The sequence below is a fragment of the Centropristis striata genome, chromosome 19 (genome assembly GCF_030273125.1).
Source record: "Centropristis striata isolate RG_2023a ecotype Rhode Island chromosome 19, C.striata_1.0, whole genome shotgun sequence".
Taxonomy (NCBI): domain Eukaryota; kingdom Metazoa; phylum Chordata; class Actinopteri; order Perciformes; family Serranidae; genus Centropristis; species Centropristis striata.
Genome location: NC_081535.1, coordinates 11,971,040 through 12,084,903, shown reverse-complemented (window position 1 = coordinate 12,084,903; position 113,864 = coordinate 11,971,040). Strand labels below are relative to the sequence as shown.

At 39.1% G+C, this 113,864-nt stretch overlaps 1 protein-coding gene across 1 annotated transcript; it reads right to left on the bottom strand.

The window, feature by feature from the left end:
• Nucleotides 1-5,418: 5,418 nt before the first annotated feature.
• strbp (spermatid perinuclear RNA binding protein) lies at nt 5,419-91,962 on the bottom strand. The gene is made up of 20 exons (XM_059357588.1): nt 91,788-91,962; nt 90,859-90,898; nt 65,222-65,324; nt 45,822-46,003; nt 36,780-37,042; nt 35,989-36,157; nt 33,154-33,403; nt 29,640-29,752; nt 28,610-28,705; nt 27,791-27,902; nt 26,916-27,013; nt 24,745-24,850; nt 23,827-23,910; nt 22,931-23,139; nt 21,046-21,198; nt 20,643-20,777; nt 19,959-20,099; nt 19,463-19,592; nt 19,030-19,083; nt 5,419-12,646 (listed from the first exon to the last, which is right to left on the bottom strand). The coding sequence occupies exons 4-20, from the start codon at nt 45,822-45,824 to the stop codon at nt 12,552-12,554; spliced, it is 2,211 nt and encodes a 736-aa protein (XP_059213571.1). The 5' UTR covers nt 45,825-46,003; nt 65,222-65,324; nt 90,859-90,898; nt 91,788-91,962; the 3' UTR covers nt 5,419-12,551.
• Nucleotides 91,963-113,864: the final 21,902 nt, after the last annotated feature.

The following is a 113,864-nucleotide window of genomic DNA, read 5'->3' as shown; positions in this document are numbered from 1 at the left end:
GTAATGCTCTGTAATTGTTTTGTGTACAAGGTCTCCACGTTGAGCTGTGGCTCACCAATCAGTCTGCTAGACCACTTTACTATTTGGTTGACTGAGTTTTTATTTTTCAATGAGAGGTTGCCATTGGGGTGTGTGCGTTACAGGGGCCAGTCTATACCACCCCTATGAATTTCATTGCCTTAAGTGTTATAGTGTGGCCAGGATCTGAATACTTCTTCCACCACTGTCCTTTTTACTTCTTTACTTTTCTTTTTTTTTTTACTTCTTTTGCCTTTTTTTTTTTTTTACTTTTTTGCCTTTTTTTAAAAACTTTTTTTTTGTTTTTTAAAATTTAATTTATTTTTTTAATTTTTTAATTTTTAAAATGTTTTAATTTTTTATTTTCCCGGCGCTTCTGCGCATGCGCAGTAGCGCAGCAAAGCCGCGCAGAAAATAAGATAAAAAAAAATAAAATAAAATAAAATAAAATTAAATAAAATTAAATTAAAACAAAAAGTTTTTTTTTTTAAAAAGGCAAAAAAGTAAAAAAAAAAAAAAAGGGAAAAGAAGTAAAAAAAAAAAGTCAAACAAAGTAAAAAAAAAAGTAAAGAAGTAAAAAGGAAGAAGTATTCAGATCCTTTACTTCAGTAAAAGTACTAATACCACACTGTGAAATGACTCCACTCCGCTCATTTGGTTTAAGTTTGATTTAAGTGGTTTAATTTATATATGGGTAATCATTTTAAATGTATCATGTTTTTCATTTTAAATCTTGACCTGAAAAGTAACTAAAGCTGTCAGCTAAATGTAGAGGAGTAAATAGTAGTATTCTGTCTGTAGAAACTGGGACCAAAAACATGCACTTTTAGTCTTATTTACATAAATAAACACGACAAGGAAGCTCATAACTTCACTGTTCCGCATCATTCTCATCTTGAACTTCATAATACACTCACCTCTTTTGGAGCTTGAAAGGTGGCTCTGAAGTTTGTAGGTATCTGTCAGTTGAACCCCAGCAGCTAGCAGGAACCGTTACTTGTTGGAAAAATACCAAAAATGTCATAAAGTCACAAAGGTTAGTCCACTTCTCTGGTGTATGTCCATATGTTCAATATACTCCAGAGTATATTTGGCAAATTGCTTAAAATTATCATAGTTTTTGTTTGGTAGAAAAGAACTTACAGCTCATTAATTAACGACCCAGCCAACAGATTAGCTTAATTGCGTACGGTGTGACAACGTCAATACCATAAAGCAGAGCGTTGATTAACTCTGGAGTCCATGAAAGCGCCGGAGAGCCCTGCTGTCAGCTTCCCTCTAAAGTTCTGGCTTTCCCAGAAGTTTCCATGTCTCATTTAGCACGTCAGCTCTTTTTCAGCAAAGGTTAAAACCACCTCGACCAAGTGTAGCATGATTTTACTGAAGTTTTTGCAGATATTTTACGAATTTTGCATTTTAATGCATTTTTTTCATCTTTTGTGTTTGATGTTTTTTGTAATTTTTTGTGTTTTTTGCATTTTTTGTGCATTTTTTTGTGTGTTTTTGTGTTTTGTGTTTTTTATGGGGTTTTTATGTGTTTTCAGTCTGGTTTTTTTTTGTCATCTTTTGTGTGTTTTTTGTATGTGTTTTTTTGTAATTTTATTGTGTTTTTATGGGGGGGGCGTTTAAACAGGCAGAATGAAAAAGAGTCAAAAATCAACAGAATAGACCCAAACTCCAAAGGGTTAAGAGAGTTGAATCATTTCTCTCCTTTTTTTTTTTACAGCAATGGCGGATCTTGAAGCCTCTCAGTAGATCCCGCTTTAATTACTAGCACACCAGAATAAAATAACGTGCATTAAAGCATGTTAGTGGAGTATCCCCTTCTAAATAAGTAGATATAGGGGAAAGTATAAGACTGTTTAATCAGTTAACGTTAACAAATGTACCTTTAGTTGCACCAGGCATTAAAATGATATGGACATACCTAATAAACAAAAAAATGAAGAAAACAAAGGTGGTCTAATCATTTTTTCCATGACTGTCTAAACAGTTTCGCTCCTGCTCATTTTATAGAGGCTGTAGCAAGAAAACAAGGCTCACTTGGGCCGTAGCTATATTAGCTAAGGCTGGCAGCCAGAAACAAACATCCATATTATCCGTGTGTCCGTGTCAATAGTCAATGAGGCAGAAACTGATGAGAAAGCTCAGTCAGGCTGAATGTGTTTTTTTAGAAATTAGTTGAACATTTTGAAAGGCCCATTGGATATGTATTATGCAGTGCAAACCTTTTAACAGGGAAACGTTTTCTTGCTGTGGCCTTTTGAAAACAAGCGGTATTTGACAGTTACTAACATTTATATTACGTTATAACATTGTAGAGTTGTGGGTGGAGGTGGTGAAATGGGGATATCCATTTGGTGTACTACCTAGAAAATAAAGGCAATGTTACACAATATTAAGAAAATGTTTTTGTGGTACATCGCCATTGATATGGTTTTAGATTACATATTCTAGTTCAAGCCGTAAACAAAGACTTTTAGTGTGAATCTGTGGACTATTATCAGATTTTTTATGATGTTGAAAGCAAAGGGACAGGGAAGTTAGAGGATGTTAGGAGTGATACATGGTCATGACCAGTGATGTTACAGGTTAGTTTTGTGTATGCACATGTACTGTAGAGTGTTTTAATGTATAGTAATAGGAAAAAACTTTTACTGTACAGTATTACAAATAGTATCTAAAAGACAACAAACATGACACATGGACTTTCTACAGATTCATAAAACATCAGTAACGCCAATTATCATACCATGTTAAACATCAGCAGCAAAAGCTGTTGTGTGTCAAACCCCTTTTCTTGTTTTTTTTTCCTCTCTTCATCACTCTTAAATCAGAAGAACCAGAGGGGATACAGTGGAGTCTAAAGTTTACCTGAAGTCTCAACTTCTGGGGTTTTGCATACCTTTTCCTGAATCCTTATTTGTAATAAACTCAACATTAAGCTTTAGAATGGTGTGCTCTTTGTGAAAAAGTGAAAATGCAGTGTTTGAATATGATTACCACACATTTTTTTGTTGTTGTAATCAGGAGTTGCCAAAATAAAATACAAAATTAATTAATTAATGGATAAAAAGTGACATGAATTGATATTTCTGTTTTAATTTGGCTTTTTTTTTTTGCATCAATACCCCTATTTATTTGCTTTAGTAATACATTTCTCCTTTAATTTATGTTTTGTTAATTATAGTTATATATCAAATTTTATATACATTTAATAATTTCTACACTTGTTTATGTCTTGAAGTTGATGTATTATGCTTCCTTTGCATTTCCCCCTATTTATTTATTGCGTGTATATTTTCTTGTTTAATTTCTTTATGCAATTCTTCTTCATTATGCAGATTAGGGGTGGTCATCCAAAATATCACGAGGTCAACTTTTATACATGCCTTGTTCCCACACCACCAGGCTCACTACAGAAATGGCTCCCTCCAGTCAGGAGAAACTAGAACTGAGGCGCTTAGCTGATCAGGCTGAAAATAATACTGTCAGTCAGTACTGTTGACTTTTTTCAGTGGACACTCTGACTGACAGTGTGTTTCAATAAGCAGCATACATGGACATTTGTGTTCAATGTGTATTCATTTATTTAACTATTTTTAATTTTGGCAGCATTCGTCCTCCTAAGTATCACGTCTAAAAACTCCAACAGCTGTAGACTGATATTAGTTTACTTTGTTAATAGGTCTTGTTAAATCTCCACCAGCAATGTTGTTATCCATAAACAGGCACTGGTGTGTGTCAGGAGAGACGGCTGTCAAATCAATCTGATTTGTGAGCATATCACCGCTTCCTGTTACCATCTGAAATACAAAGCGGGACATTCTTAGAAGTTGTCAGCAGTCCGAGGTAATTTATTGTCCTTCAGTGTATGAACCTGGAGCCTGCATACAGATGCCTCTGGTATAATGTTTCTGAGTGGTTTTCCAGATTAGTGTGTACATAACTCTGAGATCAGGGAATGTGATGTGACAGTGAGGAGAGGCACACAGCCAACTTTTAACATCAAAGTGGGATCTATTATTGCTGCTTCTGTTAAACAGCCTCTGTTAACTTCTCATCATAAGCAAAGCACTGCGAGCTGCCTATTGTTATAATACATTTTACTCTTTATGGTTGCTCTGTTGTATTCAAGTTTCATGCTGGTGGAGGTTGGTATGAAAACAAAGTATTACATTCAGATATTTGACACTTCTATGCACATTGCCCTCATTTTTGTCACTTTCAATGAATACATATACTATAAAAAGTAAGCTTAATTGGTGTAATAAAAAAGTGAAGTGCCACATTTGACAATCCGCTGATATCTGCTGAGCGGGATTTAATTTGTCAGGATAACTGTCAGCAGGAGAGTTTAATCCTCACCCTCTCCGTCTAGTTGCTTTCTCTTAGACAAAAGCATTTTCTTTTTTTCATTTTATTTTGTGAAAACACCCTTGTACACTCACAAACACTCATTGCCTTGCAGGATGATTGGCAGCTGTGGCTGTGTGCTGTTGGTGTTGACTGCTGGAGATGTCACTGGATACTCGGACTCAGCCGTCAGCAGGGCTGCTCTTCATATGATTGACAGCCCGTATGAGCTGAAACTCTTCTAAGACAAACTTGCCAATTATCGCTCATAACCCCGACTCTGTGATTATAGTTTGACAGAGCGACACTTATCACTATTAGGTGTCAGAATGTAGCACTAACACTGTGAGCAGTGTAAGAAGGAACTGTAATATAATTTGCTCGAATGAAAACAAACCAAAATATTATGAAGACTTTATGTGTTATACAAAATCAGCTTGATAATTTGCTGGGAGCCCGACAATAAATTGTTAGTTTTTACTTTACAAAGTGTCATATTAATGCTTGTTTCTTCTGATATATACTTTATTTTTTGATATGTTACGTCTCTGTCTTATTGAAAACATGAAAAGTACCCTTTTTTTTTTTATTAATTGACTCTTTTTTTTTTTTTACACTCCAAAGAAGTGTTTGATACAAAGAAAGATGTCTGTTTTTGACACAGACTGTATAAAAGAAGTGCCTCCAGGTCTGAGAAGTGAAGCCAATGTGGAAGTGCCTTAAACCTGCATTCTTTCAAATGACCAGCAGGGGGCAACTCTACTGGCTGCAAAAAGAAGTGCTAATGTATAGATGTCAATGATAAAATTACCCTTCTTCTCACTTGATTTATTACCTCAGTAAACATTCAATACAGTAAACAGTTATTTCTTTCGAATTGTTTACATAATTACTGCCACTATCCCGTTTTTCTATAGTTTTTATTATGTCCTGTAATGTAATGTGAATGTTGATGCCCATCCCCCAAAAAAACAACAACAACAACTTCATTCATTCAGTCAGTTCATCAGTTTCACAGACCATTAAAAAAAAGATTCCCACATATAGAGATTCAGCACTTTCTCAGATTTATTTTCAGTTCATCAAGCATAGATTATGTCAAAAACAGTGACAACCACAGATCATCACTGCTGTGAATGTTGCTACTAATCAAAACGATCAATACAGCGAGTTCAAAGACCCCCTCATTCATTGTCATTGGCCTCTGTTAAATGAGTGCGACCCGTGAAGCTCTCACCCTGTCATCGTTACATTTCACAAATATTTTACTTTGATAATTTCATAGATCAAACAGATTCTGTGGACAGATATCACTTCATAGTTTCATAGGCAGCATCTTAAAAGTTTTTCTTTTTAATCCCCTTTTTGTCAAAAATAAAATAAAAAAATCATATTTACAGCAAAAAGTAAACACTCATCACTCGTAAGACGCTACTTTTGTCAAAACATTATAAATAAAAATTAGAACGGGGAAAGAAATATGAATTCTAACAGGATGGATGCGCCCAAAACAACTCTCACACACAAGTAGTTCAAAAGATATATAGATGTATATATATGTATGTATCCATATATATTCTGTATATATGCTTCTCTACAAAAAAGCAAGTTTACTCTGTCTATGAGTAAATACATTCTACTCTACAATTACTATAACAACAGTGTACATTCTCATCCAAAATGCTTCGATCGGTTATCAGGAGGATATTGGACTTAAACAATCAGTGGACCATGACCAGGGAGTATGCAACAACATGCTTAATGGGACTGCAATATTGTGTGTATGTGTGTGCGTGTGCATGTGCATATGGGTGTGAAATAGCTTCCCATTACCCTTGGGGTTTTGTGCTTGCCAGACAAACACACCAGTGTGGTTTCACCAGACAATATATGAACAACGCACCAGTTTGGTCATTTTGCGTGTTTTGTTGTCACAATCTTTGCTTTACATGTGTCATTTTACTTAGAGGCTCAGAGTGAGTGCTCTGGAAGTCAGGTGATGTAGCATTAAGAGTGATAAAGCCCACGAAGGGAGGAGATTGGGGATGGGTTGTAGAAAAAACTGCAACTATTTGGATAATTGATTAAAAGTCATTTTTCATGCAAAATGGCAGGAAATGCTGTATTTTAGCCTATGAAATATGTAATTTTCCTCCTTCATACTGTTTTATATAATATTTGCTGTATATCTTTGGGTTTTGAACTGACAAAACAAGACATTTAAAGACATCATCTTGGTCTTTGGGAAGCTGTGATGGACATTTTTTTTAAAAAGTACATTAAAGAAATGAAAAATTGAGAAAATAACATAACGTCCAGTCAGGAAACCGCTGCATGTATCCTGTATGTTGACTACTTAGCTTATGTATGTAATCTAATTTATGGAAAAATACAGGTGCATCTCAATAAATGACAATATGATGAAAAAGTCATTTTCCAGTAGTTCAAGTCAAATAGCCCAAACCAAGTATTGAGTCATATAGATGACATACTTTTCAAAGGCCAATATTTCCATATTAAACATACTTTTTCAAATTAGTCTTTTGTAATTAATTTTTTTTAGAGAGACTGAATTTTAGGTCTTCATTAAATGCAAGCCATAATTATTAGAATTAGAAGAAATTAAATAAATTCAGACATGAAATGTTTCATTCTGCGTGTAATCTATATAATAGTGGATGTTTATAATGTGTTGTTTCCACTTTTTGAATTGAATTACTGACATAAATAAACTTTTCTATGATATTCTAGTTTATTGAGATGCACCTGTATTTATTTAATCCCCCATGAGCTTTTTCAGAACATAACCAAGAGATTTGCTTGTTTAAAACTTTAAAAGCAATTAAGCATGTGTACGTGTCGAGTTGGGAATGAATATGTGGTGTAAAATGACACATGCAAAGCTTAAAATGCGTAGACATGACCCGCAAAATGTCTTCACAGTGGCGTGCTATCTATATTCTTTCCTATGAGATCACGTTGAACACACACATCCCCCAAAACACACATGCACACACCCCCAGAGAAAATGATGTGTTCAGCAGTTAGTCTGGTTCACTTTGCCTCAGCAGTTGAAACGTGATCCCGGATCTATTTCTGAGTTCAGAGCAGGTCGCGGATGGACTTTCCTGCTCATTCTGCTGCTCTTCTCCCTTCAGCTTCCAGACAAATTTAGCACGACTCCCGGACTTAAAACCCAACTCTCTGCTCTAATACAAGAATGAGCAAGACACAGTTTTCTTTCATTTACACATAGGAGATGAGATCTTTCTTTGCTTTTTACTAGATATTTCATAACTGTCTAGACGGTGGATATCAGATCACAAACCGTATGGTTTCCTACTTCTAAGACTGGTGGGATGATCAGATTTGTGCAACAAAGGCTTCAGAGTCTTTGGTGTCTGGATGAATCCCATCGCGCAGAACAGACCAGAAACCGTTTCCTAACAGCCTCTCTGCGTCATTCGCTTTCCTTTTTTTTTTTTTACCTTTGACCTGGCAGAGGGATGAAGAGGTGCCTTAGGGAAACGGGGCTTGACAGTCTCCAAAGAGAAAGTCCAAAAAGGCTGACGTTACCTGGCAACGAAAGCTTTCAGAACCCTTTAACTACTGAACATATTGCAGCATCTAAATGCGCAAAGCTCCTGCATTTGGTGCCAAAAGAAGTTTTCTTTCCTCCCTCTTTTCTCCAGTCAGCAGAGCTTGAGTTGTTCACAAATAACTGCTGTTTCTCCGAAAAAAGCAAAAGTAAAATCCATTATATACAGTGCTACGGACAGCCCGTTATACAGCACCATGATAACAAATGGGGGAGATGTGTTTTCTCAGCTATACATGGCTCAAATCCTAAAGTACAAACCACTTGTGTGACTCTCACTACATACAGTACAATCTTAAGTGTGATATACAAACCACGGAGCAAAGAATGTCACGCTGTCTCAATGTGCTCGGCTGTTATTGTCGATGAAGGCTGAAATATTTACATATATGACTACATGGTGTGTGTATTTATCTATTTGCATACATGTGTGTGTCAGGTGGCCCTGAGAACAATGTGTGGGTGTATTGCTCGTGTGTGTTTTGTGCTTTTTAGATTTACAGGTGTAGTTGTAAAAGTGTGGATGCAGGGAGAAGGTGTGTTTACAATGGCCTGTTTTCCTGTTTCACTGTGATCTCTTTGAGATATTTCTGGGGAACACTGGAGCAGGAAGAACATCCATCAGAAAACTCAATGGGATTTGAGTCCAGCACAAACAACCATTACTCTCTAAAAAAAGTTAGCCACATGGACATAACTGTCTAGGCCTTCAAACTGGGCTACCTAGAGCATATTTCTTCAGGAAAAAACACATCACAGCAAAGCTTTCTATTCTGAGACATTTTATAGTGGAGTATGGCTGGTATTATCATCTGTAACAGTGTGGGAAACACAGCTGGAAACTCTATTTCTGCATGTATTCAATAAAGCTTTTTAAAAATTTTAAATATGGATTGTGGAAGGAGCAGCATTCGTTTAATTAAACTCTTAGTTTCTTATGCTTTCATGCACTTTCCTCACCTTTTACTGTAAAGTCTAACACACACATCTCTGCCTAAGTAGAAGACAACAACTCCCAAGGCTCGACAGTCCCACCAGACCGCCTGCGCCAAGCTTTAGACCGGCCGTGTTTCCCTGAGCTCTCACTCTCAGCCATCCTTTCTCTGAACGTGGTCGTCCAGCCAACAGACCAAGAGGACAGGGTCAGTAGTCAGGGTGACTCCTCCTGCGTGTCTGCTCAGTCTAAGGGGAAATGAAAAGGTTGCTCACTGAGGTATGACTGTCTGCCTTATTAATGTGGGCCATCTGGACAGAGAGGACGGGGGCAGAGAGAGAGACGGAGAGAGGGCAGAGGGGAAATTAGGAAAAAATTCTTAGCCGATAGAGAAGGTCTGTTTCCACACAGTAAAGCTCCAAGTTATTCACCTCCACTTGAATTCCACACCAGGATGAAAAGTCATGGCAGAGCAGTGGCTCTCTCAGATGAGATGAGACGACCAGAGGTGCTCCGCGAATTGATGGAACATACTTGGAATAGCAAAGCAAATTGTGGAATACAGTGGCTACCACACGGGCACCGGAGTGGACCCCTGCTCTCCCCACAGGACACTGTGTGGGTAACTCCAGTTGTTCAAGATGAGTAACCTGCTGTTCAAATATAAACGGCCTGTGTGTTTGACCTCACTGCTCCGAAGGAATCGCAGGACATCCTCCAGTTCTCGATGGCACAATTTTATTCCATCTTCGGTAAAACGGCCAAATTCTCCTCACTGTCAGCTCAAAATCTAACTTTAATTTGGCTTATTGTTAAAAATATATAAGGGCTTGTTCTCAGGTGTCGTTTTTTTGTTAAATCAAAGCAGACACAAACACAAAAGATCAAACTGGTGCCCAGATCAAGGCAAGCGTGAGGAGAATAAAAAGCCTTTTGATGCACATTCTGCTCTGTTGTGCCTCTGCTGACTGACACCTTGTCTCTATTAAAGGCTAAAAATAAAACAAATAACTGATGAAGAGCTTTCAGAAGCATGTAGGCACCACAGAAATGTGCAGAAATCCCACACAGTGCTGAGTGAATACTATGCTGTCTACTAGCTCAGTGGGTACAGTGTTGTGACACCTGCTTGGTTCCAACCACAATACCCCAAAATTAGACGGAACACGCTGTTATGCATAAAGCACTTCAGAGTTTAATGGATCATCTCATCTCTCCGTCTAATTAACACCTGCGTAAATAGTACGTGCAATATGTGCCAATATAGCAGCGTTAAACCCACAACACTAAGACTGCACACTACTAAGCAATATAAATGTATTTGAGGCTAAAAATTATAACAAACTCTATTTCCTCCATTACCCAAATCTCTCCGCAACAGTTCAACAACCTTGTAACAAGCCTGTGGAAACAATTTCTGACAGTTAAATAAAAAATATAAAAGGAAAGAAAGCATAGCCTTATGATGAAATAAAAAGTATCCTTATAATGAGAAACTTTCTCAAAATAATAATTTTGTTTCTTATTCTTTATTTGAAATACTAACTCACAACTTTCTTTATTAAGTTTCTCATTATAATGATTTGCTTTCTTCACCCTGGCAGAAATGTGCTTCCAAACTAGCCAAGGCAAAGTGCCTTTAAAAGCAAATACACTTACTCAATGAAAAGGCTTCAGATTTTCAAAAATACCTGACTTCTGTCTTCAAATAAAAGTCGATGCACTTTTTGATCTCAAAAGCTAACTTTGCTTCCTCAAGTATGTGTCATGGTGGAAATGTTCAGAGTTCATTTCATCGACACCCCTCCTGTCTCTACGATAGCATGAGTCAGATTTAAAGTTCCTCTCTCTCCCATTACCTTTCTCTTTATACGTCTGTGGCCTCGACCATGTCCTGTGCATGAGCATGAATGGAAAGTGTTGAGTGGCTCATTCTGAGCCACCTTGTTGGTTTCCCATGTAAAGAACTAGGGCTGTGTATGATTCATAGAACAGACAGCTAGCTGACTGTGAGGAGATATTCACTGAATATCACAAAAAGTGTTTGGTGGCTGAAACTAGCTACCAAAAGTCCAACTTCTTCTCTCCCAATGCAGCGCCCAATGTTAGATTACTTGCCTCAGCACCAGACAGGTTTCTTTTGCTCAATTTTTTTGGCTTTAATGACCGTCAAAGGCAGCCAAAGGTACAACCCCATCTTTCAAAAAAATAAAAAACCCTACCTATTACATCACTAACCATTGAAATTGCCCTTTTTCCCAAGCAGGGACCAAAAAATCCAATTCAAAGTCCAACTATTGCCATACCTTTAATCAGTCAGCCAGTAGTTTGTGCTGTGTCTCTCTCCGTGTAAGTATATCTTTTACAAATGCTGTATCTGCCACCAGCAGCAGCATTACGTCCGCACAGTAGAGGATTGCCAGAGGACGGTGGAGGGAAGGGTGTGTGTGAATGTGTGTGTCTGCAGATAGGAGGAACAGTAATGCGAGTGAGTGAGCTGTGCTTTTGGTCCCTAAGGCGAGCGGGACGGAGCTGACGAGTGTTGATGGTTGAGTCTCTAACGTGTAAATGGTACATGGAGGAGGGCGTACATCGGTGTATACACATACTATACACATACAGTACTGTAATTGTAACAACAGTATTCCCTGCCAGCAGTGAGACTATAGAAAATGTGCTTTCTGACAGGAAAAGTGTGTGCGTGTGTGTGTGTGTGTACAGGTGTGATTAGGTTATGAGTGTGTTCAGTAGTAGCGAGCACCTCCGGTCCGGGCCACGTAAACAAACCTCGGGCAGCAGAGAGCGTGCTCAGAAAGGCTCAGAAAGACATCAAAGATAGAGGAAAAGTTTGAAGGAAAGAGAGGAGGAAAGGAAGGAAAGAAGGAAGCATTATCATTCTAACAGCACAGGTTAATAGGAATACCAAAGATAATATTGCATCTCCTAGAACTAGCTTCAATTGCTCAGTGTATATAAAATTGGAAGAAAGCTATACTGTGATATTACAGTTACATTTCACTTTATAATTCTAAAATAATTTATACCAACAATAGTTATATTTTATAGAATATTTACATAAATACATCATCATATAGTAATATTATTGTCAACACACCGTTATAGAAACATACACCATACATATATGTGTATATAGTCATGTTATAGCCACACGTACACACACATACAATGAATATACAATCAGAATGAGCTATTGCAATGCTGTGTTGGGTAAAACTCCATCGGACATTCACATCTTCTCAAGTAAGTAAGCTCGAAGAGAGGAGTTCTGGTGTATTGCTATAAGAAAGAAGTTCAGCCCAGCCTCGCACAGTCGCTGCTGAACGTTTCTCGTAAAATCTGAGTATTGCTTCGTGTAAAGTTTCTTTCCTCTGAAGGTAAATCTGGGCGTAGAGTAGAGAAAACAGAGAGAGGAGCTATGAGCCTCTCGGTCAGTAGGTGAGATAGTTTCTACCGCTGCTGTTGGGCAGAAAGTTTTTCCCAGCGGACTGATCAAACGGAAACAGTTTTGGATCTGTGAGTCCGTCACCTGGGTACAAAGGCAGCCCGCTTAGATGGACAGAAAAACAGGTGTCCTGCGTATATAGACAGGTAAGTGTGAAGAAAGTATCCAACAACCTGCTTCCTCTAGAAGTCAGAGAAGAGATCCTGGGGACCCAGATGAATGATAAAAGGAGCGATGGTTCGCGGCTGGTAGAAGGGATTGTCAATGAAGAGACCGCCTGCAGAGAGATGAAGAACAGAGATAGAGAAGAGGAGCTATTACTGTATATATTCACATAGAGACACATGAAACACAGTGTGAGGCTGCTATGACTGAAACTTTCTTCACTTCTTTGACAACAGTACAGGTTGAAAGAATTAATGCCTCGGAAGGACACAGGCATTTCTAAAGGGACAAAGAAATCCAATAATGTTTTTTTTTTTTTAGGACAAGGTTACTTCAAGTGTACTTGAGCAGTACTTGGAAATGTTCCAGTACAAAAAATAATACCTGGCTGGCATTAACAACATTACATAGACTTGCCTATATGGGAATGTCCAGTAGATCAAATTACAGGAATAGTTAAATTCTTTTGGAAATGCACTTATTGGCTTTCTCAGTGAGAGTTAAGAAATAACTTAATATTATCATACAAATTGTATTTTTGCTCTTATGGTGAATTCTGTACACGTGACATCTATTGCATGTTGTCCGCCATGGAGGAGGGATCCATTCTGTGCTGTGTGTGTGTGCCAAATAAAATATTAGAAATTCTTCACTTGGCACAGCAACCAACTCCCACCCTGGTGCTATCCACTGCCATCCACTGGGGTCTTGATCATGAGTGTGGGTAAAAAGGAGCCTGAGATTGACAGGCAGATTGCAGGGATTGCACTGGACAGCTGTGGTGGACAGGGAACTGAGCTGGAAGGAAGCTTTTGATCGACTCGTCTACGAAGAGCTTTGGGAACTGACAAACAAAATGAGATTGCAAATACAAGAGGCTGAAAGGAATTTTCTCTGTCTGGTGCTCACTTTTATAAGGTTTGGCAATCTAGCTAACTAGATGGTTTCATTTTAAGTACGTTCTAAAAAAAAAAAAGCTGTGTACTTATCTTCTCATCCTACTCTTGGAAAGAAAGCAAAGATTTCCCCTAAACTATTCCTTTAATATTCTATAGCTATTCCCATCATGAACATCCAGTAAGAGCTCAGTGAAAAGCCTAATATCAGATATTAAATCATAGATGTAAAGACCAAAAATGAGATCAGGTAAAGCAGCTTTTAGAGTATGCTACATACAGGTGCGTCTCAATACATGAGAATATGATGGAAAAGTTAATTTCCAGTAGTTCAAGTCAAATAGCCCCAACCAAGTATTAAGTGCATATAGATGGACATACTTTTCAGAGGCCAACATTTTGTCATATTAAACATACTTTTTAAAATTGGTCTTTTGTAATATTAATTTTTTTTGAGACACTGAATTTTAGGTCTTCATTAAATTTAAGCCATAGTCATTATAATTAGAAGAAATTCAATAAACGAAGACATGAAATGTTTCATTCTGTGTATAATGGATCTATATAATGTGTTATTTCAACTTTTTGAATTGAATTACTTACATAAATAAACTTTTCTATGATATTCTAATTCATTGAGATGCACCTGCACATGTACAAGTATGTATATACTTTCTCTTTGTGCAGTAAAAATGAATTAAATGAGAAGAATAACAGAAAATATGCACAGAATGAATCTTCAGTCATGTGAGATTGCATTGAATCTTTGGTTATGTCAGACAAAAATCATTTCAAAGGTTTGTACAACAACTCAATGGTGCTCAACCAACCATTGGATAAGATATTGGGTCCTCTCATCCAATGGCTGCGCCTCATAGCTGTAACCATGGAGACGTCATCGGGGGGTTATCTCTCGCTGGATGACCGTGACGAGGTGAGAAGACAGCATAACTCTGTCCTGACTGGTGCTGACCTTTGACAAGTATGTTCTGTACCATTTTCAGCCAACTTCCATCTTTTATTACTTTTTTCACCTTAAAACTGTGATATTAGGTCATTCTTAAATATATGCATTTTAAATATATAAATATTTATAGAGTGATATAGAGAGCTAGAGTGATAGTTTGGAGCCCACATTTCAGTGGCTCAGGTGCTGCAGATCCTTATTTCACGGTTGAGAAAAAATGTGAAAAAGAACAAATACAGCAATGATACTGATAAAATGAAACAAGATGAAACACACTGGCAGTGAGGTTTGAATTCATGTGGGTCTATTGCTGCACCACAGTTTATGTTTATGATCGACATGCAGTGCTAACATCACTATGATAACATAACAAGTCAGGTAGTCTGTGTAGAAGGAACATGTATTATCTTTATTATTTTGGGCCATTTTATGGTAATTGAATCCAGCTACAGCAATGTTCTGAGCTCCAGAAGGCTACGTGAGGCTTATGTGACAACCTACAAAGGCTTTGCATATATACTGTAGGTGATACCTCTGATAGCTGTGGGAAATCTGCCAAATAATCATCAACGTAAGGTAATAGGATCGTGCAGCTGAATGCAAGATGCAGGATCTGACAAGAGCTTTCTAAATTCAACTGTGGTCTTCTTGACTTTCTCTCTGAATATCTATAAGCTGAGGGTCAAAAGGATGCAACGAGATGCCCTGAAGTACAGGGAAAGATTGAAATTCAACCTGTGTGCACGTACAAGGGTGGAATATTAAAGCTTGATGTAAGTTTAGGTCACAGTATTGAGTATAGGTTGAAAAAGTGAGTCCTTCCACATGTTACCTGCTCTAAAAAGTAAAAAACAAACTCAAACACAAGGTTGCTTCTGCAGAAAGTCTCTTATAAGCTGAGAGCCTTTAAATAAGATATACACCAGGCAGTGTTCAGCTTTTAAAGGAGATAGACTTTATTCATTTTTCAACATTATTATTTATTTATTCCTATACATCCTTCACACAACTCATTATTATTTCCTTTTTACAGAGAATGTGTGTGTGTCATATTGCAAAGGCTATCCTCTTCCTGGCAAAGAATAAACACAATAACAAAAGGCTGATATATATAATTTAGACTCAAAGAATGAGGTCACAATTCACAGTACAATCCTTCAAGTTTTTGTTTATCTTTTAAGATCTTAAACCTGCAGTATTTTTTATTTAAAAGTTTCTAGAAACAGTAAGAAAACAGAAAAAAAGCAAAAAAATTGCTTTTAAAAATCCTCCACTCAATCTTCCGCTCAAGTCCGTTATCCTCTCCCCAACATTGATACTGTAGAAAAAAAATTCCCTTCTAAAAAAAAGCGATTTGTACGGTTTGGAAAAAGTGTTTGGTATGTATGAAAAAGTGTTTGGTGTGTCTCCTGTGCTAAAAGAAGTGGTAGTGGGGGACGGTGTAGGTGGGCACTTTCATGACAGGCAACAGAAGCATTCTCTTGGGCAAACCTAGAGGGGAGACATGAGAAGAGCACAGCTCTGCATGAGTCCAGGGCAACAAATAAACCAAGTGTTTCTATTCTCACTATACTACACTACTCACTGCGCTACATCTAGGCCCAACAAACAGCCCTTGCACTACACAAACAGGGCTCCCTAAGGGGGAGTGTAAGTGTGTGAAAACAGGCAGGATTGAGCGTACACGAGGTGACACCCTTCATCGGTGGTGAGAAGAACCGAGAAGGAGAGAGATTCAGTGTTAAAGAGAAGAAAACAGATGGCCAAAGTTACAGATTAATTTCAGTTTATTGTTACAACTTGGGTCTTATTTTGGTAGGTTAACCAATCTTTTCCATCGATTACGAAAACATTGTACTCAGCACGTTAAAGTAATAATCGTGTAGACTTTTATTTAAATAAATGTCTGTTATTATCTATTAATGATGATTAAGTGTCTGACGTGACATTCCCGTGAAAAATTACAAGCAGCACATTGACAAGAATTTTCAATCTAATGCAACTGTTTTTTCGGCCTCTATTACTATTGTGAGAAACCGGTTACGGTTTATGGCCGAAAAAATAAACAAATAAAAGAGCGATGACTTGACACACCTGCAACATTGAAACACTTGCCTTTGTTTTTGATTACATTAGGCATATCTGGGGTTTGGTTCTTTTCAATGGTGTCAAGTTGCCAGATCTCAACAATTAATCTGATGAGTACAGCATTGTTATTAACAATAGGAATAATAGACAAAACAACTAATTTAGGACCCAAGTTGTCATAAAATGGAATAATCCTTTAAAGGAGACAGATGAGAAGGCGAGGTTATTGTTTCTGCTGTCCTGTAAAGTATAGGAATTTTCTATCTTCTATGATCTAACGTTCTTTGTTCTCTTTAATGCTCTTATGAATGTTACTTTAATAATTTGATGTCCTGTCTTTCTTATCAGGTCCAACATTCTACATTCTATGGTAGGATTTCCTGTCTTCTACGATCTAATGTTCTATGACATAACGTTTTGAATGATCCACTGTTCTATGTTCTATGATATAATGTTCTGTATGATCTGATGTTCTACATTAACGCTAATATTCTGAGCACCACAGAATGTTCTGGTGTTCTAGTGAGCCCAGCAGTATCCTAGAATGTGTTTTAAGTGTTTGCCAACAAGAGAGCCCAAAGCAGCCACGGGTGCCAGAGCACAGCGAAAAAGCAGGAAGCGGGATGAAAGCTTTGTGTTCAGTAGATAAGAGAGTAGTTCTAATGTTTTCATGTGCCTTTTTTCTCCCTTCTGATTGAAAAGTAAGCCCCAGTGGAGCCAACCCACAGATTGTTTTTTAACAATCTGGACACTTTTTCCTCTAATTCTGGAAATTGGATTTACTATTAACAATACAGACAGTGTAAAAAACAATCTCTCATTCCTAATGTTCTCTTCACCTGCAGCTCAGCATTAAAAGTCAACAATGTATGTTTGTGTTCTGACTCATATTTTCAAAAATCCAAGCTAACAGAGACAAAAAACAGCACAATAAGGTCTAAACATACATCTTCTGTGCTGACGCAAATTGCGAGGATGAACTTTTCATTCCATGACATACTTCAGGTTTTATTATTTTCTTTTCAAATAACATGAATTGAAGTTCTGTGAATTGAAGAATTGTGGGAGGTTACAGCTCAGGTTAAAGCTCCAGGCAGCTGAAGTCACAATGCTCACCCACGAGGATACGTGACATATACTGATGAGTCATGGGGGCAGAGATGCACACAGTGTGCAACGACTCATGCTTTATTACTCCCACAAAAGATACAGGGCATTTAATCACCTTTTTATTGGATAAGTCTGTTCACTGGCCAGGCATGAAGCAGCCTACTGAATGCGTTTTCAAAATTTTGGACGGCTTTGCCATTAACAAACTTGTAAATAAAAAGAGTGACATAATTAATTATACCAGTCTGAATTTTGTTAAAATTCAACTACAGCTGAATTCTGAATATTTCAGCCAGTAATGAAGACACAATAACATGTTAAAAAACTGTGCCAGGGACTGAAACGAAACTCCCCAAACGGACGCAGTGCTCCCGCTCCACCATAAACAGAAAAACTATGGCGCACTTCATATTCAGGGATCTCAAGGGGGTACTCAGCATCTGCTGGGGCCCCAGATCAGTTTTCTCTAACACATAAGACTCATTCAAACTTAAAGCTGTAGGATGGATGGAGGCGCCTCCCAATGCTACATGTGTGCACACGCCACACAAGGCCGAGTCTGTTGAGGTAAATATGACTGTGTGTGACAGAGCGACGAATGTGTGAGCGAATTTTGCACCAATTCCACTGCTGTTAAAGGTCAAGGACTGGTATAGGTATGCGTATATGTGAACGAGCTCAGTGGCCACTTTCAGCAGGCAGGACATGGAAACCCCTTAGCAGCAGTAACATGACAGCAGCAGCACTGCAGTGGCCTTGCCACCGCAGTCTTAAATAACAGTGATAAAGTGAGGAACTCGCACTATGTGTTCTGTTAATCTCAATAGGAATGAAGATGTTGGCAGCAAAGGCAGTGTATTTGAGTTATTATCAGTCCAGGGAGGCTTGAAAAGTTAGAAGTGGCTGTTTTATTGTAAAATTCCTACTCTTTTCTATTTTTATTGAAAAATTGCAGGTGTCTGTGTCATCACGATTATCATCAGTTTCTGGGAGTTTTGAGATAAAAGGTTGAGACTGACAGCAGCTCTTTACTGGCAAAGTAGTGATCCGACCGTAAAATATGAAGAAGTGAGTGGAAACAAGCAGATTTAGAAACAAGTGGTGAGTGAATAATAAGCCAAAGTAGAGACAGATTTGCTTGAAGCACGCTACAAAGAGGCAACGGTATAAAACACTAAAACTTGGATTAAAAGTGGATCAAGTTTATGTTGAAAAAAGGGGAGTAATTAAAGCAAAAGAAAGTAGAGAAGAAGGGTTGTGGAGGTATAACATAAACTTGCTTAAGAATTAATTTACCCACTAATCGTTAGCAGTTGGTATGATGGGTGAGAAGATAACTGTGTGGTTAGGAGAAGAGAGAAGGCTGAAGAAGGTTAAAGTCGTTAGAAGGAGGGGGAAACGAGTTGACAGGGAAAACAAACAAGAGGCACATACCGTATGCAGGAGCAGCTGCTGCAGCAGGGCTGTAGCCATACGGTGTCCCAAAGCCTGGTGGAGAACAGGTTACAGGTTCTAATTCAATTGTGGACTTGTTTAATTCCAGGCTGTATTTTTCAACATCTTCAGTAAGTTTAGATGAGTGTTTTTGACATCCTGCACTAAAGCAGACAGCTGTGGGGTCAGGTTAAGTGACCTGAATGGAAGTTACACTCCTTCCTAACAAGAGTAACACACTGTACATTCATTTATACACACAGAGCAGATTCAAATATAAGTGGATGTCCAGCTGATTATCTCAAAAATGTATTAATCAGTTAGAAAATCATATGGTGACAAAATTACCCTGGAAAAAGAAAATGGAAAGTAATTTCTAAAAAAAATGCTTACTGTCTTAGTAAAACAAGAAAACTAGACATCCTCTCACTACCTGGTGTGACGTATCCAGGTGCGGCTGCACTGACGAAGGCTCCTCTCGCGAGGGCTGCTCTTCCTCTTCCTCTGGCTACTTGAGCTGCTACTGCTGAGGCTGCTGCTGCCGCCGCCAGAGCTCCTTTAGTCTGAACACAGACACATCATTTGCAGTTGTGCTTCAAACATTCACACAATCTGTCAGAATGATTTATAACATAAGTGGAAGAGTGGTGGTCTGATAACTGTCTTGTATTGGACAGATTAAAGCCTTGTTAAACAAAGTGCTATTGGTTACTGATGGGTGAACACAGTGGACAAACCATCCTACACCTCTACAGAGATGAAGAGGTGTGTAAAGATGTTTAAAACTTCATCATCTTTAAAGCTGCACTGACAGTTTTGCTCTGAAGGAAGAGACTGACAGATTCTGTGATTGTACGTTTCATTCTGTGTGTAAATGCTTTAGATTGAAGAAGTGCCCTCTGTGTCTGGTATGTACTGTGTCTCTCTACCTGAGGCAAGATCTTCTTTTTCTTATTTGCAGCTGCGTTGGGACCAGAGAAGAGCTTTTCCAGAGCTGCCAGAGCAGCACTGGCCTTTGCTACTTTTTTGTTGGGGCCTGCCCCACGAAACTTCTGCCCATCGACCTCCACCTGAAATGCAAACACAGAACGTAAAATATTAAACAAAACATGTTTTATAATTGAGGTTAAACAAAAGAAGAAATCATATTTAGATTGTCTATTCTATTTATCATTTCTATTTGTATTTTATGCTACAACTCTTTCAATACTAACAATCACATAATAATTCGTCCATGCGTTTATCAGCCATCAGTAACTCAGCCAGCCAGTCTGGCAGAACAGGACGGCTTGTTTAGCGATGCCCTGCTGTCAAGCAGGCCTGCTAATCAATCAGCGGAGCGATGGAGCAGCCAGGCATGTCGGAAAACAAGACACCCAACAGAGAACAGGCCTGCTCCAGGAACCAAGTTGACTGATTGACGCCACCAGTGATCGGCCTGTTTCTGAGTGTGTTGAGCTAAGCCTCTGTATGTGTCTCTGCCGGGCTGCCTAAAGTGCATGTGCATTTTTTCTATGTTTTTTGTCATGGCTCCACACTCTATTCAATGTTTACATCTTTTATAATCTTTTATCAGAAAAGTCAGTCTGTGTGTGTGTACATGAAGCTCTCACCTCCATAACAAAGCGTTTGTCATGGCTGCCTCCACTTTCAGAGATGAGTTCGTATTTGAGGCCTCGTCTCTTTTCGTTTAGCTCCATGACAGGGTTCTTTCCACTTGCCGTCAGTATGGGACCCTGAGTTCGTACCTGGGGAGAGAAAAGATTATTAAAGTAATCTAATTTAGAAGCATCTTCATAGCTATATTAGACAGTAAACCTGGGGGATTGAGCGTGATGCGCATGAACAAGAGCATGACTGTAAGCACGGTAGAGATTTAATGTTTTTATCCCTTTGCTTAAATGTCTGTAAACTAGAGTGACTGATAATCACTTACAATCAAATTCCCCAGACTTAAAGGTTAAGAAAGCATTTTGAACTGAGTGCATGAATTCATCTATCAGCCATGTATCTCACCTCCAGTGTGTTGGAACTGTCCGAGGAGTGTGTTGGGTTATTGCTAGTGTGCGACGAAGTCTCACTCTTCCCTTCACCATCCGACTTCTCATCTGAACTCATGGGGTCCAGGTCTGAGTCGAAACCTGTCGGGTAGCCCATCGCCTGGAGAACCTAGAGAGGGAAGATGATGATAAAAAATAAAAGAAGTTAGGAAGGAAGAAATGGAAAACAAAAAATAAAGCCTAAAATACTAAAGCCACTTTTTCAAAACTATTCCTACAATCTGCAACATGCATCCTGACCAGACAGTTAATCTCGCCTCCAAAAGTCACTTAAACCAACAAGATACTTCAAACATGTCTCACGATTAGCTCCTTCAATTAGCAACTGGCAATAATTCTCACTCAGAAAGCATACATTCTCACTGATAACAACAGGAAGTAATACACAAGTGCTGTATTCAAAATGGTTATTGCAGAAGTGCTAAAATAATTTGCCCTCATGCTGTTTTGAAAGTGTTTTAACAGTTTTGAAAACAGTGTGTTAGCACTTGTGTTGCAAATATGTCGTGTTTTGCAGGTGGTGGAGTTTGAATGAGAAAACAGTTCATGGATTTTGTGAAAAAGGAATGAAAAATGACAGTTTGGTCCACAGAGAGTTCTGTTTTGCTGACTGGGTGGACACTTTTGACAGTCTGACTTCAATTTTGACCAGTGCATGTTAGCAATCAACCAGTTGATATCCCTGGGAAAATGGTAATATGCTATGACAGTTGCTCTGATTAGAAAAACAACATTTTTTAATGACTTACATTTTTCTTCTAATTTGGGGGTCTAAATGGTTATATTTATTTTTGGTGCATCCAAAGCGACTTAAAGAGCAGCATGGTCTTACTACTGTAGCTACAATATAAACACTCTAGATAATGTTATAGGTTGTGTAAAATATGTTATGTTATGTTGCTAAATGGATAATATATAACACACTAAAGGGGATGAGACAGATTTTGCAATAAGAGAACAATTTTCCACTGATACATTAATGTTCCTTTGTGTGTGATGGCTCTATGTAGAACAGACTTTATTGGCATTATCAGCCATAAAAGTAGAAAGCTGTTACCCAAGGCAATGAGGATGAAAAGCAGAGCAAAGACAGGAAATACAACCACATTCGTAAATATGTTGATGACACAAATGACTCTATTTTCACAAAGAACACCACAGCATACTACACATACTGACACGGCAGAGTTTAATCTAATTCCCACAATGGTTACAATGAAGCTATTATAAATCACTGGCTGTACAGAGTCACATGAGGAAGTCCTCGACAGCACACAGAGAGGAGCAAAGTGATTCAGAACAATATGTGCACAGAAGAGAATAGAAGAACGACACGTATTTGACCCAAATGGATGATTGTGTTACAGCTGCTGAACCAGCCATTACAGTACAGCAGAGAGAGAGAGAGAAACAGAGAGAGAAGGGTAGATCAAAAGGTGAGTACATGCGAGAAAGAAAGTGAGCGAGAAGGAGAATGGAAAAGGGGGAGAAAGAGCCTTTTATGGGAATGGAGCGTCGAGCGGATTATCCTGGCTCTGTGCTCTGGAGAGCCTCTTTGTTCACAACCACTTTGGGATTACATGGATTTGCCCACCTCCATCCCTCCTCACAAGCACACACACACCAATAGGCATACACATACAGAAACACATTAATAGATACACACAGGTTTGGCTGCAGCTGGAGCTTAGAAAGTTCTTCAGGTAGCCAAAGAAGAAGAATCCCTCTTTTTCGATTGGTGGGTCTTTTATATCATTTCACACAAACATAAATCAGAAAGGATGTTCTTGTCCTTGCACATACACACCACACACACAGTTTACTCAAATTGTCTTTCTTACCTTGACGGCAACGTGGAGCTTGGCGGTCTTCTTGGAGGATCCAGATGCTTCGTAAATGGTTCCATCCAGGTCCACAGACATGGTGAAGACTGGAGCGTGAACCGGGCCCGACTGGGACAGCAGGCGATACTGCAGCCCCGGCCGGATCTGGTTCAACCGCATCAGGGCGTTCATTGGCTGGTTGGAGTCTATGGCTTTACTGTCTAGGACTAATGCAAAAGAAATGGAGGGAGTATGGTTACAATAGAAAGAAGAGCACATTAGGATAGATTTAATAAGCTTTTGTAGGGGCTGTACCAATTATCCAGCCGGAATTGGACAGACTGGGCCAATTCAGAAATACTATATGTAATAAATCACTTTTTCGAAAGGTTTTCAGCACCCTTGCTGGTTGTTTTCATGATGAATAAAGGGGCCTCTCTATTTTCTTTCTCTTTCAATCACTTTCCTCCAGTTTGTCAATATCTAAAAATGCCTCTCTGTCTCCATTAGTCGTGGTTCATCTTCTCCTTGTATGAAGAAAGAGCTGGGGATGGTTGGGTGGCCTACTAAAATGTTAGCAATCAATACTATTGATCTGCCTCCAAGGGATGGAAGGAAAGTGGAAGGGAGAGAAGCAGGCGGGGAAAAAATAGAGACGGGGAAGAGAAGTAAGGCTTGTCTGTGGACAACAATATGATTGCTTCCATCTGTAAGCATTGTGCTGTTTTGTTTTTAGTGGTTTGAATAAGACTAAAGATGATCCCATGCTGAATAAAACATTTGAAAGGTGGTATTTATTTACCCCTACTTTCTTAGGTCAGAAATGTATTTCTTTCCATCTTTGAATAGATTGAGGTGGAATGAACAGAAACAATCAGGAAATAACACTCTGACTCTTTCCTTCCTTCTTGTACCTTTCCGAAGATTCCTCTTCATCTTCTTGATGAGGTCCTTGTCATCCATCGCTCCATCCTCATATGGCCTCTTCAGACCTAAGCCTGGAGCCAAATCAAGAGGGAGGGACGCAAAGAGAAATATAGAGTTACTAATCAGTCAGTGACTAGAAGAGATGTTAATATGAACATACACAAAGGCTCTTATGTGTGATTAAAAAAAAGCGAGGCAAAGGCGCAGAAAACAAACAATATGGGAGAAAAAGCATAAAGATGATAAACTCACAGACAGGATAAACAGAACAGACAGACAGACAGACCAACAAACAATGAGAAAGACCTATAAGCTCCTTCCCTACATGCACCTTAATCTGTAAATACTTTGGCAAAGTATCATGACAGTGTCATAAGGCACTAACAGGCTTGAGTCGATTTTCCATGAAAGCCGTTCTGAAAATTTGCCAACTTGCTCTTGTGTGAACAAAAGCATAAACATTTCTGCATAAAAAGTTGATAAAATTTCACTATGACTATGACATGCTTTCGGTGTGACACTGAACAAAATTTTGTGCAAAAAGGAGGCAAAACATCATATTTGGTGGTGCTTCACACTTCAGTAATACTGACAGTGCTGTCAGTGCTTGTGGGTAGAAAAACCACCAAAGGTCACGTCATGTGTGAAAAGATTTGATGGGAAATCCGACCTATGACCAAAAGCCCTCCACATGAACCAAGGAATGTTGTAGGTTTCATGTGAGAATGACAGATGGACGAACAAGCTTTCACAGTGACAGATTAACAGAGACACCAAAAAATTGATACATAGAGACTGAAAGCCTAAATAGAAAGATAATCAGGCCAGACAAGGACAGAAAGACATGCAGGGGATACACTGGACAGAAGACACACATGCTGAGGCAGACAAGCAAGTAGACACACCTTCTTTATCAGACCAAGGGTATTTCTGCGATGGTTTATTTGAGGGAAGAGGCTCCATCTCCAACACCTTGTAGATTTGTCCGAACGCCATGAGTCTGAGGGCATGCTGTTGAAGGTAACACACGCAAATTATTTGCTCTTCTTTTACTGGCAAAGACGTATTCCAGCAATTTAACAGTGCACTTACTTAAAGTTCGATATTACTTTTCCATAATTCAACTTGAGTGACTTTCTTAGACCCTCCCTGATTTCCAAATGCCCACTTCTTTCAGACAGCACACTTCCAGTTAGCAAAAAAGGGGGAATCTATTTAAATATGATCCTGAATCATTTTACTTTCCAATAAAGGGAACACTGTCCAATGCAAAGTGAGTGCCCTGCAGTTTGCTATATGTATAATAATAATAATAATAATTTATTGGATTTATATAGCACTTTTAAAAATACTCAAAGCCGCTATATCCAAGATAGACGATTTGTACAGACATCCAGTTACTCTGCTCTTACAGCAGTCTTGCTGTGACGTGACTTCCCTCATGAAGAGTATGATGAATCAATAATGTATATCTTGATCAGAAATTCTGTTGTAGCTGCTGCACTAATGTAGGACAAAGCAGGAGGTGGTAAATTTTGGTTTTAAAAACCGAGAGGGACAAAACATTAGGATAGAATATTCAGGCTGGTGAAATGATATTCATAATTATATTCATAAATGTAAAAAGGCCATGTCCAAACATAGAAGTGCATGGGCAAAGGTATATATGTAAATAAGCATTACATCTCTGCAAGACCTGTTAATTAATGTATGTCTACAGATATATTATATAAGACATCTTGAGTCTTCTTGCAACACACACAAGCTTGTACTCAAAGATAACCAGAGTAGACGTGCTTTTTCATATTTCCCTCTTATTATTAATAACATCAGCCAACATACTGACCAGTATGTCTGTATATTAAAGAAATACTTCACCCACAACATGACCATTTGAATCAATTACTCGCCCCATATTACAGTGAATTATTTAAGAAAATGTTATTTTTCTTGCACACCTCTACAGTGAACGAAGATTCTGAAAATGGATGCGTTAATTGGCAACAAAAATATATGAAAAACAAACTCTACTTTACAATTCTCACACAACTTGTGGGGTATAGTCCAAGTCTCATTTATCCTGTCGTGTGCTCAGTTCTTCCTAAACACATGCATTTTTCCAAAATCTTACTATTTAAAACACGTGCACACTGCATAACCCACCTCACAGGTGCTACTCACGTTCAGTGAAAATACATGCATTTGGGAAGTACTGAGCATACGACTGGATGGGTTTGATCAACTTTTTCTATTGTTAAATGTGGCCTCCATTCACTTCAACTCATCAAGGACTTATTCTGTTTTATGTTTCTCCGTTTACAGTGGGGCCTGCCAAAGAAAAAGGTCAAGAATTCAAGATAACACTGGTTGAGTAATTAATATGCAGATATACATTATACAAAGGGTGAAGTATTCTTTTAATTTATCATCCTCGATCTAATGTACACATCCTCTATCTACACAAACAATCAGAAAGATAACCAGAATGGGCCACAGTGGCTCTGCTAATACAAATCCATTAGGGAGTTGGAGTGTCTCAGATATTCATGAGGCTCGGTGTAGCTCATTGACAGAACAGCTCCCTCTCTTCTATCTGCTCTTGTATCTGCTCCAATACAATTATCCCCATTGACATTCCAGCCTCGTTCAGGCTGCCTTCAAAGGAAATGGACGGCAGGATTCACTAAGCCATGCGGCTCAGAGGCTGCCCTGCTCAGTCGAGTGTGTGTGTGAAGAAGGACATGACAGCACGCACGCCCACAGTGTGTGCACACAAATACTGTCCTCGGGGTGTCAGAGATGGATTTATGGCTTGCAATGGCAATAGTTTCCCACACCAATCATTAAAATGCAGCACCACACAGCTCTTTCTGGAGACGCGCATGCACGCTCACACAAGTGTGGATGTGAGTGTGCATGCAGATCGTGTGGTTGGGGTGGTGACGGGGTCTTTCTGTCTGGTAATGGGCGTGTTGCTTACTTATTCCCACACACTGACAGCTCAGGGCAAGTACAGCTGGGTGATAACAACTGTGTCTTTAAGCTGACGTGTGTGTGTGTGTGTGTGTGTGTGTACCTGTGCGCGGTAGGTAACGGCCTCAGCCTGCTGGTCGGTCATGTTGGCTAGTGTGTTTGTTGGCTCTTTCTCACATGGGTCGTGTAAACCTGGACCACCTGGGGGAAGTGACAGGAGACAACACACACAGACACAAAGTCAGTTGTTGTCACTTTATGCAATGACGCTGCAGCTCAGCAACATTTAATTAGGCTTCACTGTCATGATATGAGTCACAATGACTATTAAAATAACAACACCAGGAGAATTTAACTGGTCAAACTGGCGGTGAGAGATTCAAACCAGTCACTTCATTTTTAAGGTAGAAATCCCAAGCTACATTTGTATTAAATTTGAAAACTGTAGGTGAATATATATTCTCCTGTCATTTTTTAACCTGTAAATTAAACTTAAGCAGACATTCAAGTTCACCACTCCACATTAAAAAAAAAAAAATCTTTTCTCAGTACTCTCTTAAGTAGGACCTAAATAACCTTGAGTCTAGAAGGACACATTTACTGTATCTTCAACATCCACATACAGTTTTTTAAATTAAGTAAAATGAAAGTCTTAAATTAAACTTTTGAATAATTGGATTTTTGCTATGGATGCATAAGATTTTGTAAAGAAAGCCTTCAGCTGCTCCTAATTAAGATTCCTCAGACAGCTATGCTCTGCCGGGTCATTGATAATGTCTTGACCTCTCTTAGACAAACTGCTCAAAAATGTGCCAAGCAGAGTCTCGATAAAGCCGCTCATCTACCCAAATATTGCATGCTCCCTCGCTACATCTACATTCCACTGTGATGCCAATTTGAATGAAAGCACACATGCTCCTCTGTTGATTTCGCTAATCTCTCCAGCTGTACATTCATGCATTCACCATGGCTCCGTACCTGGTAGCAGTATGCCTGAGGCCAGACACTCCATGACTCGACGCAGGGCTTCTCCAGCCCCGAGAGGTCTGTTGCAGGTGGCAATTGCCTTCTCACAGATAAGCTCTAAGGGCTGCAAGAACAAACACACACACACACACACACAGACACACTTAGACATGAATGAAAACGTCTGTGAATGCAGCTGTGAAGAAATTTAAATAAAATCAATTTAACATTTTTTACATAATGCCTATACGATTTCTCCTTCATGCTTTAACATTGTGTAACATTAGACAGCCAGTCAACAGCAATATTAGATCTTGGTACAACCATGCTGCATGCTAAGTGGCTTACTGATGCTGATTAGATGTATTGTTATTTATTATCAGGTATAGAAATTTGTTTTTGAATGAAAAGTCATTTTTTTGATACTTGATCCTACCATATGAAGGCAATTTGGTCGCTACCTACATTATATGACTTTAAAGTCACAAAGTGTGGACTGGAACAAATCCATCCATCCATCTGTTGCTTAAATGTTGAATTTACATAATATATTTAGTGGTTTTCTCTGTAAACATAATTCATCCTTCTTGCTAACATGATAAACAGCATGTCTGTCAATCAGATCTTAATTAGACTCTTTTATGCATTGGAATTCTTCAGCCGTGAACGAGACACACATTTCTCCTATGGATGATATTTTAGCACAATTCTTCAAATGTTATTAGAAATATGGGCCTCCCATTACATCAGGGATATGGAGGACATTTTTGAAATAATGGGCAAATGCACATAACAGCATAAAAACACAGTTAATTACAGCAGAAGACTCACCCATCCCTTGAGAGGTTCCCAGACAGGGTGTCTATTGCACATGTCTCTAAGTATCCTGAGGACGATAACGCAGGACTTAAGCCCGTTCACTCGAGCCTGAGAGAGATCGAGGGATGGAGAGGAGAGAAAAAGGAAAGGCGGAGGAATGCAAGAAGGAAGATTAAACAGAAAGAGAGGGAGGAAGGGAACAAATTGAGTGCAGGGGGAGTGGTATTTGTGCAAACACATACAGATAAACAGCCTGCTTCACACCACAAAGCCACATAATGAAATGATTTCTGTCTGGAACCCCACAGAGAATGAATATCCTGAGTTTAAGATGGTAAACATTTTGAATTTAGTTTAATAAAAAATTTTTACTGAATTTTTTTTTGAATTGGAAAAAAATCAGTTATGTCTATGTCTTCAGAAAATACCTATATTCTGAACTTGTACTTTTTTTTTGTCAGTAAGTTAAGTGAGTTGGGAGATAGATGGGGAAGGGTATGGGTGGGGAATCAAAAGGAAGCATTGACATACTATACAGAGCAGGCAGGTTCACATAATAGCCAAAAAGAAAAACAAATATCAACCATTGCTTTTGTAGCCTTACGATTCTTTTTACTTTTACTTCTTTTTCCATGTTTTTCCAGTTCATATACAGTGGGCCAGTTGCAACATTGTATAGAGTGAAAAATACACATTTTGAGATAATTTAAAAGATTGATAGAATTTGAAAGTATTTATGTAACTGATGTGAATTTTTAATTCATGATGTTGTATAACAAACATCCTGCAAAAATGAGCAAGCATAAAAACATATCTTTATCAGCCACATTGCCTTTAACTAGAATATAATTTGTAATCATTATAACATATACATCCAAATTTATTTTAGGAAGTTTTTTTCTACACTTCTATCTATTCTAGATAACTGAGTGTGCATAATAAGCACCACAGCATTAGCTGAACGCGAGTGTGTTCCCTTTGGCTGAATCGTCAGGCTACAATAAGCATCGGGCAGGAAGACAGGAAGTGAGTGGGTGCCGACCTGGAACCACTTGGCGTGTCGCAGCGCTGCCAGGGCCAACAGACATCTGTGTCTATCCAGCACCTCCCCCTCCTCCTCCTCAGCCTCCACTGTCTGCGCAGCAGCACCCAACACTGCCACAAAACAATAACAACCCAATATAGAGAACGTAAAACACACACACGTCATGTCTGAGTGTGTGTGTTTGAATTGTGCGTGTGTGAATGTGTGCAGACACACTCGAGGATTGTGTGTGAATGCACACATACACACACACATGCATGGATATTTTGGTACATACAAGGTGCTTTTCATGCCATAAAGTTGTTCCTCTCCTTGTAGAAAGCGCTGACTCTCTACAGGTCACAGATCTGTGATGAATGTTCAGAAAAACACTCTTTAAATGGTGTGTCATTTTCAACACTGTGATCAGTCTAACATGTGTTAACTGCATCACATGTTGACATCTTTAGCCCAGGATGCACTGCCCCTCGTATACATATATGTGTTGAAAATTACACACACTATTCAACAGTGATTTAGCAGTTTTACATCCATCCAGTCACTGACAAATCAGTGAAAGGGAGAGCAACTGGGGTCACAAGGGAAGAGACAACTTTGTGGGATGGAGAGCCCCCCACAGACATACACCAAATACCTAAGGAGTGTTTGATTTAATGTGTGGGCATTGTTGGGACACAACCACTTATTTCGCTGTGCCCAGCAAGGTAAATCAATCTCTCCTTTATGTATTTGAGGAGGATTTCATTTATTTTGATCCAGTCTGCACCAGGCAGGAGTCAAAATAGGAGTTTATTTTTCTTCTGGATTACTAAAGGTGCACTTGATTTCAAAAAGCTCATAGAGAAATGGTGCAGAGAAAGCAACTCCCTGTCTGGGCAAACACAGAATCAAGCGCTCCTAAAGTAGAACTGAAAAGAAAAGAAATAAAAAATCTAAGATAGATTTAACCCAGTCTCAGACAAACACAACACAGGAGGGATCAAGGCAGGGTTTAGTCAGAGCATCGTGGTAAAAGAGGAGCATTCTTTACGCTTTTATATGTAAGCGTTTGATTCATGGCTCCAAGCACACCAACATGGTTGAGTTACTACGCTCTAACCAATTCTGCTACTTTAGATTCAGCACAAAATCTATGATGTGCAAGGCGAGCTGAATCAAACGCAGCTGTATATGAATGAGTGCGGTTACATGGGGTTTCTGAAGAGGGTTTATTGTGTGTGGGACCTACTGGAGGTGACATAAAACACACTAAAGAGCCCATTTGGGTCTCTATGAAAACACAACTTGGTAAATATTTTCCTCATCACTCTCTCGTGAAATGAAAATCTTTCCCCGAAGAGATATTAAGTCGAAATGTCAAATGTGTCCAATGTGTAGCAGCAAGTGAACATCTATCTCACATTATCCCTGAAGTCATCTGGCCAATATTGCAAGGCAGCTCCTCTTCTGTCTAATACATGCAGCGGTATGTGTATTTGTGTTTTGGTGTGATGTATAATGGTGTTTCTCAAGGTCTGTCAGTGATCCCAGCTGCATGTGGGATCGCTCAGCTGCTAGTGGATCATTATAGTCTTTCTCCTCTCACTTACTTGTCCTCCCGCTGCTCTCTCAAATGCTCTGTTGGCCTCTCCCTCACTCAGCGCTCTTATTTTATCATTATCTCCTTCTGTGTTACTGACGCTGTCTTCCCCCTCAGTCTGGTTTAAAAAAATTCCCTTTGCTTCCGTGTCTCCTCTAATTTACTGTCACAGAACCCTCCTTCTCTCTGTGACTGCACAAAGCAATAGCTGTATCTGAGCTTAAAGAGCATGCAGGCATGCAATACCGTCTATTCAGTCAAACATTAAACTGTGTCTAGTCTTGTGAACTGTATCAAATCAAACGCACTAACCCTGATTCACATGTTGACTGATTAAAGTGGGAGATAAAATGACCAAGCAGTATTTTAAACCAATATATCGAATGTCTGACATCAACTCAGAAGGCACTATTGATCTATCTAAGAGCATTTAAATAGCCAGAGATTACTGAAACATTCTCTGGATAGCTTTTACTTTTATTAAATGTGTGTACTGTGTTGTTGTGCATTAGCTTGTGTGGCTTTCAGTTCTATTTAACAGACTCTCTTAAACGTTACCAACATGGCTGGATTACAAGACAATTGGTCTCTTGTTTAGCCTCGTTTGGTTGTTCTTTTGTGTCTCCTTGTAGGTGTCATGCATCCCTCTGTGGTTTTGTGTGTTTTGTGGTTGTCTGTTGCTTGTGTCTCTTTGTGGTCATTTTGTAATTGTTTTGGTCTTTTGCCCATTTCTGTAGTTATTTTGCATCTCTTTGTTATTGTTTTTTTTCTTTATGTAGTCATTTTATGTGTCTTTGTGGTCATTTTGTTTCTCTTTGTAGTCATTTGTATCTCTTTGAAGTTGTTTTGTGTCTCTTTGTAATTGTTTTGTGTCTCCGTTGTTGTTTTGTGTTTCTTTGTAGTCACTTTGTGTCGCCTTGTGGTTATTTCGTGCCTTTTCCTTGTTGTGATTCTATTTGTGGTCTCGTTGTGCATGTAGTTGTTTTGGTCTCTTTGTGTTATTTTTGTGTCTTTTTTGTAGTAATTTTAAACCTCTTCCTGGTAATTTTGCATTTCTTTCTAGTAAGTACACGTCTCTCCAATTGTAGGTAAAGGCCAGGTGCCCCTGACACTTTTGGCCCCTGGGCCTGTGCCAATTAGGCCAGTTCAGGAATCTATCCATGGTTACTAAGAAAACTCTGACTAGACACTAGCAGCCATATTTTTAAGAGAGCTGGAAGAGGTGCTGACATTGGACAACACTTCTGGTATCTCTGCCTGTCGATGCATGTGTTAATGTGTAAAAGTGTTAGACCCTGCCTTTTACGATGTGACCCTATTAGACAGACTGGCTGACATCCCTCAACCACCACTGGCGCCTGATGAAATCTGAGCAATTAGACAGCCAGTATGACAGGTATCTTTATCCGTCGGGTGCAAAATACGACTTCTCGGCGTGCATGCCTATGTGCTTTTCTTGGTGTGAGAGAGAGACAAAAATACGAGTGGTCTTCTCCGTCTTGCTATGGCTCGTGGTGTGATGTACGGCTAACCTTCGTGCTATCTCTCATTTCTCTCTGAGACCTGAGTGTCTAGTTGGACGGGAGCCACAGGATGGATGGGCAGCTTGCTACTGCTTGGTTATTGATTTTGCTGGCCTGCTGGCCTTGCCTCCCCGTCCCACCTCCCACAACCAATTATAATCAGTTCCTGCTACCCATGAAACCGGGGGGATGGGGAGGGTTGATTGTTATTATACTGAACACCAGACAGTTCCTGTGTCTTTCAGTTCTGGTATGTGTCCTATAGCTGTCTTGTCTTGTGTCAGCATCAGTTAATTAGGTCATACGTCTTGTTTTAGGGAAATAAAAACAGTTCTACAACATATACACAAATTCAACATAAAACATCTTGTACTTGAACTTGTGTGTTTCCCTGTCTCTGTGTTCCTACCTCGCCCGTTCTTCTTCTCCTGCTCCTCTAGTTCATCCTCCACTTCCTCCTCTTCTTCCTCATGTCCTTCCTCCCCATTCTCCAACTCCTCCTCCTCTTCCTCCTCCTCCTCCTCCTCCTCCTCATCTTCCCTCATGGCCGGTGAGGTGAGGGTAACCGTCAGTGTGAGTTTGGGCTCTGTTGTAGTTCGTACCAAGATGGCTGCCTTGGGCAAGGAGCTTGTGACCTCATATTTCTCTTCTGTCAGCTTCTGTCATGTGTCAAATGAACATAACTGGATGGTCAGAGGCCAAGGTCACAACATGACTCAGTGCAGATGAAAAAGAAGCAAAATATAGCTGAGCTGAGCCTGCTGCTGTGTCAAGACACAGGAACAACATCACCACATATGGCAGGAGAAATATCAAGTGAAAAGCATGCATGAGAATTTTTCTAAAGAGAAACTGATTAGCCCTGCAGATATTGTATCTCTTCATATTTCCAAATGCAGCTATCTTGGTCTCTAAGATGTGACTGATATCTTTTCGAGAAGCAGCATTTTGAAATGTGAGAAGTGTCTCTAACTTGCCTGTCCACACATCATCATGAGCAAAAACACAAAAAAGTCACATTTGTACCTATACTCCAACATCCATTTTAATTTCACTCATGACAGGACTGAATGAATGGAGTTTGAAATGTTAATGAATGCATGAAAACTGGAAGAAGCTTTCATCCTCCATATACATTTTAGAGACATTCTAATGAATGTGTGTGTGTGTGTGTGTGTGTGTGTGTGTGTTTATGTGTCTATCTATATTGTTTCTCAGAGTCAAACATTCATTTGAGACATTCTCCATCTGTATGTACACTCTGCGTCTTTCAGCCCCCATTCTGAAGGAATCAATTACTGCTGACCTCCATGATGAGGACTGAGAAGTACTGATGGTAATGAATTCACATCAGTATTCACAGCAGCCCCATTTGTTACTTGGTATAAACATGCATTTGGGCACACACACTCTCATGTGTCTACACACAAGAATAAATGGGATAACAACCACAACAATGTTCCTGCAACAACGGCAAAATCTCTTTGCAACAACGAGCTGCAGTCTCACCCACCAAGACATTTAAACAAATGATGAACACACATCAATGCACACATTACCCCACAGGCAAAACAAGCCTATAAAGCCATTACTGATAACCTTTTGTGCATGTGAAGTTTAGAAAGGGCCGTAAGCCTTGTTACAGGGGTACACACTCTATCAGGTGAGCTTCAAGTGCGCCATGACATGGGACAATAGCTGCTGGGTTCCAAGATTGCATTTCAGGCAAAGCATTCTGCTTCTTGTGCTCTACACCAGGACTGTTTACCAGCAGCCAACAAAATCCTGCTCAAACGTGATTGGACAATACTATTCAAACTACAAACGAACAACAAATGGAAATCAGAACACTTCCAGTACCAAAATATAGTCCAGTTGCCTACAGATTCTGCATTCATATGCAGAAGATTAGGGTTAGAGTAAGCCCCCAGGACATTAATGTAAGTCAATTCAATGTCCTCCTAAGTGACAAAAACAAGTGTGTATGTGTGTGTGTTTCTAACACTGCTTAAGTGAGCAGTGAGTCGCAGAGGGCCCATCTACATCCCATTTGGCCCTGATGAGAAAATCAGAATCTCTGGTCACTGAGCCGAGACATGAGATTACCTCCCTGCCCACACACACAGAAAAACACACACACACACACTTCCTGTCCTTCTCTCTCTCTCACACCACTTAACAGTGAAAGAGAACGGGCAGAGAAGAGGCACCGGGACAGAATTTATTCATTGAGTAATTTCTGCACCCACTGGCAAGGTTGGGGAGTTTTTACAATGTTGGTACTTATTGCTAAAAACTTTCTAACAGATTTTTACTGAATGCAAAAGTTCCCAAGCTGTGTAATACCATGCTATCACATGAGATAGTAATTTCTGTTGGCTCTATGTGATAGTCTGGTCTTTCCCTGTTTCAAACGCTGATGGTGGGCGAGAGCTGGGTGTAGGTACTTGCCTCAAGAGACTCCTTCAGCCAATCAGTATACAACAACATGTAACACCATCAGGGTTTTGTGAATACACAGGACAAATGTCATGGATAAACCTTTTTGGAACTACACAAGCTTTTGACTTGACAGTGACAAGTGCCGAATTGGTCCTTAATAGCTACTTAAGGCCTTAAAAAGGAGAATAAAATCACATTTTCAGATAATTTACGATTACAAGCAACAGTCAACATCACAGCATGTAAGAAAGGTAAAAATATCTCCTGCCAATTTAACATGCCTATTTGTGCCTGTATGTTGTTTGCATGTGTGTGTGTCCTTTAGGGATCAGTGTGTTTTGTATTTCTGTGCCATGACTTGTTAATGGAGAAACGTGACACTGAGATGGTGACGAGAGCATTAATCACACATGACTCATACATACTAAATCACCTCTCGACTTCTCACTTGACGACATTGCTGTCTCTTGCCTACTTATGCCAGCTCTCTCGACGCTTCCTTCTACACTTACACATTAACTTACATAGCAGTGTGAGTTGCCAAATTTGAGCAGAGACACTCATGAAATGTGGAAGCTTATCCAAATAGCTTAATTTCTGACATTGGAGAGGACTGTGCAATAAAAATAGAGCACTCTTAGATTACATTTGGCAGACTATGACTGAAGGTCTGATGCAAGGCTAAGATGCAATTGTCGAGTGTTTGCAAGCGAGTGTGTGAGACAAAATAAAAGAGAGAGGAAGAAGCAGCATTTTGTGCCTGTATGCATGCATCTGTGTCATGTGGGTCTGAGTGTCTAACCTCTATCTGTGTGGGTAAATTGTGACAGACAGTGTCCAGCAGTGTCTGTGTGGGTTTGTCTCTGCACATCAGCACCAGCTCCAGGTCCATGTCGCCTTTGATCAGGAGGCCTTTTGCCACCAGGCCGATCCTCATCACTCCACACAGCACGCCACCACTGCTGGGCTCTCTGTTTTTAAAGAAAAATAAACGACAGGTAACATTTGTATCCCATGGTGGTTTTTAGCTGTGAGGACAAAGATTTGCAAGAAAACATCATCATCACTTATTTCTTGTGAGTGTTCAAAATCATTTACCAAACACAATACCACTATTTCAAATAAATAAAAAATATATAATATTAACCAATATTTTATGTAATCTTTGGTAAATAGCTTGGTGATAAAAAATATTAAAATAAAAGGTACGAGTTAAAATTGCAAAATAAGATCAGACAAGGCAATTCAAGACCTTAATGAGAAGTAGTGAACCCCTTAATAAAAAGATTCATGAAGATAGCCAACCATGGAGACTGTGCCCAGAGATTGTCAAGTGGTTAAGTTAATTTCCTCTAGAGCTGCACATGCTCCTGCTGTTCACTGAACTTTGCCAGAAAGCAAAATTATTTTCCCAAAACCTCAAAACCTTCCTTTTATATTTTTGGTTGGACAATACAAGCCAGAGAAAGTTGGCTCCTACATCAAGTTTCTACATTTTATAGAGACTGCCCTTTTATATAGACTAAACAATCCATTAATAAATAATTAAAATTAATAGGAGTTAGTTGCAGTTATGTGTAACTACAGCCCCACCTGTAGCTGTCACTGGAATCCTCAGTTTCATTACTGGGTTCATCGCCAGGATCGTCGTCCTCTGTGCTGTCTGCTGGTTGGCTGTCCACCTGGCTGTGGACTTCGCTGCTGCTCTGATCCAGCCAATCAGAGACGTGTTTGAGGGCGCACTCTACAGTGGACACCAGCGTCTGAACAGCTTCCAGCTCCTGGGAGGAGGGGTAGATGGTGGAGTGTTTCGCCATGACGTGGCGGTCATCGTTGCTGAAGGAACGGAAGGACCTCTGAAAGGGAAAGATGAATGGGGAGTTAGTTATCAAACTTAGTACATTCTGATTACAATTGTCTGTATACACTAAAACACCGACGGCCCGATCGATACAATCTATAACACATGGTCTAAAGTAGGGATGTTAATAATTAACCATTTATTGTTAACCGAGAATAATAATTTTGACTGAATAATCAGAACAACAGTTAAAATATTGTTACTAACAAAAGTTTTTTGCATATTAAAAGAAAAATAGGCCTCCACAGCCCCTGATTGGTCGACAGACTCAATCCAAGGCCTCATGGACAAGTTATAGACTGCTAAGAAAATGTTTTCAACACAGAAAAACTGATAAATAAACACTTTCCTGATAATGTTTATTTCCTGATAATGTTAACATTACATTAGACGCCATTTCTTTACATATTAGACATACATTTATTTTCCACTTGTCCAATAACTGCATTAGGCATTTCATTTGCCCAAACACAGAGATTACATGCTTCAGGCAAGCGAACAAGCATTATTATTGTGTGTAAGCACTCCAACCACAGCACCCCCGGCATACAAGACACTAATCTTGTTGGTTAATAGTTATTAATCGGTTAACAAGGGTTAGCTATCAGTCAGAAAAAAATATATAAATTAGCATCCCTATTATAAAGTGCACAGTGCAAGAGCTTTTAGGGTGTGTCCAAGTTGACTTTTGCAAGTTAATTACTTACAATCAGGGCATAAAGTAAGGTGAAAGGGGCAAAGGAGTTATATTTAACTCTTAATTAATCATAGGTGTGTCTTTCATTCCCTTAAAAGCCAGGTGCGCCCACACCTGGCATTACTGGCATTACTATTTAAATGGCGAGTGTATGTGTGTTGCGACCATGTCCATGTATATCTTACTATCTGAATAATGAGCCCATTAAATAGCAGTAAAAATACTGGGCCATTGACTTTACACCAGCATTTTGTTGGTCAATGGCGCAATGGAGATAGCAATGTGCAATTAGCCAACAGTGTGCAACAACTGCGTCCATCTGAAACTGACAATTAAAATCGCTTTACACTGTGCACACCTGTGCATACAAACATTCAAAGCAAGGGCACCACTGGGGAGAGGTTTTCAACAACAGATTGGGCTTTAATCCATCAAATCGAGCTTTGCTCTCCCTGTTGGGGCCTGACTGTTCTCCAACCCTCACCCAAATTAAAAACACACACACAAACACACACTATCCCACCAAGCATCAGGACAAATGGCTTTTTGTGCGTGTTTCTTTCATGCAGACTGCAAATGTATCTCTTATATGGGGAAAAATCAATTCTTAAATCAGTGACAGCTTACATTTAATGGCACTGACCCTGACATGCGTGCATACATGCACATGTACATGAGTACACACAGCTATCAGGAATTCATGTGTGACCATCATCCTCACATCCTCTCCACCTGTCCTAATTCAATCATACATTCTGGCCCTGGGAATTCATGTCAGCTCTTCGGTCTTTCTCATTTGCTCCTTCTTACTCTCTGGGAGGTATAAGGAGGAGATCAGGTTTAAGGAGACAGCAGACACGGAAAGCACAGAGGAGAGTAAACGACAGAAAATAGAAGGGGCATGCCACAGAAACCAAGAAGGAAGGGAATAGAGGACAGCACAGGAGGGCTGTGGGAACAGGGCAGAATCTTTAAAAAGGAAACAGGACATAAATGGTAATCGCAGGGAGGCTGAATTCAAAGATGAATGGAAAAATAAAGACATAAAGGAGAGGAGCAGGTGCAACTGAGGCTTTTGTGATTCGCACCCTGCAATTAATAAGACACAGATGGGTCCCTGTGCATTTATATCAAAACACGCTGTAAATTAAACGTTAGCTGTTTACATCTTTTCACATGTCACAGCATTTGAGTGGGCCGTTTAAACATCTGACAATCAGATATTAACGGATGTAACTCAATGTAATGTTAAACTGATACAACAGGGAATCATACTGAAGTGAATGGAGAACAGACAATGAAATAACCCTTTGCAAGCATAATTACATTGAGAGTGGATATAATCTGTTATCAAAGCACAACATTTGCAGCAATACACATACACAGGCATCTCTATAATTAATAACATAAATACCCATAAAACAAGAATATATTACAGTGCTTGTTATAACATGTTATTTCCTAATTATTCAAAAGTGTTTATATTGATGGCAACAACACCAACTCCGTTGTTTTCTTCATTTTAATTCTAATTTCTATACGTTTTACTTTTGTGTTATTACATTACATACAAAAAAATATCAACCAGAACTTCTCACCTTTGATTTAAATTTTTCTTGATCACCGTATATTTTTTGCTTTGTCTATGTCTTTCCACTCAATCTTCTTCTTTCTTTAATATAAAAGATTTCATAACAGAGCAAAAACAATTAGGATGACACTGTATTGTTTTCATCCTTACTTGGTAACCTGAATCTGAAGGATGAGATTCATTTTTAATCATTAGAGGGTATCGTACTGTGCCGGGTAGCCTGAGGTACATAACCCAGTTCAACATGAGGAGGCTGCTCTCAACAAGCTGCTTATCTCCGAGACCCACATTTCCCTTTATTCACTACACACATCTACTCAGAGAAAACCACACAGCAGGCACACACACACACACACACACACACACACACACAGGGATGACCTTTTCGTTGTAGTATGGATAGTGTAGCTTGAGTGCTACTATCAATCTACTTGAAATCCAAGGACCAACTGTGCACTCACACACAGACACAGACACAAAAACACACGCAAACACACACTTCATCCCATTCCTAATTGAACTGGTGACATTCTCTTTCACCAGAGTGAGTGAGATAAAGCTATTAACAGAATGGAGGACAAGAACTGCACAATAACTGCAGCCTCACAGCCGGTGTAGCTCTCTATGTAGAGTGTGTCACAAATATTCGGCAGGGTTAGACTCCGGTTTCCCGCTGAGACTCGACTGTAATTCTCCAACACTTTGGCACTGGAGTAACAAGGAGTGAATTTAGATACCGTGAAATAATGTCAATATTAAAATCTCCATGTCTTATTTGGATCAACGTGACATGCACGGCTTCATTTGACATTCTCAGGCAATCCATACTTTTTAATGTGGTTTTCAATAAATCTTCATTTGGTTTATGAGGCATGTGTCAAAAAATATTAAGCCTTCTTCCTTAAGAGGGACCACATAGGAAACAGGACAAAAAAAATCAATATAGTTGCATTTGTCCTAGCAGAGAAATTAATGATTAATATATAACTGAAATATGAAGAAAAAACTGCTATTTTCTGTTTTATATCACTGGAAATGTACTTTTGGTTGAGCATAGTACATTTCATGATGCATTTTTCACTATGTCTGACTAATTGTTAATGTAATATTTGGATTAATAATGAAAATAATATCTACGGAACAATGGAAATCACTGTACTGTTCCTTTATTAAGCTATGAGTCATTTTCACTGTCTCCAGCTGATGTTTTACCTCTCCTTTTTATGGAGAAAATGTAAAATTTTGGCTTCAGCAGAAACTTTTGCACAAAAAAGGTGATAAAAGTGTAACTGTGAGTGTGTGTTTCTACACGCACGATCCTGTGTGTTTCGTTATACTTGTGTGTCTTCTCAGAGCAGTGTTTAACAGACCAACAGTCGCAAATTTTATGAGCCGTTACTAATGTGAGCTTCTGCAGCCATAAACCACATTGCAAAGTGAGTGTCCATGTATCTGTGTGTGTGTGTGTGTGTGTGTGTGTGTGTGTGTGTGTCGGTACTACTCAACCATGGGGGAGTTGTTGCCCAGCCGCTCTGATCACCATGTAAATCAGAGCAGTTAAGGAGGACGCACTGACAGGAATCGACCCCCTAGGCCAGCGTGTGCCCAGATAATGTTGCAGACATTTAGACAAGGGACGCGATAAGTAAGCTACTGTAGCCAAGATAGGATGATACAGGATTTCGCAGTTTCACTCTAATTTGAGAGAAAAACAGCGTAAAATCTTCAAGAAAAAACTGACTGAAAGGGCTCTCTGATAAGGCAGCTTGTGCCCTCTTCACAACCTAATAACAAAGATGCACACTCCATCTAATAGAGACAACACTTTGGTTGTCCTTGAATCCACCCTGACCTGCACATAACCCAGAGGTCAGTCGCACAATATGTTATCCTGTCCAAGTGAGCAAAATAAATCATAGATCTCTATGCATTTGTCTGTAAAAGCCCCCAGTGTCACTGACCAACAATATTAGACTGTATCTAATTTAATCACGTTGACCTTAAGGTGATCCTTGGAAGGGAAAATTAAGTTCAGGTTTCTTGTAGGGCAAATGTTAATGCTGGCATGTCTCTAAATTCAATATATCATGCTCAAATTAGGTTTGAAAATCATAGTTGAATGGCTGTAGAAAATTAAACACAGCAACAACTCTGCAACAAAGTGTGCAGGGGCAAGAAACACAAGCATGAAAGATGATCAGGCAAGTTGTTAACAAGCTAACAGCTTGTTTGGAGCTAAAACTGAACACAAAATGTCAGAAATGTTCTTCTCAAGTGGCTAATCTGGAGGTTTGTTTGAAACCTGTCTGATGGTATCACTGCTCATGTTCCTAAATATTAATGATTAGCTTGGAAAGTGCAATATTGGTATTGAACGATGCCAAATGTATGATAATAACACAACATTGTAATTATCCTTTAACAAAATTAGGGTATTATTGCCTTACTGGTAAACATATTTACTTCAAATAACTCCATTGAGTGTTTGTTTTCACTTCTTTCCTTCTGAAGCACTTACTGGACTCTGTTTTCTACAGCAGGTATCATTAATGTTTTAATAATTGAAATATGTTCTATCAATATCATTATTATGTAATTAAAGCATGTAAGATAATCATAATTTATGCTCATTATAGAATGCAAACTTGGATACAAATCTACATTTTGGCATAGCAGTACAAACAGGTCAGACAGTATTTTTGTGTATTTTTAGGTTTTTACCATAAATTCAACATCTCGCTCCAAAGTAAATAATTTTGTTCAAGCTCACATCTAAAACAGTTGATAACATTAATAATATATGTGCTGTGATTCTTCCCCTCTAGGAGTCAGAAACAGACATGCACTTATACAACTTTTAACTCCCAGCTGTCTGCAAGCCACCAGCACACACCATGCACTGTGCATGTGTGTGTGTGTATACCTTCATATGCCATTGTGCTTTTAGACCACACACTTACCAATTACACTCCATTTCATGCTCCAGTGAGGCCAACCGGCTGGCAGGCCCATGTTACATAACCACATTATACAGCATTTACAACTCGCCGTGTACTAACTAATGTGCATCCACACCAACACAAGGAAAGCTCAAACACATAATGGCAACATCCAACACATTGGTCACCAAACATGAAAATTATGAATGGCATAATGCAGATAAAATCCATACAGTAAAATCAATTACACACAGTGTCTTACACATGCATTATGTCCATTCATCACCCCACATTCTGTGCTTAATGCCCTGCAGTAAAAGCGTTTCAGTCTAAGGTGTCGTGGTTACACATGCAGCCTGTCTGCAGCGACTATTTCACTTCCAGTGACTCTCCTCTCCATCGCTGCCTGTCTCTTCCTGTCTCTCTGTGGCCATCTGCTATAAATTACATGACCCAATGCCAAGGACAAGACTCACTGGAACAATATCAGCTGTGATTGGAGCCTCTATACCCGTGAAGGTTTTATTTCTCTCAACAAAAATCTATTGATTATTTTTAGAGCACCATTTAGGAGCACTGCACTGTATGTATGTGTGTGTGTGTGTGTGTGTGTGTGTGTGTGTGTGTGTGTGTGTGTGTGTCTGTTTGTGTGTTTGTTTGTTTGTTTTCACAGTGCGCCTCAGGTGTTTGTGTGCTCTTATTTTTAATAAGTCATGTGGATAAAATGTATGCCAAGTGCTTGGATGACAGCACACACACTGCAAGGTATTGTGGAGAGAGACTGAGAGATGAAGGAGGATGACAGAGGGGTGGAAAAAGCCTCCGAATGTAAACAAACGACCAAAGCTAAGATCGACTGAAGAATATGCAGAGAGATAAAAACAAACTGGATTTTAATATTTTTAGCCAGTTGCAGAAACAAACGTTTGTTTGAACTGAAGCTGACAACACAGGGCAAAACATCCTCGCAGTAAAGGCAGAAAAACAAATCACCACCCATAAATACCACGCAAAACTATTTTAGGAGTGGTGTTTGAGGAAATATCACACCCCTTTCTCCTAACATGAAACCAAGAAAAGTTGAAGGAGATTTCAAAAACTTGAAAAACCCATCACAAAATAGGCTAAGAGTGATGGAACAAGCAACACACACACACACAAATAAAAAAGTCAGCGCCCGTCTCTGTAACATCCAGCAGCCGAGGGGAGATTGCATTAAAAATTCATCCTGTGATTTATCTGCACTCTGCTTGGCAAGCCGACCCGACACACTCCGCTATCCTGTTTTATTGTGCTCCCTCTCTCCCTCTCTCTCTCTCTCTCTCTCTCTCTCTCTCTCTCATGTACACGACAGCATGGTACATACATTAAAATAAAATAATCTGGAGGCAAAACAACAAACAGGCTGTCCATGTCAAGCCTGACCTCTCAGCAGTCCTGATAAACACTTGATAAAATGAAAGACTATAAAAACAGAACACAGGGCAATATATAGAACATGTCATCGCCGTCTGCAGAGTTCCCAGCCTGTCATGTTTCAGCAGGAATGACATTCATTTAAAGTCTGCTGTCATCAATCAAGCTTAAAAACCAGCCTCCCCAAACTACACTACCCAGCCGACTTTGCACTATACTTTTTTTTTTTTATCTACGTCCTCTGCCCCCTTTTAAGGTTTATTGTCTGCCAATAAAATATTATGACCGGGCACTAAATGAGCTGATATTACTGTTTCTGGGCATACCATTACAGTATTACAGAGGATGTCCACATGAGGGAAATACCACAATACAATTAAAAAATACATAAAATGATGTCATATGGAAGAAGAAGAAAATGTTCAAATGACATATGCTTCCCTGTTTCGACAAAAGCTTTTTAACACCTCACAGATTTTTTTTTTTGCAATCTTTTACTAATTGAACATTAAAGATGCTGTAAATATGTCAATATTATACAACACAGCACATGAAGAAGAACCACAAAATTGTTAAAACTTTCCGCTTGGCGGTGTCTCCACTGCAGTGTGTCCTCCAGAAACTGAGTTGTGAACTAACAATGACATGTACAAGGACGAGCTATACAAAATGCCAGACAAATACAAAATAATAACGCCAAAATGCGTGTATGTGTGTGCGTAGGGAGGGAATAAAGACGTGCTGTGGGCATGTGTATTCATTAAATGCAGAAAGCTCAGAGGAAAGTCGATAAAGAAGCCGTTTGGTGTATTGTGTGGTTTGTGCGGTGACACCCTTGCCAAGGTCACCCACAGTATTTGCTGCATCACCATAACTCAAGACTAATCACAGTACTGTGTTTGCAAGCTGCGCACACACACACACACATGCACCAGTCTCATTACCCTTGGTTATTTATGAGCTCAACCATGTGCCCTCTTCTGCGTTGTCCAACCTCAGCACCTTCAGCAACATCTTGTTTTCCCTCAATCATTCATTTTTCTCCCCTTTCCTCCATTTTCCACCCAACCCTAAAAAACACTCTTCCACTCTCCTCCTTTTTCCACTCATTTTTCCTCCTTTCTCCTCTTGTTCTAGTTTTTAATAATTCATCTTCTGCTCTGCTCCCCCCTCGGGGAAAAGCTCCCACAGTCACAGGCCAAGACCATTAATCAATCCCTCGTCTCTCTTTCTCTCTATCTCCAGCTCTCTCAGCTCTCTCAGCTCTTAACCTCCCTTCTCTCCCCCATTCGCCACTCCACACTTCTCTTTTTGCTTTCCATATCCTTTGCGCTTTTTATCTGTCATGTTTCTGTCCATCACTTATGTTTTTATGGTCTTATCTGCCCCCCACTTGTCATTCCCCCCTCTGCTGCTCTCTTTGATCTTTTGAGACGTCTTCTCCTCCTCGTAAACAACACTCCAGCACTTTGCCCACATCTTCTTCCTCCTATAACGTGCCTCTTACATAAGGAACAATCCTCATTTCTACATTGACTTAGTCATTTTGATTGTGCACTGGTAGAAAAGTGTAGCCCAATGTAAATTAATCATTTATCCTTCTTATTTAACATCAACAAACCAATTAGTTCCATGTATAATTACTAGCTATCCAACTACAGGAATTGAATAGAATATTAATTCTATTGAATAGAATACATCTATTGACTTTGGATCAAAATCAGAAGAAAAACATCTCGAAAACCTAATAAAAAGCCAATAGTAATTAAGCTGTTGTTTATTCACACTCAGCATCCTTTGTCCCTTACATTCTTCTTTCTTCTTCTTTGCTTTTAGAGCATGCATAGTTAATTCATCTTTATGCAAACCTATACATTCACTGTTGTCTGCACAAGCTCTTATCATCAGGTATCTCTCTCATGAACACACACACACACACACACACACACACACACACACACACACACACACACACAGAGTTGTCTAGAAAGAGTTATCAGCTTAAATTCTTACACTCTCAAGTCTGGAGACTGGATAATTCACCAGCATCAAAGTAAACGCACCCAGGCAGTCACACACACACACACACACACACACACACGAGCACAAGCGCCTTCAGAGAGTGTATTACCATGCCTGCAGGAGGAGTGGTCACACACGTTTCCTTCCTTCTGACGCCCTGCTTCTGGAGTTGCTGGGCGTGCGGTGGTCTGCAGAAGCAAGGTTACCGGTCAGGATGTTGCTGTCACGCCGTTTCCGCTCCTCATGTGCTCTTCTGTCACTCTGGCCACCACTCTACGAGAGGTTGTTCTTCTACAGGGATGGAGAAACAGAGAGAGGAGGGGGGAGAGAAGGATGAAAGGTTGATCAGTGCATCAACAACTAGGAGGGAGTGTCGAGGGGAAATTGCAATGCTGTTTCTTCTCTTCCACATAAAAAAAATACAAAAAAGGAAGAACTGCAGATTTAATAAACAATTCAATGAATAATACACCTAAATAGTTTTAAAACAAGGAGCAAAACAGATAAAATGATCATCATCTGACCAGCATCAACCTCCAGCGTATTAACCTGCATCTGTCTCACCCTGCAGAACCCAGTTTCATCCACATACCTCCATTTTCCCCTGTAACACCCAATTCCCTCTCTGTCTCACACACACAGTTTTCTCAGCAGGGGTGCAGTCCCCGTTCTTGAGTAAAAGATCTGACAGAATGGCTGATCGACCCATGTGGTGATAGACATGTACACACAAACACACACACACACACACACACACACACACACACACACACACACACACACACACACACACACACACAGGCCTTCATTCATTTTTCATGAGCTGGCGGGGATCTGAGGGAGGGGGATGTAATACAAACATGTGCTTGTTTTTCAGACACACACACACACACACACACACACACACACACACGAATCAAGTCACTAATCACTTATTTAGTCTAAATCTAAATTTATGAACATTTTAGTCCCGATAGCACTATCAGCCCATTTCATGAAGCTTTTTACTTTCCAATCTCATTTTTGCTCTGTTTTTTCAGCTGCAATGATAAGCCAACTAATCGATAATTCGATTAAGAAAAGTAATATATTTTCATCTATTTTGATAATCAATTAATGCATGTAAATTTTCATGAAAAATTGCAACAACAAAAAAAGCAGAGATTTACCGCTTTTTTCTGATTTATATAATAAACTGACAATTTTGGGGACACCACTTTGGACTTACTTTGGAGTAACTGGAATGGACATTTCTCACTATTTTCTGACATTTTATAGAACAAATGATTGAGATGAAACAATAATGAAAATACTCATTAGTTGTAACCTTGATGCAAACAAGAGATAAATCACATGTAAAACTAGACTTTTAGTTTTTTTGGACAAAAGACATACAACATCACATGAGTCACTCAACTCAAATAGAGAACACATGACTTTTGTTTTTTACATATAGTATGCACAATCTACAGTAAAATACCAGTATATGCACATATTACGTTTATAGGAAATGTAAGTAATCATGAATACACAGTGACATTTCCAACCACTTTATAGAAGAGGCGATGTGAAAATTGTGAAGAAAAATGATCATGTATTACTCAAAAATACTGAGAAGCACTTCTGAATCATCCCGTGAGCAGGGAAGGCAACAGGGAAATAAGGACAGAAAAAGGACTGACAATTCTCGGAGCTGGACTTGAAATTACAATGTTTAGCGCTTGACGAGAGCTGGACCACTGTGCCAAAGAGTGCTCCTTCAAATACAATTTGTGACAGTAATGGTTCTAACCTTATTTCTTCCTGGCTTTTATTCCTTTCAGTGAACAGAAGTGGCAGTAAAGTAATACTGAGAACGGATGTAAAGGCGCCATATAACTCTGAATACCAAGAACAAAACCAATGAATTATTCAATGTCTGTAAACCAGGAATTATATGATGTTTTAAATGCCTCTTTAATTAATTCATCATTTTCTATGAAGCAAATGCAACCTTGAATGTCAACGAAGCTACTTGTGACTTCTACCTTTAGCTCATCTTGGGGCTCTGTAAAGTAAAGTAAACTTCTGGTGTTGCTATGAAAACACAGGCCAGTTTTATCAGTGCGGAGCAAGCCGAGGTGAACAGATACACAACGTTCCTATTCACAACATGAAATGTCAACAGTATCACCACTGACAGTACACAGACGCATCTGGTCACTCTCAAACCAGCGCAATGACATTTATAGAGCTGTGCATGTGTTCACAAAAGAGTGTACAAGTTTGATTTCTCAAAGGTCTTCCAGTTTCAGGGGTTGCCTCTTCAAGCAGGTGTGGGGAAATGCAGTACTTATGTAATTAATGAAAATGGTGACAACATATGTTGGAAAAATACAATGAAAAATGAAAAACAATGAGAAAAAAACAGGATTTGAAAAATATATAAATATTTATATATGACTTTTAAAAAATGAGGCATAGAAGCAAAAAAAGTTAGCTATTAAGGATTCTGTTTATTAGTTTAGTGATGACTTACTGTAAGCCAGACAGCAATATCAAATGCAATATCAATTTGTTTGCCTAAAAACAATAAGATAAGGCAAATCTGACTTTTGGTCTCGGGACTAAAACTAGAGTAAATCGAAAAATACCAAGGCTGCAATTAACAATGTTCTTTATCACTGATTAATCAGCTGATTGTTTTCTCAATTAACCAACTAATTGCTTAGCCTTTAAAATATTGCCCATTATAGAGCCCAAGGAGACATCTTGTCTTATCAAATATCTTGTCTGACCACAAGTCCAAACCTCAAGATATCTAGTTTAGATACCACACAAATCAGAATAATCAGAATTGTATCAAATTTGCACTATGGACTTTTGCAATAACCAAATTGCAGGAAGGCATTATATTTGTCAAAGGAAAACAGATCCTTGCAAAGAAAAAAAGCACACCATGATCATCAAGAATCATATTACAGTTACAAAAATCAATATTAGATTTTTTCTCTCGAATCATTTAAAATGATTCTTTAAATACCAACATAGTAGCAAGTCCATTTTTTGTTGATCAGCTATTCATATTACCTAAAAATAGCCTCCAAAATGAACACTATGATGCCAGAGCCTCATTAATGCATTTGAGTTTGATCTGCAAAACCCATCATCTCTGAAAAATGACATTTAGCAGGCACTGTGCCGATATGGGGAACAATACAGACATTCATGCTGCTGAATCCGGGAGAAAGTAAACATGCATCAATTATGTAGCTATCATCTATTATTATTATTAGTCCATTACAGGCACCAGACTGTATCACTGTTGTTGTGCCGTGCAGAACTATCTTTATATACACGCTACCAGATAAAGAAACTGTGTAGTATCTCATCACTTGAGACTACTCTACATATATTCAGGGTTCTAACTGGATGTTGTCAGGGGACGGGAAAGATAAACACACATGTGGACTCCTGGAGTATAGACCTGCTGAGGGATTAAATTGCAGCCCTCAGTGAAAGCTCAGTGGGATCCAGGGAGAACGAGAACAAGAGAGGAGAGAGATAGAGATGCAGCAAGTAGTTAAAGAGAAGATGGCGAAAACATGGAGAGAATTGGAAATGTGCACGAACAGGAGCAAGTAGGACAAGGAGAGCGGGCAAAGGAGGCAAAGAGCGACACTGTAAGGGGAATATGAAGTGGTGTAAGGGGACAGAGGGGAATCGGATAAACAACAGCGGCAGATATTGAGCTGGCCCCTCGGGCACGCAGACTCCACCAGAGGCTGCTCCTCATTTTCTCTCCAGGTCTCCCTCTCTGAGCCGCTGGCCACTGGCCTGCCACACTGGCAATTACCTCCTCAACACACCTGGCAGCGACAGTGTCTGTGTCTATGCACTTGTGTTTTGCCAGTTACCTTACAGCCAACACTCTGTGCCTGAGGGGGGTATAAGCTCTCTTCCAACATGGCTTGGCCACTTAGGATTGTATGCACATGATTATAGTGCACGCACACAAACACAGACACATATACAAACACCCTGCCAAGAAGCATAATAACAACGTGCCAGCCCCCATTCGATTCTCATTATCAGAGCAATTCAGAGATAAACAAAAACACCAATTCCCTCCCTTTGTTTCTCTCTCATGGCACTTTCCTTCTCATTTTTCTTTAATTAAAATCATGTGTACCAAATGAAAAATACACCGTAGATGAGAAATATAACAGAGCAAAAATAGAATGCTTGTGCCGTGGGAGTCAAAGCTTAAATGAAGCCCTGCATGTTAAGAATATGTGGCCTGCAGTATGCCCACCCTCCTCTGGCTCCCATTGGGAATGAGGGCGACTGAGGGGACTGTGTTTCAACATGCATGGCTGCGTCGCCTGTACGAATTGTAGCTTCCTGCTTGTTCATAAACCCTCTTGTGGCTTTGCCTTCCTTGGGCTCACACTGACCAATTATTACATTTCTCCCTCCATACATCCTCCATCTCTATTTCTACACCTCCCACTAGAATCCATTTCCCTTCTTCTCTCTTATTCACACCATCCTGGTGGGTCATTAACATGTAATGCTGTGTTTTTTCTCCAGAGAAGGAGTGGAGAACGGGTGGGGGTGGGAGGACTGGCATAGCCCCCGCCTCATTAACACTGGTGGTGGCTCGTCGACAGAAGCACACAGACACCGTTACAATCACCTCAATTTGGTTCCATAGTTATTGAATATTTTTCTCCTTATGCATAAGGGAAAACACACACACACACACACACACCTGTGATGTGCATTTTCTGCACCAAGAGTTGGTGATAACATCCCGTTCTCCCTACAGAGATGAAAGGAATCAGGCAGAGGATAAGAAGCGAGGGATGGGCAGTGATTGAAAGATGAAGGAGAGATAGCAGAGCTGGGGAATTTGCTGAGATGGCTCTGAGCAGCAATTTACACCTTTCTCATCTGATAACCATCAAATGAGATGAGCAGTGCAAGAAGCAGAGTGAAGGAAGACAGAGGATTGACAAAAGCCGAAGAGACTGTGCTAATTAGTGTCGGAGGAGCTTATTTTCTCAATGTATTCCCTTTTGGAGTTATCTGCTTAATAGTGTAATCAGATTACCAGCCGTCACTTTGTAAAACATTGTGGACTGGTGTTTAATGATTGTAGCATGGTTGGAAATTGTGTGTTTCATCCATTAGCCACGGTGCCAGCAGGATACCAAAATTCAAGAAACACGGGTCATTATTCGACCAGTGAAAGGACCTCTGATTAACAGTGGGTTACGTGCCAGTCTAGCTGGAGGACGAATCTAACATTACAGCCACAAACTAAATGTGTTGGCACCTTTTAAAATTATGAATAATAAAACACCAAATTAGTATCTTTTGTGTTAGGAGTTTTAGAGGACCCCCCAAACTAATGATCTACTGAAAACCATCTGTAGTGTGAATATAAACAAAAAAAGCCTTGGGCTCTGTCCCAGGAAAAAGCTCCCTGCCACACTTTTTGGAATAAGATATTATCTCACAACCAAAGTCCAAACAAAGTCCAGTGATTTACTTTATACAAGCTTTCGTCAATCTAAGTATTTTACGCTCACATGGCAACTCATTACTTCTGATTTATTTTTTTTGTTGCAGTCTTTTACTGACTGCTACTTTTTTGTGGAAGGCTCTGACATCCACCTACATGTGTTCAAGCACGTCCAATTCATAAATAATTAATTGACTAGTGTATAAATTGACATTAGAAAACGCCCATCGCCAGAGCCAAAAGTAAGGTATTTAAATTGCTCTTTTTATCTCACAGTCCAAAACTCATATGACATTCAGTTCATCCTTAAATTGGCTGATGATGAATTTTCTTTCAATCATCTGATAGATGAATCCACTAATTCTTTTAGTGTTAAAGTGCTTTTAATATTAATGTTTGACATTTATATCTTGTGGTCTTAAATGTCAGCTTCTGTTAAAGCTGGGGTAGGCAGAAAACCAGAAAAGGCAAAAATTCTCCTGCAGCTCTCCCCATTCTTTTTAAACCCTTCCCACCAGACAAGCATGGGCATCTGCATCCACTTCATACAGCATGCCTTTACGAGTAATCATTCACTTCAATAACCCTAAACATTACTGTGATCTTGCTTCCAAGATATAGCGGATTTGTTATATACATACGTACATAAGGCTCTAGCTACCCACATAAACATGAACTTAAGTAAGTCGCAGTAGTGAGCCTTTGACAGTTACCAGAAGGTTAAACTATTAGCAACCTTTTTTCTCCATCTCTGAAATGTTTTGCTGATATTAACACATTTTGTTGTGTTTACTCTGACAATAAACACAATTAAATATGAGTCAGTGTCTGTGAAAAAAGCCCACCCTAGCTTTGATTAGTAAACCGGCCCAATAGAGATTAATCCCTGTTTTTGGCACACAAAAAAGGAAAAAAAAGAAAGCCTTGTTAGATGAAGAGGTGAAACGATTTCATGTATTGTTAAAAAAAAAGAAGAAGCAGGTGCTGAGGAACTGTTAATAAGGTTATTAGTTTAAGTGTGTATCATGCTCTGTGCGTTAGTTCCAGCTCTTGTGCTGCTGTCACATGCCATACTCTTCTTTTTCTTCACCAACAACTGTAGGAACGTCTCTATACACTCCAGTGAAGCAGACCTTCTATCAAGCTATACTTGAACAGGTGTAAATATGGGTGATGTTTTTGGCAGTCAAGTCTGTGTGTGATTCTGAAGTTATATTTAAAGCACCACTGTTGATTTTTCTCTCACATAATTATTCCTAGGTAAGATATTTTTTGCTCTTACAAATGCTTTTCTCACCAATGCTATTTCTGATCCCTCATGTTTAAATATTCATCATACACCTGAAAGGCTCTTTGAGAGTGTGAGTAGCCTCTGTGTTATATTTGTTCTGCCGTGTGTGTGTGTGTGTGTGTGTGTGTGTGTGGTTGGCTCGAGGGTTATTGGTGCCATAATGTTTGCATCTGGGAAAACATCTGCAAAAGTGTGTGGTAATGAGCTGGACAAACACGCACACCAGCAAACACAAATAATGGAACTCATAGGAGCAGGAGAGGCACAATAAACCGAATGGATGCAGAATCACGCTCCCATACACCTCTCTCTAACCACCTCTGTTGTGGAGAAGCATGCATTGTGTAAACAGGTGCTATCTGACTGAGATGCCTGTTTGCTGGGCTATTTCTCTACTGGGGTGAGACAGCAGGACAGAGAGAGACAGAGACAGATGGTGAGACAAGCGATCAGAAACATAGACAGTGTTACAGGAAGAGAGGCATGCTGAGGCAGGAAGAGGTAGGGGTAGAAACTGCAGAGGAGATAGCAGATAAAAATGTAGACTCTATTGTTTTTGGAAAAAATGTAAAAATGCAAGAATTTTGACTATAAAAAGTCATGTTTCTCAGCAAACTCTCATATATTTTCTTGCCACGTCTGTTTCATGTCCCATCTCTCCACCAGCCTTACAAAATCTCATTTCCTCATCTATTTCCTTATTTCCACTCTTCCTTTTGAATCTTTTTTGTGATGCAGTTTTGATTTCAACAGACAAGAGCGCAAACAGGCTGTCTAAAATAAAAGGCATTAGTGCATTCTAGACTCAAAAACCTGGATTGAGAGTCCTCATTATTGCCCAAAGATTGTGCAAAAAAAGTTTAGACTTTTTACTTTTAAAACTAATTTTAAAAAAAGTTGCCACACACTATTGGCACACAGAGAACAACAAAGCCTACCTGCCTCTTACAGGATTTCTGTGACAATTTTGCTTCAACAAGATTATAACAACTATTGCACGCACCACAAATATGCCAACAAAACAACGCATTACATTTCAATAAACACTGACCATTCTATTTATCACTCATTGACCATGTGATATCAAACAGTCCAGTTATTCAAGCATAGGTTGAGGGCCTTTTCTGCCAAAAATGAACTGATTTCCTTTACAGAAATAAACAATGATGTCTTACTCAGATAAGAACCTAGATTATTATTTAGGTAAGAAAGAGTTCTTACATACCTTTCCAGAATTAAGGAAGTATTTCCTTTGCAGATAAGAAGACATGCAAAAGACAAGAATAGTAACCAGGGTGTGAAAGTGTGCAGAAAATCAGGAGCTGGATAACAGAAGTTTGGAAAATTTGAGGGATTAAACAGGGGGGCACTTTGAAACATTTTGGTTAGATTACGCTGTTTGCCTCTTCTTGGTTTTAGGACCAGAGGCAAAGGTTGGAAACTGACCTCTACTGTTCTTATATCATTGGTTGTCTGTGGAGACCATTTATCCAGATCTAAGAGGGTAGTTCTAACGGCATTACTGTAGAGGCTGCAGTCAGCATGCCCTGCAGCTAAACATAGAGGTAGTATTTCACTGAGAGTTCAGACACATGCCCAGATAAGTGTAAGCTTGTCCACTGTGAGGGTTTACTGGCTCACATATAGAAGGAGGTCGTGCTTGATTGCTTGCTTCTGAATTTCGGAAGTATCAGCCAGTCATTAAAACATGAGAGGAATTTCTGGGCAGTAGCAGTGATAGGGCCACTACCAAACACCCCATAAAAATATTAAAGGGGCTTGGGAACAGCAGGACTTTAGGCTGATACTTCCAGCCACAGATACAAAGTGTATGTACTGAATCCATGTACCCACAGACCATTAAAGGTGATGGAAACAAACCAGTCGCTGAGAGCAAAGACAATATATTTTGAAGTAACACCAAGAAGTGCAAGACCTTTAAAAACTGCATTAGAGGTTGAGGATTCCAAAAAGCCTTCGATCATTTCTGTGAATGAGGAACTAGACTGTGAAGAATCAGTCATGCAAAAACACAGATAAAACTGAAACTGCAATGATGAGATAACTCTTGACTGTTTGTGAGAGGAAGACGGAAAACAAGAACCTCTTGCAACCTCTGATCAATTACATTTCATGAACAAATTCTTGGCTTACACCCCTCTCAGCAATAGTGATTAAAAATCAAGCAATGCTCACTTATCAGTAGACTGCTTGGAAGAAAGAGACTGAGCTTAAATACTGAAAAAATTCTCTGTGTGTTTCACAAGAAAAAAAAATCTTCCTACCAACATATTTAAGTTTTCCTCTGGACAAAAACTAGCACAATGTACAGAAAATGGGCACAATAACATAACACATGACTAAAAATTGTGTTTTGTTGAGGTGTCCATTTAAATTTTGAAAACTTAGAGTATATCATTGTGATAGAAGTAAATGATCGCCGTTCCTATGTTAAATTACGTCTCCTGAGTTGGTGCAGCAATTTTGGATTGATGCCATTAGTTACACAGATCTAATCCTTAACCATTTTTGACCACTTGAGAATTGTCATACATGGCAAAAAATTCTCACATTAACACATATAAGCCTAACAGAGCAATGCATTATCAAGAGGACATGACATGCTGTAGATATTGTCTGCATTATGTCTCATTAATGCAGGACTATGCAGCAGGCTCAAGCTGACAGGATAGTAGAACAAAGGACACCAAGGATATGATGTCAGGTATGTACTGTATGTGTGTTGTGGTGATGGTGGGGAGGGGCATTGTTGTCTTTTCTCATTCAATTAATCCTTTAATGCATGTACACATCATATAGAATGTACACTCCTTTACGGCCTCTTTTGCTATCTTTCTCCATGTCACTGTTTCTCTATCATTTTTCTCTAAATTGTTCCTCCCTAACTGATTCAGGTATTTTCCGTTTCGTTTTGTGTCTCTCCAGCACTGCTAATGTTGAGCACTTGGCATGGAAAGTAATTAACAGGTGTGACATCATGCAGAACAATCACCAATTGCAAACTGAAAACACTGTCAGGAATTGGCCCATTAAAACACCACACATTCATTAAAACTATGGCTCTCACTTCCAGCCCTCAGAACATGGAGCCCTGCTGGTTTCCATTCCAGCCGTTTAATCTGGAGTTGTTTTACACCTGAGACGAGGTGAATACAAATTAAATATTTCTATACAACATTATAGTTGGCATAATATTCAATAAGTGTATCTTTTTAGTTTAATGCAATGGTGAACTGGACTTCTGTTATTAATAAGTGTTTAATTTACTGATATTTTCAACACACCTGGGAACAATCCACTCTTAATGACCATATATTCTTAAGATAAATGTCAAACATGAGTGGATGGATCCATCTCAGGGATAAGTGAGCATGATTGTCTTTAGTATCACAGTGGACATGCACTGACTTCACTGAACACACGCACAAAAGCAATTACTTCTCCTACTGACTACCACACTGATTTCCCCGCTGATCTCAACTTATGCACCTGGTCTGTTCCAATTTATCTTCACCCTCCTACTTCTCTTTTTGGCTTCTTGTTGTTCTAATGACTTGATCAGCTCTTCACGGTCAGTATGTCTGGTATAACATTTGATTTTGTCTATCAAAATTTGATTTTGTCTGTCATCCTTATTTGTTTGTTTCTTTTTTCTTCAGAATTTGATTCTATTTGCAGTTCAATGACATGAGCACATTTTCCTGCCTTTACAAAAGTCCTTCACTTATAAAGAAGCTGTTCAGTGTGATGACTAAGCCCTCTAGGTCCACTTCTGCCACAATAACAGTGTTCAACAGTCCAGTGGCTATTACCTTTAATTGGGTCTTTGCTTCTTTTGAAAGCCTGCAATCAAGAAATACGTCAGAAATGCCCATAAGGAGAAACCAAACACAAAGTATATAGACCGTATAGAATGCTGCCTGATGTAATTGACAAATGAAGGTGCTTTGGAAACAAGCTCAGACTAGACCGCCTCAGGGTCGTATGCAAATATGGATGTTACTGCAAAGAAGCTATAAATTCTTAAAGTTGTATGCTTCATATACGTTTTTAACCCAACACCACAGAACATCTATACAATCACCACTACTCAAAGATAGGCACCCAAGATTAGTGTCAACAAGTATCTGACCAAATGTAAAATATGTTCACAATCTCCCCTTCTGTTCCTGAGTTTTGACATTAAATAATGGCCATAAAAGTGTTTCTTGTTGAACATTATGATTTCACAGAGAAGTTGACATTTGACCTTTGTGATACGAGAAGTCGTCCCTTCAGCTTTTTACCCAATTAAACATGTGTGAAATTGTCATAATAAACATATTAATTCTTAAAACAAAAAATGTATTTTGTGAGGACATAGTGACCTTTGACTAAAATGTAATCAGTAGTGTTCCCCTTGTTTTCAACGTAATTTATCAATAAACTTTGTCTTTATGAGTATCCTGGTGTGCACAGGAACTTCAATTTTTTATTCATTGTACCTATCCTGCACCTGCTTAGTACGCAGCACAGAGAAGAACTGCTGTGCACAAAGAGTTTTAAGTTTTTGTAATCAGTTCATCCTTGAGGCCAACGGACATTTGTGCCAAATATGAAGAAATTCCCTCGAGGCGTTCTAGAGATATCGCATTAATGAGAATAGGATGCAGTGTTGCTGGCTGGGAAGCATAAAAATGAGGATGAATGACCATGGTTTGGTTTATTGATTAAAATTGGTATTCTAATCCATAGTATCAGCAGTACAAGGTTAGGTCAAGTTTTGTTGAACCCTGTCATTGATTTTTTTGGACCACTGATGAGCTCCTTTTAGTTACAATTTTCCTTATGATTTGTCATCAGGTACAACTCTAAAACGTAGGTTACAGAACTATGTGTTCACTGCTTGCCTTGAAGAACACTCTGTTACCCTGCATATGTTTTTGAGTACTACACTGTGGTTCTGTCTTGACTGGGTCCAGGTGCAGGCCAGGGGAGGTCAGAGAGTATTGATGAGATGGCAGAAAGCAGAGGAAACGCTGATGTTGCTTCTAGGAGGGAAATAGATAACATTGACAGGGGAGTGCAACTCCCATCGGTCGATTATTAAAATGGAGAAAAGCTGTATGTGTGCACAGTTCCTGCTGACGGTGGAGAGACTATCTATCTATCTATCTATCTATCTATCTATCTATCTATCTATCTATCTATCTATCTATCTATACATACATCTATCTATCTATACATCTATCTATCTATTATACATCTATCTATCTATACATCTATACATCCACAACATGTTAAAATTAGCTGAGCATGAGTCATCTATTACACACCTGTCATCTCAATGGGTTACCTTACTTTTAACTGAAAACTTCCAACTGCCATACAGACATACACACCCACACAATTGAATACTGTCCTGCGTCAGCGTAGGGAATAAATAGACTATCACTATGCCAGAACTGAAGCATGCTGCAACTGTGTGTGTGTATGTGTGTGAGTGTGTGTGTGTGTGTGTGTGTGTGTGTGTGTGTGTGTGTGTGGTAGGCTCCTGCTGTGCTGATTTCAGCAGTAACAGATGGTCCTGCCAGGGCTCTGCCGAGGCTCCACAGTCCATAGTCTGTGGGAAGACTTGTGAATGTGCGTAGTGTGTGTGTGTGTGTGTGTGTGTGTGTGTGTGTGTGCCTGTGTCCTTGCTGATTTGTTTTTACCATTACTCTGCTGCAATACTTTACATACTACCGTACATACACACAAACACCCAGACACTGATTGTTGCAGTGTAAGTGATATCCTAGTGGTCTTTGGCCTAGTTGTCTGTTCCATTGACACTTAGCAGCTTAATCCTGCTTGAAAGGCTCTTCACTGCTAAGCTCATGTTTGCCAACACACAGAGCTGTCACACCCACACCCCTTTGTGTGTTTGTGTGTGTGTGTATGTTTGTCCAAGCAGGTTTGTGAATATGTATGTGGTTATAAACACTTATCACACAAACGCCAGCTGTCACATTTAAAAAGGAATGTGGGTTTTTGCTGCATCCTACTGACACTATTATTTAATAGAATTATCATAATATAAACAGAAAAAAACTAAATGCATAGTCAACATAAAAGTCTTCACAGACACAGCGAAAATCCAACAGCAATGTGGATATAATGACTTGGAAACCAGGAAAAGACAACCCATATGCAATATTATGATATTACGATATCCAAAATTTAGGACGATATCTAGTTTCATTTCACAATAGTGAATATCTATGTATTTGCCAGTTGAGAGGGACAGAAAGAAAAAAGAAGAAAGAAAAGAGAAAAAAAAGATTGTATAGAAACTTCAAAGATGGATTGTGTGTAGGTTTTCCCTTGAACCTAATGTTTCTTCGAGAAATGGGGCACAGAAACATCAAAAGAGGTCCCTAAAATTATTCGGAGAGAATTGAGAATTTGAGAAGTTGTTGTCCGTGTAATGTTGTTAAAACCCTCCCAATGCTGACACGTATACTGTAACCTGTGTTACACGTTGTGAGCACATGAGGACAGCGAGGGTTGTCCAGATGTGGACTAATTCCCTAATGGGCTTCGACTCCACAACACACACTGGCAGGCGAGCTGGCAAACAGACACTCAAACATATACTACAGTAGTGCTTGATATCCCAGCGTCCATTCTCTATTTATTTCTCTCTGTCCATTTTGATTAATAAAAGCAATAGTGTGGCGGGTGGTGGCAGTTGAGCAGATTAGCATGATGTATTATGAAAAGCCAAAACACACTGAAGGATCAAGTATTTTTAAGAAATTAAATTCACAGGACAGACTGAGAATCTGAATGATTTAATTTTAAGATTTGGGGCATAAATAAACATTGAACAACTTCAATGACTTGTGAGAGTGCATCTTGTCACTCTGTCCCTTCCCATTTGTCAGTGTTTTTCTAATTTTCACTCTCTTTAGCTGTTGCCTCGCCTGTCTGCCTCTCTGTTCTCTGTTCAAACAGCAGAGAAAATCACTTGAATACAGATTGCTTCCTCCTTCAGCTGAAATGACTGAATTTGTGGACTTTGCCAAGTATCGATTTCTGGCAGAATTCAGCAGAAAAAAAGTTATTTTTCTGTATTTCATTTATTAGTTCAAATACAGCTAACTAATAGAAATAAATTCCCAAGTAAGCACACATGTAGCATTGTTGATTGTGCACGGATACACAAAGTAACCATGTTTGTGTACTCACTCTGTCTGATAGCAGTATTCATAAAATGTGTGCTACGTTAGGCTGCTTTATTTTCTCTCCTCGCCCCCCTACTTCTTCATCTGCGCAGCTTTAGCAGGAGCTGATCAGTGACTCCATTCATTCCAGGTCAATTTGGGCAGTGTGCTCGATATGGCCGTTTCATTACACACTTCCTTCCTGTCTGTCTCTCTGACTCTGGGGAGAAGACGGAGGGACCGAGAGGGAGAAAGGAAGGAACAGGAGGAGAGAGAGAGGAGAGGAAGGGCAGGGTTGAAGGGGGGCGTACAGTGGGAGAGAGGGGGAAAAGGCGTAAGGGAGGTTAGAAACAAGGGGATAGGAGAGGGAAAGGGTAGAAATGAACAGAATGACGGAGATAGAAAATGTTTACAGTATGTGGTGAAGAGAGGGAGATAAGTGCAATATGATGTGTGGGGGATGGAGGGCGAGAGATAAGGAAGACAGAAATGAGGATGACATAAAGGAGTGAGAGATGGTAAAAAGGGTTGAATGACAGGATGTGACTGAATAAAATAAGAATAAAAAAACCATAAGGCTGGACGTGCAAGGCTAAGGGAGGAGAAAAGAGAAAGGGGAAATGGATGAATGGAGAAAGGTGGGGACAGGAAGGAAAGAAGGGGAGGCAGGGGATGAAAGAACAAGGGAGAGGAAGTTAAGGGAGGAAGAGAGTGAGAATAAAAAGAAGGGATGACATGAACAGAGCCTTAGGAGGCATGGCTGAAATGATTAATTTCAACTGTCTTTTTTACACTATAATAAAATGTTTTATATTAATATTAAAACAAACTTTACCTTGCCACAGGGACAGAACTTGTCATTAATAATTAATAATTAATTATCATGAATTCACAAAATTGTATTTCCTGCTGTTTTAAATCTCTTTTGGACTGTTTCTTGCCCAAGGTCACCTCCATTAAAATGTCAGATTTAGACATTAAAGGATAATCCCAATCACTTCAAACCAATGTCAATAGAGAAGGGCTTATTATAAGGGATGTCAAATAACTTCAATGAAGAGTTACTTTCATTTTATCAATCAATCTGTTGATTAATTGTTTGGACTCTTAATTGTCAGACACATAGTTTCAGTTTAATATGATATTAAACAAAGAAAAGCAAGACATTCTCATATTTGAAAGCCTGAAAGATGCAAAATCTGCATTTTTTATTGCAAAAATCATTATTTTTCTGTCCATTTTCTTATGGATTAGTTGACCAACTATTACAGCTCTAATGAGGACCATCTTAAATTAAATGTTATTACCTTTGTCAGAAGAAGAATAACACCAAATGGCCACATACACATATGTGCAATGACACTCTTCTGTAGCTTCTGACAGCTCGCTCTGTTTATCAGTACCACACTCTCTTTTTCAAGCTCCAGATTCTTACATGTTTCTGCCTTTTCACTTCATCTGCCTTCTCTTTCAGTCTTCTTTTTCCATCAGCCTCTTTTGTGTGAGTGTTAAATGTCCAAAGGTTCAACTATAACAGTCATGGTCACTAACAAGCAAGAAATAAACAGTAAAAAAAATAGAGAAAAAGACAGAAAAAGAACCTCCGGTATGTCCCTGGGTTTAGTGTTTCTCAGCAATTAGGTCACTTTGTTGTTTTTAAGCACATCAGCGCTTAATTGAACTCTGTGCCAAAAGCACCAAAACAACAAAACAACATGTGACTCATAAACTGCATCTCCTCTGCTTTTAGATTCTGATATGCCAGCTTTGTGTGTGTGTGTGTGTGTGTGTGTGTGTGTGTGTGTGTGTGTGTGTGTGTGTGTGTTTGTGTGTGTGTGTGTGTGTGTGTGTGCGCGCGAGGGAAGCATTAGATTGCAAAAGGCATGAGACAAAGGAAGGAGAAGAGAGTGAGAAAGAGATTCAGCATCAACTTTTCCTCTTGGGATTGGTCGCCATGGCTACGGAAGCATTTTCAGCTGAACGTGGGACAAACATAAAGAAGAGAGAGATACACAGAGACAGAGATATCATGGTGCTACCAAGCTCTTTAGTGCACAATGTAGATATATAGATGTAATGTAAATCCTGTCTATTCAATCTGCACACAGCACAGAAGCAACCTCTGATTGGCCAAGCAGAATCAGAATGTATATTATACAATATAGGACATCCTTTATTCATCATCAGTATGTTTTCTTGCCAGATTTTTTCTCAAAGAAAATAGACCAGATGCAGAAATATCGATGCAGATATCGAGCCCCCGATCGTTGTGCTATGAAGTGTCCTGTCTGAACATCCCAATTAAATAATATGGGGGCCGAAGGGAAGCAGGCAGTACTTGCGTCTGCCAATCCACTTGATTAATTAGAAATAACAGCCTATCATTCATGTTTGTGATCGTGTTTTGGTTTAATTATGTTCTTCCACATATTTGTGTCTAAAGAGAGCGTGAGAGGTGAACACAAACACAAGCAGACAGACAGGTTTCAAAAAGGTTTTAAGTGTCTGGCACATCTACATTTCGTGGTTTTAAAATCTGGCCCAATTGAATTTGTAATCGAATAACCCTGGTGTAGATGGTAGATAAAACAGTATGAATAAAATTAAAATAGTTGCAATGTATAGTAAAAAATCAGCACATCAATGTATTACATAGCTTCAACCTGTCTGTCATCTAAACATTCAGGATGCCATGACAAAAACACATCTGTACTGTTTATAGCAGTGCAGCTAGGTAACCACAAGATACTTGATCTCCAAGAGAAAACACGTAAGGCGGCAGGAAAAGGCTGTGACCCAATACGTACTGCATGAACTCTAATGGAAAACAGAAACCAATGAGAACAAACAGCATCAAGAGACTATAAGATCTCATCTTACAACCAGACAATCAGACTCCATCTATATTTCAAACGCTACGGAAAACCGTGACAATGGGCCGTCATGATCTAAGATTAGTGGAGGGCACTTTTAATGAGGAGGAGGGCACTAAAGGATCCTAAAGGATCCTGTTTCCATGCTGGCAGGCTCACTGTGGTATCACCTGAGGGCAATTTGTCCGAATTCTGTAACAAAACTTGATGAAGAGTAATTGAACTTGTGCATCAAATCCTGTTTTCCTCGAGGATTCATCGTCTAACCAAGAGAAGTGAATTTAACAGAAACCTTGAATCATTGTTTGTCTTTTGAATGGACACAGTGTCATCTTTCATGTTGCACAGCATGTCATTGTGGGGGTCTGACTGACAAGCAGCCATGTGCGGATTATGAGACAATGGGCCACTGGGCACAGACATGCAGAAGGCCCCGCCACCTCTCCTACACAGAACAAAGACAAACAGGATTTGTGGTGGTTTTGCCTCCTTTTTTGTTGTTGTTTTGCATTTCTTTGTAGGTGTTATACAGCTTTTTCGTGGTTTTCTCACTCTTTTAAGTCATTTTGTGTCTCTCTGCATGGTTGTTTTGCATCTCTTAATAGTAGCTGTATGTCTCTTTGTTGTTATTTTGTGTCTCTTCTTGGTTGATTTATATCCCTTTGTAGTCACTTTGTGTCCCTTTGTGTTTTTTGTGTGTCACCTCTTGTGTAACTTTTTGTTGGCTTTGCATCTTTTTGTGGCCAGTATCTTTCTCTTCACGTGTCAATTTACTGGTAAAGGTCAGGGAAGTCCCCTAACACTTTGGGCTCCTTGGCCTGGGCCATGCAAACAGCCACAAGCATTAATAAAGAAACAGACTTAAGTAATTAATGACTCCCCTCTACTTCCATATTTGGGGAATGTTCTATAGTGAGAAAGCTTTGGGATATTTTTGCATGTATCAGCACTTCGTTGATGATTTACTCTATGTTTCTAAAAACAGTAAGTGGGCAAAAAAATGTGCACAACACAGGAAACAACTGTCTCAATTTTTCTCTGCAATAGGTTTGTCAATATTTGCATAAAGTAGAGCCAATGTTGCTGTTCATGAATTATTTATAGAGACTAAAGGAAAGAGACTTGTAAGGGCTGGTTCTGCTTGACAGTGTTGCCTTGGACCAACCAAATGTGTGCTTGTGTGTGTGCGTGTTCAGGGGATTGAGTGAGTGTCAGTGAGAAAGTGTGTGTGTGAGAGACAGAGAGAGAGAGAAAGAGAGAGAGAATGAGAGAGAGAGAGAGAGAGAGAGAGAGAGAGAGAGAGAGAGAGAGAGAGAGAGAGAGTGTGTGTGTGATGCGCTCTGCTGCGCTCACCGGCAAAGTCACTGCTTTCTCAAGGACACTGCGGCTAAGGGGCAAGAAGGAGAGAAGAAATGACACACGGGAAGAGAAAGCAACAAGGAGGAAAAAGAAAAAAAGAAATTGAATGATAAAAGGCCAAGTAAGATTTTTTTTAAAATGGCAAAGAAAACACAAAAAAGTGTTAATGAGAAAAGTATGACTAAAAGAAGGGGAGAAGGAAAGAAGTGGGGCTGTGCTTTTACTTGAAAGTGACAATATTTCTTGTGGGAAAAACACAACAAGATATACAGTATGTGAAGTAACCAGAAAAAATGATATTGTTTATTACCTCAGATGCAGTAAACACAATAGAAATTGGGCCAAAAGCTGCAGATTATTGTCATCATCAATTACTGTACTGATTATTCCTTTTTGTTTAATCAATTAATCCTAAAATCTGTCAAAACAAATGTGAAAAAGTATAGTTTAACAGGGACATCTTCATTTGACAGTAAATCTAGCTTACGTGGGGTATTTTGGCTAGACAAATTATTTCAAGACATCTGCATGATATAATATCATCATCTAAGTTTTTGTCAAATAATATTTGCATAGATTTTCTGTAGTTCTGGCATCCTACGAATCCAGCAGCTCTAATACAAACTAAACTAAGTTGACACCAACAGGCCACCAAAGACAACGCAGCAGCAGCAGACATGCTATAGTTATGTTATGCACACTGAGGAGCAAAGCAGTGGAGCAGCTTTTTCTGCTTGGTTCAGTCTCACCAGCGATCCACTAAAACCTCTACAGCAATCAATTATTTACACATAAACACACACACACACAGACCCCAAAACACTCCCACTGAGATGATAGTGGGGAAGGCCGCTGGGTGAATTGCATAAAAGCTACTTTACATACATAAGTAGGCAGAGTACCAAAGCAGGGAGTGAACTCGGCAACCACTCGGACCACAGCTCCTGACCAGCTGTGATAAATGAAATGTGTCTAACCTAAAGGCATCCTCGTTGTACGTGTGCAGTAGTGAGAACCAGATGAATGTGGGGCTAATGTTTTTTCAGAAACACAGATGCGAAAGGCAGCGATACGTGCATAAATGGATACAGAATACACAGAGGTGGGCATTAAATATAGAGGTAGAGAGAGAGCTGGAACATTTAGTTTTACAAAAAATAGCATTGTATTTCAGCAGATTGTGCTGCTCTGTAAACGATGAGCAAACAATTCAGAGATATACGATCAAGATCAAGCAATAAACATGGATTCCGTTATTCTGCCACTCACCTCCCTCTGTCCTCCAATCTTTTTGTCTCCACTTCTCTTTCAGCGTCTGTCAGCCAGCGTGTGTGTCTGGAGTCACGGCGTCAGAGCAGGCAGGGTTCAGTACCTGAGAAGACAAAAGTTCAAAGGTCAGTTAACATCAGTGCAACAGCACTTAAGGATCATGTTCAGCTTGACTTCAATCACACACTGACCAGCTGCCATCAGAGAAGTAGTAAGGGAAAAAAAGCAGGTGCAAATAAGCAAGTGCTTGTGTTCCTAAATAGGCAGAGTAGGTATCATGCATTTCCTTGCACATTTGCACTTACACTAAACACACATACATATGCATGTACACACACCACTGCTATCTATCTAAGGCAAGAGAAAGGGGGAAAAAGAGCTGAACAGACACTGAAAGATGAGGGGTTGAAGGACTAAAACGTCCATTAGACAAGTGCATATTTAATCTCTGTGTGATAAGAGTAATTATTTTTGCATTGAAGTATGACTGATCCACTTATGCTCAAAGCAGACCCTCATTGGGATATTAACTTTTCCCTCTCTTTCCTGAAAACATCACCAGTAAAGGCTGTGGGGAGGTAGTGAGAGCAGAGGGGACAAAAGTGATCAAGGGCGAGAAAATTAAGATAATGTTGGAAAAGAAGCATGGATTCAAGAGAAGAGAAAAAGAATTGATCATAAGGAGGGCTGTAAACACACACTGACCAGTAAATTGAGACCCTGCTCCTGCAAAGGATTTCATTTGCATACGTGTTGCTACAAAAATACATGCATGCAACACTAATCTCATTGACATATTTGCTTTCCATGCAAACAGAATACACAGAATGAGCCTTAAACATATAGCATCGTATCAGAGATATTCAGGGAATGCTGTAGTTTATTCTTTCAGGACATGTTTGACTTTGAGAAAAGCTTCCTATTAGTTTGTCTACTGAATTCTCCCAACTTTCCAGAGCTTGTCTAAGGCACTGCTGACCCACTTTATATGCCCTGCACAGCACTGGAAAGTTGCTAACTTGAATTCACTGCGATGGAAGTCCGATGTACAACCATATGCCATTAAACACCGTCTATATAAATAAAATATCCTTAGGTACCATTTACGGATTAATCATTAAATAATCTTGTTGAGTTTAATGTGCACTATTGTAAATCAATATTAACAACCCTGATTGCTTTGCTCATTATTTATGGGTTAAGAAATGTCTGAAACAGCAATAACCCTAACAGACTATAAAGGGTATATTACTAGGGGTGTAACGATACATCAAGCTGTATCGATATATCGCATCAATGATCCAATATCGTCAATGAAAATATCAATACATATCATTCTCTTTAAGAGATGCTAATATTTTAAAACGATCACTTTAAATTTAATATTGTTATTCAAAAGAATAGATTGCTTTTTTTATTTAAATGTCTGGAAGTGGTCAGAAATAAAATTGTCATATCATATTTGAGTTGCTTTTTGTGAGTTGATTTATGTGTAACTGATGGTATTGTCTTGTATAAATCACAGGCCCCTGAATTGCTTTGAATCTAAATTGTATTGTGGTATTCTTTGTGATATCAGCTATCTTTTTATTTTCGAAAAGAAAAATAAAGTATTGTTTCATTGTTATGAAACTTGTGATTTATAGCCCTGTGTATTACAATGCATGAAATCCTATTTATACTCCTAACACTACGTAATGACATGTCCCTCCCTGTGTAGTGAAGTCTGACAGTGATGATCCTGACAAACCCGATACAATGAACAGACGGCATTGCAGCCTCCCACAAATATGAGCCTGCAGTCACACAGCCAAGAAAATCAAAGCAAGGCAAATCTACAGTATTTGCTTTGTGTTGTTTGGGGAAGTGGTTACACCTTGTATAATAGAGCATAACTAAGCTGGGTGTTGGTTGGTGTCATGATCCTTCAAGACAAACTGGTTCCCAGACACACACACACTTAGACTTAAAAGTACATTGTGTATGGTACACACACAAACATGAACAATCACTTACACAATCAGTCTTCTTGTAGAACTAGAAAAGCTTTGTAGCATTAGCAGTGTAAACAGCAGCATCATTAAAACCTTATCGAGATCAAATTAATCTTATTTCTTGAAATATCTTTTATGCTAAACTCTGCTTAAATTTGTATTTATTTATGTGTATTTCCGTAATGTTTAAACTGTCAATGACTCATTCCATTTCATTGAATTATTTTTTAGTTTGTGTGCTTTGTTTAGAAAAACCTTGGACAGTTAGACAGCTGACAAACAACATGTGACAGTGTGACAGTTCTTATTTTTCTTTTAAGCAAAACTGCCGGTGGTATTGAAAGCTAATATGTCACAGAATAAACAACTACACTATTCAACAATTTGTTTCTTGGACAGTAGCTCAGAACTATGATTGATTCAGTGTGCAAATATAAGACGCAAGATGTTAAATAGGAAATATAGCCTGTATTTTCCTTCAGTGCAGACCCACTGCAAAAAAACCCCCATACACAGCAAAAAACAAAAAACAAAACACCATTACAACCAAATCAAAAAGGACAGAGATCAATTTTTCAAGCAGAAGATTGATCATCATTAAAACATTTTAGTCAGCACTTTTTTAGTAATTATAGCTCAATACAAACAAATATAACAAATTGTACATCGTATTCAATATAGAGTTGGCGAATTAATCCAATCACAAAAACACTGCTGTGTAAAGCCACACTGACACAAGTGTTAAACGTAATTAAAGATAGTCTTTATCTAGTTATTTTTCACAGAAATTCTGGCAGATGTATTGGGCAGAGCTTTAGTATGGAATGTAGATTAGACTTGAAAATCATTTTTCACACCTCTAACAGGCGTGCTGAATCAGTTTAAAGATAGAGAACATAACAAAAAAAAAAAAACTCATATCACAGATTTTTATCTCTTCCCTCTGTAGCAAAGCACTTGAGATGGAGGGGTTAATGGAGACGTACTGTCAGATAATGGTCTCCAGTGACTGACACGTGTTCTCAATAGAGTGCTCACGAGAAGGAAAAACAAACCTTCAGCTGACAGCATTATCTAATTTGCCGATCCTTCACATCTCATTTGTAAACCATTACTGATAGTGAGAAATAAGAAGCTAGGTGCCATACTGAGGAGCAGTGGTGCAATGGAGCATAAACAAAGACATAATTTTATGCTGCAGTAGGTGGTAGAAGAGACTGACTCGCTGCATAAAACACAACCTGTAAGAAATTGAGCTTGTTAGTGACAGATTGCCGATGTCACTGATTGTGATTTTTTAATCAAAGACGCTGTGAGGAATGTAACAAAAAATACACATTTGCGAAATACAAAATTACACACCAACATGAAAATCTATACAAAAACCCATAAGTTTGCACAATTTTATATGCAACCATTAAAATACAAATTGATGGGTCTGTTTTCATCCATCTGTTCATCTTTAGGCAGTGATTTCTAACAGGGGTACTTTTAGCCCCTCTGCAGTATCATGGAAAATTGTGAAGTAGCTAAACTAAGTTGAACACATAGAAATGATGATTTGATTTAAAAATAATATATCCACATTTAACATTCAGTCAGCTATAACACTGAACACTACACGCTGCAGTTATGTAAAAGTGTGTGAAAAGTAGTAGGCTAGAAATATTTGATAAATGGTTAAAATAGTTAGCTAAAAAGTAATCTTAATGGATAAATGGTTAAAATAGGTGGCCTGCTCATTGTTTTGACATCCCATTGGTCTGGTACATGGATTTATGGTTCCAATGGCCACAGTTTAAACATTAGTGATAAGTAACTTAAATGGATGAATGGTTCAAAGAAGTAATGTAAAGTAACTTTCAGTTCACTCCAATTAGAGTAGTAGTAGTACTACAGTTGCTGACCAAAAATTACACTGCAAAAAAAGATAAACAATAACTACTCAATAAAATTGAGGCAACAGATTGCAGGCAATATTATTAATTAAATCTAACTGCGTTACAAGTTGAGTTAATGACAACTTAACAGGAAGTGCCTGTCAATTAAAAACTGACAAATTCTATTGTGTTGGATTCATTCAAAATTCTCTTGATTTAGAATTACATACACAAAGATTATATTTAATGTGATTAAAATAAGTAGATTCTATCTCAAACATTTTTATATTAAAGTTACTTAAACAACTGCCTCAAAGTCAAGGGCGCATTTATATTTAATACATTTTGTCAAATATATTAAGTAAAATGAAATGACTAACAGAATAAGTTATTACAGTGTACTGGCAGTTTATGTAGGAGAACCAATTAGATTTTAAATATCCACAGATGTATAATGAATAGTGTTATTTGGTGTGGGGGTATCTCAGACCACAAAGATTTGGACCCACTTGTGGATTCTGGTCCATATGCTGCATAATACCCATCGACTTGATGAGGATAACAGGGCAGACCACACTCTATCTAGCTCATTAAATAAAGCAAAGCACTTTCCACCCCCATGAGTCAACCTCACCATTAAGATGTTCATTTCAACACGCACAAACCCATGAATTCATGGGATGTATCTCCCAACCTTCCGACCTTCACATTGTCAGAGCTTTATGTTCGGACTGTTATGAACGCAGGTGCCTTCGCAATATCTTTGGCTCTGGTGAATCACTCAGACTTCCTGATCAAAGGGGCAGTTTAATGAGCTTGAGCCCTCACAGTGTAATGTGTGGTGATGTAGCCATTAGCCAGACTTGTAGTAGGGGACTACAGCCAATAATAATAAACTTAATGAAGTGTGAACACAAAATAGAGGTGGATGTTTGAAATAAATGGGGAATTAAATAACTGAACATTTTCAAAACTATAAAACCTGCCCAGAACATTACGGCCCATACTATGACATCACTGCTACTGTTAGCCATACGATGATGGACAGTTAAAACATTTACATAAGACATAACAAAAACAGGAGTAATTTCATTCTTGTCCACTTTATAATAACCAATGCTGCCATTTTTTTTTAAATCCCTCCAGTTCTGTTCTCTGCAAGTATATTTTTCATATTTATATATTACATCTTTATTTTTTATAGATTTATGTTGCTATGTTTATACATATTAATTGTATTCATATTTTTGTATTCCTCCTTTTCTCTAAATATCATTACAACTAAATCTGTAGTACTGTCAACAATTTCTCAAGTTTCCTTTTCCACCTCATAACAATGTTTTGGTTACCAGGCCTTATTATTATTATTATTATTATTATTATTATTATTATTATTATTATCATGAAGCCAATCATTAAATGCTACCTATGGTATGTAGCAATTCCTAAATCCCAATCTTAATCAGATTACTTTATTGATGCTGCAGTCAGTCAAAATGTAGTCATTGAGAGTTTCTTTTGCTTTGAGTTTAAGTGAGATTGACGTGTCATGGGAAGCACATTAGTTGATCTCACTGTGAAACACCAGAGTGCTTTCATGAAAATATAATAGACCATTCCGTTTAATTCTAAATTAGTTTTGCTATTCAATTTGTGAAATAAAATTAAAATGACAATCCCCTTTTCAATATTCATACACTCTAATAGTAATTATGATGTGAGGGAGTATGCCTAACCTCGTTCTCAATTTAAAAATATTACATGTAATCCTAATCCAGATAATCTCCGTTATAAATCATTTTCATTACAGTGATGCTCCTGCATACACGCTTCCGATTTGTATGCGTTTTTCTGAATTAATTCAGTCGTATGTCTTCTGAGACCAGTGCATTTATTTAAGTGTGTGAGATAGAGTTCTAGGATCTAGGTGCAGAGAACCACACAATTCAAAAAGGCAGAGAAATAAAACAAACACAGAGAGATTGCAGTACATAGAAAACTACTTGCCTAACAGGAACGAAACACTCTCAAAACTGACAAATGCACACCATTGCACTAGCACGCGCACACGCACACACACACACACACACACACACACACACACACACACAGGTGTGAAAGCCCTGGAATTGGTTCTCTGTTTCTATATATCCTATATGAGGCAGGCTGGTTCATAGATCTCAACTGACTTAGCCATTTTCATTCAGGAACCAACCAGAGGGTGAAGGGTGAGAAGGGTTGCTGCTGGATATAGTGTTTCTGGGGGGTAGGTGTTAAGACAGAGAGACCTGTTTGTGTACAAAAGATATCGATAAAATCCATGTCTGCATCCCTTCCAGAAATACAACAAGGTATAGAATGCAGCAGTGAAATAAGATGCTGATAAATGCCTAATGTACAGTGAAAGTGGAGCATGTGGTAAGGAGAAAAAAAATGTGGGAGGGAGGGGAGAAGCAAAGTAGAGTCAGAGTGAGAAGTGAGTTTCCAGGTTTAGCCTGTTGTTCTTCATTCTTGTGTGCGGCCTCCTTCCACTCAACAATAAAAGCAATTTAAGCTTATACAGTTGCAGCCATTGCAGAGTAATTTGCTGCTGACTGCATTTCTTTATTCCTGGGAGCAAGTGTTCAGAGGGATCAAACAGCCTTTTCTTGTAAAAGAAATGATCTTGGGACCACTTCAACTTGTGAGTTTGAGAATAAACGACCTATCTATTCTACTATGAATAAAAAATTAAGAGGTTTAGAATGACAAGACTGTACTGTTTTAGGCAAGAAACAGTATAAAGAGTATTCTATTAACACAATCACAAACAAAAGGACACACTCTGCTTTTCTATTGGTTTTGAAATAAAAGCCTTAAATTCTCAGAAGGCCAAAAGCCAAATTAGAAAGGTAACGATTTCAATTTAGAAAGCAAGACAATGTAATGCCTTTTCAGCATTGTATTTCCAACTATTGATCAAAGGGTTCCTCTCCCCTTTGTTCTGCAAAAAGTTGTGGAAAGAGTAGATGCCATCTGTACTAAGTGAAATTGTGCTGCCACAACTTTTTGTTAGCTTTTCTAAAGTGTTTCTTAAGGTAAATGGAAGGCCATATCAATTCTGTCATTCAGTTTATTCAAGAAAAGCTGAAAAGTCACAAAGCCGGGGCACTTATAACAGTAGAACACAAAAAGAACTACACACCCATTCATACATTCGTGCATAAAGTCTGCAAATAACACACACAGTGTAAGTCCCAGTCATTGGTTGTGATCTGACATCTACAAAGACATCTCTGTTTCAAACATCACTAGAGACACCCTCTATGTTATCCATACAGCTTTGGCTATTGGCAATTGGTGCTGGTCTGTGGGCACACTTGTGTGTCTAGGCGTAGGTCCCTAAAATCAAAACTGAGTCTATATTCAGCGTTTGTTAAACACTAACCCATTCTGCAGCTGAACACACAAACGTATACATACAGATACACATAGGATCCCATAGACAGTGAAAGTGGCTTTGACACTAATGCAGCATAGGAAGCATAACTTAGACATCCTGTATGGAACTGCCACTAACACACACAGCGAGAAAAAAAACATAGAACACACAATGTTGTTACGATGTTGTAGGAATAACTCATTTGTGGTGGTTGTATTGGTATCTGACAGGTTGTTTTGTGAAGATTTGTTATAAAACTTTTGTTTTCTATTCAAGAATAGTTTTGAAATCTAGAGTTTAAACTTTTAATGGAATGCTTTTGATTTTTTTGTTTTTTTTTTTAGCAAAAATGACAAACATTCATTGGTTCTAGCTTCTCAATTTGTTATGATTTTCTCATTTTATTCAAAACCATTTAACCTCACTTGCCCACTGTGTGGTTTTGGGTGGGGCTAGGGTTAGACTTGGGGCTTAATTTGATAGGTAACATCTTCTAGTTTCTCAAAAATACACTTGTTCAGCATGTAGCCAAAACACCTAAACTACTGTTGGGGGGTGGTATGAACCATAACCCTATCTCTAAACTGCCGGTGGACAGGTGGGTTTTTTCTTTTTTTTTTAAAGATTAAAAGACATTTTCCACCATTTAAAAAAAAAATAATAATTAATTAATTTGTTAAGAAAATCATTTGCAAATGAATTGATAATGACCGCACAGAAAAGAGGCACAAGTCAGAAAACAGAGGCTCTTATGTGATAGATAAAAAGGACAAAGTGTGTGTAAAACTCTCAATGACGACACAACATGAGGACTGGGAGTTCTTCTCTAAAGACAAAATGCGAACATATGCCTGCCTTTCACTGAAACATTGGGTTTATATGGTCTATTTGATGTCACAGCAACTCTGCGGCTGCTTTGTATCTCCCCTGTGAAGTGTTTAATTTCATTCAATTAGCCATGCAAGTGCATGCAACCAATGAATGCAATTTACAGTTTTTTTTCCAGGTTTATAGACCATGCTGCAGTGAGTAAATGCTGTGCTCACCCAGATCTATCGCAACAGCCTGACAACTGACAGAGCACTCAAACAGGCAGACAGACAGACAGGAAGTCTTGACTCCTTGTGCTTCTCTCACCCACTCTTGAATACACACAAGCACACATGCACCAAATGAGAAAGAGTGACTAAGTCTCGCCCTAGGCTTCATACAGTAGCTCTTAACAAATTCAAGCCTTGCCCAATCATTTCCCTTCTCTCTGGGTTGCCATAGCTACAGCCTGCCTCCTTGTCTGTACTTTTGGAAGGGTGAGACTTCACCACTGTGTCTGTGTGTGTCATGTGTGTGTGTGGTAACCCCAGCAAGAGGGGGTCTTAACACTTTATCTGTCAACCTTACATTCACACTCCTATTGGACGAGGTTGTGAGATAGCAGGGAGGTGCACCGTGCTGAGAGATGGGAGAAAATAACTGTAGTGTGGTGGATGCGATTGACCCCACACATGTCTTCTCATTCAGTATACTGACACCATCTCTAAAGAGCAACAACCTGGCTTCTATTGTCGGGGCACAGTATGAACTGTGTGTCTTTATTTTTTATTTTTTACAACTTCTCACATGTAAAATATAACACCTTTACATGAATAAATTGTCTAAAAACAGGCAAAAATTTGATTGAAGTTAGGAACTTAAAGTCAGCGTCTATGACTAAGGAAACAAGAGCATTAACTTGACCACAAAACTGCTGCCAGCTTTCAGTATGTTACTTGTTTTAGGTCTGGTGATGAAAACACATATCAGTTGTGAGGAGTTGTTGCTTTTCTGCTGCCATTTTTGTTATAGCTAATGCAAACACAAATGAAACTCTGGCCTATCATTAGTTACAGGAGTTTCCGGAGAACTTATTCTACTCATGTGGAAGTGAGACTGCACACCATCATATGATATGCAGAGAAGAGAGTTGATGAATGTGTTACATTAAGAAAGGCTGAGGTTTTCTAATAAGAACAAGACTCAAGTATTTATCTGTGGACTGATGATGTAACTGTGTATAGAGAATACACAGTTACATCATCAGTCCACAGATAAATACTTGAGTCTTGTTCTTATTAGAAAACCTCATAACACATTGCTGTGTTTGTGTATTTTATTTCATTAGTAATGTTGAAATCTGTTTTTCCACTGTATTTGTCAAGATAATTGTGGCTGAGATGCTCAAATGATTTGTTGAGTGTTATTATACTGATTTTAAAAAAGTACTTTCGTATTTGTACTGCTGGTTGGACAAACAAGCAATTTCATGAGCTCACCTTGGGCTTTGGGAGATTGCGATGAGCATTTTAATTCTAACCTTTATGGACAATGATTCACATTTTCATTAGTTGCAGCCCGGCTCCAAATAATATCTGATATTTATTCTGTTTTTGATGGGGATCTTATCACATACAGAAAAACAGTGTGTGATTAATTATTTTTAAGTACTTGCTTGTCAGTTGCATACATCACTTGGAGTGTGTGTGCGCTGTGCATCAATAATTCCCTTTATGATGAAACAATATGATAATCTCCCGAGATGCAGTAATTTATGGTTTACCAAACAAACATTGTCAGTTGGTACAAGGAGATGATGCAAAGATTTTTGGTAAAATTCATTATCCCACCAAAAAACAGAAACAGGGTATGACCCGGTTTGTGAGGATATCACAAAAAAAGGAAATGGAGAGAGAGAGAGAGAGAGAGAGAGAGAGAGAGAGAGAGAGAGAGAGAGAGAGAGAGAGACATGGTATAAGAGCACCCCAAGAGATCTCCTACTTCTGTAAACAGGACACAGAAGGCAGGACGGAGATGGAACTCTGTGTGTGTGTGTGTGTGTGTGTGTGTGTGTGTGTGTGTGTGTGTGTGTGTGTGTGTGTGCATGCTTAAGGTGCATGTGTGTCTTCAGAAGTGTGCTTCTCAATGCACTACACCAGATGTCACCTTGCAAACACAGTACACAGGTGTGTGTCTGTGTGTGTTTGTGTGTGCCTGTGTGTGTGCGTGTGTGTGTGTGTGTGTGTGTGTGTGTGTGTGTGTGTGTGTGTGTGTGTGTGTGCGTGTGTGCGTGTGTTTGTTTGCTATCAGGTAGATGACAAGAATGATATAAACACTTGAGGATCAACATATCACTAAAACTCCCACCATCTGCCCGCCAGCAGACAAATATAAACACAGTCTTCTCTTACTCTGCTATTTCTTTATCTCCCTGCATCGCTCCACTTTTCTCTCTGTTCTCGCTCTCTGCAATCCTGCCATCCATCATCATTAGGAGGGGAATAGATGACCTGTCTACACCTGCAACCACTCTCTGTCCCTTTACTCTCTGGAGAGGAGAGGAGAGGAGAGGAGAGGAGAGGAGAGGAGAGGAGAGGAGAGGAGAGGAGAGGAGAGGAGAGGAGAGGAGGATATTCTCAATTAAGTTGTGTTGTCTATTTTTTTTTTCCCTTCTTTTCCAATTCATACAATATTTTTTACACATGTAAAGATAATATGTGTTTTCGGAGAGTTCTGGGGACTCCCTGAGGGGAAACCCACTGGGGACACCTTCATGTTTTTTTTCCTGTTTTGCATTTCCACCACAGACAGGAACAAAGAAGTGACGCAAGGCATCCAGCGGTTGACCAGTCAGAGTTGCATATATTCTGGACCTGGACTTCACTATTAATTAATTTAATCATGTTTTCTTGATTGTTTTCATTATGAGCAGTTTGGCTGGTGTTATGTGCGTAACTACGTCAGTACATAACCGAGTATCAACATCAAATACTGACGAAATTAACAAACTATTTTATTTCAACACAAATCATGATCTTTTCCTAAACCAAGCAGTTATTTTTCGCAACATTAACCACATGTTTAAAACTGCAATCACTTCATAACGTTCAACAGAATTGTAATTTTTAGGTAGAGCCTTTGTCATTTTGACGTCAATGGCAAATGACCTATTCTGTTGTTTTGATATGACAACATGCTGCAATTAGTAAAGCAATACACTATAATCATAGTTGATATCTATATATGTTTATTCTGATACAGAACTTGAGATTTTCCCTCTGCATCATAAGGTATTGTGTAGTGAACACTGCCTGCATAACTTTTAGACAGGACTGACACTTTGACTGCGTTTGGCTGTACATCTTGTTATATGGTAAGTTACGTCATACTCAATGCGGATTTGCATTGAAATGCAAATTCTGTACCATTCCTCTATTTGTAGCTATGCTGAGACGCTTTGCTTAGCCACACAACACCCTAACAACACCCAATAAAGTCAGGTCCCAAGAGCGTAATTAAAAGCTTTGTTCAGTGATGTAAAAATAATTTTAAAAAATCTGTCTTCCATTTATTTATGATTTGTTTTTGTTTATGTGCATAATTGTGTGCAATTTTGCTTAATTTATCTAGTATCTTGTGCCAAACAAAGGAGGGTGTTGCTGAACCTTTTACATCCCAAAAGGAGGACAGGGAATCAAAGCCAGTAGAGACGAATACAGAAAAGGGGGGACAGGAATGTACAAGAGGGACGGATGGGAACAGCCAAGATGGAGGAGCAGAGGAGCAGAAGGAAGTATATGGATGAGGAGAGGACGAGCAGAGGACAAAGTATTGTCTCCTGTTAATATGTAAAAATAACTCTGCTGCTGCCTGGTGGAGGAGCTAACTGGGTCAGACAATTCCCACAGAAAGAAGAGAAGAGAAGGGGGGAGAAAGAGAGAGAGAGAGAGAGAGAGAGAGAGAGAGAGAGAGAGAGGTATCACATTGATTCAATGTGTAGTATCGGTGTGAAGCTCCTCACCTTAGGCTGTTAAGGCTGAGAGGCATCTCTGTGCACATCCATTCCATCCATCTATCCATCCATCCATTTCTCTCTCTAATAGTCTGTCCTGTGCCCATCCCACCCACCCACATCTTTTTATCTCCCCCTTTCATCCGACTCTTGTTCCTTTGTTTACACCCTCATCCCTTCCTTCCTCTGCTAATAAACATAGCCTCGACTTCACCACACACACTTGCTCGCCTCTCTCACATTCTGCTCCAGAGTTCCTCTCTTGCAATTAACCCAGTCTCCCTTTCTCCTTTCTCTCTCTGTAAATACACATTTCTACCACATCCTGTTTAATGCGTGAATGGTGTGTAATACATTGCCAGTTAATCTATTCATAATGCAGCATTTAATTACCCAGCAGTTAGGCAGTGTGTCACATCTTGAACTGATGATAATGATGGTGAAACTGACTGATGACCTTGTACGATTAAGAAGAATGTATGAACTCGACTTATTGGATTGCAGTCTGTGTTATTATTAGTGGCACGAAATCAGTCACTGATTAATGCAGTACTGCACTCTTAAAACATTGGTAATTTACTGGGCCTCCAAAATTATGATTTAATTTGATTTTAATTTGGTTAATTTACAAACTTATTCATAGCAATATTGATGTCAAGTTACTCAATTATTTTTTCTGTGGTTTTTGGTGCAAACACTGCTGTATACACTTTTTCATGTCATACAGTTTTTCCTCAGTCTCTATTCTTTCTGTTTTTTACCACATCTTGTTATTTATGCATTCACACTTTTGATTTTGATTGTGCAGCACCTCTACTAGTTCTGTCCACACTTTGTCCCATTCGTGTCAATTCACGTCATATAGGGGTGTCACAATTTTAATTCTGAATTGATAATTGATCAAAATAAGCTTTAATTTTTGCTTATTGATATTAGAAGCAGGATCCCCCCTCCCCTTTTGTTTTTATTTAGTGACATTAAAATCAAGAGTTTAATCAAATCATGAATTTAGCCCCTGAAAACAGTTTATTTAAATGTAAGCATGATAACATCTACAAACTTAAACTTTCATTCCTAACAAATGTATCAATGATCTGAGGATTTAGGGTTAGTTGTTTACATAACTAGACCAAGTATTTTAAATATTTTCAGTATTGAATCTTTTTTCAGACAGACTCTAAATTACAAAGACACTGTGAAGCTTTTCCATATTTTCTCTCTCACAGTTTTAAATCTATGAAATGTAATCCCATGCGCCGAATATTTCATGCTCTGCTGTGTTTCTGAGTTTTTACTGTTTCCCAAGCCAACACCGCAGCTATAAGAGTAACCCATAAACCATACAATGTGCATGGGTCAGCATTTCCGTGCTGTAATTAAAATCTTTATTGATGAAGACTGCAGTAAGCATACTAACTACTTTGCACACTATTTATCAGGCTACTGTACATACTGCACGAACTGCATGTGTGCTAGCCAGAGCCATATTTCTAGAAGAAAAATGTATATTGCAGTGATCTTGCACTGATTTCCCACCTGTGTATTTTCTTTAAATTCAAATAACCACATGCCAGTTTTTCTCAATGTAAGCAATTGTGTCAAAATGATTATGCAAATAAGCTCTCTTGATGAAGGCAGATAACTGCAGAATAATCAAGCTAACCTCTACCTCTTTGTTCCTTTTGCTTGCCATGTTTCTTCTTATTCAGATTCTTTCTTGTTATCTAAATGTAGATTACCCAATCTCAACTATGAATCCATACATGCTATTGTCTGACCAGATCAACTTGAATGAGTCCAGAGCTTAAAATGATTAGGAACCCAAGGCCTCAATGGATTAACCTGCAGGGTTGGTCTGAAATGGGCAGGGCTGCTTCTTGGCTGGCTGACTAGGGGCAACAGAAATAGCATTAGCTGACTACAGCATATGTAATGCACTGCGGCACTCCTCCAGGGTTCCATGTTTTGGCATCTAAACCACCTGCTGTATTAGTGTTTGTGCAAAAGAAGAGCTTCATGTTTGTGAGTATACATGTGATGGTGACATGGGTGATGAAGGCAGCAGTGTCTTTTTTGGAAGAGGAAGAGAAACACTTATAACTCCCACACATCTTAATGGTGCAATTTTACTCTGCAGTCTTTTAAACTGTGGGCCCTGAGAAACTCTGACCTAATGAACATAAAACACAATATTATCCTTGTCATGTGGAGGCCTTTAAATGAATAAACACTGCAGTACAGTGTTGCAACAGTAGATCTTTGACTGCAAATAGCTGCCCTGGGTCAGTTAGACTTCTGTAAGCCTTCCAAGTGTTTTTCATGCATAAGTGGAAAATTGAAAATGGGGGATTGTGCGTGTGAACGGACTAAACCTAAAAAGCTCTGAAGGTAATTGTCAGTTTAAACTGAAGACTGTCACTTGCAATTGTATTCTATTTTTGTTTTAGTAACAGTATTCATAGTCAGATCTTTTCATGCATTTGAATACTGTAGGCACTGTTTAATAATCTATTATTTGAATGACAAATATGCAAAATGCAAAACAACAAAACTATGCAGCAGCTTCTTTTTAACTATTGGGGCAATTAAAGTGTCTTTCTTGTGGTTTTGCAATAGTGTGTACATGATAATTCTGTACAACTCTACTGCAACATGTTTTTTTTCCCAACTGTATTATATTTTATTTCAACAGCTGCACAACTAGTTGATTTTAAGTAGCAACAATTTTTCAAACTGCTACTGTGCGTTTCTGATAGGAAACAATGCTGTGCATTGTCTCCTATTAGAATCCACTCACTATGAAGTCTAAAGTCCATAGGCAATAAAACAATAAAGCCATTTTATGACCAAGTGCTGGGCAAACCTAAATCATCCTTCGTTACTGAGACTTTGCTCGTCAACAAACACCTTGCTTGAAAATTCAACATACTGTAACCAGTATATCTGGCATATTCATAGTGCTGTGTGTATGCATAGCACCTGAAACAACTTTGCAAATAGACACAGATTAGAGTGCAGCCTACACATAATCCACAGATAAAGTCTGAAGTCTGACTGGAACTACACAGAGTGAGAAAATGTAATTCTGTCCTCTGCCATAAAAGCCCTGTTCATTCAGCAGAGCTGGAATGACCACATGGTTTGAAATGTGGCTTATTTTACACATGAGGCAGTATGGTTAACACCTTATTAGAAAAGTAAACATGAACTTCCTATTTAGCATGGATGTATGGTAACCGTGATATATGTTTGTACTACAGTGTATTCTAGGGATTACAACACATACACATTGCTTCACTATGTGTTGTGACTTTCTCGCTTCCACAACATATAAATGTAAATGCAAACAACACAGAACAGTAAACAGTTATGAAACTGCTGGCCCTGGTGTTGCTGTATGACAAAGATGTAGATTTTAATCTACACATGAACAAAAACAGAACATGAGATGGACATGGCTTACTAGGTAGTACAGTTTCAGTCTCACAGGCAAAAAATCATTATGAAGGCTCCACTCAAAGCTTCAGTAGATCTGGCAGGGTACCGTTAATATTATGCCAATACAGACTTTTGAACTGCCAATACAAAACACACAGCACAGTTGGCTTAAGGTAGGTAGATCCACTAAATAATTAAATGGAGCACAAGCAAAAGGTCACTAATCAGTGTTGCAGTGATCAGATTACCATAAATGATGCAGAGTGACAAATATAATTGATACAACTTTATTGTCTCGCCTTCAAAATCAAGCTCAACATTTTTAAAAATATCTTTGTTTTTAACTTCACATTCCATTCGTGTCACAATGGATTACTATTGAGGTTCAATCCCCTCCTTTTCAGCTTTCTGTCAAATAAAAGGGCTGGAAGCAGAATGCATATGAATAAATGATGAGAGTAAAGCCAAACACCAATAACCAATGATCGGATGCCAAACACTGGACCATACATGTGAGCTCTGAAACCTCACTCCTTTTCCTCTGAAAAGCCTCACTTATCCTGTGCCAGCACAGAGTCCTGCTTTCTCTTTACCCCCCTCTCTAATGACCACAACGTATTAGAATGTAGATTTGTCCAAAAAGAAATCTGCCAGACATTTCCTCGTTAACACTGATTAAAATCGCCAACTCAAGATCCTTCCTGGAAAAGAGCTGTGGAAAAATATCCTCACTTAGACAGGATGTGCATGGTGTGCGCCTGCTAATTCAGTGTGTCTGAGCTGATCTGTTTACCTTTAATTTCATTTCAAAATCTAATTTAGAAAATAACTGGCCTCTCAAGTTTGCTGTTGTTTGGGTAGGTCCATTACAGTTAGCAGTAACACGCCTTTCTTTTTGGCTTCCTGAAACAGACATGTCACAAAGGGGATGTTTCTCTCAGTCTGATGGGCGTGCTGCTCTGCCAGTGAAGGCAAGTTGTTCTGACAACCCACTTCTGCTCTGGATATTTAGCTTTTCCCTGACATGCCTTAAAAGTTGTTTAGTGCTTCTCTCTTCTTGGTCTGCATCTTCTCGTCATCATTAAGCCACCTACAGGTTTGCAGATAGCGGTGCATGTCTGCGGAAATAAAACCTGGCATGGATTCCCAATTAACTACACCCTCCACCTGCATCGCTCAATATCCTATTTCACTTAATTATGCAGACCAACTCTGAGTTTCTTTCCTTGTCCTCTTGCTTTGTTGTATCAAAAAACGTTGCATAAATTATGTTTTTTGTTTTTGTTTTACTCCATAAGCAATTCCAAGTCCCATCTGAATGCAGATGGGACCCTCCTAAACCCGCCCCTTTTGATGTTCAATTAAAGACAAATAAATCATAGCATACAGCACTCTATTCAAGAAGCACTGATGCTCATCTTACCTCCCAAATAGACGTAACAAACAAAAAACAACAACAAAACTGCAAGGGACAGGACAACAAACAAAACAAACTAAAAAACTAAAATGTAATTTAATTTTATTGTAATTGGGAATTGTCTGAATAAAATGGTCAAAATTACCTAGAAAAGCCAAGAGACTCAACAGCAACATTCATGGTATATGGTATAGAGGATCTAAATCCAGCTATGCAGTTGCATAACATACCCGAGAAGTCCTGAGTAGGGTGGGAATGCATGAATGAAGGTCTGAGCAATTTGTAAAATAACCGTGACATTGCAGCAGAGAGAAGCAGATCAACAATGACACCCTACCAAAACAAAATCATGTTTAACTAGATCCCAACAATGGGGACTAACATGACAGGACAGCCAAACAGACCTTGTACCATCCAAAGAAACAGCACCCGTTATAATGCTTAGGTAATAAAAGATTTGAGCTACAGATGATTTCTGACGTAGAGCAAATGGTACAAAAGCAATTCAAACATAGACAATCACTCCTAACTTCTCAATAAAATTGAGAATTTCAGCACCATGGAGAGCAAACAACTCCAACTAAATACAATATACACCAAAGGTCTCTAAAGTAGAACAGATAAGATCAAAGTTTATCAGAAAGAGCAAATAAAATATAAACTTCACAACACACAACATTTCATATGGAAACGACAGCAGCTGGTACAGTTGCAGATGTCAAGTCTCTGCGCCCATTAAATGCATGTTATTATCAAGTAGTCCATGTTATGACCCACAAAATACATTACAACTCTGTACATAATTACATCACTGTTAACAATAAAAAGCCTCTCTTCTCATAGGATAAAGGTACTCAGAGGAAAGCTCATGGGAAGATACTTTTCTCTGCTTTGGAATAAATCTTCTGAGCTTCAGATTACTTACCTTATGACAATGTTTTGTTGTTACCTCAGCACAATATGTTATATGACTTAAGGGAGAGACAGCACCTCAACAGATTACAATGTCAACAGATTATAAAGCAATGGAGACATATTTCTCTTTGATTAAATAGCACAAGTCACTATCATGGTCTTGGTATTGTTATCTTTCCCACTTGCTGCTCATTCAAGCTGCAGCACCAAATCACATCAGCCCTGTTTAGCAGCTCAACACTGGCTGTTTTTTTTAGATTTCATTTTTAATTTACTGATAACTAAAGCCCCCCAGCGACATATCAGACCTCTTTTTATCGCTTATGAGCCGAGGCACAGCTTGGTCCTCTTAGCAGAGGCTGACTGCTTGTTCCACACACTAAGCTCCTAACAGAGGTGTCTGAGTGTTTATACTGTCAGAGCTCTCAGGCGTTGCAACTTCCTGCAAGAGGAGCTCATGCTACCGAGATCATGACACGATATAAGCGTAATGTGACTGGGTCCGTAGGGACTGGGAACAGAAGGGGGTGTTGCAGGGATGCTGGCAGACACGGTTCAGCCTTCTTGAGGTGTCGTGTCTCTAACTCAGTGAGTCATTTGTGAAGGAAGGTGCCCACAGATAACCACAATGTCATACCCACACTCGCTCAGGCTGAATACTAGAAGAAGCACTGCAAGTGGTTCGTGTCACCGATGGTGCCATAGAAGTTTGTTTGCTATAGTTAAATCTGAATTGATTATGTTTATGTCAGTTGAGTCAGTTTCCAGTCACAGGTGTGCACTGCAGGTTCAAGTTAGCATGATGTGGTTACAACAGTTCCTATGATTTGGGCCAGCAAGAGAGACAATTTGGAGAGAGCTGTGTGGGAACTGTCAGGCTATAGCTCTAATGAGCTGTCGATGAAAAACCAGTGAGTTGGTCCAACATAACTTTCCTTTATACTAATATGGGTACATCCCACAGTAACCTATAGTTCAAACAACAAAGCTGTTGTCGAGGGCAGTAAATGCTTTAGAATGTTCTTGTTTGTATGAATGTATTTATTTAATAATATATTAATTTTCCAATATTTTACAGATGGCTTATTACAACCCCATTGAATCAGGGTTGTAATTCAGGCAAAAACATACAGATGCAAACAAGCAAAGGCACAACTGTTTTTGCACATAGACACATCTCATACTCTCCTGTCCTTACTTTTCCTTTCACAGCAACACAAACACACACAGGTAGCTGGCTGCGCATACGCAACTCAGGCTGACAATGATGTGTGTGCTGGAGTGAGACGATGATGTGGCTCCAAAAGATCTCAGGAGAAATATGGTGAAGCTTCCCTGCAAGTGCTATGTGTCTGCTCACAGACGTGTGTGTATGTGTGTGTGTGGGGTGGCGTTGTGTGTTGCTCTGTTGCATCCTTCATCCCCTTCCCGCCCAGCAAGCACAACAAACACGGGTGGATACACCACAGTAGCTCTGAGGCATATGACACAAGTATGTGGGTCTACTGTACATTAATATCTTTGGTTCTACACTCTGTGTGTCAGTGAAGGCTACACATTATTTCATCTGTCTACTGTCATTGATACTGTGCATACTATATATACTTTTCTCACCATTTCTTAGGATAAAATATGTTATCTCGTTGGTGACATGCAGGAAAAATGTCATAGGTCACACTGAAGTAATAAAATAGGATAGCATTGGCAGCAAAAAAGAGCATTTCCAATCAGGTTGAAAGCTGCAGCTAATAATCAATAAAACAATGAATGAAAAATAACAACAAGCACCTTACTCCCACCTATTTAACGTAAGCCAAAAAATTATATTTACTATCCTTAGATATTTGAGACGGTGTAATCTGCATATTTTTCTATTTTATATAAATGGTCTAATCAAAAACAAGTCATTTCAGCACTAAAAGCAATGATGCAATTTAGCTTTAAGCCTTGAAAAAGAATGTCCTTCTCTGTCATAATTCATGGCATGTCTCAGTATTCAGCTAAGGCATTAATATGCAACACGATGTTGTCAATATAATGCAGCTCTGCAGAGGCACATATTCTGTTTGTGATCCTCTTCCCCTGCTAGTACGCCTGTCAGTGTGGGCTGGTGTGTGTGCATAGGAGAGAGACTAGAATCCCATAAATCCTACTTTATTAGATAAACTTCCTAATCAGATAAAGAAATCTCACACACCCCCGTGCACTCACACACACATGCAGAGAGCCGCACAGCATCTCCCTGATAATCTCCATTACCAATTAAGGGGTGATACGCCACAGCTTAACATGAAAGCAGCAATTAATCTGCTAACACTGGTCACTGGGTCATTGTAGTAGAGAGAAAATATCGCCTGCAGGCGCATTTATGCACACACACAAAGCAAACCTATCATTGAGATATTTTATACAGAGGGAAGTATAATTTTCCTCATTTCACCAGTGATTCAATTTAAATGTAGTAGGGTTTTTTTCATGCTTTTTTTCCATGTAGTGTCTGTATTCACAAACTGTAGTGAAGGACTCAAAATTGGTCCTAAGACTTTTTCTTTTGAGTTCCATTCAAAGCGGCACAATGCATGCTGTAGATCAGCAGTTCTTTATGACAAGGTTTTACAACTCCTTTGGTAGAGTATAACCCTGAAACATGGTTCTAGGGTGGCTACTTCATATCTGTATCATGGAAACAAGTCTTTAGTTGAACTGAACACAACAAGTCAATCCATTCAATGATTAACACCGTTTGTTGTCAAATGCAGATTAAGACAGATGAGCTGGATTATGTTTTTCACGGCACAATACCAGACACAGACACTGCAAACCTTCAAACCTGGCAGCATTTATCATGTGTGTTACCAAAGAGTGCAGCCAAGAACACTTCATCTGCTCAGTATCATGTACTAATAAGAAAAATGAATGACTTAACAGTGACAGATGAGGCTCATAAACACAGCATATTACACTGTGATCAACAAACAGCCATGGACAACAACAAACATTTTATTTTTCATTTTATTTTATTTTTATTTTTTTTATTTTCATATCCTTAGTTTTTTTTTTTTTAAATTCATCACTAGGTAAAAACTTACAAAAATTCCCTTGCAAGAAGTGCAGTTTTCAACTGCTTGTTGGAGCAAATGGAGGTGACTGCCTTGCTCTATGGCACCTTGACAGTGGGTTGGTTCAACATTCAACCAAATTTATTAAACCATACTGGGTTTACTGGGAAGGGGCAACCTTCAAGTCACAGTCCAAATATGGTGCGCTGGGTTTGAATAAATAGCCCGATCTTCCAGGAAGTCTGCATGAGGGCAAGCTATGGTTTCCCTGATCTAAGCTCTTTTTGATGCAGTAAGCAGAGCTGGGACATTAGAGGAGGGGGATAGGGGAAGGTTGCGTGTGTGTGCGCACATGTTTGTGTGAGTGCGACAGAGAGAGAGAGAGAGAGAGAGAGAGAGAGAGAGAGAGAGAGAGAGAGAGGCAACTGGGGTCTGGGGAAATGGGTTATCAATATGTGTCAACTATATGCGTTATGTGTTGCTGTCAGTGTGTCTGTGTGTCTGTCTGTCCGTGTGTGTGTGTGCGTGCATGCATGCATGCATGAGAGAGAGAGAGAGAGAGAGAGAGAGAGAGAGAAAGTGCAGAGGTGACACTTAGTAAGTCACACTAGTTGAGTGATTGAACAGATGGGCCTCCCATACTGTACCAAACTTTCCAACCAAATAACATTTCTTTTGATAAAAAGTTTTTTTTTAAAGTCCAATAAATGTGTGTTGTTTCTTAATTCACCGAATAATCACGTTAAATAATTGTGATCTCAAAACTGGCCAAACAAAAAATGATTATACATTTTTGTCATAATCGAGCAATCCCCATAAATCCCATAAACGTACATGTACGTCATCATTCTATTAAGCGAGATAAATGCAATATTGTAATTACTGTAAGAATAATGTAAGAGAAATATCTCTACCAAGTTATTGTACTGACTTTGAGGATATAGTAACTTAATCTTGCAAAACTGCAAAAATGAGACAGGGAAGCAAAGATCACAAACTCAATGTGAACCAAGGAGGACATGAGTGTTTGGATTGCTCCTCTAAACTGGAGCTTCAGGATAACCTCCACTGAGCTACTTCTTCATCCCAACTACATCTTCCACTTGTTCTATGTTTATACTGGCATTATTTCATCAATAATGGTAAAAATGTGGTATTATCAACATGTTTAAATGATGCATAATTAGTGCAGAAATTACAGTTGTAGTACTACAAACTGCACTCTAACAAAATAACCAATGCAATAAGTAAGCACATTCTTAACTCTCCTCGCCCACATGTCCACCAGGACAACCTCTTCTCTGGAAAATCCATCATCACACCAGCAATGGAAATAGAATATGGAGAGTGGATCCTGACAGCCCCCATCCATAAATATGACCTTAACCCAATGAAACTATAGTGCAGTGATCAAAAACGTCATCACCAAACTCTGTCATTGTTATTGTTTTGATTGAGAGACCCCAAGGGTCAGAAAATTACATACTGTATGTTTAATAAAGAATTAAACTAATATATTTAATTACCAGTTAGTTCTTCACTGAAATGCATAATATAAATCTCATACAAGAGTGTTAAAAAATGCATAACCAAGCACAAAAAGAAAATTACACTTTTGCAAATGTTGAGTAGTGAGAGTGCTAATCCTGTTTCCAAAGAGTTTACATTTTATTATAAAACGTCATTGGCATAATGGGAAATGAATTCATTATATTAAGTGCATTAAATAACAATACTGCTATTGTATCAATGAACAAAATAAGAATGCAAACAAAACAAGCCATTCCTCAGGAAGAACTTGCTGTTATTACAAGTTCCGCAATGCATCTTATGCTGAAAGCTGCCTTTGTTTCATTGTAAAGCAGCCACACAAAGCCAAAGTTCAAGCTAACAGTGACTTGAGAAACCAAACCCTGAACAGTTCATTTCAGGTTCAGTGTTTGTGTGGGGTGGTGCAAGCTGTGGTGCAGGACACCTTACATGGCCATCTCTCACACTCTCTGCCTCTGTCTGTCTGGCGGCCCCTCTTTGTTTCTCTCTCTCCCTGTCTGTCTCTCCCTCTCTCTCTCATCTCTTGTCTCTGTCACTCTGAGCTATTCCTGGATTCCACACTGAGGTGAAAGGAAACAGGAACGGCTGCAGTGGATGTTGGTAGCAGCATTTTTTCTCTGCAAAGAACCTCTTCCTCTTGTAACACACACACACACACACACACACACAGTCAATATTCCTGTGTTAATGACTTTGTTCCTTGGCCAGTTGGGAAGATGTTTCCTGAAACATGTTTGTGTGACGACAAAAGCCGTTCTTGTTCCTGCAGATGGAATGTGGGGGGGAGAGTGTGTTTGCATGTGTGTATTTGCATGCGTGCTTGTTAAACAACACAGCCAAAAATGAGATACGGTCAGCTGGATGGATCCGAGTCAGCAGGGTGCAGATGGGTCCTTTATATTGCCATGTGGAGGAATATTTAAAACAGTAGCACACTCTGCTATCTGCCCTTTGTTCAGTCTCTGCTGCACCACAGCACCACTGGGACTCTCCCCAACTCCCTGTTGTGCTTACTGGAACCTTGGCAGCCAGATGCCATATCAGCCAATTAGGAAAGCTTTTACTAAAGCTCCAGCCAATTGGATTACTGCTACATTTCCCTGCCAGATGAGACTGTAAATGTGCTGCTGTATGCTAGAATCTGAGAACTGGTGGGCAGACTCCTGTTTCGCTGATAGGCACCGGGCACCAGAATACACACACACTGCAGACGCAACGGCAGGGGAAAGACACATCCCATGACGCAACTGCGAGTACACTGCTACTAAGTATGTGTTATTGAGATTCTAAACAGTTTAAACCAAGAGCATAACATAAAGCAAACTAGAACTCAAGCAGCCATGACACTGCTCCCAGGCGAACATAAAACAGGCACTTACAACAGGATGGGTTTGCAGGAAAGAACGACTGAACCAGGAACAGAGAGGTGACAGAGGACAGACAAGGGGATAGAGAGTCAGACATTTTACTCTTCCTATGGTGTCTTCCTTTTTTATCACCTGTTTAATTTTTTTTTTGTGGGGGAGTTTTTTTTATCAGCATAAAGGGTCTAAAGAATATGGTATGTTGTATGCTCTGAAAGTTGTAATGGCATTTGAGGCAAATTTGTGATTTAAATAAAACTGACGAGACTTGAAAACAAATAAATATTTGTTTACCTGATTGAGTGTGGAATAGATTTGAACAAATGCACCTAACAAAAGCATAATTTCCTGTTTTGTGGCCGTTATTCAATTGTCACTCCAATGTGTCTGGGTTTGTGTGCATGCTGAGCGTACCTGTTTTGCCAGTTTCATTATATGGCCTTTATCTGTATATCTGGGCCGAAGTAGGTTTCATTAGTTTCATAAATTGAATATATTTCCAAATTTACTGAAGCAATCCAAATGCAATGAACTTCAATCAATGATAAGATGATCTAGAAAACACAAAAAGCTAAAAAAAAAAAAACATGTATATGGAAAACATCTAAAAATTATGATTTAATATAATATTTATGGTGTTTTTACTTACAAATAAACATTAGGGCTGCAACTAACAATCATTTTCATTGTAAATTAATCTCACGTCCTCAAATTTCTTGCCTTGTCCACAACTCCTTAGAGGATTTGCCTCAATTGTTAGAGTAAGAGGACAAAGACACTCAAAAAAGGGAATAGAGATGCCGACCAAAACGAAAAAAAACAAAAACTGTGTAAGAAAAATAAGAAAGAGAGTGCCACATTTTCCAAAAGATATGAGGAGAGACGTAAAAAAGAAATACCATGAGATTCTCGGAGAAAGAAATACTGAGAGAGACAAAGACAGATTGTGCATCGTGATCGTACAATACCAACTCGCTCTCTCTCCTTCTCATCCTCTTATCTCGTCGATAACGATAGAGAGTTCACTGCCAAGTCAATGCTTACGAGAAATAGTCTGTGAAAGTGCTCATAGGGGCCTGGAGCATACACACTCAACCACACAGGTACACACACGCAGGTACACACACACACACACACACACACACACACACACACACAGATGCTTTCTCAACCTGCCCTATCCCTGGTACTCTGCTCACTTTGTGGAGTTGCCGCTGGGTATTTTACCATCACAGAAAAAAGACATAAATGCATAAGAAAAAAAGAAAGACTGCAAAATCACTGACAATTACTCAAACACATAAGCAAGGATGTAATTACTCCATCACTCCCTCTCACATAGCCCACTGTTTGCAGCACAAGTGGAGCATTATATACCCGTAACAAGCAACCAAAGAAGTCCGTGTTTCCACTCTACAAATCAACTCTGTCTGTAAAGTGAAGCAAGGGCTGAGCACTAAAACAAAGACACCCTACATTTCTTTCTAACCAGGGCAGGTGTGGCTGAGAGGGACACCTCCTGCACATGAAACAGGGTGGAGCAGGGTGGAGCAGATAAAAATAACCCAAAAGCAACAGGCCATTAGTCAAGCCTGGAGACCACCAGGCACAAAGACCTGATAAACTACTGAAACCAGCACAGACCAATAAGCACCACTGGACCACGGCACAGACCAAATACAGCTCAATTAGTCAGTGAGTGAATACAGAAACAGCCTTTCTACACTTAAAATAACACAAGAATGAGAGTTTGGAAAGTTGTGCATGAAACTGTACCTTTATACTGGGAAAAGCTGATATGCCTGTTGAGGTCTTTCTTGTTGTTGTAAGGCAGAGAAATAAGGTGTTAGTTTACGATTACTTAACAGGTTTGCCAACAAGCTGGTTCAGCAAGAACAGAGGGAGTTCAGCATTTCTTTCTTTTACTGTCATTCACTTGATCCCACGCATGGGCACACAGAAACAAATAAACACACACACACACACACACACACACACACACACACAGAAGAACAGAGAAGGTGCTCTGTATGAGGAAATAACCTCCATGATGACAGCCAGGGCTTCAATAACTGAGTTTTGGTTCCCTAAAACAGTGCCTGGTGTAGGTTAAAAAAGGGGAAATGAAAAAAAATACTGAATTACTGAAGTTAGCTCATTCTAAATAAACCACTGGGACACCACAATTATCAAGACTTCTAATAACAGAAGATGCGTTGAAGAAAGCATTTAGGTTTAACAGACCTCAATGGGTTTACAATCGATCGACATCACGCAGCACAGTGCGGAAGTGGGTTATCAGACACCTGCTATAAAAGATGAGCTGCATTGAATCCGCCACCTCAAGTCTCCCCATCTTTAGTCTGCTCCTCGCAGTACAATTCACCAAAACATCGTCCGCAAACACCGACTGGAAACATTTTACACTCACAACACGGAGAAAGTTAACGTTAACACGTGCAGAGTTCCCTTTTTTGTTGTTGTTGCCGCGGAGAAAAAGCGAAAGCAAGATAACGAAACGAGACAGAAAAAAAGTAAGTTCAACTTTAAAGCTCTCTATCGACAAAAAATAAACCTCGAGAGAGGTAAAAACAAATTGGATAAAGCTCCTCTGCCAGTACAATTTGTCACTCGGGGTGACAGCGCTAAACATACACTCGTAAAACACAGGAAAAACCATAGCGAGAGAGAAAATATTAACTTACGCTGTTAGAAATAAGATGTTGAAAGTCCGTCGCCGATACCAAAACACAGATATCCAAAGAGGCGAAAAAAATCCGAGCTGAAACGAGAGAGCCGATACGAGCTGTCAGCGTCCAGAAGTCAGACTACTTGTGTGTGCCTTGACAACCTGCTGGTTTCTCCTCTCGCGCACTAGACAGCAGAAAGATAGGGCGAGATCCCGAGAGATGAATGGTGGCGGGAGTGCGCAGGCGCGGACGGGGTCGATTCATTCCGGTGGAGTAGGGCTGTGAAAAGGCAGAAACATAGCAGGGCAAATGCGCTGCACTCGGAGCCGGCTCAACGCTGGGGCCAGGGCCGGCTATACGCTGGGGCCAGGGCCGGCTCTAGCCCATTTGGTGCCCTAGGCGACATTAATTTGTGGTGAACAGCTCCGCTTGCTGTTTCACAGAGGGGGGGACTCCCGTTTTTGTTTGCCCATTGTGCCAACCAGGCTATATAATAGGCTACAACTGTCTGTCTATATAATTATTAACTTACAAGTAAATTCGCAAAGAAGCACAGCTGGAGAACAAAGTTAGAGACAAGAGAGACAATGAAAGTGCAAACCCCACGAAAAATGTGCTTAACTTTTGTGTCTTCACACAAAACGGCATTAAAAAAAGATGACAAAACCTTATATTTATATGGGGATTAAAATTTTTTTTTTTTTTTTTTCTCTGTCGAGGGTGACTGGCGGCGCTCCTCCAGCAGATGGCGGTCTAGGTGACTGCCTATGTCGCAGTAGCGGAAAAATCCACCGAAAAAGGGACACACAATACACGATTGTTACTTGAAATCTGGATGAAGGATGTTTTATTTTATTTTATTTTTATTTTTCAGTGCCTCAGTGACCTTAAGAGCTAAACCAGCAAGAGTTTAGTCTTCAGGTGGGACACCTGGACAGGTCTGAAGGTAGAGGCCTGACAAAGTGCAATCCACCTCTCCAGGTTGGGGTTGGCCACATAGACCAATGAAGAAAGCATTGTTACTATAAGCACAGAAAAAAAAGTGCTAGAGCATGATGTGTACACATGATGCCCCCTTCACATTTCTGACTGCCCCCTCATATATGCCTGCCTAGAACCGGCCCTGGCTGCACCTATTTATTTATCTTAATGAAGAAGCATTTGAGGAGAGCAGAAAAGTGACAGTGGGACCACAGATCTGTAGACACCACCAGGGCTGTAGAAAACGTCCATCTAAATTAGTTAATTTAGGACTATAACCTTGTTATTGTTGTTTTTTAAAGTATATTCTACATCAGTCATTAAATCGAGGCTGTAATGTGTCCGAAAATAGTGACAAATGTTTAGAACAAGTTCCCATAGTGCTTAATTTATAATAATAACAGTTTGTAAAGGGTATTAAAAGGTGCTCAAAGACACTTAACATAATAAAAACAAAAGGAAGAAACAGTGTAAACAAAATCAAAACTAGACATTAAAAGCAATAACATTAAGAACAATCTCTGAAACGATGTGTGTATAGCCCATGTTAAAACGACTAAGAACAGTGAAAGCAGTAACAGTAAAAAAAAAAAAAAAAAAAACACAAAACACTAACAATAACAGATTTTGCTTATTATGAGACCGCTATAAGATCAGTCAGGGGAAATCAGTTAATTCTCACATTCTTCAAAGCTGATAGCAGTGTATGTTTGCCCCCTTTACTTCATATGTGAGTTAATGAATTAAATGCGTCATTTTTCTAATTGATTTTCCGCCTAATACTGTCAGCATTTTGCCAAAACAATAAAAAGAAACGCAAAGCATTTTGACAGCTTAAATCGGATAAAGCATAAATAAACATGCGTTATAGACCGTATTTGAGTAAAAATGTGGGGAAATCCTAATGAGAAAGAGTATAGAAATATATCTTGACTCCATCTCCATCCAAGAGAAGCATTACTCTCTCCCAGACAGTCTTATAAATAATTCAGCAATAAAAGCTCGCCTCTGCTTGCCTGGTTGCATGCAGCACTAAAAGAAGCCTCTCACACACACTCTCTCCCCTTGCACGGCGTCAATCTATGCGGGCATTACCAATTAAAACAAATCTCGAAGCGAAATAAAGTTCAATCAACATTCTTGTTTCGCAAATCGCTGTGGCCGGTCAGCCAGATCAGTCAGGGATTACAGGGCTTGTGTCAACTATCAATAGCCTCGTGTGCCTGCGAAAGGAAAGGGAGAGAGGAGGTGGGAGGTGGGAGGGAGAGAGGAGCGGGGTGGATGAGTTTCAATGCGCAGACGGTGCAGAGCAACCAGCCGATGATGCTGTTTGTCCTGTCAGCGGACCAGAGGAGAGCAGAGAATCACCCCGCAAGCGACGACAAATTTAATCCAAGACATCCTGTCCCGGAGCCCCGCGTCTGAACGGCATACTAACCCAGCAGAGCTGCTCACACGGGATGAAGAAAAGTGTATAGCCAGGAGGAGGAAAAAAAAGCAATTTACCTGCACACCGCTCCCGTTCAGCCTGCCGTTATTACTTCCCACTCAATGTGGCTTTCAGCGCTGCCGCTCACTCCGAGCTGCTCGCCGCCGAACGGGAATTTAGACAACGGGATTTGTTCACGTGGTCACGCTCAGTGCTCCTAATTGGCGGAGTGGCTCGAGCCTGCTGCTCGCTCGCACCTGTACGGTGAACGGTACAACGGTGCAGCAGGAGGGAGAGAAAGACAGAGGAAACAGATTGGTGCAGAATATATCCTATCCTTGCTTAATATGGACCCCCCTCCCCTCTAATGTGTGTGTGCGTGCGTGTGTGTGTGTGCGCGCGTGCCCGCGTGTGTGAGTGTGTGTAGATCATTTGCCTATATCAAATTCACTAAAATTCACTAGTGATATAATGTATGGCATTTGGGAGGCCTGTCCTTGGAATGGAAATTAGAATACTGCAGATTTCCAACAATCTAATAAGCAGCCTGGGTATATGATAGATATACACGGTTCATACACTTTTTGAGTGGTCAAATTCAAGCACTTTTCAAAGACTTTGAAGGTGCATTTCAAGCTTTTCCAGTTCCTTACAACGGTTGTAAGTTGCATGTTTTAGATGAGTACTTACACACTAAAAGGGGGAGATTTCACTTAACCAACAGCGATGGTATTACACTTTTAGGAGGAACGGTCTTCATTTCAGATAGGCTACTCATTCTTTTTTACATTGAACATGTGATTATCTATAGTCTATAGATGGATATAGTCAGATTGTAAGAGAAATACAGTAAGAATTTCAAGCATTTACAAGCACTTTATCCAAAATCCAAGCACTTTTTAAACTTTGAAAATACAACATTTAAATTCAAGCATTTTCAAGGATTTCAAGCACCCGTACGAACCCTGGATATAGATCTTTTGGAAAAGTAAAGCCTATAAAATTAACTCAGTCGGATCAGGGTGTATAGTTAGACAACACACTACAGAGCTGCTGTGAGATTATTTGGGTTTTTTATATGTGTAAAAAATCTTATAACAGCACAAGAGGATAACAGGCAAGTATGCTTAAGGAGAGTAAACCTACACTCCTGTAACTACTGTAACACTACTGTTCTTGTAATATTTTACTGTTTTGAACAGATTCAGATTAACCTTTGTGTAACAGATATTAAGAATGAAAAGGAATTTTCAAAATACAAACAAGGTTGTCAGGGCATACTTTTAAGTCTGCTTGGCTAAATGACAAAGCTTCCTCTCCTATCATTTTTGTATAACCCACTTTGTGGAGATCTCAGATGAATATTTCATGACAAATGTGTTTTGGAAATCATTTTGTGCTTCACTGAACTCATACTAACTGTTTTCAACTTTATATTTATTAGGCAAAGTTAAACACACATTCCAGTTCTGACATTTTCCTTTTAAATTCTCCTGAATAAATATCCAAAGCCTGTATTTTGAATATATTAGCCTGTCCCTCTCCTTCCTGTTTGTATGGCACCTTTTCATCTGCTTTCATACACACCCATATTGAATGGAGAGACAGTGTGTTTATAAAACCATTAGTGACCCAAAAAACAAATCACACCGGCCCAATGACAAAAAAAAACAACATAACATGCACACCAAAAGTAAATAACACTGACATTAGGGGCTGCAGTTACCCAGCATGTCACCATAAAGCTGCTTTCAATAAAGATTAATGAAAAGTTTCCCAGGCAGCCTATCTGAATGCCTCTCCCGTCCCTTTTTCACCAAGGTGACCATCCGTCTGTGAATTGTGCATTTTGCAATCTCAGCATGAAAGCTATTGCTTCCATTGTGTAAAGTTTCTAACTACTGACTGCCATGTGTCATAGGTTGGAGGGTCTTGCCAGCTCAGTGTTATTGCTTTCTTGGCTGCTGCAAAAAGTCTATGCAGTAGGTATATCTTTTTCCTGCTTATCACTGCTGCTGGGATAGCCCCAAGAACGGCCAGCAATAAGAACCTGGATAGTGGAAAATCAAATATTTTATCAACCAGGTCAAATATCTCCCGAAACTTATCTAAGAGAGGGCACTTCATGAATATATGTGTGGCTCCCATTTACTCGTATTTTAAATCATAGTTCACTGTCTGATTATCATACTATTCACCTATTGGAAAATATTTCTTAGAGACTTCCTGAATAAATTAAGATTAAACAGCACACTTACAATAGTAGAAAATTAGAGATAAAATGTGAAAAATCTGTGGATTCTCTAGTTTTGGCTGAGTGCTTCTGCTACTGTACATTATGGTAATAGTTATGACTGATCCATAGATGAAGCCAGCCCTTACTGTAACATCTGTCACACATCTGTCATTAGCCTGACAGAAGGAATTACCATGACCCTCGTTTGAATACCATCGGACTACTGACTTATTCACATTCTCACACCCATAAGCTTTCCTATGTATAGCATGCATGAAATGCTTTGAAAAATGACTTAAGAGACACATAAATCTTAACATTCTATCCAATCTTACTCTGTTACAGTTTGTTTACCGGTCTAATAGATGTGTAGAAGGCGATGTATCATTAGCTCTGCATACTATCTTAAAATTAAAAAAGGCTATGTCAGAATTTTGTTTATCGACTATAGCTCTACATTTAAAACCACTGTAACATTTAAACTGGTGTTATTTGAGACATTGGTCTTTGTGATTCCTGTATGTGGTTATTTGACTTTCTGACAGGCAGACCTCAAACAGTGAGAGTAAATACCAGCTACTCATCTACCATAATTCTCAACACAAGGGCACCACAGGTCTGTTGCCTTTGTCCTTTATTACAGTCTGTTTACATACCATTGTGTTGCCAAATAATAAAACCAGCGTTGTGAAATTTGCAGATGACTCCACAGCGATCAGACTGCGCAATAAGGATCCCATGCATGATATATTTTATCATGCTCTACTTTTTAATCATTTATTTATATTTCATTTTATTTCATCTAGTTTGTTATTACTTTTGTTTTTATTTATTTTATCTTACTTTATTTTTATTTATTTTATCTAATTAATTTCTAACCTGCCTCCAGTGTTTCCTCACTGCTCCACGTTGAGATGGTGCTTTCTCAGTTTGTGCTTTGTTTTTAATGGGATGGGTTGGATGGAGGGTCAGGGGTGGAGGGTTGGGGATGGGCGGAGGGTGTTTGCTTGTTACTATGTTTGTTTTTATTGTTATTATTATTATTATTATCATTATTATTAGTAGTAGTAGTAGTAGTAGTAGTACATTTACATTTACATTTAGTCATTTAGCAGACACTTTTATCCAAAGCGACTTACAGGAAGAATAAAAACAAACAATCAAGGTATAGTGCAATAATTAGTGCATCAATAAGTGCTAGTGACAATTCTTTGAGGAGTAGAATTATCATGTGGTGCGAGGAGAAATGCAAAGAGTCTGGATTGCCTTGGACCAACGGGGGGTAGAGCCAGGCGCCATTCATTGGAAGAGCGCAACGGTCTTGAGGTAGCATATGTCTGAATCAGCGCTTTCAGTTGTAGTAGTAGTAGTAGTAGTTGTAGTAGTTTTTCCTTTTTTTTATATGAAGCACTTTGTGTTACATTTCTATTGTATGAAAAGTGCTATACAATAAAGTCTGATTGATAGGAATGATGTGAAGTGTGGATTCATATGGTTTCAAGACAAAAAAGTCCACCTAAATGCTGAGAAAACATAGGAGATAATTGTTTATTAGAAGGTCAAAAACTCTTCAGTCGCCACATCAAATCAATCACATCTGCTGAATTGTGAATCAGATTCTACGTCATTTAGATGATAGACTCACCTGGTCTCTAAACACCAGTTGCGTCATTAAGAGGGCAAAACAGAGACCTTATCTTCTGTGATACCTTAAAAATATGGCCATTAAAATTGAAGACTGAAGACCACAAACAAGTGAGGAGGATAGGAAAAACAGCTTCAGAAATAATAGGAACATCACTGCCACAGATACATGACATTTACACGTCCCGCTGCAGAAGAAAGGCTCTAAATATTATGGAGGACAGCAGCCACCCAGCACATGTTCTGCTCTCATTCCATCCCTCAGGAAAACGGCTGCAGAGCATCAGAGCGCTACACTATCAGGCACAGACAATCAACATACCTGAGCCACACCAACACACTGCACCATTTTTCCTCTCACACTTTTGCTCCGCTGCTATTTTTGGCAACAGTTTAAGTCTTACTATAAGCTTTTCACTTTGCTTTTTTAATATTCAATTCGATAACACACATAACTAACTACTAACATCTAACAATAACAACTTTACACATTTTATATCATATCAGCGCTCCAATATAAAACCTGTAAGAAGTCATATATCATTAATGCACTGGATTTACAGTTATTTGCGTGTTTTCCTGGAGCGACTAATGTTCTGCCTATCACACACAAACACATATTTACAGAGGTTTTAGGGTTGAGGCTTCTAACCAAAGCAGTGGTAAACCTAAGAATATAGCCCATTCCCAATTCCCACTTGAACACATGCACACTAGCATACCATACACACACAGTTATTTATCTACCTACTGAGGCCACGGCAAAGTAGCAGTCAATGGTGCAGGAGTATTTTTAGATTTCATGTGGGTTGCAGATGCTGCTCCACTCAACCAGGTCACAGCAAATAGAACAGCGTTTTTCACTTCAACATCCGATGCCTTTGACTTCCTCTTAGTTCCCCCCAAAATGTTTGCCTTCCCGAATGTAGTATCAATTTTGAAAATTAAAAGCAGAGATTGTGATAATGTGTCACAACTTGCACTGTAACTCTCCCATCTGAATGTGGTGCTCTCGGTTTAATGAGGGTGAAAAATATCTAGAATTTGAGATAATTTCCCGTCTCTGTACTCATATTTCTGTCATCTTCATTGGTCCTGGCAGATTAGACCAAGATACTCAACTGGCCTCCAGGCTGTTGGCAGTGAAATGGCTCTATGTTTTCCCCCTACTCAGTTTTGGCCCAAATTAAAAGCATGTTAGATTTTTTTAGGGCAACACAGGGCATTTATAATTGACTATGAAAAATCTGACACAGTTGCAGCACCAACTGTCAAAAAGATACGATGAATCGTCTTGTCAGCTCCTATATTTAATGTATAACCAGTCGTCATAACCAAAGCATTAGCCTGAATGTAGCTCCTGTTTCCAGACTAGAGGGGTTCCCTTGGTTTTTGGAGTCAGGGGGTGGAGAGTTATTATCTCAGAGAACAAAAGCTGAAGAGCAGAGAACAGAGCAATCTCCCCCTCCTCCTGTTTCCTTCTATCCCTTCCTTCATCCGCCCCCATCATCTTTCCATCCCCCTCCACACACCAACACAAATGCCTGCCATCTGACACCCCTCTAAGGAGTTCCTTTTTCAGAGTTGTCTTCTAAAAAACACACACATGCACACATAAACACTGTGTGGTGGTTGTGAGCAAGAGCTCCTATGTTCTCAATCCAAGGCAGGAAGACAGGCCAAATGGCATAGAGAGAAACAGACGGGAGGACAGACAGACGGACGGACACCCTTTCTGTGTGTTAATCAGGCCTACGTGCACACCAAGAAAGAGGAAGAGCTTGAGAGGGACTTTCCGTTGGTGGACCGTAGCGTACTGCGGGTCGCAGCGTGTGCGTATCAACCGTCAATTGGTGGGATGCCACCTGGCTGTCTGACCACAAGCAGGACGTAGGGAGTTGTGTGAGTGTGAGTGTGTGTGTGTTTGGGGAGTCTTGCTGGGCCGGACAGTACTTCGACAGGCAGCAGATGGTGGTGCCAGCATGGCATAGGCATAAGAGCAAGGCGGACTCACACACATGGATGCACACAGGCTGCCCTGGCTGTGGTCAGACTGCCACAGTTGCCAGGAAGATTTTTTAATAAATACTAATCTGACTTTCACACCCCACCACTCGTTTTTACTTTCATCAGCCGTGTAAAGATTCAAGCTGTTCTTGTTCACATTTTCAGATTTAAATCTATGATTAATGCACTATATGTAGTGGTAGAGTGCACTACAATTTATATATAACCCGCACGGCTGCCTCAAAGAAGGAAGTTAGATGAAGTATAAGTATAGAGAGCGACAAAGTCTGTGAGTCAAAAAAACACAAGACTTTCACCTAGGAGACCAGTGTTCATTTTGAGTAACTTGCGTACTTAACTAATGTTACAAAAGTAGTTATTTAGACCAAACGGTATTCTTTTCCTACACTTAACCAAGTAGTGTTGTTGCCTAAACCTAATCAGGTAATTGTGTTGCAAGCACAGGTTCTTCCCTGCAGGGGCATGCACAGGCACAGTGATTGCTTGTGTTGTTGCACATTTGTGGGATAATGCATTAAAAATGGTGCATAACTTTTCCTTCAATCTATATCATACAAACCATTATAGGAGGATAGGTTGAAAGATTTATCCATCTACTCCTGATTCTTTATTTTTTTTCTCCTTTCTTATTAGCACTCATCGTTATGCAGACCACGGTTCCAATTTCTTTTCTAATTAAAAAGTTTCCTCAATATTTTATGGAGGAGATGACATGTCACTGTCAACAAAGGAATAATCAATCTGTTTAAGTATCTATAAATTACTGTCATTCAGCACAGTACAATACTGGTGTCAAACAGGTGATGTGGAGTCTATGCCAGTCTAATTTGTTTAAACATTAGAGTATTACTATTTAAAGAAGATCTTATTGTAATGTTAGAGGTCCATTATATGCACAAACAAACTTAATCATGTTTGTGCACATATACACATCCACAAACAGACAGATTCACGCACACACTTTCAGGGAGCTGTGGCTGAGCAGCTGTCTCGGGAGTGGACGACATCTCTATTGTTGGAGTGTGATGGATGAGATGGGAGCTTTAAATGCAGCGCTGTGGTGGACTATGGACTTGGGGGGAAAATTTGCCACGCCAACACTGCAGCTTCATCACAACAGCTAATGGAAAAAGGTGTTTTGGAGTGGCTTTTTCAAGAAGGACGTCTTTTCCTGATGTCCCATTTCCGCCTCTTGAGAGGTGAGGACAAGAGCCGTCAAATTAGGATCACATGGAATGAGCAGATGATGACATGACACCTCCACAATACTTGTATTGTATGAAGGAGATGGGTTTGAGAGTATGTATTTGTGAAAGTGTTGCTTCATATCTGAGCTTTAGATCAATAACTCCCATTCACTTCCCTCAGACACACACACACAAACACACACACACACACAATGTGGCTGGTGGGTAAATAATCCTGTCGTGTGAACATCTGTTGTCAGTGACAGGTGATGGTAAGGTGAGACCACAGTGTTGCCCCCACCCAAAACTTCACACAAATAACAATTCACACACACACACACACACACACACACACACACACACACACACACACAGTAATGTGTTGTGTGCAGCTCATGATTGTGGCTGTCAGACTCGATCTCTGTCTCTCTGTTCTGGTGGTGACAGCATGACAAACACACCCATCAAGAGTTGACACTCTCTTTTTTTAGCCATAATACTCCAGGAACTTCAGACCTGTTCACCAAAACAACACAATGTTAAAAACACAGAAGCAAGTTTTCCAGCAAGCAACCCAAAAGTCTCCTTACTTTGATCGATACTCAATAACATAGAAAATATTTGTATTATTTTGAAATCTAAATCATGCCATGCTTGATGACAGGTGTCTTTAACTACATGTTGATTGCCTTGTGGGTCCGACATTGTTCCGTAGCTGCCCCTGACCCCTGACCCCTGACCACCCAGTACAGATGGTAAAATAGTGTACATAATCTCAGCATCAAGGAAAAGCAGTTAGCCTGATAATAAGAGTGAATTTCCATTTTTTTTTAATTTCTGAACTCATATTATTCTCATATTGACAAATGAAAGGTCAAGAATCAGTCTGCATAAGTTGGCTCATTTTATTTCACTAATTACCTCCAGGGCTCACTCTGAGCAATCACCTATGTAGTCAAATTGCACCAAAACCTTTGTGGACAGGGCGATGTTCCAAAATACAGATTCTACTCTTAATTTGAAGCAGCGTCTTTTTTTTCTTCTTGCATTTTGTTTTGCATTTTTGATGCTTTATTGGACAGTGACAGAGAGAATGGAAGGGGGAGACAGAGGGGAAGACATGCAGCAAAAAAACCTCGGGTCGCTGCATCAAGGCCTCAGTGGTATAGGCAGCTACCAGTGAGCCACCAGGATGCCCAGATGAAGCAGCTTTTCCTTTGGCTCTGTACTGAAAGTTGTGTTCTTTTGTTGGTATTTTGAATAGTCATTTCATTACAACTGATTTTTGATTACTATTTATCTCCTTATCTAGGGTCTGTTGAGCACTTTTTCGAGTTTTCTTTGAAAATCCCACATATCAACTATAATGAGGTGACAACTTCACAATCTAACATCTGATCCATCATTTTTACTCTTCTTTCAATGTGCATAAAGTGACATTTTTGTTGTCAAGGGACCTGGCTCTCTCCATTCGCCTGCCAAATACTACCTGCCTTGTATTCTTGTCACTGCACAAGTGCGATCTGTTGACACACTCACCGTTGCATGAATACACACCTGTACATGGCCTGACACAGAGGCTGTGGAGGCTTTGGAAGTGGAAACACACAGGAGCTGAGTGAACAGACTTTGACTCAAACAGACCGTTGGCTAGATGATGCAAAGCAGTGAAAGTAGTGAAACTATCAACTCATGCTTTAGTCAGTCAGGCTGGCGTGAATCTGAAGGTGTCTTAGTTTGGCTGCGCTTATATGGCATCCAATCAAATCTACGGTGACTTTACACTTTGATACCAGCTGTGAGATTGACACAGGAAGGAGAGGGTAAAGCCGAGAAAGAAAGCCAAAGATACACAGAAGACAGAAACCCCATACAGGGCAGCTCTGATTGCAGCATTGATCTTGACCTTGACGAATATTGGTTACTTTACATCAGCGAGGTACATCAATCTTGCCTGTTCAACCTCTATTCCACATGCTCAATCATTACTTGTCAACCACCTGCCCATTCCCTGCTTCCCCATCCTACATAACATCTCTCAGCACTTTCATCTTCCCCCATCTTTACATCCTTCAATTCAAATCTTTCCTCTCTATCTCCTGAGATTCACTCCACACCCCTGCGTCTATGTTCCTGCTGTAGCACTTCAAAAGCGGCAGAAACAAGGGAAAAACCACCAGGGAAGAGAGCGAGAGAGACATATAGATGGCGGTTGTTAATGAGTTTAAAGCCGCAGTGGTACGACTGCAATCATTCTTTAAGGAGCAGGTGTTGGGAACGAGATTATTACCTGATACTAGATATCACAATCAGAATTGTGATATTCATAATGGTAGAAGATGTGACGAACAAAAAAATCTTGCATCTGTTTTGTCTGCTCTTGGGGGGGAGAGAGACAGCGAGCGTCTGCCTAAATCCCTCCATCTGTTGAGCAATAACCAACATCACATTAGATCAGGCTGAATGAAGAAAATAGCAAACACTGTTCCAGATCACTGGTTTCTAAGTGGAGAGACAAAAGTCAGTGCATCAGTCAAATCATTTGTTTAGTGGTTCTCTCACTCTCACACCACACCAAACAAGTACATTTTTAAATGTCAAAGGAGACTTACTATGCTTTTTTTTAGGTTCATACTTGTATTCTGGGTTTTGACCGGAACATATTTACATGCTTTAATGTAAAAGAAATCAAATCAAATCAAATCAAATCAAATCACAATTACTTTATTTATCCCCGAGGGGAAATTCAGTTAGTCTGGTAGAATCTCTGGAAGAACTAGACAGCCTGATGGCTGTAGGAGTGAAGCATCTTTTAAATCTCTCCGTCCTGCAACGGAGAGAGAGGAGCCGTCCACTGCTGTTTTTTTGGTCCATAAAGGTTTTGTGTAGTGGATGATCCGGGCATTTCAAGATGGCCTCATATTGTCAGTCTGAATATACATGTTTTCACCCTCTGACTGAAATGTTCAGTTTTAGCACCTGTCTCTTTAAGCCCCCCTGCTGGAAAAGCCCAGTCTGCTCTGATTGGTCAGTGTTTCTGGGTTTTCAAAATTTGCACTCTAAGCGTCTCTGCACTGTTATTGCAGCTGGGGAACGACTTTAAAAGCACTGCAGCAGCATATTTGCACTTCTTCGTGAATTAAGCATTTTGATACTTTCACAGTATTTATAAAGCACCTAGACCAGCATTATAATAAAAAAAAGTAGAAGAAAATCTCACTTATCATATTGAATATAACTTCGGTGACTCTATCTATTTGCAAAGCTATTAACAATGCTATTTGTTCATACATTCAGCAATGGGAATAATCAGCTCTATAATCAACCTATACTAACCTAAAAAAAATTAAATTCACCATCCTGGAAAACATTTTTTATGAGTAATGACTTGGCTCATCAAGTCTACCTATGTGACTATTGGAAGAGAATGTGATTTGATTTTATGTGATTACCAGTGAGTCTGTGTCAGAGGCTTCATTTGCAAACAGTGACACACTTGGATCTTCCAATAGAGCTAAATAAAAAATATGAAGAAAGAAAACATTGGGCTAGAAGGTGTACACTTATCCAGTCTGCCAGCTCCATTATATTTAGGCAAATTTATGCTATTTTACTGTTACCATTACTATTACATTTTACAAATATAAAGTATTCTTTTTGTGCTTGACATTGGACAAAGATGTTGGACAATGAGTTGCTCATTAGGATGGGAAAATCAACTCACCACGATGCGAGCTGTCCTCCTTCCAACTGTGCTACCCGGTCAAGGTTTTCAAAGGTTAACATCAGAGTAAACACAGAGGACAAGGTGGAGTACACTTTTTTGTATACTTTATGGGCGAAACTACTCATGTGCTGTTATGTTGGCTATTGTATTGTATATTTACTCAACAAATGATGAATGCTCAATACAAATTCACACCATATGTGATGCCATGTTGGTTCTAAATTCATTCAACGTTGTACCGATATGTTGTTTTAGAATGTAAAAGAGCCATGTTGATGAGAATATGTGAGGCAGCAGTGTGCCAGTGCTTTGAAATGCAAACGTTCCAGCATTTCCTTCCAATACTGACTCTGAAACACCTTGAAATCAATTAAACACCAGTGTGAAGCCATCTGGTGTAGCTACTGTGTGCTAAGAATGCAAGGGTAACATGGTATGATAATATGGTTACATTTATAACAGCATGGTGCCATGGTATGAGTACATGGTAGGCTAGCACTACAGTAAAAACACTTTCTCCATATAAAACCATATGCAGAGTACCTTCATTTACACAGCAGCAAAATAGTGCAAAAATAATACATTAGCATCATTATTATCCCTAATCTTAGTGGTCTTACTGTTGATTCAAGCTATTATGTTAATTGTATGCGTGCACATTTCTGATGTCTGATAACTGGTATGTGTGTGTGCGTATTTCAGAATAGAATATTAAGAGCAATGTAAATCCCTTGGATTTAGATCCACGGGAGTTATGTGTGATTGACAAGTCTCTGTTTATAATACCCTCTCTTACTCTCACTCTAAAACATTTGCATTCATTTCGGCCCTCCTGGTTCCCTAATGATTGTTCAGGCGCTGGATTCTGGGTAGCGTGATGAAAATGAGTGCAGGATATTTACATCTTTGGAGCTAATCCACTTTTAATGTGTCCCAGGCCCTTAATCTGCTTCTTTTATTTATGAGTCTGGCATGTTGGGTTTAAAGGTGTTAATTACAGTTCAGTTTTAGAGAAGCAGCTGTCTGCTCCTCCTTAGAAAGCATGCAGCACAGGGAGATGTGTATCTATGTGTGTCCGCATATCTGTAGATGAATGGGTGGCCCAATTAGAGTGTAAATGTGCACACATGCAAATGTTCATTAAAAATCAAGAAGCAAAATATTTATTTTTTCTGCACAGACTTCTCTTGGATATACTTTATTCATGCAGGAGTGTGCAAACACACACACCACTGACATTTTCTAAATGCTTTTCATTATCCTGTCACTGATAAAGGAATTTCATTTCTGGTGTATCAGAATTGTATGGGGAATGTGGTTTATTACAGTTGAACCTCTACTTATATAAACAGAAAAGCTCCATACATTAGCATCATCCACAATGCAACAGCAGCTTTGTTTTAAAGGAGAAATACTGACATTCTTTACTAAAGTACTGCTACAACACTGTGAAATACTCCAATACAAGTAAAACTCCTGCATTCAAAACCGTAAGTAAAAGTATGTTAGTATTATCAGCTAAATGTACTCAAAGTCCTTAAAGTAAAAATTCTCATTGTACAGTAAAATGTTCTTTGTACATAGGATATTTTTGGATGAATATTACTGCTGCATTAATGTGCATGATGCATTTCACTGCTGTAGATGCTTAAGGTTGTGCTAATTTCAACTCTTTAATCTAATGTTTGGCAGTTTTATCTACAGCAATCCAAGATCATCATATGTTTGGAGTGTCAACGTCTTGTGAGACCTATGTCAAGTCAAGTCAAGTCAAGTCAATTTTATTTATATAGCCCAAAATCACAAATCACAGATTTGCCTCAAAGGGCTTTACAAGCTGTACATGGTACAACACCCTCTGTCCTTAGACCCTCACATCAGCCATGGAAAAACTCCTTAAAAAACCCTTTTAACAGAGGAAAAGAAGAAGAAACCTCAGGGAGAGACAGAGGAGGGATCCATCTCCCAGGATGGACAGACGTGCAATAGATGTCGTTGTACAGGGCAGATCAAAAGAGTAGAATAGAGTAGACAGAGTTTGAAGGGGGGGAGAGAGAGAGAGAAGAGCAGGAGTATCTCCGAAAAGTTGTCTTCATGGTGTCAGAAAAACAACATTTTTCAGATTTGTGACGATGCATTTTACAGCTGATCCAAGAGGGTTTTAAAATAGTGGATTTAGCTGAAAAAGTACTCAAATTTTACACAATTTAACACAAAAAACACTTCATCCTTCACTTCATTACAAACAACACAAACATCTGGAGAAACATGGTTCACACTGGACAGGAAGATAAAAAACTATAATCTGAAAAGTAACTAAAGCTGTCAGACAAATAGTGGAGTAACAATATTTCCTTCCGAGATGTGGTGGAGTATGAAGTATAAAGTAGCATAAAATGGAAGTACCTGATACAGGGTTCGTACACTTTTTCCAGTGGTCAAATTCAAGCATTTTTTAAGGACTTTTAAGGTCAATTTTCAAGCTTTTCCAGTTTCTTGCACCTGTTGTAAACTGCATGTTTAAGATGAGTACTTACATACTAAAAGGGGAGATTTCACTTAACCATACCAACAGCGATGGTATTACACTTTAAGGAGGAACGGTCTTCATTTCAGATAGGCTACTCATTATTTTTTACATTGAACATGTGATTATCTATAGTCTATAGATGGATATAGTCAGATTGTAAGAGAAATACAGTAACAATTTCAAGCATTTACAAGCACTTTATCCAAAACCCAAGCACTTTTTAAACCTTGAAATTAGAACATTTAAATTCATGCATTCCCAAGGATTTTCAAGCACCCGTACGATCCCGGCTTATATTATACTTAAGTACAGTACTTGAGTAAATCTACTTTGCTACACTGAAACCACTGAAAGAGTGATGTATCAATCTTCAGTAGCAAACAATTTCCCGCCACAGCTTGAGAAAATGACATAAGAGTGAGAGGTATATTAGGTTTAGAAACAGTGGCGAAAAAGAAAAAGAAAAAGAAAAAGCTGAAAGAAGAAGGAAACAAATTTGTTCGAGACAAAATGAAAAGCTTTCACAGTCCACATTAGACCTGGCACTCCACAGTGTTCACAGGCTTCTCCTTAATAACTACATTCTTCACATCTTACGCAATACTGTTTTTGACACACCTTTATCACAGGCATCTTGTTCTGGTCACGCCAGTGTCTGTTTATGTATGATTACTGTTGCCATGAAACTGCTTCTGTGACATAAACAGGAATAAACTGCAGGTAGTTTTTTAAAATAAATTACATTTTTGTCTTGGCCCTCAACAGTGTGGTTGGAAATTACATTTAAGTAAACTTTAGACACGCACAGGTACAAAACTTTAAAGAACATGAGTGACAAAAGTCTTAGTTTGGTTCCTTTGTTGCAAAAACATAAGACTTCTATTACCTCTTGCAATTTTGTAACAATAAAGAGCAGCCTGTTTGAATTTTCCTCATCTTTTCCATCCTTGCTCAGACAATGTAAATCATTATGTCTAAATTTAGTCTAAAAGTCTAATCATTACGTCTAAAGTTGAGAGGCAATCAGTGATCATCAGCATCTTAAAGTGTCTGTGTGTCTGTGTGTGTGTGTGTGTGTGTGTGTGTGTGTGTGTGTGTGTGTGTCATTGGAACAAAGGAAAATTACCAAATCCTTTGAGATTCCGTTTTTAATTAGCAAAAGAAAAAAAAATAGGACAGAGGAGAAAAATTAATATATGTAGCCATTTTGAGTAGTTCTTCTCAGATGTCGTAAAAATATAAAAATGTGTGTGTCTGCAGAGAGACAGAGGGTAAGAAGAAAGAAGATGGGCAAATCATGACAGCTTGCCAGAAAAAATCATGTCTCGGTTGTGTATATTATGTGAAAGTATGGGTTTGTGTGTGTGTTTGGGTTTAGATGTCTGCTTCAGATCCGCAGGCTGAGACTGGATTCACACCTGCTAACGATTTTTTCCCAGACACTGGGAAATCTGTCACCTCCACATTTCGGTCTCTCTCTTGCTGTCAGGCTCTCAATAATCTTTTTTCTACCCATCCCCTCATCTGCTTTCTTTCTTCAAATGTTACACTAATTTATTTCTCATCTCTGCATCAGGGCAGAGACTCCGTTCCCACAGAGGTGTGCTCCTTCTCTTTGTATAACCCCCTTACTTTTATCTTCTCCCTCCCTCTCTTCTCACACAGTACTCTTCTCATTATTCCTTAGTTTCTCAGTCTCACACTCACCTCTCTTGTGACTCCGTCTCCTCTGCTTCTCCTTTTCTTCCTCCCAGTAGAAATTTGAAATAATGGGGGCTGCGTGTTCATGAAATCCTGCATGCAACAGAAGGTAACAGCATTTACCATAAAGATGAAATTACAAAAAAAAGGTATATATGTGTATTTATTTTTCTTCTTCCTAAACAAAATGGCAATTAAATCTGATCAGGGTATTGCAAATACAGACAAAAACAAAAACAACAACATTGGATTTGCTAACTTAAACTTTAATCCAGAAATAGGATTGTTTAGGGGTGAAGACAATGGTGAAATAATGGTGAAAAAAAAAAAAAACTCACTGCAAAACAAGACAAACATTTGTGCTTCGAGATGCAGATGCGATCAGGACAGACATCTCAGATTGAGGACTGCCTTGATCACATACCCACTCTGTAAGAGCCCCTGCAACTGTTGATTGCCTTAGTACATGGTGCCTAAATTCCACCGAACATAAAGATTCCTGAGATAAAATGATGATTGCAGAAAGCATTGCAGCATTTTACAAAACACGTGTAAGTCCCATGACGCTCAGCTGTGAACCTCTTCCTGTGTGGTCTCTAGAAAATGAGATCTTATTTACTTACAGACACACACACACACACACACACACATCCTTGTACTTCTATCTTTGTGAGGGCCCTCATTGGAATAGTGAACTTCCTAGTCCCTTACCCTAACCCTAACCTAACCTTCACCATCACAACTAAATCCCCAACCCTAACCCTAACATAAACCTAATTGTAACATTAACCCTAAAACAAAGTTTGAACTCTCAAACAAGCCTTTAAAGAAGTGAGGACCGAAATATCCTCACTTCACAAAAATGTCCTCACTCTATTGGTTAAAAACGTGTTCCGGTCCTCACTATGTAGGAAGTACAAGTACAAACACACACACACACACACACACACACACACACACAGAGGCTGAGCGGTTATTTGTCAACAGCGATGCGGTACTTTGGTGCTGACAGTTGTTGCTCAGCTGAAGAGAAGAACATCCGAGCAATGAGGTCAAAATGTTTTGGAATTCCTGTCATGCTAACCAGCATTGTTTGTTGCGCACGTTCATGTTTTAGCAATTGCGAAAGGACAAGCAAGTCAAAACACAGTAAGAATAGCTCAGGAGAGCGGGTGCTCTATTACTGCAAGTTGGATCATTTCTGCACTTTATTACTATCGAGCAAATCAGAAAATGTTTTTCTTTTTGGTAAATAGGCTGATAGTAGCTGTTGGCATTTCCCCCCTGTGAAGAATACAATGATGCCGATAATCATTACGGTAACAGAGCAGTGAAAGTATTTATAGAGTTTTCAGTAAAGCAATGAGAGCCCAACCACCTGTTCCTCTAACTATTTATTGAGATGGACCACCATGTGTGAGAGAATATGTGTGGGTATGTGTGCATGTGTGTGAGAGAGAGAGACAGAGAGAGAGAGTATTCAAATTATATCCACCATCAAAGACAATGGGGATTGGTTTGTTCTACCATTAAGCATATTAATTTATTATGCATACACAGAACATGATAAAACAATTAACCATTAATGCATGCCTACTCTTACATCTAGGTTAATGTCTTATTTCATTAAAAATGTATACGATTCATATCTCCACCATAAGAAGTTGGTGGAATAAAAATAGAAGCATCATGAATAATACGTTTAAAAATGGAATGGCTGTAACAGCGGCGTAATTGTTTTTCGTAACTCCTGCTGAGAGCTGCAGCTGAATCCATACTCATTACACATAAGTAATCAATGATCATGTTTATTGATCATCAGCCCCAAGGAGTAGTGGGTCACCAGGGACAGCGTGCATAATTGACTTAAATCAATGCACTCACACTAATTGGGTTGAGGGCCAATGGGAGGGTGAGCTTTCCTCAGGACGGGTGGTCGGGGGCGAGGTCACCCAGGTGTCGAGAAATTGAAAATGTGATCCAAGATTAGCGCAAAAGCCATTTACCTGTGACCTTCACCTGAACTCCTCCTGACCTCTGAGGAGGTCATGCTGATTCCACAGATTTACACTCTGGGATATTTATTATGTAAAGCAGGGGACAGCGAAGTAAATCCATCAAATGCAGTATGGGGTGTGGTATGGAATTATCTGCTCAATAGTGTGCCCTGTCGGGGGAAAGGCCCGAGGCACCGACTGTTGGCTAGTTAGTGCATGTCGAGATCAATCAATCGCTCAGTCAGTTAAATTTTGTCCATACAGTGCAGCAGTTTTAGTATTTCAATACACTGTGCTGCAGAAAGAAGAAAATATGATAATAATGCACACAGAAAATGGATTAAAATGGATTAATGAACCCCAATTAAAGCATATCTGTAGTACGGTTGTATACTGTAATCACATGCAATGATTTGTATTTTATCTTATGTAATATGATATTTAATGTTGTGAAATGGTCACAGTTTTAAATGCATGCTTAATGTTGTAAAACAGAACTACTTGGTAAGGTTTAGGCACCAAAACTACCTGGTTAACTTTAAAAAAGAGCATGGTTTGGGTTGAAACAACTTGCAGGTTAAATTATGTACGTAGCTGAAAGTAAGAACGGTGACTTTTAATTTCACTCGGGACAAGAACACCAGTCTTAGTATGTGGACTTTGTTGCTCTTTATACTACGTCAACAGATTTCCTCCTTTGTTCCTGATATTATTACTACAGCTGCTAGAGTTCATCGCAAATAAACCAACATCATAAGGATCTTAATAGGCTGTGTCTTCTACACTGTAGCTGTGAATCATAGTGTATTACATTTTGTAGTTGAAGTACAAGCAGTGAATGAGCATATCCTGATTAAACACAACTTGCAGAAGGACAGTTCCCCCGTTACTATTTATCCCAGATAGATAGCTCAATCATAATTCAAATAGACCTTTTAACAGCAGAGACTTTGGCATGAAAAAGCACAGGAGTAGTCAATGACATTGAATTTACCGGAACATTTAATGGACCTGAACGATTGTGAACTAAATTTGTTACAGCTGTCGATTTTATATTTTCATGACTCTTACTATATTATATATATGCGTGTCTGTGTGTGTGTGTGTGTGAATGTGTGTGTGTGTGGTATATACTATATGTACATATACATTATATATATATATATAGATAGATAGATAGATAGATAGATAGATAGATAGATAGATAGATAGATAGATAGATAGATAGATAGATAGATAGATAGATAGATAGATAGATAGATAGATAGATAGATAGATAGATAGATAGATAGATAGATAGATAGATAGATAGATAGATAGATAGATAGATAGATAGATAGATTTTTTGCTTACCCAAATCTTAATCTTACTTTTTTTTCCTTTATATTTATTATTGAGACTATTGAGACTTTACTTATGGAAAAAAAAAACAAATTGTTGTGTCTCAATCACATATACACGGTTGTCCATAAAGCTTGAATAATTTTGTTTACAGACACAATCCTCTGTTAATTGTGATTTCATTTTCATTGTGATATGTTTAAAATAGATTGATTAATAACGTTTTGAGAAGATATACACTTTATCTGTCAATAATAAATCACATTGCCACAATCATTTCAGGGAAAGAGGTAAAAATATTTTATTCTAACTTTGTGAGCAATCATTTACATTATCAATAGACAAAACATTACATTCACATAGTGACGTGAAATGAAATACAGAAATAAATTCTGTGAGTAATACAGAAAACGAATGTTTAAGAGAACCTAAGATAAGAAGGCTTACTCAAATCTTGATAGCCTTTTGAGCATCTCACAACACTGACGCTGTGTGGAGTTCTTGCAATGTGACGCAACAGTTGCTGATGTTACTAGTTACACCTGTTGTTTGACAGCTCTTTACTTATTATTTACTTCAATATGTTTCTCTCCTGGTAATGCTGGTCCAACTTGTATGGGTGCATAATAAAATAAAGAAAACAACATATATAAGAAGCATTTTTCTGATTGGTGTCAACAGAACATTATTTATCGCTCAGCTCATAGCCTAAGATTTGTTTGGTTATTGACAGTGTGTGAAGGCAGAGACCAACAAGACAACAACTTGTCTGTGCCTGCTCATTATCCCCCAATGACTGTAGCTGTTATATCCATTAGAGGTGTACGTAATTATCTGTCTTTGTATTTGACCTGAAATGTGCGTCGTTAGACCTTAACCCCTTAACACCTGAATTTATATAGCTGTATATAAAAAAATGTTTTATGTGTGTTTTTGCCTTTAAGTAGATGGTAAATAATGTTGAGATTATTAATTTCACTTTTGCACAAAAAATAAATAGAAATTTTGGTATGTTGCAAATTTGCGACAACAGGCATAATGGTCAATTTGGTATGTTGCAAATTTGCTACAGCAGGCATAATGGTCAATTTGGGGTCAATTTGGTATGTTGCAAATTTGCTACAGCAGGCATAATGGTCAATAATAGGATAACAATAACACAGTAATATAACAGTGAAAAAACAATGTTTTATTTATTCACCCTCGTTTATTTATATAAACCTGCAACAGCAGGTATTCAACCGGCATTGGGGGAATGCAGACGCTATCTCGGCTGGCTGACTGAGTCAAA

Excerpts from the sequence above, each read along its gene's own strand:
- strbp (XM_059357588.1), bottom strand. Across the intron at positions 19,593-19,958 it reads AAAAGAAGATCTTGCCTCAG|ACTAAAGGAGCTCTGGCGGC; the intron begins GTAGAGAGACAC and ends GTCTGTGTTCAG. Across the intron at positions 12,647-19,029 it reads AGCAGCTGCTCCTGCATACG|GCGGTCTCTTCATTGACAAT; the intron begins GTATGTGCCTCT and ends ATCTCTCTGCAG.